The following is a 144,179-nucleotide window of genomic DNA, read 5'->3' as shown; positions in this document are numbered from 1 at the left end:
ATGGTGCGAGACAGCTGGCTTCGGCTAGCATCCTTATCTGAGGTGTACGCCCAGCGTACCCTCGGTACGCCCAGCGTTCCGAGAGGCTTCGCCCCCTATAAATAGATGCGAGGATCTCCGGATTTTTCACACCATTCTCTTTCTCTCTCTAAATTACTTTCTCTCTCTAAAGGTTTTAACCCTCCCCTAAGCCTAGGTGATCCCCTAGCACCCTAAGGAAGCCCCGAGGCTCCCGGAGTCCCGAGAAAAAGGGTCTTTCGGTTTCGGAAACGCTGCTCCAAGCAAAGCCCGGTTTTCTTTAAAATCCGCTGTAAGTAAGCTACGCTTACGCAATTTTTAATATAGCTTTCAAATAATTATAGTAATGTTATTAGGTCCTTAGAATAATTATTTGGGCTATTATTATGAGTTATATTGAGTGTTATTTAACGCTTATATAATAATAATAATAGCTAGACTATTAATTAGTCGCGGTTAACGTTAAAACTAAACTCTAGTGGTATTGATACTAGGTTTTGGTCAAGGAAAAATTGTTTTGAGATAACGAAGTGCTGTTCGAGTACCGAGTCACCACCTAATCAGGTGAGTGCATAGTAACTTTCAGCTTACACATAGATATGAAGTATTTTATATAAATTACGTGCTATGTGTGCATATTATCTGAATACTTGCTATCTATGTTGGATGAACGTTTTTATACATGTTTTCAATGATTTAAACTGTATATGTATTTTATATCTACGAAAATGTTGGGGTAAAACATGGGTAGATGCAATAGGTGATGTGTGATAAAATGATGAGAGGCCTCGATGTTAATGTTGTTGATTCTGTCATCTAGCGGAGTATGGATGACGACCACGGACTCTTCTAGACAGTCCAGTGGAACGCTAGCAGGCTCGCAACCTGTAGGTGTTTGTGAACGATGTGTTCACCGGTGTACTCCATCCCCCACATGGTTGCCTTTAGGACATTTATTGCTGAGGAACCCCCTTAGCAGTAGTGTCCATCCCGATGATGATCCTTAGGCTAGGTCCCTTATGATAGGTGTTTAGGGACGTAAAGTGAGAATAACGGGAACGGGTAATCGGGTTATTGTTGATTGATGAAACTAAATAACTTATTTATTGTGGGTTGAAAACCCTATGTGCTCACCAGGCTCCCAAGCCTGACCCACTCAGTTTCATGTATTACAGGTAGTGGCGCTCGAGCATAGATGTGATATTTTGGATGAGGGATTACGGATATAGGCCTGTAGATATGAAATAATGTAGTAAGGCTTATATTGTACTGTTTATGCTTTTGATCTGTATCGAACATGACATCCCGAGTCTTTTAATGAAATACATTTCTTTGGAAATGCTTTTGATAAATCTTTATCATATTTTGTTTTGGGACAAATTCCGCAACACTTTTATTTAAAATGTTACTCTGATTTTCAAACAAAGCATAAACAAAATCGGTCTTTTCTGGCCGTGAAAATGGGGATGTCATAGTTGGTATCAGAGCATTAGTTTAAGCGAACTAGGAATTTGTAGGATTTCTAGACTTAAACTTAGAATGCTAAGCGATGATTGTGAGGTGTGAGCACTAGCTTATTATAGGAATTATGCCTAAAATGATTTTGTGTGCTAAATGCTTTGTGCCTGACATGCTATTATTTGTTCGGATCTATGGTCTGTTGCCGACCGGATCTGGAAACCTTATGTGTTGAGGATTCTAAACGTACGACTACGATATTAAAACTAGCATGTAAACGTTTCGGAGTGATAAGGATGATTTAAACGACTATCCTAAATAAAGATCTTAATTCACCTTATTCGGTGTATAGATCAAGATGGCAAGGACCCGTAGCGGAAACGTGAATGCAAATGGGAACCGAGATCAACCCCCAGTGATACAGCAAATACCAGTCGTAGTAGAAGTTGCACCTGAGCCGATCACCATGGCTGGAGTACAAGCCATGATGCGGGCTATGTTAGCTGAACAAAGGGAAGAAATGAGGCAAATGATGCAAGAGAATAGGGACGAACCTACCATACATGTTGAGCCGATCGATCCAATTCCCGAGCAATCTGAGGAAGGGAACTACAGCCGCCAAGTGAGTCAAGTAGGGACTCAAGGTGAGCAAAGGGATGGCCCGGAGAGGAGAAACAACAAGGATGGGCGGAAGTACAAGAATTTCTTGGGTGCGAAACCACCAAGTCTCTCAGGAAGCCCAAAACCTGTTGAGATTATGGATTGGATCTCCGAGATGGAGATGGTGTTTGAGAGCTGCGACTGCAGCGAGAAGCAGAAGACCATCTTCGCTGTGAGACAATTGAAAACTAGAGTCTTGAGCTGGTGGAAGCTATTGGCGGATACAATGCCGCGAGGAGAAGCTCTGAAAATGTCATGGGATGAGTTCTTGGAACAACTGAAGGCGCAGTGCTGTTCAGAGATAGATCTAATTGATCTAAACAATGAGTTCCAAAACTTGAAGAAGGGAAGAATGAGCATCGACGACTATGCTGCTGCATTCACAGAAAAGATGAAGTTGTTTCCATACTTAGTGCCAACCGAACTTTCCAAAATTGAGAAGTTCGCAAATGGACTGCCAGCCGACTATGGCCCAACAGTCAAGATGGCAACCACTCTGAAATCAGCTGTTCGAGCGGCTAAGAATGTGGAGACCCAACAGAAAGATAGGGGTCTGGAGAGGGTCGAGGTTGGTGAGAAAAGGAAATTTGACGGATCCTCGAGGTCCGGAAATAAGAGTAAATTCTCGAAATCTGGTTCAAGAGGAGGAGGATCAGAAGCGAAGTGGTGTGACAAGTGCAAGAAGAAGCACTCTGGGAAGTGTGATGGAGGGGTCACTTGTTTCAAATGTGGAAAGCCTGGGCACTATTCCAATGAATGCACCCTCACCCAGAAGGCCTGTTATGGGTGTAATGAAGAAGGGCATGTTTTGAGGGACTGCCCGAAGAAGAAGGAGGCAGGAAGACCCAACATTCCACCGAAGCCGAAGGCTAGAGCCTTCCAGATGACGCTCGAGGCTGCAAAGGAGGCAGCAGACGTCGCTTCAGGTACCTTTCTTGTAAATGGATTGCCTGCCAATATACTATTTGATTCGGGAGCAAACTATTCCTTTGTATCGCATAGATTTGGAGGAAAATTAGCATTGCCTGTAGAAAAACTTGATAACGCCCTAATTGTGGAAGTTGCCAGTGGCAAATTCGTACCTGTTAGTAATCGTATTAAGAACATCGTCATCGACCTAAACGGAAACGAATTCCACGAGGAGTTGTTACCCATAGATTTGAACGGTTTCGACATCGTTCTGGGAATGGATTGGCTTAGCGCCAACGATCCTGAGATTCAATGCCAAAAGAAGTTAGTAAGGGTAAACCCACCCGGAAAAGAGTCATTTATGGTGTACGGGGACAAACGCCGAGTAAATTCTGGAATCATCTCCCTGATGAAAGCCATAAAATGTTTGCCCAAGGGATGTGCATCATACTTGGCATTCATAATCGATGCTAAGAAGGAAAAGAAAGAGGTGCAGAATATACCGGTTGTGTGTGATTATCCGGAAGTCTTTCCCGAAGATCTTCCCGGGTTACCACCTGATAGATAAGTGGAATTTCGGATAGACTTGTTACCAGGTACAACACCGATAGCAAAGGCACCTTACCAATTAGCACCGACGGAGATGAAGGAGCTTCTGACGCAACTTCAGGAGTTGTTGGACAACGGTTCCGGTGCTATTCGTGAAGAAGAAAGACGAAAGCATGAGAACGTGTATAGACTACCGAGAGCTGAACAAGGCAACAGTGAAGAACAAGTATCCATTGTCGAGGATTGACGACCTATTCGATCAGCTGCAAGGTTCGAGCTACTTCTCAAAGATCGATCTTAGGTCAGGATATCATCAGCTAAAGGTAAGAGAGCAGGATATTGAGAAAACTGCGTTCAGAACAAGATATGGACACTATGAGTTCTTGGTTATGTCGTTTGGACTAACCAATGCTCCAGCAGCATTCATGGATTTGATGAATAGGGTTTGTAAACCATTCCTCGATAAATCCGTGATAGTGTTCATCGACGACATTCTGATCTACTCGAAAAGCCAAGAGGAGCATGGCAAGCATCTACGGGAAGTGTTGGAAGTATTAAAGAAGGAGAAGCTTTACGCTAAGTTCTCCAAATGCGACTTTTGGATACGAGAAGTCCAGTTCTTGGGTCACGTGGTTAACCAAGAAGGGATAATGGTTGACCCCGCAAAGATCGAGGCTGTGATGAAGTGGGAACGTCCAAAAAGTCCCACGGAGATTCAAAGCTTTCTAGGATTAGCCGGATATCACCGACGATTTATCCAAGGATTTTCTTCGATAGCTGCTTCATTGACAGCTTTGACACACAAAGGAGCTACTTATACATGAAGTGAGAAGCACGAAGAAGCATTCGAGTAGCTAAAGAAGAAGTTATGTGAAGCACCGATACTTTCTCTACCCGATGGAGTTGAAGACTTCGCGATCTACAGTGACGCATCTGGAGTCGGGTTGGGTTGTGTTCTGACCCAAAGAGAAAAGGTGATTGCATACGCATCTCGACAATTGAAGGAGCACGAAAAGAACTACCCCACTCACGATTTGGAGTTGGCAGCGGTAGTTTTCGCTCTAAAGATATGGAGGCATTACCTCTACGGCACGAAGTGCAAGCTTTTCACTGATCATAAGAGTCTCCAGTATCTCTTTAATCAGAAAGAATTGAACATGAGGCAACGACGCTGGCTAGAACTACTCAAGGACTATGACTGTGAGATACTTTACCACCCCGGTAAAGCAAATGTTGTTGCTGATGCTCTTAGTCGAAAAGTCAATCTTGAAAGGAAAATGCCAAGAGCGTTGAGAATTGAAGTCGTCTCGACGATTGTGGAAAGTATCAAGAAAGCTCAAGAAGAAGCTTCAGAAAAGAACGACCGAAAGGAAGAACGTTTAGGAAGGACGTTGGTATTCGGTATAAACCGTCAAGGACTGAAGGTATTCCAAGATCGGATTTGGGTACCTAAGACGGGAGGAATAAGAGATCTTCTGATGGAAGAAGCTCACAAGACCATGTACTCGATTCATCCCGGTAGCACTAAAAGGTATAGGGACCTAAAACCCTACTACTGGTGGCCGACGATGAAGCTCGATGTTGCAAAGTATGTGGCCGAGTGTGTAACATGTGCAAGAGTTAAGGCACAACATCAGAAACCATACGGGAGTTTAGAACCTTTACCTGTACCCATGGGTAAATGGGAAGACATCACCATGGATTTTGTGACTAAACTACCCAGGAAGAAGAACGGTCACGACATGATTTGGGTGGTCGTGGATCGTTTCACAAAGAGTGCATACTTCATAGCTGCCAACGAAAGGTGGTCTATGGATAAGCTTGCAAATGCTTACGTGAAGGGAATTGTGAGACTTCACGGTGTTCCTCTAACAATTGTATCGGATCGTGATAGTCGTTTCACGTCAAGGTTTTGGAGAATTCTACAAGAGGAACTGGGTACGAAGTTGTGTCTGAGTACAGCTTACCATCCGCAGACTGATGGTCAGAGCGAAAGAACGGTTCAAACGCTTGAAGATATGTTGAGAGCATGTACCCTCGAGTTCCAAGGTAACTGGGATGAGCACTTACCTTTGGTAGAATTTTCCTACAACAACAGTTTCCACTCGAGCATTAGGATGGCACCCTATCAAGCTTTGTACGGACAAAAGTGTCGTACGCCTTCTTGTTGGCTTGAGGCTGGAGAAAAGCAGTTTATGGGCCCCGAGATAGTCCATGAGACTGCTGAGAAGCTGAAGGTGATTAGGGAAAGGATGTTAGCAGCTCAGGATCGTCAGAAGAGCTATGCTGACAAGAAAAGACGACCGATGACCTTCGAAGTTGGGGATTCGGTTTTGCTTAAGGTCTCACCGTGGAAGGGACTTATAAGATTCGGGAAACGAGGAAAGCTAAGTCCAAGGTTTATTGGACCGTTCAAAGTTCTTCAGAAGATTGGGAACCAAGCTTACAAGCTGGAATTTCCCGAAGAACTCGATGGTATTCATAACACCTTCCAAGTGTGTTATTTGAGGAAATTCACGGGAGAAGTTCCCGACCTAATTCCAATCTCAGAGTTAAGGATGGATGAGAATAAAAGGCTGATTGAAGAGCCCGATGCAATTGTTGACCGTAAGACTAAGAAGTTACGATGCAAGATGGTCAACTTAGTGCAATTCCGTTAGAAACATTCGAATGTGCCGAATCTCACTTGAGAAACAGAGGATGACATGATGAGTCGCTATCCACACCTGTTTGCTGATGCATGATTCCGGGACGGAATCATCCTAAGGGGGAGAGAATTGTAACGCCCGGGTTTCGGGGCTAAGCATTTTTAGACGATGTAATAGTCTAGGTCAACTATTGTAACTCTTTTTTATGTAATAAAGATGAAATATTTTACTATTATGTGTACTTGTGTGCTTATTATTTAATTATAAATGTATAATTAATAAAGAATAAAAATAAGCGTCAAAATTAAAGTGTGAGATAAGCCCAATATCTTTACATAAAGTTGTAGTAGTCGAAACAAGGATTCCGGAGATATAAAGAACGCCGAAATCCGAGTTATAACGAAGAAGTTATGACCCGTCGAAGTTTCACGACGGAACCGGCACGATACCGGGAAGCGTAAATAGTGAATTTACGATAGAGCGAGATTTAGCCTTAGCGATCTAAACGAAAGTCGTAGAAAACATTAAACTGAGAACGTCCATAAAAAGAACGCCCAAAGTTCGAATATTAGACTGAGCAGTTTTTAGCCGACACAACCTAAACGAGAATCGAAGATCTCGTTAATAGTAGCACAACGATAAAAATACAGACGAAAACGAACGTCGGATGAAGAAGTTATGAATTTTTAACGGACCAATCGTGTCCCGTCCTGTTAAAAATATAACTTTTAAAATAAAATCAAAATTAGCCGACAAAGTCTAAACGAAAGTTGTAGAGTACGTTCCCGCCTTCGCGTGGATATAAAGAACGTCAAAAACGGAGCTTGTATGCGAAAGATACGAATTTTTAAAGTTTGTAGTCGAAATTGCGAAGTCTGATAAGAACTTGATGATGTGGCAGCATCTGGGCCGTCCGATGTTGGTTCAGGAGTCGCTTCGGATCTTGACACGTCGCCCTCGCAGTACGCCCCGCGTCCGAAGAAGTTACGCCCCGCGTAGCTCCGGTCTGATCCATCCGATGGTGCGAGACAGCTGGCTTCGGCTGGCATCCTTATCCGAGGCGTACGCCCAGCGTACCCTCGGTACGCCCAGCGTTCCGAGAGGCTTCGCCCCCTATAAATAGATGCGAGGATCTCCGGATTTTTCACACTATTCTCTTTCTCTCTCTAAATTACTTTCTCTCTCTAAGGGTTTTAACCCTCCCCTAAGCCTACGTGATCCCCTAGCACCCTAAGGAAGCCCCGAGGCTCCCGGAGTCCCGAGAAAAAAGGTCTTTCGGTTTCGGAAACGCTGCTCCAAGCAAAGCCCGATTTTCTTTAAAATCCGCTGTAAGTAAGCTATGCTTACACAATTTTTAATATAGCTTTCAAATAATTATAGTAATGTTATTAGGTCCTTAAAATAATTATTTGGGTATTATTATGATTCTATTGAGTGTTATTTAACGCTTATATAATAATGATAATAGCTAGACTATTAATTAGTCGCGGTTAACGTTAAAACTAAACTCTAGTGGTATTGATACTAGGTTTTGGTCAAGGAAAAATTGTTTTGAGATAACGAAGTGCTGTTCGAGTACCGAGTCACCACCTAATCAGGTGAGTGCATAGTAACTTTCAGCTTACACATAGATATGAAGTATTTTATATAAATTACGTGCTATGTGTGCATATTATCTGAATACTTGCTATCTATGATGGATGAACGTTTTTATACATGTTTTCAATGATTTAAACTGTATATGTATTTTATATCTACGAAAATGTTGGGGTAAAACATGGGTAGATGCAATAGGTGATGTGTGATAAAATGATGAGAGGCCTCGATGTTGATGTTGTTGATGTTGTTGATTCTGTCATCTAGCGGAGTATGGATGACGACCACAGACTCTTCTAGACAGTCCAGTGGAACGCTAGCAGGCTCGCAACATGTAGGTGTTTGTGAACGATGTGTTCACCGGTGTACTCCATCCCCCACATGGTTGCCTTTAGGACATTTATTGCTGAGGAACCCCCTTAGCAGTAGTGTCCATCCCGATGATGATCCTTAGGCTAGGTCCCTTATGATAGGTGTTTAGGGATGTAAAGTGAGGATAACGGGAACGGGTAATCGGGTTATTGTTGATTGATGAAACTAAATAACTTATTTATTGTGGGTTGAAAACCCTATGTGCTCACCAGGCTCCCAAGCCTGACCCACTCAGTTTCATGTATTACAGGTAGTGGCGCTCGAGCATAGATGTGATATTTTGGATGAGGGATTACGGATATAGGCCTGTAGATATGAAATAATGTAGTAAGGCTTATATTGTACTGTTTATGCTTTTGATCTGTATCGAACATGACATCCCGAGTCTTTTAATGAAATACATTTCTTTGGAAATGCTTTTGATAAATCTTTATCAGATTTTGTTTTGGGACAAATTCCGCAACACTTTTATTTAAAATGTTACTCTGATTTTCAAACAAAGCATAAACAAAATCGGTCTTTTCTGGCCGTGAAAATGGGGATGTCACATTATCTTTTTGGTACAAAATGCCAATTGTTTACCGACCACAAAAGTCTCAAGTATATATTCTGTCACACCCCAAAACCGGAACGGCGGAAACGTTCTGGGATGGAGGACGTCATATTTAGTATCACAAGACATGCATCATAGTAAGCAAAGTAATGAACAACCATTTCATTAGAAGGAAAGTGTTTACAAAGTGTGTGTTCACAAAACAAGAGTACATAAGCAAATAACAAACAAGACTTGAATCTATACTGCTGCATCTTCTGAATTCCCAGCGCGAGTACCTGTCTACTAGGCTCCTGAGAATACAAGTTATTTGAAAGAGTTGATCAGCAATTAAGCTGGTGAGTTCATAAGATTTTAGTGATGTAAGTTGTAAAACGTTGTGGTAAAATGTTGTTGAAAATGTAGTTGAAAAATGTAGTAAGTTGTAAGTTCTGTTTATAAAAGTTCGCCTGTTCCTCTTAGAAAATCCTATAATTCCTACTTTGATGAAAGATATGTAAAAATGATTCTACAATCCTTTCTATGAGTACTAAATGGATACAAGTGATATAAAACTCAGAGTAAAAAAACAATCGACTGTGCGCATCTGCCCTAAGCTCACAACCAAACAAGGAATAGGGAGTAAGGCGGATAGCACACATCCCATTGTTTGTTAGATCATTGTTGTATATTACTCTGGCGTGTTCACTTGTTACTCATGTAGTTAATTGTAATGGTTTCTTTATATTTAATGAAAAGATTCTTTAAGAAAAACCCTTATTTCTTATAATAAAATGGTGAACACAGTGATTACTTCTATAATCACTTAGTTTATACTGGCTATATATGATCTAATATCGGATAGAGAGTTAATTGGGTGAATCTGCCCTAAGCCCACAACCAAACAAGGAACAGGAAGTAAGGTGGAAAACACACATCTAACTACCTATTGGGTATTAATGATATATACCCATGATGTATAAACTAAAATATTATAGAGTTAATCACCTAAGGTCCTTTAAGTTTATACTGGTTTAATAAAATGGATTAAACCCTTAACTGGTAAGTTTCTAGTTTTGTATACAAAAAGTTCTGATTTGGAAAGTATGTTCTGTACTAGAAAACTGTGCATTGACTCTGTGTCCTATGACTTGACCCATACATGGTACCCTTATGATGACTTAATGTATACTAAAGATATATATATCTAGAATCGAATAGAAAATAGACTGGGTGAATTCGTTCCAAGCCCACAACCAAATAAGGAACAGGAAATGAAGCGGAGAGCACACATCCTACTACCTGTCGGATCCTATTGATATATATATATATATATATATATATATATATATATATATATATATATATATATATATCCTTTGATGTATACATTAAGGAATCATAAGGTTAGAATTATGGTCCCCTCTACTAAACGTAGCCTTTTACCAAGGCATCAAATGTTATGTATGTTTGTTTCTTGTATGAGTGTGTATTTTCCTGAGTGAGACTATCATTAACTAAATATAGTTTATACATTAATGATTATGTGAGAAGATCACAAAGTAAATGTAATAGGGAAAATAATATTTTACCTCAGCAGTGACACTGCTGGCTATAAAGTAATAAAATACAGACTGCAGGTAGTATTAAATGTACAATATACCTCGGGGAGTCTAAAGTAGCCTTTAATCCCAAGTCGGTTAATTAAAGGTTTAAATGTGAACTCGTATGTAACTGAGAAGATATATTATTATATTTTATCACCTCGTGTCTGCTAACCTAGATACGTGTAATCGTACTAAAGTTAACGCAAACCGGAAAGATATATTATTCTATTTTATCACCTCGTGTCTGCTAACCCAGATACGTGTAATCGTACTAAAGTTAACGCAAACCGGAAAGATATATTATTATATTTTATCACCTCGTGTCTGCTAACCCAGATACGTGTAATCGTACTAAAGTTAACGCAAACCGGAAAGATATATTTTACGTGCTTTTCCCGGTACTTAGTGTGGTATGTTTATATTATTATATTATATCACCTCGTGTCTGCTAACCCAGATACGTGTAATCGTACTAAAGTTAACGCAAACCGGAAAGATATATTTTTATATTTTATCACCTCGTGTCTGCTAACCCAGATACGTGTAATCGTACTAAAGTTAACGCAAACCGGAAAGATATATTTTACGTGCTTTTCCCGGTACTTAGTGTGGTGTGTTTATATTATTATATTATATCACCTCGTGTCTGCTAACCCAGATATGTGTAATCGTACTAAAGTTAACGCAAACCGGAAAGATATATTTTACATGCTTTTCCTGGTACTTAGTGTGGTATGTTTCTCTCTGTACTAGTTAGAGTATGTTTCCCCTTTGTACTTGTTATAGTATGTTCTCCTCTGTACTTGTTATAGTATGTTCCTCCCTGTTTCTCTTTATTGTGTGTTCTCTTTATATTATCGTGTATTGTATCTAGTATGAACTGAGTCTCTAAACTATACCTATTATAGTTTACTAATATGTTTACTTGGGCTGTTATTGAAAAGACTCCTTTATCTACGAAGTTATGCTTGTACTTTAAAAAATGGAGTTCGGCTAAACTATAAAGCAACATAACTTTAAAAGAGTTTTTGAAATGTTTTGATCACTTATAATAGACATAAGCATTCTTTTGGAAGATGTTTATAACAAATATTTACACAATTATCATTGTGTTCAACTTGTATTCCCCCCCCCCCCACCTTAAAAGCATTTAAAACAGTTAAAAGATTCATTACGAGGTATGAACTCACCTGATGTGGGTGATTCAACGAATACGCGCGTAAGGATGAGAAGTTCCACGAATGAAGTCCCGAGACACAACAAGTCCTAAATGACATACATTGGCATATATTGACATAAATATAGTGCTTGGAAGCAACCAAATGCAAGGAGACACCTCATGGGACTAGGAAACACTTTGACCAAGTGTTGGAATCACATGTGATTCATCTAAAGGGTGTTTAAGGCCATAGTTTGGTGTTTACGGCCAAGGGAGTTTACGGCCGTAAACTCATGGTCAAAGATGCATATGAGGGTGTTTGAAGGCTAGGGAAGCTTGAGGGACTTTTGCTCCACACAAGGATGAGAAAGACCAACTCAATGGAGAGTGTTGAGGTGTTTACGGCCAAGGGAGTTTACTCCTGGCCGTAAACTCTCTAAATGGTCACATTTAGGGTCTTAAAGGTAAGGAGTTTCAAGGGTTCAAGTGTTCTAAAGGTTTAGCAAGAGCCTAGATGTGTTTAAGGTCCAAAACTTGACCATAATTGGAGTTTACGGCCAAGGGTGTTTACTCTTGGGCCGTAAACTCTCTAAATGATGAGTTTGGTGATGATTCAAGGTCTTACAAAGCACAAGGGAGTGTTCTAGCCTCAAATCCAAGCCTTAGGAAGAGTTTATGGCCAAAATGGCACCTTTATAGGGGTTTACGGCCATGGGAGATGGCTTGGCCGTAAACTCCTTTTGGTCCTTCATTCTTGATGATTTCAAGGCTCTAAGCATGAGTCTTAACTAGGTATCAAGTATAGGGAAGAGTACTTACGATATAGAGGCTTGAAATGGTTGATTTTGGCCAAGAACACTAGTGCGTGTTCTTGGTGAAACTTGAAGATCTAAGAAAAGTTGATTTTCATGGATGAAATCAAAGAGTGTAACTAGGAGATGAAGTGTAACAACAAATCAAGGAAGAACACTTACCACTTTTGAAGATCTAGGATGAAAATCGGGATGATAGTTGAGAGAGAAATGGGGCGCTCTTGAGTTGGAAATGAAAGAATGAAAGAAAAATGAAGGGATGGAGTCTTATAGGGGAGTTTCCGGCCAGGGTTGAGTTTACGGCCGTAAACTCCATGTTTACGGCCGTAAACTCCACATGTTGGAGTTTAGGGCTTTAGTGTTGTACAGTGAAGCTAACAGGTATTTCCTAACACTCATTACGTGAATGTACTAGGCTCAGAACACTCAAACAGACTCTAAATTGTGCTAAACGATAGCAGGAGTGAGTCTGACACTGAGTTGAGTTGACTGACTGAGCTCTCAAAGCAAAAAAAATTTGGGTTGTCACATCATCCCCCCGTTAGATGGAATTTCATCCTGAAATTAACTTTCTTAGTAGCACTACTGGGGTTGCGCTCCTCTGATTGGCAGAATACCCACTCGTAGACCTGGCACCTTGCCCTACTGTTCATGATAGGATTCATACCCGGTCCATCTATCATTACCTCGTGTATACAAGTCGTATATAATTAGGATTAGTAAGACGGTCGGATGTGCGACTCTGCCCCAGGTCCACAACCAAACAAGGAACAGAAGATAGGGTGGAAACACACATACTAAATTTGCGTAATCATAATTATATACCACCCTCGCGTATACACTGAATAGTGATAGGTGGGATGTATTCGTCCTTAGACTCTGTGCTTGAACTTGGTCTGCTGGACGAGTGGTATTTCGTGACGGTCTGCGGACATCTAACGGTAAGGCTTCGGAGATCAAAGTACCCTTCGCACGAGTACTTCGGGGTTTAGAATACGAAAGATAAAACTGAGGTTTAGGTCGGACTGTCGATACGAATGACGAAGGTTTCGAGAACTTGACGGTCTAGGCGATAGAAACATATGTTAGTATGGTGAGGACCACGCCAATTCATGACGAATGGTAGTAACAGACTCTTTACTGAACAAGGTTTTGGCCGATTTGAAAGAAACGTTTGTTATACGATGATGTATTCCTAGTGTGTTCGACAATGTACTCCTAGTGTGTTCGACAATGTACTCTTTGTAAGTGTTCGATTATGTACCTCTAGTGTGTTCAACAATGTACTCTTTGTGCGTTCGATCATGTACCTCTAGTGTGTTCGACAATGTACTCTTTGTAAATGTTCCAGTGGTAGTCCAGAAGGTATTAATGTCCCTATGTGGGATTGGGAGGAACTATCCATGGATTTTATTACCAAATTGCCAAAGACTGCTAGACAGCATGATAGCATGTGGGTAATTATCGACCGTCTAACTAAAAGCGCCCATTTTCTCGCCATGCGTGAAACGGCTCCGATGGAGAAATACGCACAAGTGTACTTAGATGAAATCATTGTGAGGCATGGCGTGCTACTAAAGATTATTTCCGATCGTGATACTCGCTTTACTTCTCATTTCTGGGCGAGTATGCAACGCGAATTAGGATCTCGGATCGCTCTCAGCACGGCTTATCATCCCCAGACAGATGGTCAGATGGAGAGAACAATCCAAATAGTAGAAGATATGCTTCGTGCATGCGTCTTGGAGTTCGGTGGTAACTGGGATAAGTATTTACCTCTTGTAGAATTTTCATATAATAACAGTTACCACGCTTCAATCAAAATGCCACCACATGAAGCATTATATGGTCGCAAATGTCGTACTCCATTATGTTGGCGTGATATAGGACAGAAAATCCTTGGAGGCCCTGAAATGATTCAAGACACCACCGACAAGATTCAAATCGTACGAGAAAGAATGAAAGCGGCCCAAGATCGACAGAAGTCCTATGCAGAAAAGAGGAGACGACCCATACAATTCCAGGTGGGTGATTTCGTAATGTTGAAGGTATCCCCATGGAAAGGCATTATGCGATTTGGGAAGAAAGGCATTATACCGCTTGGAATTACCGGAAGATTTGGCAGGTATTCATGATGTGTTTCATGTGAGTTATCTGCGTAAATGTTTAAGCATATATGATGAAGCGGTTCCGTTATCCGAGATGAAACTGGATAATAAGTTAACATATGTAGAAGATCCTGAAGAGATCGTAAACGAAAGAACGACTAATCTACGTAATAAAGAAGTGGATTTGGTGCTTGTTAAGTGGAAACACCATCGAGGCCCAAATTATACTTGGCAAAATAAGAATGAGATAAAAACGAAATATCCACATTTGTTTAAATCGTTGTAATTTCGGGGACGAAATCCTCAAAAGGAGGAGGTATTTGTAACATACACGTTTAGTTATCGTGTTTTATAACGAATAATATTATGAAATATTATATGAATTTGTGTATTGAGTTCTAACATATAGTTTTTACTTGAATTGAAGTAAAACTATGTTTAGAATCACTCGGAAAATATTGGAAGTCTTATGAGATTCCAATCTAATGTCAAATATTGAAATTTAACGAAAATATAAAAATTGAAATAAGTAGAATTTTATTATTGAAATTTGTAAAGAATCTCGTTAGAAACATTTAGGCGAAAACCTCATCGAAATCCGAGTTATAACGAAGAAGCTATGACCAACCGAAGATCCGCGACAAAACCGGCACGACGCCGAATGACGTAAAAAGTGAGTTTTTGATAAACTACTTTTTAGCCTTGGTGATCTAAATGAAAGTCGTAGTGTTTGTTAAACCGAGAATTTTCATAAAAAGAACGTCAAAATATGACTTCGTATGAGGAAGTTATAATTTTTCTAAGTTTCAGAATAGCAGTAGACAGCTAAAACCTCGAAATAAAGATCGAGTGATTTTTAGCCGACACAACCTAAACGAGAATCGAAGGTCTCGTCAATAGTAGTTGTGACATCCCCATTTTCACGGTCAGAAAAGACCAATTATGTTTATGCTTTATAAAAAAATCAGAGTACCTCTTTTAATAAAAATGTTGCGGAATTTGTTCCCAGAAAAACATGATAAATACGTTATCAAAGCATTTCCGAAGAAATATATTTTTATTCATTTTCAAAACTTTGGGATGTCATCGTCAATACAGAAACATAAGCATAAACAGAACTTACATTCATTTACACTAGTGATCTACATCTCTTTTAAATCTCTCAGTGTAAAGTAGCTTCATATCGACACCTGTGATACAAATAAGCTTGAGTGGGTAAGGTTGGGAAACCTGGTGAGTACATAGGGTTTTCAACCCACAATAATATAATCATTATGTTTAATCATCAAACAATCAATCAACCCAATTACCCATCCCCATTATCTTATTTACTCTTAAGGATCTACCCTAAGGATCAGCTATTCCTCGTTCATTCATTCCTAAGGATTATCCTAAGGAATCGACACGAAGTCCATCATTGCCATGGTTTACTCAATAGGCACTAAGTCTCATAGTCGCCAGGGTTATTCTCTTTTATCGACAGTATCGATTCTGAGACTCCTCTCACAACACATGTCAAGGGGTTTAGGCACTACGTTGCATAGTCGCTAGGGTTAATATCGTTATCGACAGTGTCGTTTCCGAGACTCCTCTCACAACACATGTCAAGGGGTTTAGGCACTACGTTGCATAGTCGCCAGGGTTAATCTCGTCTATCGACAGTGTCGTTTCCGAGACTCCTCTCACAACACATGTCAAGGGGTTTTTAGAGTACAGCTGGTGAGCACACAGTTCAAAACACCTACAGGTTGCGAGCCTGCTAGTGTCCACTGGACTGTCTAGAATAGTTTGTGGTTGTCATCCATACTCTGCTGAATGACGGGGCCAACACATGGGTAAAAGGCTTCTCTCATGGTTTACCTCTCACCCTTATCTCATGGTCTATATCACCTCTCATCATTTTGTTTTTGTCACACAGCAACTATTTCATCTACCCATGTTTTACCCAACACATTTTGTAGATATAAAATACATATACAGTTTAAAACATTTAAAACATGTATAAAAATCTTTCACCCAGCACAGACGACAAGTATACAGACAATATGCACACATAGCACGTAATTTATATTAAATACTTCATATCTATGTGTAAGACGAAAGTTACTATGCACTCACCTGATAAGGTGGTCACTCGGTACTCGGACAACGCTTCGTTAATCTTAAAACAATTACCCTCGAACAAAACCTAGTATCATTACCACTAGAGTTTAGTATAACGTTAACCGCGACTAATTAATAGTCTAGCTATTATTACTATTATATAAGCGTTAATCAACACTCTTATATAACTCATAATAATAGCCCAAATAATTATTTTAAGGTCCTAATAATGTTACTATATTAAAACATAATCTATACTAAAGATAGGGTAGGCATAGCTCACTTACAGTGGGTTTTTCGCAAAACCGGGCTCCGCCGGAGCAGAGTTTCTGAGCCGAAGGGCTCTTTTCTCGGGGCTTCGGGAGCCTCGGGGCTTCCTTCGGGTGCTAGGGGCTTTACCTAGACTTTAGGGGGCTTAAGAGAGGCTAGAGAGAGAGTATAGAGAGAGAAAGTGAAGTTAATGAGGGAACCCGGCACCTCTATTTATAGGCTGGAATCCTGCTCTACTCGTCGAGTAGGAGGTCCTACTCGTCGAGTCCATGGCCAGGTTGTAACGCCCGTGTTTCTAGGCTAGGTATTAACGATGGTGTAACAGTCTAGGTTAACCTTTGTAACTCATTTTTAAATAATAGAATGTATTATTTGAGTATTATGTGTTTTGTGCTTAGTTGTGTGACTTAAATGAATTAAGGATAAAAATAAGCGTCAAAATGAAATGTTAGATAAACCCGATATCTATGAAGGATGTGGTAGTGGTCATGACGAGGTTTCCGAATATATAAAGAATGCTGAAATCCGAGTTATAACGAAGAAGTTATGACCTGTCGAAGTTTCGCGACAGAACCGACACGACGCTGAATGACGTAAAATATGAATTTAATATAGAGGGACATCTAGCCTTAGTGATCTAAACGAAAGTCGTAGAATAAGTTAAACCGAGAGAATGTATAAAAAGAACGTCCAGATCTGACTTCGTATGAGGAAGTTATGATTTTTCGAAGTTTCGACTTAGCGGTATGCAGCCCAAAGTTCGAATATGAGATCGAGTGGTTTTTAGCCGAAACAATCTAAACGAGAATCGAAGATCTCGTCGATAGTAGTCCAACGGTGAAAAGACAGACGAAAACGGACGTCGGATGAAGAAGTTATGAGTTTATAACGGAGTTTTCCTGTCCCGACCTACTAAAAATAATATAATAAAAATAAAGTCAAAGTTAGCCGACGAAATCTAAACAAGAGTTGTAGAGAATAATCTCACCTACGCGTGGATATAAAGAACGTCGAAAACGGAGATCGTATGCGAGAGTTATGATTTTCTGAAGTTCGAGGCACGCATCCCAAAGGACGAACGCCCCGCGTTCGGAAGGGGAACGCCCCGCGTTCATTACTTGGCTCCGGATTGGCCACGTCGATGCTGACTCAACCGAATAAGAGATAAGACTGGAACCCCGCTCCTACGCGCCGCGTTCGAAGGGAACGTCCAACGTTCGGGGAACGCCCTGCGTTCGAGGGCCTGACTCACCCTATAAATAGAAGTCGAGTCCAGCCGTTTATGGTTGCCAAATTCTTTCCTCTCACTCCATATTACCTCATTTTATGTGCAAAGTATACCCCGGAAGCCCCGGTATCATCTCGAGACCCGAAGCGAGTCCCGAAGCCCCGAAGATCCCGAGAAACATAGTTCCCGAGCCGAAACTCTGGCAGGCTCATAACCTGTAGGTGTAGTTAACTTGGGTGTTCATTTGTTGTATTCTATCCCCCTCATGGTTGCCTTAGGACATTCATTGCTGAGGAAACCCCTTTGCAGTAGTGTCCATCCCGATGAAAATCCTAGATTAGGTCCCTTGTAATAGTTGTTGTCATAGGGACGTAAAGTGATGATAACGGGAATGGGTAATCGGGTTATTGTTGGTTGGTGAAATTAAATATAATTATTTATTGTGGGTTGAAAACCCTATATGCTCACCAGGCTCCCAAGCCTGACCCACTCAGTTTCTTTGTATTACAGGTAGTGGCGCGAGAGCATAAGTTGGAGAACTTGTGAAGATGTTCTTGGTTATAGACCAGTAGTTGTTTATAACTGTGTAAGGTCTATGTTTTATTGTTTATGCTTTTGTGTCTATATCGGAACATGACAGCCCGAGTTTTGATATATAATGAAAATACATTTCTTTAAGAAATGCTTTGATAAACCTTATTTTATCATGTATTGTTTTGGGGACAAATTCCGCAACTCTTTTAAATAAATGGATTTACTCTGAAATTATTTTAAAAGCATAAATGAAACCGGTCTTTTCTGGCCGTGAATTTGGGGATGTCACAGTTGGTATCAGAGCATTAGTTTAAGCGAACTAGGAATTTGTAGGATTTATAGACTTAAACTTAAAATGCTAAGTGAAAATTGTGAGACAAGTGTCTGTTATATTTAAGACACGAGCACTAGTTTATTTTAGGAAAATTGCCTAAAATGCTTTTATGTGCTAAATGTTATATGTTTGCCATATATGATATTATTTGTTCGGATCTATGGTTTGTTGCCAACCGAATCTGGAGACCTTATGTGTTTAGGATTCTAAGCGTATGACGACGGTATTAGAACTAGCATGTAAACGTTTCGGAGTGATAAGGATGATTTGATTTTCTATCGTGATTGATGATCTAAATTCACCTTGTTCGGTGTATAGATCAACGATGGCAAGAACAAGAAGCGGAGTTGGAAACGTGAACGAAAACAGGAATCAACCGCCTGTAATCGAGCAAATACCTGTTGTAGCAGCAGCACCTGAGCCAATGACAGTGGCTGGTGTACAATTGATGATTCAGACGATGTTGGATCGCAGATGGAAGAAACTAGACGTCTGCTTCAACAGAATCGTGAAGAACTTTCAATGCCGATTGAACAGCCCGAGTTGAATGAAGGGCATTCGGAAGGAGGTAACTTCAGTGGAATTGTTGGTCAGGCCAACCCACCGTTAGTTAGACAAAACTACCAGGAGGGAGGAGTTGATGGACTTTGATGCAAGTACAAAGAATTTTTGACTTGCAAACCATCGACCTTCACTAGAAAGGAGGATCCGATCGGAGTTATGGATTGGATCTCGGAAATGGAGCTAGCCTTCATGACGTGTGGCTGCAGAGGCAAGTTGCAGACCATGTTCACAGTACGTCAGTTCAGAAGTGGCGCAGTTCGTTGGTGGAACACTCTGGGGAAGACCCTAAGCCCTAATGAGCCACTGCAACTGACTTGGGCAGAGTTCTTGGTGCAATTCAAGCGCAAGTTCTGTTCGGTCCAAAATCTGCTAGAGTTGGAGAACAAGTTTCTGACATTGACAAAAGGCAGCATGTCAATCGATGATTACACCAATGCCTCTACAGACAAAATGGAGTTTGCCTTGCGCATCGTTCCAGATGAGCTGACAAAAGTTGACCGGTACGCAAAGGGACTCCCATGGGAGTACGCAGTGCCAGTACATCAGGCACCTACTCTGGAGGCAGCTATTTGGGTTGCCAAGTCTGTTGAGGACATGATCAAGGGAAGAACCGCCAGCAAAGTTGAAGTTGGTGAAAATAGAAAGCTTGAAGGAACTTCAGGTTCCAGCAAGAAAAGCAAATTTTCGAAGTCTGATTCGAAAAAGTTTGGAGGAGGAAAAGGGGGCGAATCGAAATGGTGTGAAAAGTGCAAGAAAAAGTACTCTGGGAAATGTAGTGAGGAAGTGACTTGCTACAAGTGTAGAAAGACGGGGCATTATGCCAACGAGTGTCCGTCCAACAAGAGAGTGTGTTTTGGATGTAACGAAGAGGGACACATTTTGAAAGACTGTCCTAAAAAGAAGGAGGCAGCAAGACCCAATATTCCCCAAAAGCCGAAAGCAAGAGCCTTCCAGATGACACTGGAAGCTGCTAAAGAAGAAGCTGATGTCGCTTCAGGTACTTTTCTCGTAAATAAATTGCCTGCCCAAATTTTATTTGATTCTGGAGCCAACTACTCCTTTATATCGCATGAATTTGGTAGAAAACTAGCTTTGCTTGTTGATAGACTAGATAATGCTTTATTAGCCGAAGTTACTAGTGGCAAATTTATACCTGTTATCCATCGCATGAAAAACATCTTAATTGACTTGAATGGGAATAAGTTCCACGAGGAATTATTGCCTATCGAACTAAATGGTTTCGACATCGTGCTGGGAATGGATTGGCTTAGCCCCAATGATGCCGAAATATTGTGCAGGAAGAAGATAGTAAAAGTAACCCACCAGGGAAGGAGTCATTTATGGTGTATGGGGACAAACGCAGGGTAAATTCTGGAATCATTTCTCTAATGAAAGCCAAAAAGTGTTTGGCCAAAGGATGTACATCATATTTGGTATTCGTGATTGATGCAAAGAATGAGAAAAAGGAGACGCAGAACATTCCTGTGGTGTTTGATTATCCGAAAGTATTTCCCGAAGATCTTCCTCGATTACCGTCTGATCGACAAGTAGAATTACGTATCGACTTGTTTCCAGGAACCACGCCAATAGTAAAAGCACCGTACCGATTAACACCAACGGAGATGAAGGAGATGATGATGCAAATTCAGGAGTTAATGGACAAAGGTTGTTGGATAAGGTGTCTAAGTCCATAACTATTTCTGGTATGTACTTGACTCGACCCGGCATGGTCCATTTGGGTTGCATGGCACCATGCAATTGAATAAACTAAAATGAGAGAAATAACACTTATGGTTTATTAATATATTATAAGTTCTAATATATTAATAATATTATTTAATTAGTTTGATCAAGAATTAATTTAGAATTAATTAAGTGATCAAAAGATAACTAATTAAATATATGGGTAGATTATGTAAATCTTCCATATCTTATATAGTGGGCTAAGAGGCTCCATGGATTATCAAGTTGGGTTCCACCCATAGGATGTTCCATGGATGCTCCATGGGAGTTACAAACCCATGGGTCATGGAAATGAAGAGTCATGACACATTAGGGTTTACATGGTGTAACCCTAGATATGTCAACACTATATAAGAAACCCATTCTCCACCAAAATCGGCGACAATAAGAAACAAGAGGGCTAGGCCGATTTTAGAAGTGTGTATTCTCTCTAAAGTCATTCCAAAAGCATTTGGTGTTGTGTGAAGCATTTGATGCATCACACTTGGGGTTTGATGTTTTCTGCTCATATGAAAGTTTGCACATTTGTTGCTGGAAATGGACTAGAAACATTACCCTAAACTGTTTTGATGTTTTAAAGCTTGTTTTAGATGGTGTAATGTTTATGCTAATCCATTTACAATGGCAATTATTAAAATTACAAGTTTTTTTTTAAGTGTAATTTTTGATTGTTGAAAGTGTTCATATTCATGTTCTTAAACTTATGAAGATTAGATGATCATAGGAATTGTTTGTAACCTTCATGGTAGTTTAATTCATTATCATAATGTGTTTTAATGGAGTCCATAACTTGTCCTCAAGTTATGGAAAACCAAAAGTCTCACTTTTATTAAAGCCATTAAAAGAACACAAGAGTTATAAAAATGAAGAGTCTTCATTTTTATTACTCAATTAATTCATAAGTTAAAAGAAATGAAAAGTTTTGGAAGTTTACAAAACTTGCCCTCAAGTTTTGGAACATGTAAAGTCTTGATTAAAACTTTAGTTCCAACCCTTAGAATTTTAAAAGTTAAAATTCAACCCTTATACTTTATAATATTATAAGTTACTACTATATATATGTATAACGTCAAGTCATCTTACCGCTAGTACGCCTCATTCATGAAGCCGGTCTATAAGGGGGGTATAAGGTTGTTGCCTATAAAATGGCAACTTAATGGGTGTCCACTCTCACCCACCGCTTCCTTGATCGGTGGAGGGTCGTTAGCCGAACGGGTAAGACAAGGACTTATAAATTCTCATTAAAAGTATGATGAATATTATAAAATAACTAAATGCTTTTATTAAATTCCCAATCTTAGTTACTTTAGGAAAATGTGAATAAGGTGCTAATCCATGAAATTACACTTTACACTTTGTTTAAGTCGTTGGTGGAGCGTGTGTGGTTAACCGGCACACTAACTTGGACTTAACAAGGTAGGTAAAGGGTGACTTAAGGTTTACCATAGCATCGGTGGAGCGTGTGTGGTTTACCGGCACATCGATTGAGTGATAAACCTTGAGGGTACCAAGTGATTTGCATGGTTACTTCACACCTCGTTTTTTGATCCTCGGTATCCCAGTCACAAAACTTGGAGGGCACACTCGAGATTGAAACATGCCTTTGAAAAGTTCATTGAATCTCAAAAGAATCTAGGAATTTCTAAGAACCAATTAAAAACCTAATATTTATATTTCGTTTTTCATGGTGGAAATTGGTGAATCGTCATTCACCTACCTTTCAAATATGTTATAGCTTGGATTACGACATACCTCTTCTAAGTTATAATATATTGTGATTGGATTCTAGCTTTAATATTACATTTGGGTGTTTTATTAAGGACTCTCTTAATATCTAAACTAATATTGTTCTCTTCTTTCAGATGTCTTCAAACAATGCTGCTTCTGGCTCTAATCCTAATGGCTCCTTTACCCTTATGAACTTGTGTGGGAAAGTCACTTTTGATGGATCCAACTTCAATGAATGGATCAGAAACATCAGGATGATTACCCGCTACGAGGACAAATAATATGTCCTTGACAAGGAGCTTAAGGAGATTGATGAGACCACTGCAACTCCCCAGGAGATCGCTGACTTCCGGGCACATGAAAGGGATGCTACAAAAGTGGCATGCATCATGTTGGCCACCATGACAGCGGAACTCCAAAAGTCCTATGAGGACTTCTACCTTTTTGAAATGCACCAAGATCTGATGGAAAGATACCATCAAAGTGCACGACAAGAGAGGTATGAAATCATATGCTCTATCATAACAACCATGATGAAGGACGGGGAATCCGTCACGAGCCACATGCAGAAAATGCAAAGGTATGTGGATCGGTAACTGAAGCTTAATGTGAACTTCCCTGAGGAGCTTGCAATATATATCATTTTGCACTCCTTACCATCGTGCTATGATCAATTCCGCATGACATATCACATGAATAAGGAATAGGTCACACTCAACAAACTTCAGGGACTCCTCAAGACCGCAGAAACAGGTCTTAAGGGTAAGTCGGTTGTTAACACTCCTACTCCAAACTCCGCCCCGGTTTTGGCAATCGGGAAAGGTAGAGGGAAGAAGAGGAAGAGCTCTTCGAAGGGTACCAAGGCTAGGACCCTTGATGGCTCTTCTTCAAGTGGAACCAAGAAAGGTTTTGTCACTCCTTCTTCTGACCCTAAAGAGGCTGAATGCTTCTATTGCCATGAAAAGTCACATTGGAAGCGGAACTGCCCAAAGTACCAGCAAGATGTGAAGGATGGGAAAGTTAAACCCAACCATGCAGGTATTTACACTATCTTATCTAATAACTCACCCCATTCTAACTCTTGGGTCCTTGATACCGGTTGTGGTATTCATATCTGTTCTGATCTGCAGGGACTAAGAAGAAGTGAGAATGTGGAGCATGGAAGAATAAACTTAATCATGGGGAATAGGAAAGCTTTACCTGTCACCAAGATTGGAGTTTATACTTTATCGCTAAGTAGTGGGTTTAGTTTAGATTTGAATAAATGTTGTTATTCGCCAGAAATGGCAAGAAATATTATTTCCTTTCAGGCATTGTATAAACAAGGTTTCACCTTTTCATTTGATAATTAAGTTGGTTCGATTAATGCTTTCTTTAATAATGTTCTTTATTTTAAAGCATTACCTTGTGATGGTGTGTATGAAACTGTATCTGTGGTTGATAACTTAGGAAATAATGTATTGTGTATTGATTCTGTTAATGATAATAACTTGGATAAAGCATCATTATGGCATTGTCGTCTTGGACATATAAGCAAGAAACGCATAGGCCAACTCCAAAAGGATGGAGTCTTGGAGTCATTTGACCTAAAGTCAGATGATAGTTGAGAATCATGCTTACTTGGAAAAATGACAAAGTCACCCTTCACAGGTTCTTGTGAGAGGGGTGAAGGTTTGTTGGATCTGATACACACGGATGTGTGTGGGCCCTTCAAACATGCCACAAGGGATGCTAATCGTTATTATTTGACTTTTACTGATGATTACAGTAGATATGGATATGTCTACTTAATCAAGCATAAGTCAGAGACTTTTGAGAGGTTTAAAGAGTTTAAACAGGAAGTCGAGAATCAATTGGGAAGGAACATTAAGATGCTTCGATCCGATCGAGGTGGTGAGTATCTTAGTTCAGAGTTCCTCGACTATCTTAGGGAATGTGGGATTGTCTCACAATTGACACCTCCCAGGACACCGCAGTTGAATGGTGTAGCTGAGAGGCGTAATTGAACCTTGTTGGATATGGTTCATTCCATGATGAGTCGAGCTTCGCTACCAATCTCATTTTGGGGGTATGCCTTAGAGACTGCCGCCCATATCCTTAATCTAGTTCCCACAAAGAAAGTTGCCAAAACTCCTCATGAGATGTGGACTGGTAAAATACCCAAACTAGACCACATTAAGATTTGGGGTTGCGAGGCTTTCGTGAGACGCGAGACTCATGATAAGCTCGAACCTCGAAGTGAGAGGTGTATTTTCATCGGCTACCCACAGAAATCCTTTGGTTACCTCTTCTACAGACCTAGTGAGAATGTGGTCTTTGTAGCTAGGAGGGCTTTCTTTCGACAGAGAGAGTTCATAAGCCAAGGTGACAGTGGGAGGCAAGTTGACCTTGAAGAAATTCAAGAGTCAAGTGGTGAAGGAACTTCAAACCCTAGCACTCAACTTGAGGATGGTTTCTATGTTAGAGACCGATTAGATTTGTATGACTATCTGTTATTGCATGCTAGCGTATGATATTTATGTGCACATGTTAATGTGTTTGGGGAAAGGGTTGAGGCAGGTCCTGTTGTGTGCAGTAGGCCAAGACACCCTGGGCGGACCGGGTAGACTGCAGGCCCGGGCCGGGGAAATCTAGTCAGGCCGAAGGCCCAACGAGCGGTCCGGATAGGCTAAAGGCCCCGAGGAGGGCGGTCCAGACGTGCCGAGGGGTCGGAGAGCAGTCCAGATAGACTGAGGATCGGGATTCGGTCCAGTCAGACTGATGGCTCATTATGCATGTTGTTTGCTTATATGTTTATATGATATGGTTATATCTGTATGGAGTTGGTATTTTGGGGGTAACTCATTAAGCCTTCGAGCTTATATTTATCGATTATTGTTTCAGGTTTTCGGATGATCGCGGGAAGGCAAAGGCGTGATCGTGCACCTGCTTACATTTTCATTATTGATTCTGGGGATACTCTGATGTTTAAATTATTTTAAAAGTAAACTGTAATAACATAATGGTTTTAAATGTTTTAAAAAGTTTTAAATTGTCTTGAATTTTATGGGTGTTACAAGTTGGTATCAGAGCCTTGGTTTGAGTGAATTGGAGGAAACACTCATGTGTCTCCAGTCTCAAACTGAGGACAAGGTTACAAAATGATCTTCTTAAAATGTTTTCAAAATAATAAAAGGAGGATGCAAGTGTACGATCAGCCGGAGCTCGCGGATAGACCCCAAAATACCTTACGGATTATTTAAGTTATGAGATATGGTTAGAACAGCATGCTAGTACTGTTGGATAAGGTGTCTAAGTCCATAACTATTTCTGGTATGTACTTGACCCGACCCGGCATGGTCCATTTGGGTTGCATGGCACCATGCAATTGGATAAACTAAAATGAGAGAAATAACACTTATGGTTTATTAATATATTATAAGTTCTAATATATTAATAATATTATTTAATTAGTTTGATCAAGAATTAATTTAGAATTAATTAAGTGATCAAAAGATAACTAATTAAATATATGGGTAGATTATGTAAATCTTCCATATCTTATATAGTGGGCTAAGAGGCTCCATGGATTATCAAGTTGGGTTCCACCCATAGGATGCTCCATGGATGCTCCATGGGAGTTGCAAACCCATGGGTCATGGAAATGAAGAGTCATGACACATTAGGGTTTACATGGTGTAACCCTAGATGTGTCAACACTATATAAGAAACCCATTCTCCACCAAAATTGGCTACATACTAAGAAACAAGAGGGCTAGAGCCGATTTTGCAAGTGTAAGATTCTCTCAAAGTTTACTCCTTTGCATTTGGTGTTGTGTGAAGCATTTGAGGCATCACACTTGGGGTGCTAGGCTCACAAGGTTTCAAGGATCATAATCAACAACCAGGTAAGTTATTCTATCTTTCATTCAAGTTAAAAATGTTCCCCATGTATGCTAGATAGGAATATAACCTTGGAATTCAACTTTGCATGATTATTAGACAAACATAGATCCAAGGTTATTAGGGTTGCATGTACACTTAGGAAGTGTTAGAATGCTCAAAACCCATCAGTGGTATCAGAGCCTAGGTTTGTTTGTTGTTTTTTTTTGTGTGCAAACAGCTTGAAAAAAAATCGTTTTTCTGTTTTCTGCTCGTATGAAAGTTTGCACATTTGTTGCTGGAAATGGACTAGAAACATTACCCTAAACTGTTTTGATGTTTTAAAGCTTGTTTTAGATGGTGTAATGTTTATGCTAATCCATTTACAATGGCAATTATTAAAATTACAAGTTTTTTTAAGTGTAATTTTTGATTCTTGAAAGTGTTCATATTCATGTTCTTGAACTTATGAAGATTATATGATCATAGGAATTGCTTGTAACCTTCATGGTAGTTTAATTCATGATCATAATGTGTTTTAATGGAGTCCATAACTTGTCCTCAAGTTATGGAAAACCAAAAGTCTCACTTTTATTAAAGCCATTAAAAGAACACAAGAGTTATAAAAATGAAGAGTCTTCATTTTTATTACTCAATTAATTCATAAGTTATAAGAAATGAAAAGTTTTGGAAGTTTACAAAACTTGCCCTCAAGTTTTGGAACATGTAAAGTCTTGATTAAAACTTTAGTTCCAACCCTTAGAATTTTAAAAGTTAAAATTCAACCCTTATACTTGATAATATTATAAGTTACTAATATATATATGTATAACGTCAAGTCGTCTTACCGCTAGTACGCCTCATTCACGAAGCCGGTCTATAAGGGGGGTATAAGGTTGTTGCCTATAAAATGGCAACTTAATGAGTGTCCACTCTCACCCACCGCTTCCTTGATCGGTGGAGGGTCGTTAGCCGAACGGGTAGGACAAGGACTTATAAATTCTCATTAAAAGTATGATGAATATTATAAAGTAACTAAATGCTTTTATTAAATTCCCAATCTTAGTTACTTTAGGAAAATGTGAATAAGGTGCTAATCCATGAAATTACACTTTACACTTTGTTTAAGTCGTTAGTGGAGCTCGTGTGGTTAACCGGCACACTAACTTGGACTTAACAAGGAAGGTAAAGGGTGACTTAAAGTTTATTATAGGTCGGTGGAGCTCGTGTGGTTAACCGACACATCGATTGAGTAATAAACATTAAGTATACCAAGTGATTTGCATGGTTACTTCACACCTCGTTTTGTGATCCTCGGTATCCCAGTCACAAAACTTGGAGGGCACACTCGAGATTGAAACATGTCTTTGAAAAGTTCATTGAATCTCAAAAGAATCTAGGAATTTCTAAGAACCAATTAAAAACCTAATATCTATATTTCGTTTTTCATGGTGGAAATTGGTGAATCGTCATTCACCTACCTTTCAAATATGTTATAGCTTGGATTACGGCATACCTCTTCTAAGTTATAATATATTGTGATTGGATCCTAGCCTTAATATTACATTTGGGTGTTTTATTAAGGACTCTCTTAATATCTAAACTAATCTTGTTCTCTTCTTTCAGATGTCTTCAAACAATGCTGCTTCTGGCTCTAATCCTAATGGCTCCTTTACCCTTATGAACTTGTGTGGGAAAGTCACTTTTGATGGATCCAACTTCAATGAATGGATCAGAAACATCAGGATGATTACCCGCTACGAGGACAAAGAATATGTCCTTGACAAGGAGCTTAAGGAGATTGATGAGACCACTGCAACTCCCCAGGAGATCGCTGACTTCCGGGCACATGAAAGGGATGCTACAAAAGTGGCATGCATCATGTTGGCCACCATGACAGCGGAACTCCAAAAGTCCTATGAGGACTTCTACCCTTTTGAAATGCACCAAGATCTGATGGAAAGATACCATCAAAGTGCACGACAAGAGAGGTATGAAATCATATGCTCTATCATAACAACCATGATGAAGGACGGGGAATCCGTCACGAGCCACATGCAGAAAATGCAAAGGTATGTGGATCGGTTGCTGAAGCTTAATGTGAACTTCCCTGAGGAGCTTGCAATAGATATCATTTTGCACTCCTTACCATCGTGTTATGATCAATTCCGCATGACATATCACATGAATAAGGAAGATGTCACACTCAGCAAACTTCAGGGACTCCTCAAGACCGCAGAAACAGGTCTTAAGGATAAGTCGGTTGTTAACACTCCTACTCCAAACTCCGCCCCGGTTTTGGCAATCGGGAAAGGTAGAGGGAAGAAGAGGAAGAGCTCTTCGAAGGGTACCAAGGCTAGGACCCTTGATGGCTCTTCTTCAAGTGGAACCAAGAAAGGTTTTGTCACTCCTTCTTCTGACCCTAAAGAGGTTGAATGCTTCTATTGCCATGAAAAGTCACATTGGAAGCGGAACTGCCCAAGGTACCAGCAAGATGTGAAGGATGGGAAAGTTAAACCCAACCATGCAGGTATTTACACTATCTTATCTAATAACTCACCCCATTCTAACTCTTGGGTCCTTGATACCGGTTATGGTATTCATATATGTTCTGATTTGCAGGGACTAAGAAGAAGTGAGAATGTGGAGCATGGAAGAATAAACTTAATCATGGGGAATAGGAAAGCTTTACCTGTCACCAAGATTGGAGTTTATACTTTATCGCTAAGTAGTGGGTTTAGTTAGATTTGAATAAATGTTGTTATTCGCCAGAAATGGCAAGAAATATTATTTCCTTTCATGCATTGTATAAACAAGGTTTCACCTTTTCATTTGATAATGAAGTTGGTTCGATTAATGCTTTCTTTAATAATGTTCTTTATTTTAAAGCATTACCTTGTGATGGTGTGTATGAAACTGTATCTGTGGTTGATAACTTAGGAAATAATGTATTGTGTATTGATTCTGTTAATGATAATAACTTGGATAAAGCATCATTATGGCATTGTCGTCTTGGACATATAAGCAAGAAACGCATAGGCCAACTCCAAAAGGATGGAGTATTGGAGTCATTTGACCTAAAGTCAGATGATAGTTGCGAATCATGCTTACTTGGAAAAATGACAAAGTCACCCTTCACAGGCTCTTGTGAGAGGGGTGAAGGTTTGTTGGATCTTATACACACGGATGTGTGTGGGCCCTTCAAACATGCCACAAGGGATGCTAATCGTTATTATTTGACTTTTACTGATGATTACAGTAGATATGGATATGTCTACTTAATCAAGCATAAGTCAGAGACTTTTGAGAGGTTTAAAGAGTTTAAACAGGAAGTCGAGAATCAATTGGGCATGAACATTAAGATGCTTCGATCCGATCGAGGTGGTGAGTATCTTAGTTCAGAGTTCCTCGACTATCTTAGGGAATGTGGGATTGTCTCACAATTGACACCTCCCAGGACACCGCAGTTGAATGGTGTAGCTGAGAGGCGTAATCGAACCTTGTTGGATATGGTTCGTACCATGATGAGTCGAGCTTCGCTACCAATCTCATTTTGGGGGTATGCCTTAGAGACTGCCGCCCATATCCTTAATCTAGTTCCCACAAAGAAAGTTGCCAAAACTCCTCATGAGATGTGGACTGGTAAGTACCCAAACTAGACCGCATTAAGATTTGGGGTTGCGAGGCTTTCGTGAGACGCGAGACTCATGATAAGCTCGAACCTCGAAGTGAGAGGTGTATTTGCATCGGCTACCCACAGAAATCCTTTGGTTACCTCTTCTACAGACCTAGTGAGAATGTGGTCTTTGTAGCTAGGAGGGCTTTCTTTCGAGAGAGAGAGTTCATAAGCCAAGGAGACAGTGGGAGGCAAGTTGACCTTGAAGAAATTCAAGAGTCAAGTGGTGAAGGAACTTCAAACCCTAGCACTCAACTTGAGGAGGAAACTTCTGTTGAGCCAATTGACAAGTCTGTACCTCTGAGGCGTTCCACAAGGGTTAGGAATGCACCTGAGCATTACTATGGATTCCATATTACTGCGGAAGGTGATACACTTATCAGTGATGAGACACCGATAGGTCTGGATGAACCTAACAGTTACGCGGAAGCCATGGCAGGCCCTGAGTCAGCCAAGTGGAAAGAGGCAATGGACAGCGAGATACAGTCCATGTATGACAATCAAGTTTGGAACTTGGTTGAGAATGTACCAGGTCGTAAGACTGTAGGGTGCAAATGGATCTTCAAGAAGAAGGCCGACATGGATGGTAATGTACACACTTATAAGGCACAACTGGTTGCAAAGGGTTTCTCACAAACTCCGGGAGTTGATTATGATGAGACCTTTTCTCCAGTGGCCAAGATTAAGTCTATTAGGGTTCTGTTAGCCATAGCCGCATTTCATGACTATGAAATATGGCAAATGGATGTCAAAACTGCTTTCCTTAATGGAAAGTTGGCTGAGGATGTTTACATGAGTCAGCCAGAGGGTTTTGTCAACACATAGTACCCTAATAGAGTGTGTAAGCTTGAGAAATCCATTTATGGGTTAAAGCAAGCACCTCGCAGATGGAATCTTTGCTTTGATGAGAAAGTCAAGGAATTTGGCTTTTCTAGGAGTGAAGATGAATCTTGTGTATATGTCAAGGCCAGTGGGAGTATAGTTAGCTTTTTAGTATTGTATGTGGATGACATACTACTCATAGGAAATGACATCCCAACTCTGCAGGAAGTTAAGTCCTGGCTTGGGAAGTGTTTCTCTATGAAGGACCTAGGAGAAGCTGCCTATATTCTAGGGATAAGGATCTTGAGAGACCGGAGTAAAAGACTAATTGGACTTAGTCAGAGTACTTACTTGGATAAGGTGTTGAAGAGATTCGGCATGCAGGACTCCAAGAAAGGAGAGTTACCCATCCAGAGTAATGCCAGATTAAGTAAGACACAAAGCCCTAGTACTGAGGCTGAGATAGCAGAAATGAGTCGAATACCTTATGCTTCGGCTGTAGGATCGATCATGTATGCTATGACGTGTACTCGACCTGAGGTAGCCTTTGCTTTGAGCATGGTTAGCAGGTATCAGGGGAACCCTGGCAAGGCACACTGGACTGCGGTAAAGAATATCCTCAAGTACCTACGGAGGACTAAGGACTGGGTCCTTACCCTCGGTGGGAGTGAAGACTTGAGAGTTGTAGGGTATAGTGATGCTAGCTTTCAGACTGATAGGGATAATTTCCGCTCTCAGTCAGGCTGGGTCTTTACCTTAAATGGAGGAGCAATTTCTTGGAAGAGTTCCAAGCAAGAGACAGTGGCTGATTCAACTTGCGAATCAGAGTATATAGCAGCTAGCGAGGCAACAAAGGAGGCGATATGGCTGAAGAACTTCATTGGAGACCTTGGAGTTGTACCAGCTATTAAAGAGCCAATGGAAATTTTCTGTGATAGTGAAAGTGAAGTTGCCTTAGCCAAGGAACCAAGGGATCACGGGAGATCCAGACACATCGACAGAAAATACCATTTCATCAGACATCGAATAGAAGAAGGACTCCTCGTGGCAAAGAGGGTATCATCGGATGAGAATCCAGCAGATCCCCTCACGAAGGGACTGACTCGGGTTAAGCATCTCCAGCATGCTCGGAGCATAGGGCTGAAGGATGATATTAGATTTAGTAGTTAGATAACCTTGAAATTTGTAAAGTGTAATTGACATTAGATGATGAATAAAAGGTGTTTTATTTATGAGTAAAGTGTTGCTATCTCTTGTCGATCGTTTACTATATTTCTTTTGCATGTTTTGACTTCCAGAATAATTATGTTTGGTATATCATATTATTCGAACCTCCACAATCGGTCATATGTCGGAAGTAGGTATGAATCAAGACTGTCATGATTGGTTGCAGAGGTCTAAGTTGTTGGACATGGCTACAACACTCATGAGTGCTCATAAGTTCTGAGCATTGGACTCAACCCACGCTCACTGGAATCACTTCATGGAATTTATCTCGAGTGATCGTGAGACGGTAATATCATATAAGTCTTCAAATCTAGAGATATGATTTGTTACTTATGAGTTGGTTATGCATTGATTGTACGTTAACGCATTGGTAACTCAATGTTATAAAACGTGCTTTTGTGTATAATTCAATGAGTGGTAGAACAAACATATGAGTCGAAGTTTATCTGTTCCTTCTTGGATTAGAAGCTGATATCTGGGCCCCTCGATGATTTTGTTTTGACCTATGTACCGGGCCCGGTCAGAACTAAGTTGATGTGTTCAATTAAGTTCTTTGTCAAACAAATCGGAAATCGGGAAACAAACTGCTGGACAATAAGTAAGACATTATTCCATGTATTTGTCCGGCTGATATCTAGAACAGAGGATTATATGATCACTTATCTTAAATGGCGTATCATCATCTTCTCAGTTCCGAGAGACCTTGAAAGAGCTACGATTGCCGATCGGTTCCTGAAGTGTTGCAGTTATAGTTATTAGACTTATCCAAGTGGGAGACTGTTGGATAAGGTGTCTAAGTCCATAACTATTTCTGGTATGTACTTGACCCGACCCGGCATGGTCCATTTGGGTTGCATGGCACCATGCAATTGGATAAACTAAAATGAGAGAAATAACACTTATGGTTTATTAATATATTATAAGTTCTAATATATTAATAATATTATTTAATTAGTTTGATCAAGAATTAATTTAGAATTAATTAAGTGATCAAAAGATAACTAATTAAATATATGGGTAGATTATGTAAATCTTCCATATCTTATATAGTGGGCTAAGAGGCTCCATGGATTATCAAGTTGGGTTCCACCCATAGGATGCTCCATGGATGCTCCATGGGAGTTACAAACCCATGGGTCATGGAAATGAAGAGTCATGACACATTAGGGTTTACATGGTGTAACCCTAGATGTGTCAACACTATATAAGAAACCCATTCTCCACCAAAATCGGCGACAATAAGAAACAAGAGGGCTAGGCCGATTTTAGAAGTGTGTATTCTCTCTAAAGTCATTCCAAAAGCATTTGGTGTTGTGTGAAGCATTTGAGGCATCACACTTGGGGTGCTAGGCTCACAAGGTTTCAAGGATCATAAGCAACAACAAGGTAAGTTATTCTATCTTTCATGCAAGTTAAAATTTGTTCCCCATGTATGCTAGATAGGAATATAACCTTGGAATTCAACTTTGCATGATAATTAGACAAACATAGATCCAAGGTTATTAGGGTTGCATGTACACTTAGGAAGTGTTAGAATGCTCAAAACCCATCAAAGGTTTCATTAGACCTCGTTCATCACCCTGGGGAGCTCCGGTGTTATTCGTAAAGAAAAAGGATGATAGTATGAGCATGTGTATTGATTACAGAGAGCTGAATAAGGCAACGATAAAGAATAGATATCCATTACCATTGATTGATGACCTGTTCGATCAGCTACAAGGTTCAAGCTATTTCTCGAAGATCGATCTTAGGTCAGGATATCATCAGCTGAAGGTGAGGGAGCAGGATATAGAGAAGACTGCATTCAGAACACGATATGGACACTACGAGTTTTTGGTTATGTCGTTTGGACTAACCAATGCTCCAGCAGCATTCATGGATTTAATGAACAGGGTTTGTAAACCGTTCCTTGATAAATCTATGATAGTGTTCATAGATGACATTCTGATTTACTCGAAAAGCCAAGAGGAGCATGGCAGACACTTGCGAGAAGTGTTAGAAGTCTTGAAGAAGGAGAAGCTGTATGCTAAGTTCTCCAAATGTGATTTTTGGATTCGAGAAGTCCAATTCTTGGGTCACGTGGTCAACCAGGAAGGGATAATGGTTGATCCAGCAAAAATCGAAGTTGTGATGAAGTAGGAACAACCAAAAAGTCCCACGGAGATCCGAAGCTTTCTGGGATTAGCCGTATATTACCGAAGGTTTATCCAAGGCTTTTCTTCGATCGCTACTCCACTAACAGCTTTGACCCACAAAGGAGCTACTTATGCTTGGGGTGATAAGCACCAAGAAGCATTCGAGTTGCTAAAGAAGAAGCTATGTGAAGCACCGATTCTTTCTCCACCCGATGGAGTTGAAGACTTCGCTGTCTATAGCGATGCGTCTGGTGTTGGGTTGGGTAGTGTTTTGACCCAAAGAGAAAAGGTGGTAGCATATGCATCTCGACAGCTGAAAGAGAATGAAAAGAACTACCCCACTCATGATTTGGAGTTGGCAGCGGTAGTATTTGCTCTTAAGATATGGAGGCATTACCTCTATGGCACGAAGTGCAAACTTTTCACTGATCATAAGAGTCTCTAATATCTCTTTAATCAGAAAGAATTGAATATGAGGCAACGACGCTGGCTGGAGTTACTCAAGGACTACGACTGTGAGGTACTTTACCACCCCCGTAAAGAAAATGTTATTGCTGATGCTCTCAGTCGGAAAGTCAATCTTGAAAGAAAAAGGCCAAGAGCGTTGAGAATAGAAGTTGTCTCGACAATAGTGGAGAGTATAAAGAAATCTCAAGAAGAAGCTTTAGAGAAGAATGACCGAAAGGAGGAACGTTTGGGCAAAACGTTGGTGTTTGGTACAAACGGTCATAGACTGAAGGTATTCCAAGATCGTATTTGGGTACCTAAGTCAGGAGGAATAAGAGATCTTCTGATGGAAGAAGCTCACAAAACCATGTACTCAATTCATCTCGGTAGCACTAAAATGTATAGGGACCTAAAACCCTACTACTGGTGGCCGACGATGAAGCTTGATGTAGCAAAGTATGTGGCCAGGTGTGTGACATGTGCTAGAGTCAAGGCACAACATCAGAAATCATATGGGAGTTTAGAACCTTTACCTGTACCTATGGGTAAGTGGGAAGACATTGCCATGGATTTTGTCATTAAACTGCCCAGAACAAAGAACGGTCACGACATGATTTGGGTGGTCATGGATCGCTTCACTAAGAGTGCGCACTTCATAGCTGCCAATGAGAAATGGTCTATGGATAAGCTTGCGAATTCTTACGTGAAGGAAATTGTGAGGCTTCACGGTGTTCCGTTAACGATTGTATCGGATCATGACAGCCGTTTCACCTCAAGGTTTTGAAGAAGTCTACAAGAGGAATTGGGTACCAAGTTGTGTTTAAGTACAGCTTACCATCCACAGACAGATGGGCAGAGCGAATGAACGATACAAACGCTTGAAGATAGGCTGAGAGCCTGTACCATGGAATTCCAAGGTAACTGGGATGAACATTTACCTTTGGTAGAATTTTCCTACAATAATAGTTTCCACTCGAGCATAAAGATGGCACCTTATCAAGCTTTGTACGGACAGAAGTGTTGTACACCATCTTGTTGGCTTGAGGATGGGGAAAAGCAGTTTATGGGACCTGAGATAGTCCATCAAACTGCTGAAAAGTTGAAAGTGATTAGGGAGAGAATGTTAGCAGCTCAGGATCGTCAAAAGAGCTATTCTGACAAAAAAAGACGACCGATGACTTTTGAAGTTGTAGATTCGGTTTTACTTAAAGTCTCGCCGTGGAAGGGACTTATAAGGTTTGGTAAAAGGGGAAAGTTAAGTCCAAGGTTTATTGGACCGTTTAAAGTTCTTCATAGGGTTGGGAACCAAGCTTACAAGCTCGAATTGTCCGAAGAATTGAATGGAATTCATAACACTTTCCATGTGTGTTATTTGAGGAAGTTCACGGGAGAAGTTCCCGACATAATTCTAATTTCTGAGTTAAGAATTGATGAAAATAAGAGGTTAATTGAAGAACCAGAGACAATCGTTGACCGTAAGACTAACAACTTGCGACGCAAGATGGTCGAATTAGTGCTTGTCCGTTGGAAACATACGAATGGTCCAAATCTCACCTGGGAGACGGAGAGTGACATGATGAGTCGCTATCCGCGTTTGTTTGTTGATGTGTGATTCCGGGGACGGAATCATCCTAAAGGGGAGAGAATTGTAACGCCCGTGTTTCTAAGCTAGGCATTAATGATGGTGTAACAGTCTAGGTTAACCTTTGTAACTCATTTTTAAATAATAGAATGTATTATTTGAGTATTATGTCTTTTGTGCTTAGTTGTGTGACTTAAATGAATTAAGGATAAAAATAAGCCTCAAAATGAAATGTTAGATAAACTCGATATCTATGAAGGATGTGGTAGTGGTCGTGACGAGGTTTCCGAATATATAAAGAATGCTGAAATCCGAGTTATAACGAAGAAGTTATGACCTGTCGAAGTTTCGCGACAGAACCGGCACGCCGCTGAATGACGTAAAATATGAATTTAAGATAGAGCGACATCTAGCCTTAGTGATCTAAACGAAAGTCGTAGAATAAGTTAAACCGAGAGCATGCATAAGAAGAACGTCCACATCTGACTTCGTATGAGGAAGTTATGATTTTTCGAAGTTTCGACTTAACGGTATGCAGCCCAAAGTTCGAATATGAGATCTAGTGGTTTTTAGCCGAAGCAATCTAAACGAGAATCGAAGATCTCGTCTATAGTAGTCCAACGGTGAATAGACAGACGAAAACGGATGTCGGATGAAGAAGTTATGAGTTTATAACGGAGTTTTACTGTCCCGACCTACTAAAAATAATATAATAAAAATAATTCAAAATTAGCCGACGAAATCTAAACGAGAGTTGTAGAGCATAATCTCACCTACGCGTGGATATAAAGAACGTCGAAAACGGAGATCGTATGCGAGAGTTATGATTTTCTGAAGTTCGAAGCACGCATCGCAAAGGACGAACGCCCCGCGTTCGGAAGGGGAACGCCCCGCGTTCATTACTTGGCTCCGGATTGGCCACGTCGATGCTGACTCAACCGGATAAGAGGTAAGACTGGAACCCCGCTCCTACGCGCCGCATTCGAAGGGAACACCCAGCGTTCGGGGAACGCCCTGCGTTCGAGGGCCGGACTCACCCTATAAATAGAAGTCGAGTCCAGCCGTTTATGGTTGCCAAATTCTTTCCTCTCACTCCATATTACCTCGTTTTACATGCAAAGTATACCCCTGAAGCCCCGGTATCATCTCGAGACCCGAAGCGAGTCCCGAATCCCCGAAGATCCCGAGAAACAGAGTTCCCGAGCCGAAACTCTGCCCGCGAGAAGCCCGGTTTTTGTGAAGATCTCCTGGTTTCACCGAAGAATACTACTCTTAGAGCCGTAGTGCTGTCCGATCATCTTCTGATCAAGTGAGTGTATAGTCTCTTTCATAAACATGATTTTAATACAAGTATTGTTTGAATGTATTAAGTATATGTTATGAGTGTGTGTATATTCCTTTTCTTCTAACACATAGATACGAAGTATTCTCTACAAAATACGTGTTATGTGTTTGTATATTATTTGCTTATTTGAAATAATTATTGAATGAATGATTTGTATAGGTTTTAAGCTGTATATAAATGTATATACTTTTATCTACTAATATGTTGGGTAGATCATGGGTAGACAGTTGTTGTGTGATGAAATAAAATGATGAGAGGCCTCAATGTGATTGTGATCTAGTAGTCCAGCAGAATATGGATGACGACCACAAACTTTTCTAGACAGTTCAGTAGAAAGCTGGCAGGCTCATAACCTGTAAGTGTAGTTAACTTGGGTGTTCATTTGTTGTATTCTATCTCCCTCATGGTTGCCTTAGGACATTCATTGCTGAGGAAACCCCTTTGCAGTAGTGTCCGTCCCGATGAAAATCCTAGATTAGGTCCCTTGTAATAGTTGTTGTCATAGGGACGTAAAGTGAGGATAACGGGAATGAGTAATCGGGTTATTGTTGGTTGGTGAAATTAAATATAATTATTTATTGTGGGTTGAAAACCCTATATGCTCACCAGGCTCCCAAGCCTGACCCACTCAGTTTCTTTGTATTACACGTAGTGGCGCGAGAACATAAGTTGGAGAACTTGTGAAGATGTTCTTGTTTATAGACCAGTAGTTGTTTATAACTGTGTAAGGTCTATGTTTTATTGTTTATGATTTTGTGTCTGTATCGGAACATGACATCCCGAGTTTTGATATATATGAAAATACATTTCTTTAAGAAATGCTTTGATAAACCTTATTTTATCATGTATTGTTTTGGGGACAAATTCCGCAACTCTTTTAAATCAATGGATTTACTCTGAAATTATTTTAAAAGTATAAATGAAACCGGTCTTTTCTGGCCGTGAATTTGGGGATGTCACACAGGTGTCACCACCTGGTGGCTTGCCTTGGGGAGAAAGCCTTGGCCCATATTCAGCCACGTCACCCGTTTTCGCACAGCACCCTGCCGACTTCTAAACCCCGTAACTTTTGCATACGAGCTCCATTTTCGATGTTCTTTAGATCCACGCGTAGGTAAAAACAAGATCTACAACTTTCATTTAGACTCCGGCGGCTAATTCTCAACCGATCTTAAATTTAACAGTAGGAGGAGATTAGACTGTTAAATGACCGCGAAGAATTCGTAACTCCTTCATACGGACTCTGTTTTCGTCTGTCTTTTTATCGTTGATTTCCTATTAATGAGATCTTCAACTCTCATTTAGGTTGCGTAGGCCAAAAACCGCTCGAACTAAAATTCGAGTTTCGGGTCGTGCACTGCTATGCCAAATCTTAGAAAATTCATAACTTCCTCATACGAAGTCAGATTTGGGTGTTCTTTTTTTTTTGTGTGTTCTCGGTTTAACGTATACTACAAATTTTGTTTAGATCACTAAGGCTAAAAAGTCCTCTATCATAAATTCACTATTTACGTCTCCCGGTGCTGTGTCGGTTTTGCCGAAAAACTTCGACACGCCATAACTTCTTCGTTATAACTCAGATTTCGGCGTTCTTTATATGTACGGAACCCTTGAGACATAGTCTACAACTTGGTTAAGATTATTTATTCTAAATAATCTTTTGTCGAAAAGTCATTTTCGACCCCTATTATCTCTAAATTGACTAGCCCGGATCTACGGGCGTTACAGTAGTACAACGGTAAAAAGACTGGCGAAAACGGACGTCGGATGAAAAAGTTATGAATTTTTAACGGATTGTCCTCTCCCGGTATGTTAAAAATAATAATATTAAAAATAAAGTCAAAATTAGTCGACGAAGTCTAAACGAAAGTTGTAGAATATATATTCTCGTCTACGCGTGCATATAAAGAACGTCAAAAACGGAGCCCGTATGCGAAAGTTATGGATTTTAGAAGTTCGGGGCACAATTTCCAAGTATTTTCGCATGGATAAGATCGGCCTCGTCACCTCGCTCCGAGCATGTCGCGTGTTCAAGTCGTGGAGGCGTCCGATGCGAGCCACGTCGCTCTCCCCTACGAGTCGCTCCGTGTCCGAAGCGCTGGACCAATCCGAGACCGCCACCTGCCCCTCCCCCGTGTCGACCTGCGAAGTGAGCCACCTGGGGCCTCGCATGCGAGCCATGTGCTTGCTTTTCATTGCTTCGGATCCGAGGCTCTCCCCTATAAATAGGAGTTGCGAGATCTCCCGACTAGATTTAGGAATTTGGCATTTTTCACCCCTAAACTTATATTTTCATTATTTTGACTTCCCCCAAAGCCCCGAAATCATTTCCAACACCCGAAACACGCCCCAAAGTGCCCGAGAAGCCCGGGAAATTTATCTTTGCGGTTTGAAGCCCAACCCTCGCAGAGCCCGGTTTTCAAGAAAACTCCCGGTTTTCATCGAAGAAAGCCAATTATAGTAACGAAGTGCTGCCCAAATTACTATTTTAACCCCCGGTTATTTCACAGTGAGTTCAATATAGGGACAATTTTATGTTATGTGTTATATGTTCAATGTGCTTTCCCATGTTATTATGATAATGAGCTATACCTTTGACCACGAAGTGTATGACATAAGCATCACTTGGGTACTGGTATGTAGTCTTTGGTCATGAAGTGTACGACATAAGCATCAGTTTGGCAATAGCAAAATACAAAGACAAGGCCGAAAGCCTGTGTATTCTAGCAAATTGATATTCTGAAATTATATTTTCTGCGTCACTTAGGCTGAAGTCTTATTGATGTATATCAAGTATTGAAATTGTTATGTCTCATTGATTACAAATCTTTGAATCAGATTATTCGTTGATATGGAAAGTCTGTCATATGATACTCACTTGTCTTTCTTGTTCCTTGTCGCTCTTTGCTTCTATCATATTGATATGTATATGGCATAATGTTATATTGTAACTGTTATTGAACTCACTAAGCGTCACCCGCTTATCCCTCTCAATGTTTAAACTATTGCAAGTGATAAGCATCAAGTATAGTTTTATACTGGTAGAAGATGTAGAATAGATAATATTATAACTTTTGTAATGTATTCCTGGGAAAATATGTAATATATAAAACTTTGTAAAAATCTTAATAGTCGGTTTGTATCCAGTCTATGTAAATAAATTATCAATGTAAAATATTGTTTTATGAATATGCATGTAGCATGTTTTTGAGTAACAATGTTTTCAGAAATACGGAAGTTTAGAAAGTTAGGGTCTCACACAAGCACCACACGACTTTTGGAGAAAATGGAAGGGAGTTCTTTGTGTTTTACAGAGATATGAGAGGATTTTTGTTGTTTGAAGTGGAAAAGAAATAATAAGGGTGATGGAGGGGTGGCTCTCGGCCGAGAATAAGAAGAGAAGAGAGGGAGGACCAAAGGTATTACTTGAAGGCTAATACCCTATGCATTGTTACATGTTGTGTATTAAGCATGGATTACCTCAATACAATAATGAGGTGTCAACACACTAATCCCTCATTATATTTTTTTTTTGTCCATAACCGAGAATTAGAGAGGGGATGAAAGAAAAGAGTATTGGGCTTGAATTGGGTATATAAAAGCCGAGAATATGTTAGCCCAACAAAGATTTTCGGCCCAAGGATTCCCAATATGGGTTTTCGGTCCATGAAGGCTAATTAAATGGATTTTCGGCCCATAGAAATAAGGAAATGATTTTCCGCCCAATAAGGCCCATGAAGAGTCTTATGGCCCAAAACACTGTTGCTTAATGAATGTGGGTTCAATTAGGGCCCAAACGAGGATTGTTGGCCCAAAAGAACCAAGTTGAGGGTTTACTGGCCCATTAGGCCCAATAAGAGGATCCTGGCCCAACAGTAGGTTTGAACCGGGAAGTTAGGGTTTCAAGCCCAAAGTTGGGTGAATGTAGCGTATTGAATTAGGTTTAGGGCTTGCACAAGTGAATTTTGATTCGAATTGTCATTTTTGAATGAATAACATGTATAACATAATACTTAGGGTTACAAGAATTCACCAAAAGTAATTACACATGGACATAATTTCTTAGCCTTAAAATACTAGTTGTGACAAAAAAAATTCTTGGAGTCCTTCTAAAATAAATATCATCTGTTCTGCAACACTTGTTTCATGTTTCTCTTGTATTGTAGCTATAGCCCTAACGGTGCTGCAACATAAGAAAAAAGTGCCAGCCAATAGGGAGAAGTGCATTGCCTGTAGCAGTAAGTTTGTTGCTAATATGAGTAAAAGTTAAAGTACAATGTCTATATCAGCAAAAAGGTATATGTCGTTATTGGTCTCTTTTCGAGAACTTTTATCAAACACCTAGTGTGCATAGGATCCTTGAAATGTAAAAGCATAAACTTAGGTCATATTAAATGTTACCTTATAGTAGCTATGGCATGGGATCCATGAGTTGTATTTCCGGAGATAGCTACAAACACCAGAGGAAGAAGATAACAATTATCAAATAAAAGAAATTATTATTATGATACAATTAGTCAATATTTTGTTGGTTAAGGAAGGAGCCAATTGAGGAGCTTGTTGCAAGTTACAAAATAAAGATCGTAGATCTTGAACTTTATCACACTAATCCTGGTTCATCTCCTATAAAAAAATGTAGAAGACGATAACAAAAGATGGAAAAAAATGGCATTTAATTAAATGTTATCAATTCACATTGAGCAATTAATGAACCAAGTAGTCAAAACCATCAACAAAACAACAAAAAACAAAGGAATCGATGACAGAAAATTGAAGTAGAAGGAGATTTAATTGAATCCGAATCCACATCCACATACCTTGGCAGTGTTGAAGGCTTCTTCAGATTTCTTGAGGGTGAAACTCTTTCCTCTTCTCGTTGACGACGATCATTTTAACGGAAGATAAACAACATCGAGATGAGGAACACCGAGAGACAGTGGAAGTTAGTTTAGGTCTATCGGTCAACTTTGACGGCCATGATGATTTTTCTTTGCTCCAGGGATAATAGTTGCTAATATGTAGATGGTAATCATTTGAAATTCTGGCAATATAGAGGGATCATAGTGAGAAAGAGGCGAGAATGGGGGTAACACATGTGGGGAAGGGGATGTGGGAAAACAGGAGCCCTAACCTGATACCATGAATCAAACACTCTACCTTTGTAATTTGTTGGTATAAATACAACCCGAATAGTAGTTGAAAGAGCACATAATCAGGGGAACGTGGGAGGAGGCAGTTCTTGAATGATTCAATATGATAAGTTATCAGGAGGTTATAGAGATGATGATGTTCTTCACATATCTCAACCGACACAAGTAGTTATTAGGAATCATGGGGGATGAGTGGTTGGCATATGTATCAGTCGTCATCCAAAATTTAGGTTTCGTGGGGAGAAGGATCATGGGATGGTTGGCGATCAATGGATTCAACCACTAGGAGGCTAGAACGTGGGAACGAGACGACCGTGTGGAGGTGGGTGGTTCCTTTGGAGAAGAAGGAGGGTAAGTTAGAGAATTTGGGAAGAAGACGACCATGGAGGTAGAGGGGTTGAGAAACTGTAAACGGGTAATTAAGACGGTGGAAAATCAAGGACTGGTGTTTATTGAGCGGTTTTCACTCCTGTGCTTAGTAATAATAATAATTGCATATTTCAACTGCCAAAATGTTAAAACCACAAATAAACAATTAATAAGTAATGCAAAAAATTGAACAACCAGTTAACACTTACAAAATGTCAAAAAAGTTCCAACCAAAAACAATTTACACTAAAATCAATACAATTAGTAACGTTTCTCATGATTGAATAACATTAAACGTAATTAACCCGTGGTGTTCGCGAGTATTAACATAGTCTACCCTACATCTACCCTACATAATAAAATAATAGTTTTACTATACCACGTGTCAGTCTAGTACAAATCTGTATTTATTATATGTCGCGTGTGATTCTTTTGGAGCTCCTCAATTTGTTTTTCCCGCCTAAACCTATTGTTTTATATTTACAGCATTTACAATTAAAAAATTTAAATCTTATTTATTTTAATCAACTAGCCCAAAAATCTTGGTCATTTACAACCTAAAGTTATTGTTCTACATTTATAGCTAATTTTACGTGCCAATGAGATGATATGTAGACAATAATTTTTCTCCATACACAACAATTGATGCTTTAAAATGTTGTACTGTACAACTCTATAATGCATAAATTGTTGTGTATGACAAAAAACTGTTGTGTACGAATCAATTCCCGTTAACTATGGTAATCCGATAAAGCCTTTATAGTTGTCAACTAAATCTCGGTCACTATATTTAATTGAAAAAAATGACATTTTTTAATTTAACATCTCCCTATTACAACAGAATTTTCGAATTTATTTAAAATAGGGAGATTTCCATCAATTTTAAATCTTGAATTGTATCTATAGATAGATCCGGAATAATTCCCGTTTTATCCCATATTTGAAGCCCTTATCATAATTTGCGAATTTGTTTAAAAAATCATAAGTAATATCCCATATTTTCGGCATACATTAATTATTTCCTCAATCCACGTTATATGGGAAATTAAATTACTATATATTTTGCATATACGTTTTATATGTATTGTTTTACCTTTTGAATTTTAGCACAAGATCTACCTCTACCTTCTTCTAATAAAAGAGTCTAAATTTGTCCGTGTGTCATTTTCTTATAATTTTTAGTTTTTTCCTAATACTCTCTAAAAATGACACGTGTAATTTTATGGAATTTTCTTTTTAAATTCAAAAATCAAATATGATTTTTAGAATGCATGTAATCCGGAATTACCAAATAACTTAAATTGGAATTACCAAGTAAATCAAAATCTTAATCCATGATTAAGTGGGATTGATTGTAATCCCTTAAAATCAGTCGTTTGATATTTATTTACTATTTACATGATTGTAATCCCTTAAATTTCATTTCAGAGCTACGATGAGGATCGACACCTTCTCTTGAATCTCCTCCACAACGTTCTTCAATGGGAACTTGGTCGGAATATAACAAGAATTTGAAATGAGAAACTGAAGATTGTATTTCTCTCTCTACCATTACAATGATCTGGAAGCAATATATTTATTGTACAGGGAATGCTAAAATGAACCACTAATGTAAGCCTAACTGATTGTAATAGAAAGAAACATCTAGCTAACTATTTACAGCTGTTGGCATGGCATTGAGAACACGTGTACATGGCTTGATAGTCCCAACATCCCCCCTCAAGATGGACTCTGAAAAAATATCTTGAAGAGCCATCTTGGACAATAAAGGCAACATCTTTGCTTTGGGTAATGGCTTAGTAAACAAATCAACAAGTTGATATTGACTTCTTATAGGCATGAGCTTGATTGTATTATCAACAACTTTATCTCGAATGAAATGACAATCCAATTCGATATGCTTAGTCCTTTCATGAAATGTTGGATTATTGGCTAGCTTTATGGCTGACTCATTATCGCAAAATAGAAGAGTTGATGTAGTAGTATCAATGTTGAAAGCTTGAAGAAGATGTTTAATCCAAATAATTTCACTGGTTGTAGCAGCTAATGCCCTGTATTCTGCTTCAGTGGAAGATCTAGAAACAATTGTTTGTTTCTTAGATTTCCATGAAACCATGGAATCACCAAAAAAAAATGCAAAAACCAGTGACGGATCTTCTAGTATTGGGACAACCAGCCCAATCAGAATCACTGAAGGCTCTTAATTGAGAAGATGCCTTAGATGAAAGGAAAAGACCTTGACCAGGATTAAACTTCAAATACCTTAGAAGATGAGTGATAGCTGCCATGTGAGGTATTCTTGGTGAAGTAATATATTGACTTAATCTGTGAACAGCATATGTGATGTCTGGCCTTGTAATAGTGAGGTACATAAGTCTGCCAATGAGTCTTCTATATTGAGCTGGATCATCTAAATCTTTTCCTTCAAAATTAGAAAGCTTGAGCTTTGGATCCATGGGATATTGTGTTGGCTTGGCAGCAAGCATACCAGTGATTTGTAAAAGATCCAAAGTATATTTTCTTTGAGAGACAATTATGCCCTTTTGTGATCTAGCAATTTCAAGGCCAAGAAAATGCTTTAAATTTCCCAGATCTTTGAGTTTGAATTCAGCACTTAGTCTTTCTTTGACCAAATTAATTTCATGCAAAGAAGCTCCGGTAAGTACTATGTCGTCTACATAGACAAGAAGTGCTACATAATTGGAACCATGTCCTTTGTAAAATAGAGAGTAATCAGCTTTAGATTGAATAAAACCTTCTTGAAGCAAAAAAGAAGAGAACTTTGCATACCATTGTCTACTTGCTTGTCTTAGGCCATAAAGAGACTTTTGTAATTTACAAGCAAGTTTGGTATGTGCTGGAAAAGTTTGTGAAATCGTGTAACCTTGAGGTATTTGCATATAAACATCTTCTACTAGATCCCCATTAAGAAAGGCATTATTGACATCCAATTGGATTAAAGGCCAAGAATGTTGTGTTGCAATTGCCAAAAGGAGCTTGACTGTAACTAACTTGGCAACAGGTGAAAAAGTATCCACAAAATCAATCCCTTCTTGTTGGTTAAACCCTTTAGCCACTAAGCGCGCTTTGTACCTTTCAATAGTACCATCTGCTTTCCTTTTGATTTTAAATACCCATTTGCATCCTAAAGCTTTTCTGTCTTTGGGTAAAGGAACTACAACCCAAGTATTATTAACTTCTAGGGCATGTAATTCAGCATTCATAGCTTCTGTCCATTCTTTTGAAAGGGTTGCTTCTTTATAAGACTTAGGTTCAATTTCAGTAGAAAGAGCTAAAGTGTATGCTTTCTGTTGTGAAGATAACCTTGAATATGTAACAGATTGTGAAAGAGGATATTTGACAGTTGATGATGCAGGGGTAGAACTGTCATTTTGAACTAAATGACAATGATAATCTTGTAAATAAGTAGGTTTTAGGCGATTTCGTTGAGGCCTACTTGATATGGGTATGGGATCATTATTTTCATCATTTGGTGAAAAAGAGGATTGATCATGAGATATAGAGTTATATACCTCAGTATCATCATCCATAACAGGATCCAAAACAGTGGGAAGGGTATGAAAGGGAAAAGGATTGATTGTTTCTGTACTTTGAACTTGAGTGAAAGGAAATATGTCTTCATGAAAAACACTGTCAGGAGAGTTGAAGACTTGTCTTGTTTCAAGATCAATGAATTTATAGGCTTTCATTCCAGGTGGATACCCTATGAAAATACATGATCTGGCACGAGAATCAAATTTTGTACGATTAGAATTGAGTGTGGATACAAAAGCTAAACATCCAAAAGCTTTGAGATTGAAATAATCAGGTTTGATCTGATAAAGCTTTTCAAATGGCGAAATCTTGTTGAGAAGTTTACAAGGAGTTCTATTTATCAAATATGTTGCATGTAACACACACTCAGACCAGTAAATGATTGGTACTTTGGATTGAAAATATAATTCTCTAGCAACATTTAAAAGGTGTTGATGCTTCCTTTCAACAACGGAATTTTGTTGTGGCCTTTCAACACAAGAGAATTGATGTAAAGTTCCTTGTTCATTAAAGAATTCAGTGAAAGATAATTCTTTGGCATTATCTGATCTGAATGTCTTAATGAACACCAAATTGGGTTTTGACCATTTTAAAGAATCTTGGAACAACCAATTGAGCTTCTGATTTTTGTCTAATGAAATATATCCATGTGAACCTTGAACAATCATCAACCAAAGTGACAAAATATCTATACTTTTGATGAGAATTAACACTGTAAGGTCCCCAAATGTCACAGTGTACAAGATCAAATGGTTTTGATGTAATATTGTTCAAACAAGGAAACGACAATTTCTTCTGTTTAGCTAAAGGACATATATGACAATGAACTTTATCTAAATCTTTATTTGAAACAAGAATACTATCCAGCATCTTGAGTTTATTTGCAGATGGATGCCCAAATCTTTGATGCCACTTGGGACAAGAAACAGCAGCAGCATTAACAGATACATGCAAAGTAGAGGGTAAAACAGTAAAAACATCTTCATGCAGCACATAAAGTCCAGCTTACACTTTACCCTTGCCAATCATCAACTTGTTCTTGATCTACTTAATTGAAGCAAAATCATGATAAAATTCTACTGCAATTGTCCTTTCATTAGTCAGACATGAAACTGAGATGAGATTAAGTTCAAATTGTGGGACAAAAAGAACATCTCTAAGAAATAGAGTATCACTTAATTTGATATTTCCCATCAATTGAACTGTAATTCTTGATCGATTGGGTAACAATACTTTGCTATTTGCAATTTGTTTCATATCAGTAAACAAATGTTTATCGTTGCAAATATGGCGGGTAGCTCCTGAATCTAAGACCCAAACATTTGATTGATAATGTACAGAGTTCAGATTAAGGATATAATGAGTACCTGTGTGAAATTCAGTAGCAGTAGTGACCATATTGGTGGATGCTAACTTTCCAGAGAGCAGAGCAATGAGTTGCTGACACTGAGAATTGGTGAGACCTGTCACTACATCATTTGTATCCAAAGAAGAGGAACTAGCATGATTATCAATTTCAATTGGTGAATTGAAAGATACAGAGTTGACCCGATTATCTCTTGTTGACTGATTGTTCTTATATACAGGAGGAAATCCATGTAAACGATAACATTTCTCTTGTGTGTGTCCTGTTCTTTTACAATGAGTGCAAAAAGAAGATTTGTTTCCATTATTCTTGTGATTAGGATTAAAACGAGATTTATTACCATTGTTGTTAGTAAAACCATCATTATTACTTCGTACATTGAAAGCCATAGGAGAAGAACTAGATTGCAACATTCCAACATCTCGTTGTCGTTCTTCTTGAATGATTAGAGAGAAAATTTTGTTCACCGATGGAATTGGATCCATCAATAGGATTTGACCACGAACTTGAGCATAACTTTCATTTAATCCCATTAGAAAACTCATGGTTTGTTCAACTTCTCTAGCACCTCCGCATATACACAGGCCACAGGTACAATTTGCATTATAGTTGGACAATTCCTCCCATAGAACTTTGAGTTTAGTGAAGTAATTACTAACCGAGTCTTGTCCTTGAACAAGATTCATAAGATCTCTCTTGATTTGGAAAACCCTAGGGCCATTACTCTGCTGAAATCGTTCTTTGAGTTCCTTCCAAATCGCTTGCGCAGTATCCAAATAGATCACAGAAGCAGATATTTCCTTAGAAACCGAGTTCAGAATCCATGAGATCACTATATTGTTGCTCCTAATCCACGACTTGAGTTTTGCTGGATCAGAATTATCAGGTCTTGGAAGTGTACCATCAACAAAATCAATTTTGTTCTTGACAGATAACGAGATTGTCATTGACCTACTCCACGATGCATAATTTTCACCGGTAAGAACTTGAGAAACAAGAACTAACCCAGGGTTATCAGAATGATGTAAATAATATGGATCATTTGCGGAATTTTGATCCAAAGATTGATTTGAATTACTACTATTCGATGAATTAGGCATTGTGAAATTTGGAATTCAATCGAATAATGAAGAATTCAAAGAAGCACAAAACAATCAATGAAAACAGAAAATCGATTGCGAACAAGAACAATCGATGATGAAGATTGAAAGATAAATTTGAATTTGAGTAAAGAACGGAAGTCGCTCTGATACCATAACAAGAATTTGAAATGAGAAACTGAAGATTGTATTTCTCTCTCTACCATTACAATGATCTGGAAGCAATATATATATTGTACAGGGAATGCTAAAATGAACCACTAATGTAAGCCTAACTGATTGTAAAAGAAAGAAACATCTAGCTAACTATTTTACAGCTGTTGGCATGGCATTGAGAACACGTGTACATGGCTTGATAGTCCCAACAGAATATCACGAAAAAAAAGAGCATACACGTACTTTGTCTTAGGTTATATGTGCATTACATGTTCATTATATGTTAAATCTTCTTGCAATTGTTAATTATCCGTTTTAATTTTTTTTTCACGTGAATGTCGATAGTTTATTATTGATTTGGAAATTTGCTACGTTCTGAAGCATAATTTCATCAAGTTCTAAGACGAAATGATATTTGTACAGTCTAAATGATCGGATATAAAGCCATTGTTTGATTTGATACTCTGACATGACAATCGATGTTTATGATTCAAGTAGATTTGTCTATTTCTGCTTTCATTGACCGTAATCCTTCTATGTAAAGCTTGGAAAGTTACTTTGTAAATTTTGGTTCTTTGATGTAAAGTTAATTAAATGCACAAATTAATTACGTTCACAAATTTACTTCCATCTATGTCATTATTTTTGTTTGTGCAGAGTACTTTTATATCGACTTGCAAGGGTCCTGCTAAGCAGGGGTCATTAGGAAATGGTTGAAGAAGAGATGATCATCATTTGTAGCCAAAGCGAGTCATTTGTGCCTAATATTGTAGATATTCATGTATGATTTTTAGTTTGCGCTTAATTTACATGGTTTTTGCTCCATGCTAGGTCCCCTTTTTTGGTGGAGAAATTGGAAGGATTGTGAAGTCAATGTTTTACAACAAAATGTTCAATGCTTTGCTGACATCAAGGATTTCTTTGATGACCATTCATTCATGTTAACCCATCTTTTATTTACATTGTAGATTAAACAGATTATAAATTCAATAAAATTAAAGACATTAAGTTAGAGTATGATTTTAATGTTTTAAATATTCACTCTCTTGATTTGTTAATTAAACAAGAAGCCAAGGTTGAACGGCGGATGCAATCTCCCCTACAAGTTTTGTTTTTAATTCAATTAAAGTAGACCCAAGAGTAAAGCATGAAGATTGTACCTACAGACTTCTAATGGTATTTGTACCAAAAATGTAGTAATATTATTTTAGGATTTTGTTACGATAGATAACAACAATTGTGTAATGCAATTTTGAAATTATCCACCCAAATTTTGTTAATTGTATTACATATACATAAATCATTTGATTTGTAGTCAATTTCCATGCACCACTTAATTTGTAAACAATATTATCCAACACTCATCTTATGTATAAAGCCACTCTGTAGTAAATTGTACACTTTTTTTGCAAGCATCACTTTTTTTTGGAAACGGCGAATATTAGCGAAAAACTCAACCCTCGACTAGCAAGTAACTAGCGAGGGGAGGAGGAAACCAACAAAATAGCGTACATGATAAGAACAACAGGAAAGGAAAATACAATGCTATGTAGCATGGAAAGGGGAGGACTTCCACTCTTCCCATTTACATAAATTGCCAATTCCCTTACATTTAAACCAGAAAAACACCAGAGATTTTACTTTTTCAGCACCTAGCGTAGGGTTGATGAAGTTCTCATTGAAGAGTCTATCATTCTTGTACTTCCACAAGTTCCATAGTAATCCGTAGCAAATAGTGATGAATTGCTTTCTCCTTTTAGAACATCAGCCCTAATTATCTGCGAATCTGATCAGATCGGTGATAGAGTTGAAAGGCTTGTGTTATATACCACACCATGTAAATATTTCCTCCCTGACAGCACATGCGAATGGGCATAGCACTAGAATATGATCTGTATGGTCAATCCCATTATTACAAGCACTACAATGAATGGAAGAGATGTCAACCCCTCGTGACCTTAAAGCCACCGCCGAAGGGATTTTTTGTTGCATCGCTCGCCATATGAAAAAGTTGACTTTTTGTGAAGAGGGATCGATTTTGACAAAAGGGGGCACACGAGAGAGAGAGAGAGAGAGAGAGAGAGAGAGAGAGAGGACCACTTGTGTGTATAAAACAAAGTGTATTTTTGTCATTTAGCAAAACTTAACAGAATCAGTTAACAAAGTTAGTCACAGGGGCCTTTTGTGTGCAAGGTTTACTTCGTAGGTACCATCTGAGAGGAAAAAAAGTTTCGTAGGGACTACTTGAGGGGAAAAAACAAAACCTTAAGGACCATTCATGAAATTTGTTCTAAATTATAATTAGTAGTTGTTATTAAATAAAAGTTAATCGAAAGGATATGGAAATAAATGGGGAAAATGACATATAGGCCCTATAATGTTTTTCGGGTTTACCCTTTTAGCCAATTAACTTATTTTTTGGCCTAATAAGGGAACCAAGTAGGGGGAACCTGTTTATTTAGCCATCTTCACCTCTTTTCCCCGGTTTTATTGACAAAACTTGGGGCCCACCTCTCTCTCTCTCTCTCTCTCTCTCTCTCTCTCTCTCTCGTATCCTGTTTCTTTTCTTTTTACCCCAGAAAACATTTCATCTTCTTCATCTCTTAATCAAAATTCCACATCCAATCATGAACAAACATACACTCATGCACACCTACTCTCGCTCTCTCCATATTTTTTGGTTATCCAAAACGCAGTGCTCAACAAACACTCAAAAGAAAACCCATAAATCCAATTTTATAATCGATTTATGTAAGTGTATATGTAGGTTTGGTTCTGGAAATCGATTTCTATATGTTCATCCCCAAATATCGATTTTTATGTGTATGTTTTCGTTTCTGAAAACGATATGTGTATGTGTTTATGAATCTGAAATTGTTTCAAAAAGGCACATGTGTGTGTGAATTAGAAATCGCTCCTTCTTCCTCTGGTCACTCACTGACCCTCGCTCGTCCTTTGGTATCATGTGATTTGTATGTGTTCGTAATGTTCTTTTGCAAAATCGAATCAAGATTTAGAGAGAAGGCGGAGAGGCACTGTTTACGTGAATAAGAAAGAGGAAAGAAAGGTGGGTGGCTGTCGGTATTAGAGCTCTAAGAAATTGGAGCTTCAAGATTAAAGAAATTACTCTGTTCTTATTTCTGGGCTACCAAACACGCACATAAGATTAGACGTAATTGTTGATATAACTTCAAGCAACGTGTTACTCAATGAACATACAAACCCCACAATGACATATGTGGGTTATCAAGATTGTTGACAAACATAGCCAATCTTCATGCCGAAGCAGATGATCGGGTACGACTCAGATAAGTAGCAGCAGTCATGTGGCTATTAGATGGTCGGTGAGGTTCACCGGAGACGACAAACGGTGGTCAATGATTAAACAAACAACTCAATCCCCTTATTTGTTGATATGATGCTAGTTACAGCAGGAGTACAGGACCTCTATTTGCAGGTGGGTTTCAGGGAGAGAGAGAGAGAGTATGGGAAAATTCAAAGTCAATATAAGAAAATTGGTCAACAAATGTCAATGTGTCCAAGAAGTAACCGGCTGACCCCTTCACTTTGGCCAAATAAATGTAATCGACCCGACAAAAACAACTTCGTGCCCTCATAAGGCCACAAAAATTGTTTAGGGACTAAAAGGATAAACCCTAGAAAGTTCTTAGGACATTTGTGTCATTTTCCCAAATAAATGAGAAAAAGATTACCTTTTTTTTTGTGAAACGTGTGATTTGCAGAGAAAGTAATAGTAACTCGGAGAGAAAGCAATATTAATCAGGTATATATCATATATTGTATCCATCAACTATCGATCGTCTTCATCGGCAGTGAGTATACCGCCTTCGACACTTCTGAACACGTAAGTCCCCCGCCTATCGGTGTTCCTCTTGTAAACGGCTGTATTTGATACATTCTTAAAAAGAGTTAAGATCTCGATCGATTCCTTCCAAAAACTCAAACGCCATTAATTAATTACAGAGTCTTCTTCCACACAATCTTCACCTACAGTGGCGGACTTGGATGCTAAGTTTGCTGATCACGTCTCAATCAACAACTCTGAGTCGGAGGTTTTAAGCAAGAAGTGAGTTTTCATTCCCTCTAGCAGCAACCATTTACTATTATAACATGTGCTTGCATGATCAGAGATTCTAGGGTTTAATATTTTGTGTTTGATTTTGACCAAGTGCTCGAAAGAAGGAGCTGAAGAACAAAGAGAAGGAGGAAAAGAGGCGTCTTAAGGAACATGAGAAGGAGAAAAAGGTGAATTAAGGTTACGCTTGTTTTAATTTAAAATTTAGACCTAACAATCATCATGTCATTGTGGTGGTTTTAATTTACAGGTTGCTGCCATGCCAAAATCACAAGTCCAGAAGCAGTCTACTGCAGATGATGAGGATGTGGATCCAACGGTATAGTTAATTAATTCTTGTCTTAATTATTAATCACACTAGAGTTTGTAATGTGTATTTTAAAATCATATTCGATCTCTTTATATATAATACTTGATTATCATTGTTGCAGCAATTTCTTGAAAATCGCCTGAAAACACTTGCTGCTCAGAAGGCAGCAGGATTGAACCCCTACCCTCACAAATTCCATGTCTCCATGTCCATTCTTGAATTCATAAACAAATATGAAAGCTTAAACAGTGGAGAGTATCTGGAGGATGTTCAAGTATCTTTATCAGGTGGGTGTGGGTCCCATTTAATATAAACATAAAAATATATACATATAGACTTAATTTCCTTCTTAATATATATTGATGCTGATAATTCTTGTACTCTTTCCAGGGCGAATTATGAGCAAACGGGCTTCTGCAGCAAAGCTCTTCTTTTATGATCTTCATGGCACCAAAGATACAAGAGTGCAAGTTATGGCTGATGCAAGGTGACACAAATTAAATTTAATTTATCCCTCAAAATGCACAGATTACTTTTGTTTTTGTCGTTTTAATTAACTCTAAAATCCATCTTTGTTTTTGAAGGAGATCTGATTTGGATGAAGCTGAATTTTCCAAGTTTCATTCTGGTGTGAAATGTGGAGATGTAGTTGGTATTGTTGGGTTTCCAGGTGTGCAAATTTTGTTTCCTTTTGAAATTTTGATTTTTTTTTTCTTCTAATTTTTTTTTTATAACAGGAAAAAGCAACAGGGGAGAGCTGAGTATTTTCCCAAAAACATTCAACGTCTTAACTCCTTGTCTTCATATGATGCCAAGGCAAAAAGGCAATGTGAAGGTAAATTTTTTTAATATTAATGTATTTACGAATTTACCCCTGTTTAGTAATGTGTAATTGTTACAGAAAACTCATGCTTGGATTCCAGGAAGTGGCAGAAATCCTGATGCATATGTATTAAAAGATCAGGTATATATTCAATATCAATATTCAATACCATTGCATGATGTGAATATGAATTTTCATTTCTCCACCTTTTAAATTTAATTATTTTTTTTTATCGTAGGAAACACGATATCGCCAACGTCCTTTGGATCTAATGGTAAATTCAGAAGTGAGATTTATATTCGATACCCGTGCAAAAATCGTGGAATACATCAGAAGTTTTCTTAAGAATCTTGATTTCATGGAGGTAAAGTAAAGCCATTAGTTAGCCGTGTGTGTATATATATATATATATATATATATATATATATATATATATATATATATATATATATATATATATAATTTCTTAATGGGTAATTAATTAATTAATTAATTATACTTGTTGTTATTGAAATTTGAAGGTTGAAACTCCGATGTTGAACACGGTTGCTGGTGGGGCAGCTGCCAGGCCGTTTGTGACACATCACAATGATTTGGATATGAGACTGTTTATGAAAATTTCCCCTGAACTTTATCTAAAAAAGCATGTTGTTGGTGGACATGATCGTGTATATGAGATTGGAAAACAGTTTAGGAATGAAGGGATTGATTTGACACATAATCCTGAGTTTACTACTTGTGAATTTTATATGGCTTATGCTGACTACTATGACTTGATGGAGATAACTGAACAATTGTTAAGTGGTAATTATTTAAGCTCTATATTTTTATTATAAATTATAATTAGAGTAGATTACATTGATGATTTATTTATTTATTCTGTGTTTTGTCCAAAACTGAAACTTATTTCAGTTTTGATTCTTGAATTAAGGTTTCATATTGATTAACATGCACAAATTATGCTAAAATATAATGATTGATGAACTAGGCATGGTGAAGGAGCTAACAGGTGGCTACAAAGTTAAATATCATGCGAATGGGTATGAGAATTGTTGTAAAATACGACGGATCCAAATTGACTTAAATAATATTAACTCAATGCGGAATGGGATCAAAAATTATCAAAGCGTAATAATCACAACGTAATACGAATAAAATAAATAGAATAGAGACACAGGAATTTACGTGGAAACCCAAATCGGGAAAAAACCACGGGCGGAGGAAGCCGAGAAACAATTCACTATAATTTGCAGTGTTTACAGGGATTATGAAAGAGATTACAAATAGAGTGGGAGAGCTAAAATATAAGGTGGTGTATAAGTATATATATGTAATGCTTTTTTATATATACTTGGATGATTTTTTTTTTGGTTGTCTTTCTGGCTCATGGCTCAGGCTATTTATAGCCAAAAGCAATATCATATGAAAGGAAAGAAGAAAAGCCGTCCAAATTGTAGGCGGGCAATTGTTTTTAGGCGCCTTACTTTGACCACATATATACACCGTCCAATTCTTCATTCAATTCACATATATATTACTATTCATAGTCAAACTATGAATAGTAAATGATAAGTTACTGAAATAACCCCTGAACTATTTGCCACTTGCTAATTTTGGAGGCAACTTTTCCACTCCACCTTGACGTCAAAATTAAGCAAGTCATGCTTTACGATTAGTCAAAACATATATCTCATCAAACTCTAAAACTTCCATAAGAACCTGCAAATTTATATATAGAGAAAAAATTGTTTCCGAAAAAATAAATAATACTTCCTCCACCTACGAGCCTTCAGGCTCAACTGCGATCAGAAACACCCACCATGTCCAAACATAATTTAAACTTGGCTATAGGAAGACTTTTAGTGAACATATCAGCGGGATTATAATCTGTATGAATCTTGTCCACAACACAATCACCTTTTTCAATGATATCCCGCACAAAATGTTAACGAATATCAATATGCTTTGTTCGGTCATGAAACATTTGATCTTTACTCAAGAAAATAGCACTCTGGTTGTCACAGAAAACTGTGGTCACCTTTATTCTATCATCGAGTTCTCCAAATAACCCCTTCAACCAGATATCTTCCTTAACTGATTTTGTAATCGCCATGTACTCTGCCTCGGTAGAAGACAGGGCAACTGTAGACTGTAACTGGGCTTTCCAACTAACAGCACAACCATTTAGAGTAAACACATACCCTGTAATTGATCTTCGTTTATCCAAATCTTTGCCATAATCTGAATCAACATATCCGAACACCCCAGTGTTAGATTTACCAAAACGTAAACACATAGAAGACGTACCACGTAAATAACGAAAAATCCACTGTACTGCTTTCCAGTGTTCTTTCCCCGGGTTCGCCATGTATCTACTAACCATGCTAACAGCATAAGCCAAATCAGGGCGCGTGCAGATCATAGCATACATCAAAGATCCAACAGCACTAGAGTATGGAACACGTGCCATGTAAGCCATATCAGTCTCATTAGTAGGACTCAAAGCGGATGATAGCTTGAAATGAGCTGCAAAAGGTGTGTTGACAGACTTTGCTTCGTGCATACTGAAGCGTCTTAGGACTTTCTCAATATAACTTTTCTGAGAAAGATGCAAGATCCTAGACTTCCTGTCACGAATAATTTCCATACCTAAAATCTTTTTGGCAGCTCCTAAGTCCTTCATTTCAAATTCAGCTTTCAACTGGTCTTTTAACTTCTGAATCTCCTTCATATCTTTTGCTGCAATCAACATGTCATCCACGTACAAGAGTAAGTAGATCTTTGAACCATTGTCACCTTTCTTGAAATAAACGCAGCTATCATAGGTGCACCTGCTGAATTTGTGACTGGTCATGAAAGAATCGAACCTCTTGTACCATTGTCTAGGAGACTGCTTGAGGCCATAAAGAGATTTGTTCAATTTGCATACGTAGTTCTCCTTTCCAGGAACTGCAAAACCTTCAGGTTGTTGCATAAAAATCTCTTCCTCAAGCTCACCATTTAGGAAAGCTGTAGTGACATCAAGTTGTTCTAACTCAAAATCGTTAGAAGCAACCAACCCCAACAACACACGAATGGAAGTATGTTTGACAACTGGGGAATAAATGTCAGTGTAATCAATACCAGGAATCTGACTGTAGCCTTTATATACTAACCGAGCTTTGTATCTTGGTTTATCATTTGGGTTGACAGGTTCCTTGAGCTTGTAGACCCACTTGCATTTAACTGGTCTCTTCCCTTTCGGAATAGGAACTAAATTCCAAGTACTGTTTCGCTGCAAGGATTCCATCTCATTTTGCATAGCGAGCATCCAATCATTTGAGTCTTCAGATTTGATAGCCTCGTCATAATTTGCAGGCTCCGTTGCAGACTCAATATTATCAGCAACAATAAAAGCATAGGCAACCAAATCAGATTCAGCATACCTCTTCGGAGGAATAATATGTCTTCTCGGTCTATCTCTTGCAATGCTTGGAGTAGTAGCTTGTGGTTGTGAAGGTGTTGAATCTTCACCAACAACATGCTCATCCGACGAAGAAGAATCTTGATGCTGATTTGTACTCTGATTAGTGGTAGGTGAAGTAGGAAGCTCCACCTCCATTTGAGCATTCTCTTTATTTGCTTCGGATGATACATCTGATGCATCTGTTCTTTTAGAAGAGTCAGCAACTGGTTGAAATATAGCAGACTCATCAAAAGTAACATCTCTTGAGATGATAATTTTCTTCAAATCAAAGCTCCATAACTTGTAACCCTTTACACCTTGATTGTACCCAAGAAAAACGCATTTGATTGCTCTTGGTTCTAGCTTCCCATTGTTAACCCGTGCATATGCTGGACATCCGAATGGTTTTAAATCTGAATAATTGGCAGGTTTACCGGACCATAACTCAAACGGAGTTTTCTTCTCGATTGCTCGTGACGGTGATCGGTTGATAACATAGCAAGCAGTCGAAGCAGCCTCCGCCCAAAAAGACTTTGGCAATTTGGAATTAGAAAGCATACACCGGACCTTCTCCATAATGGTGCGATTCATCCTTTCAGCTACACCATTTTGTTGAGGTGAATGGACTACTGTGCGATGTCGAGTAATGCCTTCCTTTTGACAATAGACATTAAACTCTTCTGAGCAAAACTCAAGTCCATTATCCGTACGAAGATACTTTACCACCAGACCTGATTGCTTTTCAACCTGAACTTTCCAATTTCTGAAGGTAGAGAAAACGACTCCTTTATGTTTTAAGAAGAAAGACCACACCTTCCTGGAGAAATCATCAATAATAGTGAGCATATAAATAGCTCCACCTTTTGAAGCAACTCGAGCCGGTCCCCACAAATCCGAGTGAACATAATCAAGTGGTCCTTTCGTTGTATGGATACCACTTGCAAACCTCACTCGTTTTGCCTTGCCATATACACAGTCTTCACAGAAATCCAAATCAACAATCTTTTGTTGACCAAGTAAACCTCTTCGACTCAATTCTGACATGCCTTGAAAACTCATATGGCCGAGTCGAAGGTGCCAAAGACGGGACTGATCTGGATCAGAAAGAGACTTTGAAACAACAGCAGCATCACTCGAAATTGTTTGCCCGTCAAGAAAGTAAAGATCTGAGGTTTTTCGTTCGGCTCTCAGTTTGTCGGAACCGTCTTTGAATACCCTGAGAACTCCACCTTTACCAGCAAACTCGTATCCCTTTTTGTCAAAGGAACTGAGAGATAACAAGTTTCTTCTGAGGTCAGGAACATATCTAACATCCCCCATGGTTCGAATAACTCCGTCAAACATACGGATCCTGACTGAACCATGTCCAAGAACTGGACATGTAGTATTGTTACCCATCAACACATAGCCCTGGTTAACCTTTTCAAATGTGTAAAACCAACTTTTGTTGTGACACATATGAAAAGTACAACCAGAGTCGAGTATCCAATCACCAGTGGAATCCAGTTTATCTGAATAAACTGTCAAAAGTTCTCCAATACCTTCGACCTCAGCTAGATCGGCTTCACCCGAAGTGCTAGCTTGTTTACCATTTGCTGCCGTCTTCTCTTTTTCTTTGTTCTTCAACTTGAAGCATTCTTCAAGCACATGTCCCTTCTTGTGACAATAGTTGCAAAACTTTCGTTTGCCTTTTGACTTGGATCTGGTTCTGTTGGAAGATTGAGAAGTTCTACTTCTCTCTGTTGTTCTTCCTCTGGCATTCAAACCTTCGGCTTTAGCATCACTTGAACCACCACCAGTAATATGCTTCATCTTCTCTTTTGAATCCAAAGCTGTATAGACTTCATATAAAACTAGAGTGTCACGGCTATAGATAATAGTATCATGAAAATGGCTATAGGATTCTGGCAATGACGATAGTAAGAATAGAGCCAAGTCTTCATCTTCATACTGAACATCCATATTCTCTAAGTTATTTACTAACTCTTTAAATGTGGATATATGTTCAGTTAAAGAGCCTCCTTCAATCATCTTGAGATTGAACAACCGTTGCTTCAAATGCAACTTGTTTGGTAAGCTCTTGGTCATCAACAGTTGCTCCAACTTTAGCCATAAAGAAGCCGCTGACGTTTCTTTTAGAACATCTTGCAAAACATCGTTTGACAAGTGCAAACGAATCTGAGATAAAGCCTTCAGATCTTTCATCTCCTTTTCTTCTTCGGTCCATGTATCGGGCATCATATTGAAACCCAAGAGCGCCTTGTGTAAATCCATCTGAATGAGAATGTCTCTCATCTTTACTTGCCACAACGGAAATCGGGTGTTACGATCCAGTAGTGGAATATCGTATTTTACCGAAGACATGATTAATTACTTGATAAAATGATCCCAACGAGCTAATATCACAACCTGGCTCTGATACCAATTGTTGTAAAATACGACGGATCCAAATTGACTTAAATAATATTAGCTCAATGCGGAATGGGATCAAAAATTATCAAAGCGTAATAATCACAACGTAATACGAATAAAATAAATAGAATAGAGACATAGGAATTTACGTGGAAACCCAAATCGGGAAAAAACCACGGGCGGAGGAAGCCGAGAAACAATTCACTATAATTTGCAGTGTTTACAGGGATTATGAAAGAGATTACAAATAGAGTGGGAGAGCTAAAATATACGGTGGTGTATAAGTATATATATGTAATGCTTTTTTATATATACTTGGATGATTTTTTTTTGGTTGTCTTTCTGGCTCATGGCTCAGGCTATTTATAGCCAAAAGCAATATCATATGAAAGGAAAGAAGAAAAGCCGTCCAAATTGTAGGCGGACAATTGTTTTTAGGCGCCTTATTTTGACCACATATATACACCGTCCAATTCTTCATTCAATTCACATATATATTACTATTCATAGTCAAATTATGAATAGTAAATGATAAGTTACTGAAATAACCCCTGAACTATTTGCCACTTGCTAATTTTGGAGGCAACTTTTCCACAAGAATGATCCCATTGAAATCGACTTTACCCCACCTTTCAGGTCATTTTCTTACTAGCTTATAATTATTGATTTTAGGTGTAGATGCAAGAAATAGCAAATGTTTTTTTTATTAATTTTACTTTTAAGTGAGAAACTGCTTTTTGTAACATGAAGATAATTGAAATTTTTTCAGAAGGATTGATATGATTGGAGAGTTAGAAAAAATGGGTAATCTTAACATACCCAAAGACCTAGCAAGTGATGAAGCCAATAAATATCTTGCGGATGCATGCGCAAAATTTGAAATCAAATGTCCTCCACCCCAAACAACCGCACGTCTACTAGACAAAGTAATATTAATCCCCCATCCATCTTTAAATAACATCCAAACCAAACCAATTCATTCATACATTGTTATTTATTATTGGTAATTGTAACTTGAATTTGTGGTATCGTGTTTTGTCAGCTTGTGGGACACTTTTTGGAGGAGACATGTGTTAATCCTTGTTTCATAATGGACCATCCAGAAATCATGAGTCCTTTGGCCAAATGGCACAGATCCAAACCAGGCTTGACTGAACGTTTCGAATTGTTCATCAACAAGCACGAGGTATAAACATACTCTAATTATTATTATTTTTTATAATAATAATTCTTTTAATCTTTTGTTTTTTTTATTTTGTTAGCTTGCGAATGCGTACACCGAATTGAATGATCCAGTGGTACAACGTCAACGATTTGCAGATCAATTAAAGGTGTTTTTTTTTTTTAATATGCCGAGGAAGATAAAAATGTTGTGAATATATTTATTTATTGATTTATTTACTCATTAGGATCGACAATCGGGGGATGATGAAGCGATGGCTTTGGATGAGGCGTTCTGTACGGCTCTTGAATATGGGTTGCCGCCAACTGGCGGTTGGGGTTTGGGTGTTGACCGCCTTACTATGTTGTTGACCGATTCATTGAACATCAAGGTTTGTGTTTTTTTTTTCGTTAGTGTTTTGGTTTATAAACGTTGTTAATGTTTGGGTAAACAAAACAGGAAGTTATCCTTTTCCCGACAATGAAACCACAGGATGAAAGGTACCATGCACTACCAGAAAACATGAAATTATATTATTATATTTTTCCCCGGCAGTGAAACAAAACATGTAGTTTTGTTTGTTAATCACTAACTGGTCTGTAACTGATCCACACAGGTTTTTGGTGTCTTGTCAAGCAGCCCCAAGTACAACCCTAGACAACATAGAGGTTTGTTTTCACTTCTTCACCATTTACCTACTATACATGTCTTTCTCACTTTGTTACATCTTGATTAAACTATAAAACACCCTTTGGTTTTCGGAATTCAAGTTGAAAGTACATTGTTATGAATTGAATGTTATGGCTTGATGTTTAATTAGGTATAAACTTGGTCATTGTTGTTTGTATAGGTTATTGTAGATCGTATATGTAAGGAGATTAAGGAAGAGCTTAACGCAGATGCCAAAAAACATGAAATTGTCAAGTTGTATGATGAAATTGATGCCAAAAAACAAGAAATCGCCAAGATGTATAACGAAATCATAAAGCTCAACCAAGGAAATAACCTACCCTCTAGTTAGACTTTGACACTTTGGAATTTTTTTTTTGTGATTTGGTTTCAATACTTTGAAATTGAACATGAATCTTTATTTTGGTAGTAGAATGTTAATGTTTTGTTTTGATTTTGGGGAATAAAACTTGAATTTCATTTGTGAATTATGGTTATGGAATAGCAACCTATTTGACACCTAATCAATTATCGCTAATTATATTAGCAACTATGATTAAAAAGATAAAAATTGTCCATTGAGAAATAAATCTGATGCAGATGGACCCGGCTCGTCCCGATAAACGACCCGTTTGAAGATGGCTTAATTCTGGAATCTCAATCCTAGTTTATTTTTTTTTAGCTTCGTCTATTATTTTCAAGTATATCGTTTCCTTATTTAGTTCCTATATTGGAGGATCTGTTTTGGCTTTTAATTTTCTTGATTCTGGTTTGGAGCGACAGTTTATTTTGGATTCAGAATTTTGTGAATAAAAGAGATTCCAATTGTTTCTTGTTTGTCGGGAACCAGCCCTAGTTTTCTCTGAAAACTAACATTTTAGTGACAAGGTTTTTCTGGTGGCATATTTCTGTCGCTGTCATTGAAACTCATAAATGGTTCTGCAACCATCAATTGGGATTTTGCAAATAAATGATATTGATAAAAAACATCATATAATGAATAGTCATGAGTATAATTATAATTCATAAAAATATAGAGTATTTATACTCGCTAACAAAAATAATACTTAGTATTTAGCATTTCACCATCAATCTTATGTAACTTTCATGTCTAAATTTCTTTCAATCTCACACCAGAGTTTGTCTCTCAAATTTCTGGTAATTCAAAGATATTTTACATTTACAACTTAATGATATGCTACTTCCAAATTCTTAATATAAACTTGTAGGAAAATGCTCGTTTTTATATGTAAGACACGTAGTACAATATTGTTACGATAACGTTTAATAAATACAAAATTATCCAGATATTATATAAATAACTTCAAAAGAAAATAAAGTAATTTACGTAGTAAGTTTTAATATATATATATATATATATATATATATATATATATATATATATATATATATATATATATTTGTAAACATTTAAAAAAGCAACCAAAAAAAAAAAGAAAAGCACATATGCGCAACAAGGTTGTCTTCAAAAAGCTTTGTTGAAAAAGAAATGCACCAGCCGGGAATCGAACCCGGGTCTGTACCGTGGCAGGGTACTATTCTACCACTAGACCACTGGTGCTTTATGGCTATACGATACGTTTTAGTTTATACAATGTTTACATGGATGTCGACACATGATGCCAAATACCTGCGAAGTAATTAAATTTGAAAAGTGATTTGGTTTTGATACATGCATTATTTCGTTACGCTAAAAATGTTATAAGGTGGAACTTGGATTATAGTATTTAAAGGCTTTTAGAAGGATTTAAGTTCAAAATCTTATAAAATAAAGATAGATTTAAAAAGTTTGATAGTCAAATATTATACTATGTCGAAGTCGATATGATCTTAAAAAACATTTTATATTTTTGAAGTTTGGTTGGGTTTTAATCAATCGAGCTGTTGAGTTTTTTGTAAATCAAATAAAAAAAAAAGAAAAAGAAAAAGAAAAACATCAATTGTTGTCGAAATCAAATAAGAGAAAAAAACATGATAAATGGAACTAATGAGTTAACCATTTAATGGTTTGTAGCAAGTTTCATTAGTTGCTGTCAATGTTTCTGTTAATTGGTCTCATGAATTCAAGTTTTTTAAACTTAATCGTTTAATGGTTTCAAGGTTTTGTTCTTTGTATTTGGGGCTGTTTGGCAGGATCTGAATTTTTAAGATCTGGATTTTTAAGAGGTCTGAATTTCTAAGAGGGTCTGAAACTTTAAGATCTGAATTTTTAACATGCTGTTTGGTTGGAACCTCTGAATTGCTGGACTGAATTATAAAATGACCATTTTACCCTTCAGTGTTATGTTTTTTGTTGAATTCAATGCTTATGTTTATAAAATAACCAAACCAACTTCTTGAATAATTATAACAAAAGTATAAACATAATACAAAAAGAGAACACAAAGAAAAGCTTTGAATAAATTAGAAAATTAAAACCATTCCATTCATTCTTTGTGCTCTAAATCAATGATATGTGGTTAGCTACCGGTGATTGCTGAACCTTTCTTGTCCAACAATATCCCACTGCATAAACATGGAACATTCAACATTAGTTTCATACCAATACAATATTATATATCTTTTCAGAAGAGACAGAAAAAAAACATTCAACATTAGTTTCATCCAAAGTTCCAATTGATCAAAGTCAAACATCAATGCCTAAAGTTCCAATTGCTCAAATGAGAAATAGAAAAGGAACAATTTTGACCAAAAAACATCACAGCCTTCATCCATCATCATCTTGACCATCAAAAATCACACAATGCTCTAAATCAATAACAAATTTGGAAACAATACATCAGTTTATGATAATAATAATCATTATTATACCAGAAAACTATAAATCAATAACTAATTTTGAATTATACTATGTTTCACCACTGATTCAAAACATCATAGAAAACCTAAAATATGAACATTTAAAAACTCGATATATTAAATTGATTTTCGATTTCACATCATGAAAACAATTCGATTTCTCGAATTTGGAGTGATTTTAGCAACTTTGTACCTGACCAACGAAGGAGATTGGAGATCGCCTGGTAGAGACCGACGTTGTCGAGGGCGGAACCTGGAGAGGGCGGCGCTTTCGAGGGTAGAACCAGCGATGTTGGAGCTTGGCGTCGGAGGTCGTAGTTTGGAGATGGGAGTCGATTTCATGGAGGTGGAAGTGATATCAGAAGTCGTGTGAAACTTGTAGGTGTGCGAGGTTTACGATGGGGCGGCGGTGTTGTGCGAGTCGACGATGGGAATAGGTGGCCGACGATGGGGTGAGGTGTTCGGTGATGGGATGAGGTGGTTGGCGTTGGAGTTGGTCAGAGGTGGGAGGAGACATGAGAGGATCTGATGAAGGTGAGTTGCGTTCATATGATATATGAGGGCAATACAGGGAAGGCGTGTATTTTGTTTATTCAGATATAAGTTTAGGTCTGAAAGTTTAAGAGAATTTTAAGAAATTAAGAGCTTGTTATTCATAGTCTACCAAACGCTCTATATCTGAAATATTAAGAGGTTGCCTCTTAATTTCTCAATTAAGAGGCTACCAAACAGCCCCTTGGTTTCTTAGAATGAATTATGTTCATTTTATTAATATAAGAAACACTTTCATTTCATAAATTATTCAATTTAAGCTTCAAAGTCTATTTGTCTATTTGTTCACGTTGGTTGAACTTATTAAATATTTAAGTTTATATTTATTTAATTTGGCGGATATAAGTATTAAAAATAATCTGGAGATAGCATAGGGACATTATTTTATCATCTCTGCCATGAGCATTAAAAGCCAATGGAATCAATCCTAGTTGACGATTATGGCGCTATACAAAGCAAGACAAAAACTGGAGAAGAGAGATACGAATACTTGCTCCTGTGATTGCCAAAGCCATAAGAGATGCAATCAATCCTAATGAAGGTAACAGTGAACTTCTAATTCTCCATTCCTTTCTCGGACTCCATTACAATTTACAACCAGTATATATCCAATAATTAAAAATAACATACTAAATGACAACGACTACAAACTGTTCGATAAAATGTCTACATGAATACATTAATTGTGTGATTGAATAATGGTAGTAATAGATGTAATGAAATCAAACACATATTAGAGATTTTACACAATTGCTAGATTGGAAAATGCTAATGAACCATAAACAAGCGTCGATGTTGAGGAAGAATATGGTGTTGGCCAAGATGAGGGGGTGTGGATGGCACCGATTCCACATAGGTGAGAAACAATGTTGATAGTTTTGGTAGACTGGTAGTGATCAAGGAAGGAGATTTAGAAGAAGATGGAAGGAAGAGGTTGCATTACTGAATCAAATCATTCTTTAAAGCAATGTTTAATTAAACAAATGAATAATAGCTTAATGAAGCCTCTCTAGTATTATATACTCTTATATCGCATATATAATGGGCACTGTACAACATGCCATGTCAGTAAAGTTACTTTATAAACTATAATTTACGCTTGTGTTTATATATATTTTAGCATAAAATCTCTATAAGTAAGATCAAGAGATGATCTAAAAAGATATCAATACTCACAATAACTTAAAAATATATATCATATTCCCATATTTTTGTAATTTTATCAACATGATATCTATTGTTATAAGTAAATATTTGTTTTAAAAGATAATGTCCTGAACAAAAGATATCAATACTCACATACAACTGATCAAAAGCTTTTTTCCTCTCCATTTATAACACTATGAAATCGAGCCTAGCTTCCAAAAGTTTATCAATCTTCGTTAATATGCTTTCAATCACCCTTTTGTCGATCTTTTATAAATCAAGAAACCCGACCTTAACTCTCTACCGCCAACTTCATTTCTTTTTCTCTCAAGAGCCACATATGGTGTCAAACACCACCAAACTCCTCTTTCTCTCTAAGGACCAACCACCATTGGCCTTATTCTAGCCACCGTTGTTGCGCCACCATCACTCTTCCCTCTTCATTTACCCCATCCACAACTGTTATGATCCCACATCGGCCGCAAGTACTATAAGTTGGTGGCTTATAAGTCTACGTGTCCCTTCCTCCTACAAGCTAGCTTTTGGGAGCGAGTTCTACACTTGGACTTATGGCATTATACAGGCCTAGTATGGGATGGGTCAGTATCAATTGGTGTCAGAGTCGTCCCCATCTTTCGAGGTGCCAACACTTTGAGTGGTGGCATACGGAGTGGTGGCTTGGACCCAAAAAAGGGGTGCCAACCGTGACCAATGTAGCAGTGACCAACAATGACTCGGAGTCGTGGCTTGGACCGAAAGGAGGTGCCAACTGTGACCAACGAGGACGTTGGCTCTTCAAAGCGTGGGGTATTGTTATGATCCCACATCGGCCGAAAGTACTATACGGGTGTAGCATGGGATGGGTCAGTATCAACAACGCTACCTACACACTGTCACCCATCCACAACCTCCTCCCTCGTAACATATCTCAGTCAGAAGCGTCATCACCACATATCAAGGGTTTTTGTTCAATTTAGGGTTTTCACAAAAGCACTACCACCACATATATCCCATAATCAAACACATAGTAAGCGTTTTTGTTCGATTTTGAGACCAGGTAGATATGTATGTGTTGAAGACCAAAAACTATGAACAAACCAAGTGAATGTATCGGTTTGGAATTTGAAAGGGTTTCTAGATTTTTTTTTAAATGAAGGATTTGTTGGTTTCAGACATCTTGAGTATTTGGAGTTGGTTTTGAAGTGGTTTCTAGGTTTTTATAAATTTGGAGCATTTTCAAAGGGATTTCTAGGTTTTCATATTTGGTTTTATGTAGGGATGAGCTTTAGAACCGGACCGGTTCGGAACCGGAACCGATTTTCCTATATTATAAGAACTGGAAACCGGACCGCCGGTTCTAGTGTCGGTTCCGGTTCCGGTCCGGTCCCGGTTTTTCTGTTATTTTTCAAATTAGAACCGATTGAAATATTATAGATGATATGTTATCTTCCGGAGCTTGTAAATGATTCAATATTTAACCAAATTATGACTTTTTACATTCTAAATTGAAGTACAAACACTAAATTACATGATGAAAAAAGAATCAAGTAATTCCGACTTCATATGAGTGAGTTATGTGCATTTTAAAAGCGGGACAGATTAAAAAAAATGCTGAAACGGAAAATACGCAACATTTATATGTTGTCTTCCGGGGTCTATAATTGATTCAATATCTAACCAAAATATGTGTTTTATAGTCTAAAATGAACTACAAACACCAAATTACATGCTGGAAAAAAATTAAGTAATTCCGACATCATATGAATGAGTTATGCTCATTTAAAAAAATGTGACAGATTTAAAAAAACAAACAAAAAAAATTCTGAAATTAGAAAAAACGCAGCATCGATATTTTTTCTTTCGGGGCATATGTTTTATTCAATATTTAACCAAAACATATGTTTGTACGGTCAAAAATGAATTACAAACTCCAAATTACATGTTGGAAAAAAAATCAAATAATTCTGACTTCACATGAGTGAGTTATGCGCATTTTAAAAAAGGGGAAAAATATCAAACCGGGACCGGTTTTCATAAAAATGGATAACCGGTAACCGGACCTTGTTACCAATTCCGGTTCCGGTTTCGGTCCGGTTCCGGTTGGGTTCCGGTCCGGTTCCGGTTCCCTCGGTTCTAATGCTCATCCCTAGTTTTATGTGTTTATGGATTTGATTGTTGTTATGTGTTTGAATGTGTGTTGTGTATTATGGGTTTGAATCATGAACGCTAAAGTTTGAATATGAGTTAGTGTGTGTTTTGGGTTTGAATCATGAACACTCATTCTAGTGGATGATGATGGTGGTTGTGACGGCGGTGACGGTTGTGTGGAATGATGGTGATGACGGTGGACAATGACAGTGTTGATGTTGATGTTGGAGATGAAGCCATTTTTAATTTAATAAATTGTAAATTATTGTCAAAATTAAAATAAAATAATAAAGATAAAAAAAGGTCTTTCAATCATGTAATTTTGTTAAAAAAAAAACTATTTTTCATTTAATTCGTCTACGCCTCGTTCCCGAGTTTAACAAAAAAAAAAAGAGAAGAGAAAAGAAAGTCACGACAGGAAAAAAGAGAAAAAAAAGGAAAACAAAATTTTCTTTTGTGTTCCCGAGCTGGAGAGAAGTGGAAGGAAAATGAATCATTTTATTCTTTCTTTCAAAATCCTCCCAAATCTGAAGGAAAGTTAGAAGGAAAGTGATCCTCCCATTTCCCTCCACTTCTTTCCACTTCCCTCCACTTCTTTCCTCTCATTTCCCTCCACTTCTTTCCACTAACTCAACGAAACTCAGGAACACATTTCTTTTTATTTTCTTCTCATTTCCTTTCGTTTGTCTTTCTTAAGTTGAACTCGGTGTAAATTTTTGTTGGGAAGGGTGTCCATACATATGTTTTGAAATAAAGCCCTTCCATTGTAATTCTCTTCCTCAACATGCAACATTCATCCTCTGTGAGCAAAGGAACAGATCACATCGCTTCCCGCCTACAAGAACCCTAATTTTAATCAATTCTGTGTAAAACCCTACAAATATTTTGACATTCAATTTCTGGGTTTGATTTTTTCTCCAAAAAATCGTGAAAAAATGACCCAACTGAAGCCCATTCTCTCTCACGTCGATAACATCCCGTCGGCCGGAAAATTCAAACCGGACAAATCATCTCTTTACTACATCCACCATCGTCTCCGTTACCAAACTTCTCTCCCCAAACTTACAATTTGGTCGACCATTTTTCTCTCATTGATCGTTTTTTTCTTCTTCTTATCTCCTCCTGCCACCCCCGTCCCTCGCCGTGGCCTCCGTACAACCACTTCCTACGGAGGATCAGGATGGGAGAGCCGAATCAAGCTATCTGCTAAACCCCGTTCCGGCACTGGTCATACAGTCCTTGTTACAGGCGCCGCCGGTTTCATCGGCGCTCATGCTTCGGTGGCTCTTAAACGGCGTGGAGACGGTGTGGTTGGACTCGATAACTTCAATCATTACTACGACATCACCCTAAAAAAATCACGGAAATCGAAACTCCTGGACCGCGCCGGTGTGTTCGTCGTCGAAGGTGACATCAACGACGGAGTTTTGCTCCGGAAACTCTTCGGTTTAGTGCACTTCACTCACGTCCTCCACCTCGCTGCACAGGCCGGCGTCAGGTACGCAATGGTAAATCCCAATTCATACATCAGATCCAACATAGATGGTTTCGTTAACCTCCTAGAAGTTGTGAAATCTTCGATCGCACAACCGGCCATCGTCTGGGCATCTTCCAGTTCGGTTTATGGCCTCAATTCAAAAGTACCCTTCTCGGAAAAAGACCGAACCGATCAACCGGCGAGCCTTTACGCCGCCACAAAGAAAGCCGGTGAGGAAATCGCCCATGCTTACAATCATATCTACGGCCTATCAATTACTGGTTTGCGATTTTTCACTGTTTATGGACCTTGGGGTAGACCTGACATGGCATATTTCTTTTTCACCAAAGATATCTTGAATCGAAAGCAGATTTCTATCTTTGAAGGGCCTAATCATGGAACTATCGCTAGGGATTTCACCTACATTGATGATATTGTAAAGGGTTGTTTATCAGCAATAGATACAGCAAAAAAGAGCACTGGAAATGGAGGGAAGAAGAAGGGTGAAGCTCAATTTAGGATCATTAATTTGGGGAATACTTCCCCTGTTTCAGTTCATAAGTTAGTAAGCATTTTGGAGAAGTTGTTGAAGGTTAAAGCTAAGAAGAAGGTGGTGTTGATGCCTAGAAATGGGGATGTGCCAATAACGCATGCCAATATAAGTTTGGCACGTATGGAGCTTGGGTATAAACGCACCATGGATTTGGAGATGGGATTGAAGAAATTTGTTAAATGGTATCTTGATTATTATGATGCTAAGAAGAAGAGTTCTTGGTGAAGTGAAGAAAACCAGGTTTATATATAAACCTTTTTTCAGTAATAATCTTTATGATCGATGCTACTTTTTAAAACTACTAAATGGTTTGTAGGTTTGAGATTAAACATTAACATGACTGTGTTCTTTTACATCTTTCTAGTTTCCCTCGAAATAACTTAGCAGTGGAAGACTATGGATTGATGTATTGGTTTTAGATTGATGATTATACGATAATGAGAAGTTATTTAGATATACGAATAATAGTTGAATACTATATATACTTTAAATGTATAAAATAATGTGTCTTGTGATTGCTGTAATCATCATAGAAAGAGGAGCCATGCGAGTCTGGTTCTCTGTTTTTTATTTATGAAAGTTGTTGGGATTCCATTCATTCCATTGTGGTTTTGGATTTTCTTTAGGTAAATTGTTTGGTGAATCTCATTGATGTTGAACCGAATGATTTCTACCTTTTAACAGTTAAAAGATGGTAAGATTGTTTTACTGTTCAGTGGTTGGCTTTTGATTCATTCAGAGGTGATTTTTATGTCACTTCTTAGTGGTTGTGTAGAGATTATCAAACAACCTCTAAGATAAATAAAAATGACACATTTTTAGCTTAAATAATTTGATCTAAAACATAATTTGGACTTCCAAACAAATTAGTCTCGTGTAAAATATAAATTACAAAAATTTTGGGACTTTATTTTAACTTTCAAAACTTTAGAATCAACACAGTTATTTGTATTTTGCAAAACTGGAAAAACAGAAAGTTTGAAGTAAACTGAAATTTATAAAACTTAACATAAGTGTAAGTATTTTAAAATATTTAAATAATAATACGTTTATAGGACCAAGGTCGAGGCCTGAGCCGGCTACCATCATGGATTCATGTCTACCACCTTCGTCCAAGGCAGGTCGACTTTAGAAGTAATAGCCCAAAATCAACACAATTTGTCAATTTCCCCCTGATTTAAACTTTTGGTCCTTCTACTTTCATTCTTCTTTCAGTTTCATCTCTCACATACTAGAAATGCCAAATGCCTTCTGTTTTAATTGTCGGTGTATATCCCTGTTTTAATATGTTTGGAGACATTTTATCAATCTATAAATGTATAAATGTTAGGAACTGGGGTATTCATGATCATGAGTTTGTTATTGATCAAAATTACTTGGACAAGTGGAGGAGCGTGTATTCATTTTCTTGAAGTTTATTTTCTTTTTATGTTTGGTTTTTACAAATAATGTTTTAGGATAATCTTACAGGTGAGGTGACGTTTAAAATCTCATACACAAGAAAACAAAACAAAATACAAAGTTTAGATTGTTTAGAATTTGTAGAGTTTCAAAAGGTAACGTATTGTGATTATATGTACTTATAATGTACGGAAAATGGATAGTGTTAAAATAAATGGCAATTTTTCAAAATTTATTTTATGAGGTTCAAGCTGACAAGTTAATTGCTTGCATATGACAAGTCAAATTCATATTGAACTAACAAGCCAATTCCAAACTAAAAGCTAACAAATTGACATAACTTAGCCCTAAGCTGACAAATAAGCTTTGATTTGAGAAGCATTATCCCCATGCCGAGTCTGTCCAAACTAACCAACCGGGGTTAGCTTAAGCGCTCTCTCTAAACCGACTATTTGTAGTGATAAGTCCACCTATATCTTTCTAGGGATGTAAACTGGTATGGAATCGAAAGAACCAAAAACTGATTAAGGAGTGAACAATGAATCAATAACTAGACCGAATACCATTAATCGGTTCAAATCAGTTCCGGTTCGGTTCTACTAGAAAGCGTGCTATCTAAAATGGTGATCGGTACCGAAACCAGAACCGAGAATCAAACATGATGAATTGGGGGAACCGGACCGAATACCGCTAATCGGTTCCAACCGGTTCCGATTCGATTTTTCGGTTAAAAAGTCAATACCTATATCTTTCTACATAAGTTTGCTACTTAGAGGTGTCACCGACTCTGCCTCTTGACCCTTTATAGGGCTGCTACTTAGTCGATATGTGGCATTCATCATTTTTAGTATCTAGTTCGTCTTGTCGAATTGTGCATTTCGTACCACCTAATTTATGTTAAATCATAGCAACCTTTCACACTAGTATAAATTACAGACCGAACAAAACAAACACTTGACTCTAAAATTACCAACAAAAAATTAGTAAGAAATTTAACTTGTTACTTAAATCCTTGAAAACTTTAAATATTGTTAATAACTTATAAGGGTAATAACTTTATCTCGTGTACGTTGCATATTTTTTTACATATTTAATTATTTGTTTTTACTTTTTCCTTGTAGACATATGACCATAAAACATTGTATTTTCGTATATATATGACCATTAAACTTTTTTTATTCATATATAATCACCAAATTTAATACTCATATTATATAAAAAGATAAGTGACTAAATATATAAAAATAAATAAAAAATTAATAGTCAAATTAAAAATAAAAAAAAATTAATTAAATATATACACGGTTAAATAGTTTATAAGTCAATAACCATTTGAAATAAAACTATATAAATCGGTTGAGATAAATTGATAAGAACATATAAGTTTGATGTTTTTAAAAGTCATTAACCCTAAAATATAACCTCTAAATTGAAACTAAACCAAGGTATCTAAAAACAAAGGAAATACGTATATTCGTAAAAGAGGAATTGAGTTTGGATGAACAAAATTATATAATAGAATGGTCTGATGCAATTAGGTTTAACGCTCTGCTTATCTGTCAGCCTGCTCTATAGTCTGTACATTAATCTTCGGGTACCCGATCACGTGGTTCAGCTTTTCCGTGCTCAATCATGTACACAAAAAGATTCTGCCAAGAAAAACGATGACCAAAACCCCTACCCCAACCCACCTACGATCAACAATTAATAACATGAATCTCTCTGTTAATGGCCACCAAATTTAGTCACCCTCTTCACGATCATCATCAATTCCAGCAATGAAAGGCGGGTTTTCAGCGCCTGGTGATTACATCTACTTCAAGTCCCAAGTCCCTCTCCACAAGATCCCTGTAAGTTTTTCTGGTCATAGATTCCGTCGATCTTTCACTTGATTATACATCTACTGACTTACCCAATTCGATAAATCACTGGTTTAGTTGGTATCGATTGTTACTTTCATTATTTCAAAACCCTATTTACAGTTTCGATTCAGCATCAGTCGTTCGATGTTTAGTCCCAATGAACCTAAAATTATTAAAATTCACATTAAACCGGAGCTTCCGATTGTTATATTGTAAACATTAAACTTTATAGCAAGTTCTATAAACAGAAAAAAAATGTTGATATTAGGTTTTACATCCAAATTGATGTAAGAATAACATATATGGACATTAATTTTGACATAAATTTTACAGATTGGCACAAAGCAATGGAGATATTATGACTTTGGCCCTAAAGTAGTGCCTCCATTGATATGTCTTCCTGGAACTGCTGGAACAGCAGATGTTTACTACAAACAAATCATGGCACTCTCCATGAAGGTAAACAACAACTTTAACATTGTTAAAGCAAAAAACCAAGTTGAAGGATTCTTTTTCATAACAAAGTTTTCAGAAATCTTTTTTTGTTTCTTTTTCAGGGTTATCGAGTGATTTCCGTTGATATTCCTCGTGTTTGGAACAATCAAGAATGGGTTCAAGCATTTGAGAAGTTTTTGGATGTTATTGATGTCCACCATGTAAGATTATCTGATTCCATTTTTGATGTTATTGTTATTTACTTATCTAATGAATCTTTTTTATTTTTTAACAGATACATCTTTATGGAACATCACTTGGTGGATTTTTAGCACTACTTTTTGCTCAACATAGGCCAAGAAGAGTAAAGTCTTTGGTCCTTTCAAATGCATTTTTGGATACAAAATATTTCTCAGCTGCAATGCCTTGGGCTCCTGTGTACGTATCATAAAAAAAAGGCACTTTCTTTTTTTGGACTGAATGAACCGTGAGTAAATGACTATTTTACCCTTGTGTAACAGTGTTAGTTGGACCCCTTCTTTTCTGTTGAAACGGTATGTCCTAACAGGTATCCCGAATGGTCCACATGAACCATTTATTGCTGATTCTGTGGACTTTGTTGTTGCACAGGTGAGTTTTATAAACACACATACTGAATTATTTCCTAATGATTTTATAAAAGTTTAAAGTAATTATCTCGTAATAAATATGTTAAAAATATAAAACCTTCAGGTTGAGACCCTGACAAGGGAGGATTTGGCTTCCAGATTGACTTTAACAAGTGATGCTGCATCAGTGGGACCTCTTCTGCTTTCCAATTCTTTAATCACTATTATGGATGTATGCTTCCACAACTCATAATCATATTACAAATAGCAACCTACTTTCATTTATTTGTTTAATATAGCATCAAAATTGCCAAATTACCAAAAACCCATTTTATTTTTGGTTGTTTTGTAGTTTAACCACTAATCCTTATTTTCTCCAATCAGACTTTAAAAGTTTAAACTTTTAGGTGTTTATTATTAATGATTTAAATGGGATGTGTGTTTTTATTTTATTTTTAAAGACAAATGATAAAGGTGCAACTCCTCGGGAACTTAAAGATGAAGTAAGCGAAAGGTTTCCGGAAGCAAGAAGAGCTTTGATAAAAAGTGGCGGTGATTTTCCATTTCTTTCACGCCCAGATGAAGTTAATCTCCATCTTAATGTAAAAAAATTTTAAAAATATATATTCCACAACTTTATATATATATATATATATATATATATATATATATATATATATATATATATACATCATAATTTTTATTCTTTTATAAGTTTTAATCAACATGGTGACAGTTACACCTGAGACGCGTTGGTGTAGAAGCCCGTGAAGACCTGGTTCCCGGAGTCCCAAAGGGCGACGACAGTGGCGGCAATGGTGATGGTGGTGGTGGCTCTGGTGGACCAAAAGATGATGGAGAAGAGGAGGGGCCGAGCCCTGATGGACCTTCTGGTGACGTTGCTCAGCCTGTAATTGGTCCGGAAAGTAATGATTCCGGTGATGTAGACATTCAGGTGGTTGGCGGCACCACCGCCGCCATGAGTGGCGGCTCTCTACCGCCGGTCATACTTGAAGCATACTTGAAGCAATTGATGGTTGGGTGTTTGGTTGTTTATTGTCGGATTCCTGTTAGTTTGTTAACGTTGTACATGAGTGATCAGGATTATTCTAAGATTCATTTGTTTGTGTAAATGGCGACTTTTTTGTTTGTAAAATATTGTTTGGTCCTAGTTTTTTATACAACATTTTTTTTTTTTAAATTCAAGTTGAGTGTATTTTGTTCCTAAAAATCAAAGTTCCAACTTTATGTTATAAATGTTTTGACTTATCTTGCAGAATGTTATAGGGTAGGTAGACTGGTGTTCATTCTTGATATCTAAACACATATACACACACACATTAACACATGTTTAGATTATGTTTGACATTTTCGTCATTTAGCAAAGCATGTTTAGATCGATTTTTTTTTCACTGGAATCCGATCTTAGTATAGGCCCCCAAATAAGCTTTCGGTGGATTGGTTCTGGCAGAATGTACGGTAAAGAATCATGATAAATGCATGCTATATGTTAAAACCAAATGAACTTATTAATAATATATTTTTGTGGTTTTAAACTTTGGTCACAAAATACTTTTGCCACGGAACTTTTTTATATTGACAGATATGGTTCCTAAACTTTTGTATGTTGGCACTTTTCACTCTATACTTTGTAGAATATCATTTTTCACCCCTCTACTTTGTAAAATATTTCACATCCTCAAATTTAAACAATGATATTTTCCACCCGTTTAACTTACGTATATTGGCAGATTTGCAGGTTTGGTATCTACACTTTCGTATGTTTGTTCCCCCACGCAATGCATGGATAAGATCATTATAGTTATTATTAATTATAAAGTATTATTTTTTATAGTAACCGGAAAAAGTTGTATGTGTGTTTCCAAGCATGACATTTTCAACAACAAAGTATTGCAAATGTTGTTGGCACTTGTAACATTTGCAACGAAAACATTTCTACTACATAAATATACTAACTAATCTCTTTATAAGAAGATATAATTATAATAGGGAAAAGTGAATATACCCTTAAGGGTATATAAGTTTAGGTACCCAAACTCATAATAATACGTCGTTTTGTTTGATATATTCATTATAATATTGTTAAACTTCAATCCTTAACTTGATTTATATTCAATATTTTTAAAATTTCACTATTATCTTCCTCTTACATCACATCTTTTTGTCGAACACTTACTAAGCTATATATATTATTGTTGAAAATGACAATTATGTAAGAGGAAGATAAATATGAAATTTATAAAAATCTTTGAAGTAATTCAAGTTAGAAGTTGAATTATAAGAACATTGGACGATTACAATGTCTATATATAATACAAAACGATGTAGTATGGTGAGTTTGGGTACCTAAGCTTATATACCCTTAAGGGTATATTCACTTTTCCCATTATAATATTCTATTTATTTATGAAAACATGTTAAAAATTATATAAATTTTGTCTCTGTATTAAAATGTAACAAAACAAATATACAAACTAATGCCAACTCTATAACTAGCATACTATTTAATTAAGTAGTTAATTACTATCAATTTTTTCTTATCAAATGAGTGGGTGGTTGAAAAGGGGGGGGGGGGGGGGGGGCTCATCGCGTAACACTTGGGCGCGTGACAGGGGATGATTCAAGTTTGTGAGCTTAATTAGGGAAATCTGCATAAAAGTCCTTATATTTTGCCTCTATTGACAAAAAAGTCACCATTTATTTATTTATTATTATTATTATTATTTTGCAATTTAACCATTGAAACCGGTAAACACTTGCAAAAGAACCATTGTACCTAGTTAATGTCAATTTTATTGGTTAGATTGCAAAAAAAAAAAAAAAAAAAAAAGACAGATGGTTTTTTCGTTAACAAAGTTAAAGTTTAAGGAATTCTCTGGAGATTTTCTTTTTTATATATATTAAATTTATTTGAAGAAAACTTATATTTATTTATTAAAAAATTCAAAATAAAGAGTTTATTAAAAAACACAATAATGATAATTTATATATCATTTTTGGAATTTTTGTGATTTTTTTAATAAATATTATTACTACAATCATACAGATATCATCTATATCCTATATAACTTAAGACAACTTTGTTGATTTGTCGCAAGAAGTGCATTTCTAAGTCAAATGCTACTTCATTGTTGAATTTTTATATATTGGATGTATAAGTTTGCCATAAAACTACAACTTACCGAAGGTTCTTTCACAATTTAACGACACCTTAAAAAATGTTTATTAGAGGTTGTTATTCCTAAAGGCTTATCAAAGGTTGTTAACCTTTTATCAGGTTTTGTACTCTCTTAGTCGGTCACCATTGCCATAAAAGCCCTCATATTTACACATCACCACAACCACCACACTCTGCCACCACCACAACCATTTGTCACCAACAACACCGTCTACTATCACTAGCCTCTGCCACCACCATCACACTCTGTTACCACCATCTGTCACCACAACCACCGCCACCACCAATAACAAAACCATCATCTTCACCATCTTAACACTACCCTTATTCATAAGATCATCATCGCTTAGATTTCTAAGCCCCAAAACGTCAATATTCTTATTCCGATGAAAATGCATAAGTGTACCATTTTAGCCACCAAGGTTGCCCTTATATTTACATAAAAACTCTCAGGTGACCGACTATTTGTTCACAACCTGATAAAATGCCCAAAATGAATTTTTTTACCTAAATGTGATGCATTAATGAACACAAATTTGAACTTAGAACAAAACCATACATTTCATGTAAATATGAGGGGTTTTATGGCAATAACCTTAATATAATAGTTACAATAGTTATAAAAACACATTATAAATACAATTAATAGGACTTTTGTTGATTTGTCGTAAGCAGTGTGTTTCTAGGTTGCATATATCATGGAGCTCTATTTAGAAATTGTATTTAGATGATATCTTTATAATTGTAACTAGAAAGGTTACCCCCGCTACGCGGGGGCCAGAAGCTTTCAATGTTGTTTCCGAATCGATAAATATGACAGACGTAGAAAGTGCAAGGATGACAAGCCCGGGCTTTGCCCCGGACCGTTTTGTTCATGTTTTTATGAAAAAATGTAAAAGTTTTGACTGCAAGGACCAGAAGTGTCAAAATGGCTAAAGAATTAAAGCGGTAGGAATTAGCAAGTTTTTAGAAAATGGATCAAAGTTGTCAAACCGTTAAAGTTTTGTGGCCAAACTTTAAATATTAAAAGGTTCCTAAATAGAAAAGAGATCAAAGTTGTCAAACCGTTAAAGTTTTGTGGCCAAACTTTAAATATTAAAAGGTTCCTAAAAATGTAAAAATATCGATTATAAGGACCAAAAGTGTCAAAATGGCTAAAAAATGAGGACCAAAGTTGTCAAACCGTTAAAGTTTTGTGGCCAAACTTTAAATATTAAAAGGTTCCTAAATAGAAAAGGGATCAAAGTTGTCAAACCGTTAAAGTTTTGTGGCCAAACTTTAAATATTAAAAGGTTCCTAAAAAATGTAAAAATATCGATTACAAGGACCAAAAGTGTCAAAATGGCTAAAAAATGAGGACCAAAGTTGTCAAACCGTTAAAGTTTTGTGGCCAAACTTTAAATATTAAAAGGTTCCTAAATAGAAAAGGGATCAAAGTTGTCAAACTGTTAAAGTTTTGTGGCCAAACTTTAAATATTAAAAGGTTCCTAAAAAATGTAAAAATATCGATTACAATGACCAAAAGTGTCAAAATGGCTAAAAAATGAGGACCAAAGTTGTCAAACCGTTAAAGTTGTCAAACCGTTAAAGTTTTGTGGCCAAACTTTAAATATTAAAAGGTTCCTAAATAGAAAAGGGATCAAAGTTGTCAAACCGTTAAAGTTTTGTGGCCAAACTTTAAATATTAAAAGGTTCCTAAAAATGTAAAAATATCGATTACAAGGACCAAAAGTGTCAAAATGGCTAAAAAATGAGGACCAAAGTTGCCAAAGTACAGGGACCAATTCTGCCAAAAAAACAACATAAAGTCCAGGGACTAAATAGACAAAAATTGTGGAAGTTCACTATTCATAAGAAACAATTTCCATAATATATATATTTAAAAGGTTCCTAAAAAATGTAAAAATATCGATTACAAGGACCAAAAGTGTTAAAATGGCTAAAAAATAGGACCAAAGTTGCCAAAGTACAAGGACCAATTCTGCCAAAAAAACAACATAAAGTCCAAGGACTAAAATAGACAAAAATTATGGAAGTTCACTATTCATAAGAAACAATTTCCATAATATATATATAATAATGATGATATTTATTATATATTAAAAAGAATCACAAAAAAAATCCCAAATATAATATATAAATAATCATTATTGTGTTTTTTAATGAAAAACATATATTAGTTTTTTAGTAAACGTGACTCAGATGATATCTTTATTTTATGTTTTTAATAAATAAATATATGTTTTCTTCAAATAACTTTAGTATATATAAAAAAGAAATTTCCAGAAAAGTATTAAAACTTTAGCCTATTAACAAAAAAGTCATCCATGATTTTTTTTCCAATTTAATTCTTAAAACTGACATTAACCGAGTACAAGGGTTTTTTTGTAAATGTTTATCGGTTTCGATGGTTAAACTGCAAAAAATAATAATAATAATAATAAAATTATGGGTGACTTTTTTTGTCAATAGAACCAACATATAATAAGAATTTATGTATATTTCCCTTTCAATTAAGGGTTGGTCATCAGAAAGCAGTTCCGAAAATTGTTGCTTAATATATCGCCGAATATGAATTCTCTCCTCCAAACCTCGCAATATCGGAAGTTGTAGTAAGAGGTAGGAAGTGATTTCAAATAATTATTAAAAAAAAATATAATTTGAACAACATTTAACCCATTTGACATACTTTTAGCTAACTTTTTAGTTTTATCTTTTGGACTTTTAGAAATAAATTAAAAGATATTCATCTCATTGACTAGTTTTTTAGAAAAGTTCAAAGAAAATAATCAATTTTTTTTGTCAATTAGAAAATGTTTTTCTAACAATATTTTCACTTTCAAATTTTGTTTTTTTTATTTGTTTTTTTATTTGATTTTTTCTTTTTGCATTTTTTCTTTCTCGTCTCTTTCCATCTTTTTGAAAAATCTTGATATTTTATCGAAAAAGATTGAGTTTTTTTCATCTCACGTCTCTATTATATTATTTCAAAGTATATATGACCATAATAAATAATTTGAAACTGATGAACAAGTTTAAAATTTTCGAACAATCTATTGTTTTTCAAAAATACTGAAAAAAGAAAAAATGAGTTTGAGATTTCTAACTACTTTTTCTGAAGAAAAAAATTTTTACTTGTTTTTTGTCCAAAAAAAAGGGAAATAGACTTATTAAGGTAATTAACTGTTCGGTTTGTTCACATTTGAGTAACTATTTTTTTTGTACACATCTAGGTAACGAACTTTTTGAAAGTGTTCACATATTACCATTATGACCGGCTGTAACAGGTTACATCCGATCATAACCAGTCATATGTAAACAATTTCAAAAAGTTTGTTACCTAGATGTGTACAGAAAAAAGATAGTTACACAGATGTGAACAAACCGAAAAGATAAGAGAATGGTCCCTGTGGTTTGGGTAATTTGTGAGTTTGGGCCCTAACTTATTTTTTTTAACTCGGATGATACCTATTGTTTATTGTTGTTGTGCGTTTGGTCCCTGTCTTACCTCAAAAGACTATTGTGCCAACTTTAAGTTATTTTTTAATTAATTTTCTTATTTATGTATTTATTTTTTATATATTTAAAAAAATTAATAGACCCCACATATTTGTATCTCCTCACCCTAAACCTGAAACCACCTTTGAAAATTTTAAGTTGGGTCCCACCAGTCACCATCCCATCTCTCATCCTCCTCAACTTCTATTTCATTTCCATCTTTAGTGACATCGACGTCTTCACCATTCCTTCTTTTTCGGTCCTTCAACTCCGGCGAACCAACACCACAACCCTTCTATTCGGTTGTGGTGGTGGAAAATTCAATGAAGAGACAGTGGGTTGTGGATGAGGAGATACAGATATGTGGGGCCTATTAATTTTTTTATATATAAAAATTAAATACATAAATAAGAAAATTAATTAAAAAATAAATTAAAAAGGGCACAATAGTCTTTTGAGGTAAGACAGAGACCAAACGCACAACAAAAATAAACAGTAGGGATCATCCAAATTAAAAAAAAATAAGTTAGGGACCAAACGTACAAATTACCAAAACCACAGAGACCATTCGTGTAATTTACTCTTACCTCTGGGTAACTATCTTTTTTTATACAAATTTAGGTAACAAACTTTTTGGAACTGTTCACATATGATCATTATGACCGGTTATGATCGGATGTAATCTGCTACAGGCGGTCATAATTGTCATATGTGAACACTTTAAAAAATTTTGTTACCTAGATGTGTACAAAAAAAAAGATAGTTATCCAGATGTGAACAAACCGAAAAGTTAATTACCTCTATTTTCCAAAAAAAACAATTTTGAAAGTTGCACTTTTCGAATTCATGGTTAATTTTTAATGTGACGAAGCTCTTCCGTCTCATCGGTACAAATCAGGCAAAGCATGGATGACGCATCACGCATCCAGCCATCCACCCTCTTCACTTTGACACTAGGTTGTGGCTAGCAATTCTCCGGTAAAAACTTGACTTTAAAAAGATACAAAGAAGACATGAGTTTCTTAAAATTAAATCCCAAGAAAGTTAACGTCATTCTTCATACAAAACTGACACAATTGAGCTCCTTTTCTTCTTATTTGACATTATATTCATTTAAAACCTTTATTTTCACCACTTTTGTTTATCAAACAATTAAATCATTTCATAGCCCATAACTCTACCCAATTCAATACAAGTAATGTTTCATTAATCATTGAGAAAGTGGAATTGGACTGTTTTCACCACACCCATCGTTCTCTCTTGATTCTCATTACAGTGTTGTCCAATTTAGTGTCATCAACAATGGTGGATATCCAATCCGAAAACCCGAGATCTCCCTAACCTAAATATGGAATACATGATGCTTTTTTCAAAATAAGACGTAATTTTGGTTTTAATACAAATCCGGCCACTAGAAATGTTGCATGCTTTTATCATATGTATAAATGGTTTATGTTTTATTGCATGTAACTATGTTTTATGTTCTTTTGTATTCTGTATGTATAACGTTTTTTTTGCTTGTATAATTTTTTATGTTTAATGTATACATGTTTTATGGTTTATTTCATGTATACTGGTTGAGCTCTTTCTTGCTTCCATATCTGCTTGCATTATTGCTTGTAGACCTACTTTAAGCTTTATTGTATGCATACATGCATAACGCTTTATTGCTTGTATACAGAATTGGAATACCAGCTTTAGGCTTTATTACATATACAAGCGTAACAATTCCCCTCTTTCATATCCACTGCAGTGTACATCTATAGAAACATATTCACGATGCATGAAGAGTTGTATTTTCAGTTGAAGCGTCCTGCATACCCACGATGAGAAAAACGAATTTCAGTTTTTGTTTTATACCTTTATCATTCAATGTATTATTTTGTCTTTCTCCCTTAACTTTTAATATCAGAACTTTGATGGGAATGCCAAATTTTGTCAACATACAAGTTGCTGAAATATAGAAATTATTAGATTAATTACAATTAATATTCTTTTTCTTGTCTTATAATGTGCTAATTTGTGAATAAAACACCTTCACAACGAAACTAACATTCACATGTTCATCTTCTTCTTGGTAATCATCACAAGAAAAATAAATAATGGAAACCTTGACAACATATCTACTTCCCCTTTTAATTCTTCCAATTTCCATCTTTCTATTTCTTCAAATCCATCAAAAAACCACAAAAAAACACGAAACAAATCTACCCGGGTCAAGTGGATGGCCATTCATCGGTGAAAACATGGATTTTGCAATGTTGGGTGCTCAAACATACGTTTCACAAAGAATGAAAAAGTACTCACAAGACGTTTTCCAAACATCTCTATTAGGAGAAAAAATGGTGGTGTTTTGCGGGGCCCACGGCCATAAATTCCTCTTCACAAACGAGACCAAGCTCCTCACTTCATGGTGGCCGGAATCCATGAAAAAGGCGTTACTCTTCCCGGAGTTTGTTAATTATCCGGTGAAGGAGGTGACATCACTCCAACGTAACTTTATCCGTGATATCTTAAAGCCCGAAGCTTTAAAACGGTACATATCTGAAATGGACTGTATGGCACGCAGTCACCTGGAAAATGATTGGGTGCCATACAGGGAAGTTAGTATCTTTCCTTTGTCTAAAAAGTATACATTCGCGTTAGCGTGTAAGCTTTTCATGAGCATAGAGGATGAAAAGCACGTTCAAAAGTTGGCGGACCATTTTACCCTTATCACAAATGGGATGTTTTCGATGCCTATAAATTTCCCGGGGACTGCGTATAACGGTGCGATTAAAGGCGGGAAGTTGGTACGCGATGAGCTTATGAATATTATTGCGGAAAGAAAGAAGAAAATAACGAAAAATGAAGATATAAATTTGAGGGGAGATTTGTTATCTCAAATGTTAGTTATGAAGGATGAAAATGGCGAGTTTATGACCGATATGGAGATTTCAAATAGTATTATTGGTTTGTTAGTTGCGAGCTATGAGACCACGAGTAGTATGGTCACTTTCGTCTTGAAGTATCTTGCAGAAATTCCCGAAGTCTATGAGAAAGTTTTAAAAGGTAATCCTCAACTTCAAAAAAGCAGATTGAGAATCAATAGCTTCAGTATGAGAGTTTCAATTCCAATATGGATTAGGCTGATGTGATGCTTTATAACTCTTTTGTGAAATTTGCAAAAGCCACTTTCATTGATTTGTTTATTATAGCGTCCTACTTGCACTTTTTTCATATTATAACATTATACGTTGAAATGCAGAACAAATGTCGATTGTGGAATCGAAAGCTCCGGGTGAGTTGTTAAGTTGGGAAGATATAGAAAAGATGAAGTATTCATGGAATATGGCGCGAGAAGCACTTAGGCTTATACCACCTGCTCAAGGCTCTTTTAGAGAGGTTGTAACTGATTTTACCTATGCGGGTTACACTATTCCAAAGGGATGGAAGGTAATGTAACATTCACCTTCTTTTTACTAGTTAAATGCAAGAAATAGCAATGTACTTTCATTGACTTATTTATTATAGCATCCAACTTTCATTTTTTCTCCCTCTTTTTACACTTTATTCTCCATATTCTTATTATAAGATCAATAAATTTTTGGAACCTTTTTCAGACATTTTGGATGGTGCATACAACACACAAAAATCCAAAGTATTTCCCGGATCCGGAAAGATTTGACCCGTCAAGATTTGAAGGAAGTGGGCCCGCTCCGTATACGTTTGTGCCTTTTGGAGGGGGCCCACGGATGTGCCCGGGTAAAGAGTATGCCCGATTAGAAGTACTTGTGTTTATGCATAATGTTGTAACAAGATTTAGGTTAGAAAAACTCATGCCAAATGAAAAGATAATCTTCCATTCATCTCCTACCCCAAGTAATGGTCTACCAATTCGCCTAATTCCTCATAATGAAAGTGCTCGATTATCAAATACGCTTTCTATGTAATGTTTTCTTGTATTCTTTTCAATAATCTTTAGATACCTAAAATAGTAATTTATGGGAGTAGTAATCTTACATAATAATTTTTAGTCATAACTGTCTTTGCTTCTTCTAAATGCTTTCTTTTGTGAAAGGACCTTCTTACTCTGCAACCTTTTTGCCTCTGATATAGCAGCTCTATATGAAAAAACGAAAAAGAAAAAGGTAAAACTTGAAGCTCTTTGTAAAATATAGCACAAGAAAAGTAAAAGACTTACATTTTGTTAATTTTCTTTACTTGTTCTTGTGATGGGGGTGGTGGGACGTAAGATGCAGCATTAATGATTTCCTATTGTATTCATTTTTATTAAACAGAGAATTTATATTTAAAGAAAGATTTTAAAGCGTATTGATATTTAATACCTGAAGTTTCTCCAATGCATCCTGGATATTACCCCTGAAGAAGCAATTTGTTTTAACTTTTAAGTATATAATAATGTTTGGTTTATGAACACATTAAGAACATATTGAAAGTGTAGTGGACAGAATTTAACTTTTGTGTTCTGGTTTTTGTTGAAGAAATCACAAGCTCCCCATCTTTGTTGATTCGATTCTTTTCCTGATTAAAGAACATGTTTCCTTTTAAGACATCATAACCAAAGTACAAAAAAGAAAATAAAAGAGAGAGATTAAAAGTAGTAGCAAACTAACCATTTGCAAGATCTTATCTCTCACTCTCTCACTTAACCAGTATGCATCTTTAATGTTAAACCTCATATCAACCTTGGTGTTCACTGCAAATGAGAAGATTATATAAAACAACAATGTTGCCATTCAAAGGTAAATGCAATTGATTTGAAAGATTTGGAAGATAGTACACCTTTGTTAACATTTTGACCTCCAGGCCCACCACTCCTAGCAAAGCTTACACTGACATGATCTAGATCACAGAGTTGAAAGTAATGAAGTTAGGTATAGGGTTTAAATGGAGCGAGCATCAAAGAACTCAAAACATCATTGGGATTATTCAAATCTCAAAATTCAATGATAAGGCAATCCGAAATTGCAACATACTCATCCTGCGGATATATCGATACATTCAATTGAATTCACGACACAAACGGAGAAGACAGAAAACCATTTATTCAAGTGTTAACTGAAATTTTGAGGTTTTGATGTTATTGTTAAGTTATACCTAAAGTAATCGTTGGAATAGGTTCATTGTGGCCGGCAGCTCTCTCCTCAGCTTCGTGCAAGAGTTGATGAACCTGAGACATCCGCGCCGAAGCCTTCTTATGGCCACCACCGCCGGAATCTGTCGCTGCCGCACATCGGATTGGAGCGTAGCTGATTGGACGGGTAATAAAGCAGATGGGAGGACGGATGCGCGGACCATGTGTGCTACAGGTGCGAATGAAGGTTGAAAACGATGAAGACTGGAAGAAACTTGTGGCGATGGTCCTGATTGCCGCCATCGAGCGCTCTTGAGGAAGCTAAACGTTCATGTTCCTAAATTCACCAGCGATACCGCTCCACCCTCCACGGAATGCTTTTCCTTTTTTTTTTTTTTTTTTTTTGGTTCTATAAAAAGAAAATCACATTTTTATTTTTCTTATATATCGCAACCATAGTGATGATTTACTTATTTCCATTCTTTATTTAACAAGGTTACTCCGCAAGACAGGGATAAAAATATGATGAGCATTAAACGAAAGAGATCGTATAAAGGGAGTGCCCACATGTAGTTTGTAAGTGATGAAGTGAAAGGACAGTTAAAGGAGAATGGAGGGACAAAGCCATTGGCCCATATCAAAGTCTTATCTCTTTGTGGCTGTGCTTAGGCCTTAGGAGGAGAAACTGAATAAGTATAGTGACTCATGTATCTTGTTAACATTATCTCAAAGCCACTCAAGATATCGGATGAGTACAAATATGGTACTATGATACCGATATCTAAAAAATGTTATGTCCAAAGCTGTAGCAACCATAGACGTATCAAACTACTTGGTCATATACCATGGAGTATTGGAGTTATGTAAAAGACTCATCGAAGGTAGGTTAAAAAAAATGAAACAACACTTTCTGGAAATCACAATTTCATGTTTCATGCACCGGAGGTTGACCGTAGAGACAATCCGCCTCCTCATACACCAAATGGAGAAATATAGAGAAAGAAGCGAAGATCTCGACATGATGTCCATCGACATGGGGAAGGAATATAATATCATTCATAAGAAAACGATTGGGGACCGACTTGTGTTTGTTCAGTTGTTAGTCATGCATATTTGTTCCTAGTGGAAATCGTGTTTCATCAAAAATCAACTCTTAGTCATTACATATTTTCTTTGATTATGGATGAGATCTCTTCTAAGATCTAGGGAGGATACCTTGGTGTATGTTTTTTGCCCACAACATTGTATTGGTGACATAGTCTAAGACTAAGTTAAATATTAGGTTGGTACATGGAAGAGGTCGTTGGAAGGAAAAGGGTCACGACGAACATATTTTAGACAAAGTGTTTATTATTTAACTTCGGATTCAGTGAGCAAAATGGTGAAGTAGTAGAAGTAGATACGGATAGGCATCTTTGTTATATAGATCCAAATGTTGCGCAATCAAGAAGGAACACTAGATGAAGATGGTGGTCATGAAAATAAGGATGTTTCATCAACTAGCAGTCAGTGACGAACCTTATTGTAAGCCCAAGGTAGCCTTTGTTGCCCATTAACTTTTTTGGCACAGTGGAAATTCTTTGAAATTGTTTTTGGCATAGTGCAATTTTTCCGGCATGCTACCTGTTACATTTTGTTCTAGGTCCGCCGTTGCTGGTGGTAGAACTTTATTGCAAATGATATCAAACATGACAATCATTGGAAGTGACACTGATCACCTAAAAATTATAGTGGTTCGAACATGTCCATTTGAGAAAACACAACTAGGGTTAGGAAGGCGGAAACGGTCAATTTTGATATTGTGATTACAAAAGGACACTTAAGAAGGAAGTAAGGAGATATTGTGCGGTTAGACTTGAAAAAGTTGGTTTTTACTGGATGTGACCCTAAATAAGAGGTCGTGGAGGCTTAGAATCAGAGTGGTGCAGTAACATGCGAATACTCCATATTTTATGGTCTCAATGCCCTACCTATACATTTTGCTTATATTGGTGTTATGTATATAATATAAATGGGTTTCCGATCGCCCATTGCACTCTCTGTTTTTGCAATGGTAAGGGAAGACTCGCCCTTTGGGATATGCTTAGACACCGATCACATACATACCTTCTTCTGATCAACTCTAGACGCTAAAAACTTGAACATTGAATGCCTTACCCTATAGGCCACTAAGGTAGTCGGTTGCTAGTATATATGTCGAGTTTTATTGCTAATACACGTTTTCAATGTTTGTGTTACGTACAATATTTACTAGCTTATTACCGCTTCTTTTTCTTTACACCCATATGGCATGTTTCTTTTCCCACATTTACCTTGAAGGAGATCATTCAGTGATGAGCTTCTTCTATGCACTGTTGGAACTTAGAAGCCAAATACCTTTTATTAAGTAATAATATATACCGATATTTCTAGAAACTTACAAGAAAATTCGTAATATCCACATTACACATTCTAACCTGCCATTGCTCATACAACTTTTGTTGGGAGGCGAGTATTGTGAATTTCCTTGTAAGTTGTTAAAAAAAATCAAACTTCCCTTTCTCAATATGCAAAACTAAAAAAACATTTTTTGCTAAATTTCTACAAAATTATTTGTGAACTTTTTAGCATATTTTCATTCAACGTTTTTGAGCCTAACAGATGAAAAGCCACAAACATTCATGCCATAAAACACATAAAATACAAATGTTGGCTCTCTTAATAAACTCAGTCTTGGAAACTAGTGTAACAGTTGAGCTAATATACTACTATATATTAGCTCAGCTGTTACATTCGTCTCAATGTCTTCTGATCTTTGAAGACTGTGCATGTTCAGCAGCATCTGGTTTCCTTCTGACACCCACTACAGAGGAGCTTACTTCATGTCCCCTTGTGCCCTCAGTTGAAGGCAGTGCCCTTGTGCTTCTGCTTCCCTCACCCAACCCTAAAAGTCAATTAGTCAAACACCACTCATCTTATATGATAGTATATCTTTACAAAAGTGGAAATAAACTCAACTTGAAAAAAACTACATATTCAGTTACCTTCATTAATACTCGGTCCACCAATCCAGCCAGGTAAATGCTTCCTAGCTTTTCCTTTCCAAGCCTCTTCAAACCCATCAACCTCATCTACCAACACATGCCGAAAGAAAAAGACATTTTTACCCTTTTTACATTTACATTGCTAATATACAAAATAGATATATATCATATATGTACCTTCATTGATGTTGTGCAAAACCTGCATTGTATCCACCTTACCATCTGATTTCAGATTCCTTGCTAGCGTATGGCCCTACCCATCATAAAAATTTTGTTCATCAAAATACACAAAAGAATTCATTATACACTTTCAACATTCTACTTTGAAATCAAAATTACCTTGTCATGAATACCCCTAGAAAGCCTATGAGCTGCCTCCCCAGTGAATGAATCAGCTTCTTTATATTCTTCAAATCTCAGCTGAAATCCCACATGTCACACCATCAAAAAAAAAAAAAATTTTCAATAACATGTTTGTGTTGGTGTTACTTACTCCATCACTGCCACTCCTTCTGGTTGTAGAGGAAGTATGGTATGCTCCATTAGAACCACCATACGTTACAGTAGAGCTCTGAAAGGTGAAACTATGTGTTTGTGGATGATTGTGTGTGTTATTATTCATAATACTGAAATCATTCCCAAATTGTGTCCCCCTTCTTTCTCCACCTTCAAATTCATCATCTGGATGCTCAATGTAAGGTTGTATCTCAGACCTAAAATGTGTTCCAGGATTCTCTTTCTTATTGTGTTCATCATCAGGTTGCTCACTTTCATCATCAGAGTTCAGTTCTTCAATAATTGGTCCCCTTGAGTTGTTTGGGAGTGAAGGTCGGGTTTCATGAATTCTAGGTGGTTGTTGATTGATGAAAGGGCTTGCTCTTGGACCAAATAAGCTTGATCCAAATGGATTCAAGTCCATGAAAGGACTCCCCGAGAAGATTCCACCAAATGGTTGTGTGAAGAAAGGATCATCAAATGGGTCTCGTCCTCCAAATAAGCTAGGCATACCCCCAAAACCAGAAAAAGGATCACCAAAACCAAAGAAAGGATTACCTCTTCCACTTCCTCTTCCTCTTCCTCTTCCACCTTGCATCTTCTTCAAACTATTCTCTGAACAATTCAAACAAGTAACCAATATGAACACTAAACATGAAATTAAAGTACTAGCATAACCATTCACCTACCATTAGTATTTAGCAACATGAATTGTTTCTTATTCTAATCAGAAGACCTGCCAATTAAGCAAAGCGAACTAGCGGATTTAATGATTAAGAAAGAACAGTTACCGATTTCTGATTAACAAAAACTAAAATCAAGCCTCTGTTTCCTAAAATGGATCGATTTGAAGTCATAAACACGAAGATCACCAACATGATTTTTTACGTAAAAAGCAGTAATAAGCATAAGAATCTAAACGGAAATGAAATCGTGCAACCGTAATAAATAGAAAATCAAAACCCAGTCGAACTAGAACCGACATAAAGACATACAGGAAAGTGGAAACATCGTCGTATATCAAATTTAAACCCTAGAGAGATACCTTTCGCAGAATTGAACGATTCTAATGAGGAACACCAGAATTCGGAGTTTAGTTTTGGGGTTTCAGACTTGATTAATCTGCGTTCAATGGGTGCGTGGTGAGCAAATCGAGCGATAACGAAAAACTATGATGTTACAACTTACAACTTAAAAGAGGTTTCTAGAATTATATTACCGACATTGGCCATAGGGGTTGTATTGTAGAGATCATCAGGACATGTTAATATGATATGATTTCGATACGAAATAAACGTATTTTAATAAGAGATATTTCGATTGGGTTAATACGATATTATATGAAAAATAAACATGTAAAATGAGGGTTGAAAAATTCAATTTAAATCAACTAGAAAGACTTAAAACCAAAATTATTTTGGACTAAGTCATTTTGTAATATGAAAACGAACTAACCGTTTAGGTCAAGACTTCATTTTCAATTTTTTTGTTTTTTTTCAAACTACACATTCCCCTCGACTAACCTTTCTTCTTCATCATCCCGTCCTTCGCCTCCCCAACTTCAACTTTTTCCATTTTTCATCTAAACTTACTATGAATTTACATTATTCCACATTCAAAAAATTACTTTTTCCATTCCGCCTACCTAGATTCTACTCTTTAAACATGTTTAATGTTTCAACCTCACATGACATGACACAATTTAAGGTATACCCTTAACCTGAAATCTAACACGAAAATAAATGGGTTGACACGGCACGTTAAGTAAACGAGTCAGATTAGGATCAACCTATCTCAATTAGTTTATTATTATGACACGACACGACACATTTGTCAGGTCTATCAAATCTCCCTTAAAGAGAGAAGTGAAAGAAAGTGGATGGCATCTAAAAGAAAATTCGGTAACTAGTTTATGTCTTAATATATTTTTTTTATTTTTTAAGGGACTTTTATTCTCCTTTTGCTTCGAGCCCTAAATATGTTTGGACCGATGATGGTTAAGTGTGTGTGGGTGTATGTAGGGGTGTAAGTGAGACAAGCCAACTCATGAGAAATTCGAGACCGACTCGGAAAATACTCGAACTCGACTCGGCCTTAATCGAGCCGAGCTCGAGCACCTTATCGAGCCGAGCTCGAGTACTAAAATACTCAGCTCGTAAGGCTCGCGAGCTTAGTCGAACTTAGTGTAATTTACATATATGTCATTTCTTTATAATTGTTCATTTATAGCATATATGTCATTTCTTTATAATTATTCATTTATGACATATATGGTTGATGTTATATTGATATTAGGTGATTAATAGTGGTTTTTTTTTGTAGTTTGGACATTTGCATGTGGAATGCTTAATATTTCTTACTCAATTTAGTGATTTCGATTTTTTTTTTAAATATTAGTCGAGCCGAGCCGAGCCGAGCTCGAGACTATCGAGTATTTCACGAGCCCGAGCTCGAGCTTAAAATTAAGGTTCGAGTCGAGTTCGAGCCGAGTTTCGAGCTCGAGTATTTTAGTCGGGCCGAGCTTCGAGCTTGGTAGTATTCGGCTCGACTCGGCTCGTTTACACCCCTAGGTGTATGTGAAAAGTGAGTACTTTAGGTATGTGACTTTTGTGTAGGTATGTTAAATGTAATTAGACATTAATTAATCGATTTTTTTTAAACGGTAAACCAATCTACTCTTAACTATCACCATCAATGTCTTAAGGAAGACTTGAACCAATGACCTTTCAAATGTCTTTACCATTAGGCCAAAGACCATTTGATTATTAATTGAATTAATGTTAAATATATGTGACCACATTTACAAGTCAAAATCTCTTTTCAAAATAATAATAATTTCCCAAAAGTTTTGTAGAATACTCAGCTAGAAGATTGTGAATCATGATATCATTCTAGAACACCTCACGTATATGTGCAGATTTGATACCCTATATGTGCTATATGCTAACTATACATGAACTCAGATTGCAGCAATCATTGAGAGTTTTGGTATATGAGTTGACTTAGGTATGAGATTTAGAAGCATATGTATTGCGTATTTGTAAATATATGATTTGATTTAGTTTCCTCGTACAAAGCTTTGTATTTTGTATACGTATAATATGAATACATGAATGAGCTCATAATGAAAAACTTTAGATCTTTCTTTCTATTTATCACTCATTCAAATGAATTAAATGAATTCATGATTGATGATTGATTTTATGCTTTTTTTTTTCCTATTAGGTTGTATTTTGAACGTGACTCGCATTTTTATTTTTATTAAGGTTGGAGGGAGTGGTGTCACATTTTAGGCACTACCACCTTCGATTGTCACATGAGTTTCGCAACACACATCATGTTTAACTTGCCATTAAGGTGGGGTGGCTTACTATGGCCTTTTCTTTAAGATTTTTCTATTTAAAATTAAATTTTCTATTAAATCAAAGTAAAAATTACATAACAAGAAATTAAAGCATAACAATTCAAAAAGTCAAAAACTTAAAACATTAAATTTGCGGCAAAGATCACTGATGGATTTCTATATCATTTATTATAGTTGTTTTTCCCATGAACTCATCATCACTAATTTCTAGTGGTTGTGTGTCCATAATGATTTCATGATCGTCAAACTCACATATATCATGTTTTCTTTGTCTTCTAAAATCATACACGTATAGCAACGTTGACATCCACTTGTGGCACAAAATCAAAAGTTCCCGAAGAAGGAGATGATGATCAAGAAGACATTTTATTTAAAATTAAAGACGAAGTTGGTGTGGTGTAAATTGGTGTTTAGGTTTAGTACTTATTTATAGTGTATAATGTTGAAAAAAAAAAGTTAACTTTTTTAATATTTAGCCGTTGAAGGTTGGTCAAAAAGCAAAATGAAGAGAAAGACTCGGAATATGCATGGCCTTGCCAATGCCATGATGAAACACAAGACGGTGTTTGCCGAGTTGGTACCAAGGCTAAATCATCCAACCTAAGTTGTTTTCTGAATAGGGATGAGCAAAGGAACCGATCCGGCTGAAACCGGTCCGGGAACCGAACTTTGTTGAAAATAGGAACCGAATCGGATCGCCGGTTCTACCAGTTCTTGCCGTGTCTTTAATGTTGAAACCAGTCCTTGAGAAATAGCAACATACGGTTCCGGTTTTTTCCGTACCGGTTCCAAAAATCCACAAGAATATCGTCCCGGTCCCGGTCCCGGCCCGACCGGTTCCATCGGGTTCCGGTTCTGGTACCGGTTCCCCGGTCCATATGCTCATCCCTATTTCTGAATGTTACTCGTATGAAATCTATTGTGGTTAACTTCTCAATGATATATCTATACAACATCGATTAACATTCGAGAATGGGTGGGAATGTTGACCTACTTCAATGGCTTATCCGTAGCCGATTCAAAAACCATATCTTCACGCGTAAATGACTTTTCCCCTTTGATGACATTTACTCCTACAAAAACAGTACAATCAAAATACAACGATGGTAAAATCTTTAAAAATTAAAATGATATTTTAAAACAAAATAATAGCTACAACGACCAAATTTTTTGTTATCTAATTATTTAAGAGTTTATTGCTAGTTAACCATCAAGCTAATTCTGTTTATCATAAAATATTCATCAACTTAGTCAGATAAATAACGAATATCAATTACACTAACTTGGAACAAAATTCTTTTATTTTTTGTTGTTCCAGAAATAACATTACATTAACTTGGAACAAAATTCTTTTATTTTCTATTGTTCCACAAATAGCAGTAAAAATATATTTTTATATTAAAAATGTCAACTACATCGTTTGCTTAAAATGTTATATTTTGAAATTCAATGTTTTAGCTCTATATAAAAACATCACTCATATATTTTTTATATTAAATAAATGCTATTATTCAGTTTCAATCAAAATATCTAACATATATCACCAACGACAGTCGAAACCATTAACATAGTTTTCCCTTCTATCTTTTTGTATTTTTTTTCTCCGATTGACTAATAATATTTATCCTAATGGAAATTAAAACAAATACTTTCTTTAAAAGATCAGAAAAATATTGAAATAAAAAATCGTAAAATTTCGATAATTCATAAACATGTTATTTGTCTTATCAAAGAACCTTCGAAAGAACCGGTCTGACCCGGCATGACCGTTATTCAAAACGAAAAACGTTTATGAAATTTCGGGTAACGTTCGGGTTACCCACCGGTCAGCCATTTCCATTTCCCACCCCTTTAATTCATCTCCATCTTCCTTATTCTTCAAAAACATCAAACAAACTGTTTAATACGATCTCTTTTTTCTTTTGAATTTCGAGGTTTCTCTTCGATCAATCCAAGTAGTTTGCATTTCCCATCAATTATGTCGATGTTTGATTCGGATACCTCGTCCCAAGGCAACGGGGACAAACATTTCAGACAAATTAGTCGTGATCGTGAGTTTTTCTCTGCAATTTCACTCTCTGTTTTTCTGTTGTATATCAATCTGTATCCATGTATGTAATATGTATGTATGCATGTGTGCATTTTTAGTTTAATTGTGGTCGTCATCAGATTATTGAAGTGACCTTGAATGCTCTAGTGTTTGATCTTTGTTTGAATTTGAAAAAATTACGTGTATAGAGCTGTGGTTTTCAGTTTAATTACAATTCTCAGAAACCATATAGCCTCTTTGCTTCTAACGTAAAAAATTAAGGGAGCTGTTTACAAAATTGATGTGCGAATCAATTTAAATCAGTTGCTTTTGTCCTGGTTATTTGCACATATGCTTCTGATATTATGTTAATTCAATCATTACTTTCATTCATTGTGCAGGATTATTGTATGAAATGATTAGATCTGCAAAAAGACCAGACTCAAAATCATCAAACTGGAAGGTATAGGAAACTTATAGTAATGCTGCTATTAATTCTTTTTCTATTTGTTACTATCTTACACTCAATGTTTTTAGGTACTCATCATGGACAGAGTTACTGTTAAAATCATGTCATGTTCATGCAAAATGGCAGATATCACAGATGAAGGAGTTTCATGTAAGACACAAAGGCCAGTATAACAAAATGTGAATTCCTTTTTTCTTAATGGTCAACATGTTTTACTCATATTGGTAATTTTGAGTTAAGAATGACATTGGAATATATCTTGTGAAGTCACTTGACATATTTGTAATTTATAGAGGTGAATAATATGTTTATTTTTTTCATACAGTGGTGGAACAAATTCACAAGAGAAGACAACCACTGCCCTCCATGGATGCAGTATACTACATCCAACCAACAAAAGAAAAGTAAATTATTTGATCTTTTTTATAAAATCAACAACTGATAGTATCTTAATTGTGTTCTTTTATGCTTCTGTTAAAATACATACAGTGTTGACTTCCTATTGGCTGACATGGCTGGAAAAGCGCCTCTATATAAAGAGTATGTGAAAGATCATATATCTTTTTATTCATGTTATTTATCTTGTATCCAAGACTATTAACAACTTGCTTTATTTCTCCTTTTAGAGCTTATGTCTTCTTCAGTTCATCTGTTTCAAAAGAATTGGTTGCTGACATAAAAAAGGAGCCAACTATAAAGTCTCGCTTACGTGGCATGAAAGAGGTTTGGTTAAAACAGTTTCATTATCCATTTTTTCTGTGTAATATAAATAATTTCTTTCATTATATTAACATTTGAGGGACTCTGCAGATGAACTTGGAGTACTTTGCCATTGATAGCCAGGTATATAATCTCATTTACATAAATTGATTTACTTTTTTAATAATAAGATTTATTTAAGTTAAAATTATACCATAACAGTGTTTTATCACTGATCATGGGAGCGCATTGGAAGAACTTTATGGGGATGAAGAATTTTCCCGAAAAGGAGATGAATGTCTAACTGCCATGGCCAATCGTATTGCAACTGTATTTGCTTCAATGTTGGTATGATTTTATAAAAGTTCATTTTTTTTACCTATCTATTTATCAAATATAAAGGTAAAAATAGCAACGTATTTATATTTATTTTCATATAACAACTTAGTTTAACCCATAATAGCAATGTACTTATATTTTGTATTATGTGTAAAGAAAATGTAAGTACATTGTTATTGTGAGTTACATATTGCTATTATTGTCGTTGAAAAATGTGAGCATGTTGTTATTATGGGTAAATAAATGTAAGTATGAGTAAAAAATAAAGTACATTGTCTATATTTGTAACATGAGTACGTTGCTATTTCTTACAATTTACTCATATTTGTTTAGGAGTTCCCATTTGTGCGTTACAGAGCTGCCAAATCACTTGACCCCACAACAATGACAACATTTTGTGATCTAATCCCTACAAAACTTGCTGCTGCTGTTTGGAATAATCTTATGAAATATAAAACTCTCAACCACTTCCCACAAATTGAAACATGCGATTTGCTCATTCTAGATAGATCCATAGATCAGGTTTTTTCATTTTCCTTTTTCCTTTTTCCATTTTCTGCCACCTGTCATCTTTAATTAAATTTTTTAGTATAGAGTTAGGAACTAACTCTGTTTTTTTTACTTGTAGATTGCTCCTGTTATTCATGAATGGACATATGATGCAATGTGCCATGATTTACTTGAAATGGAGGGAAATAAATATGTTCATGTGGTTAGTGTAGTGTACATTATTTATTATTATAAAATCTTGTTAGTGAAATTTTTTATATTCTTTTTGTATTATACATCAAGTAATTATACTGCTTAGGTTCCAAGCAAAACAGGTGATGGTTATGAAAGGAAAGAGGTCCTTTTAGAGGATCATGATCCAGTATGGCTGGAGCTCCGACATTCCCATATAGCAGATGTATGTCTTTTCTAGATTTTTATTTCTTTTAATTTTGTTTTTTAATAAAATATATAATTATATAGCTTTTGATCAATGGTTCAATGTCAGGCTAGTGAACGCTTGCATGACAAGATGACAAATTTTGTGTCCAGAAATAAAGCTGCTCAGATGCATGGCAGGTGTATCTGTTTTTTTTTAGAATGAATAAACTATCTGAATGACACTAAATGACCATTTTACCCTTATAATTCAACAAACATTCATAATATTCATCAAATTTAACATGAATATTATGAGACTAAATGACCATGTAAATTGTTATTGTATACATAAGGTCTGTTTTTTTTTTTTTTCTTTCTAGAATGAATAAAGTGTCTGAATGAAACCAAATGACCATTCTACCCTTGTAATTCAACAAACATTCATAATTGTTTTTGTAGAGATGGTGGGGAGATGTCTACTCGTGACTTGCAAAAGATGGTTCAAGCATTACCACAATATAATGAACAAATGGACAAATTATCCCTCCATGTTGATGTAAGTCTCTAGGGTATTTTTTATTTAAAAATCCAGGGTTGTGTTGATATAATGGTCAACCATGTCTGATATTAGTTTGACTGAAACAGCTTGCTGGAAAGATTAATGGTATTATCAGGGAGATGGGACTTAGAGACGTGGGGCAATTAGAGCAAGACCTTGTCTTTGGAGATGCAGGAACAAAAGATATCATCAAGTTTCTCAAAGAACAAGTGAGAAAACAGTAGCAGAATAAATAACTGTTTTATGCATTCACATGTCCATAATCGTAATTTTGTATGCTGTTGCTTCATGCAGGATGCAACAGATGAACAAAAAATCCGATTATTAATGATATATGTAGCAACTCATCCCGAGAAATTTGAGACTGATAAACTTGCAAAGATAATAGAGGTGAGGATTTTTTTTTTTTTTTTTATTCTATTACGACATTGTATTTTTCTTATCAAGGCATTGTAGTTTGTAAAATATACCCAATAACATCATTTTTTAATTATGTTATGTTGTTCAGTTAGCAGATTTGCTTCCTGAAGATATGAAGGCAATTTACAATATGAGATTTCTGGAGTCAGCACCAGATAGTATGAACACCTCAAACAATGGCTTCCCACTAAAATTTGATAACAAGGTGGAATTATACCTGTTGATTACATATAATTATAGCATCCTACTTTCATGTTTGACCAGTCAATCTCTTTCTCTTCAGAAGAGGCGTGGTCTTAGAAAAGATCGTCCTGGTGAAGAAGCGGCTTGGCAGTTATCACGGTTTTATCCTATTATTGAGGTACAGATAAATAGCAATGTATTTTTTAAAAATTATATTAAAAGTAGATTGTTACTATATAATAAATAATAATGTTTTTCAGGAACTGATAGAGAAACTTAGCAAAAATGAGCTACCCGTGAACGAATACCCATGTATGAATGACCCGAGTCCAACTTTTCACGGGGCATCACATTCTGTGTCAGCAAGAGTACTGGATGCTCCAGCTGCTCACTCCATGAGATCAAGGCGAGCAACATGGGCTAGGCCACGTAATTCTGATGATGGCTATTCAAGGTATAACTTTTTTTTTCTATATTTAACTTTTAATTCTTTCAAAATCGTGGTCACTAAAAAGTAAAAAAATAAATGAAAAACAGTGATTCGATTCTGAGACGCTCAGCTAGCGAGTTTATTAAGAGAAGGGGTAAACGGATTTTTGTTTTTATCGTTGGAGGGGCAACTAGGTCAGAGGTATGAATTTTATTTATTTATTTATTTTGTTAAAAAATACTAATAACTTGTATAATTGAAATCATTAAGTTATTTTATTCTTTCAGATGCGGGTTATTCACAAGTTAACAACAAAATTGAGTAGAGAAATAATTCTAGGTTCATCTAGTCTCGATGATCCCACACAATTTATCGAGGTCAGTAACTAACTTCTATCTTTTTCTTTTTGACTATCTTTAAATAATTACATTTTTGTCCTTAAATTTAGCTGATCTTTTTTATTTTGGTCCCAAAAAGTTTCTGATTAATATGCAGTACTTTATCTAATTATTTATTATTTATTTATAATAAAAACACGTATTCTCCCAATGCTCAAAAAGTCATTATGTTTATATTTTTGTCCATTTAAACTATTTTATGTTCTGCTCCCTTATGGGGTCATTGTACTGATTTTAATGGATATTTGAGTGAAACACATTGTTATACCAAAGGTATAATGAAATGTAAATTGCTATAAAATGGTGAAGCATTAATTTAAGCAAAGATCGGAACATAAAAGCATTTTAATTGACAAAAATATAACATAATGGTTCTTTATTTAGATATTTGGAAATATCAAAGGACCAAAATTACAATAATTGTTTTGTGACAAATTGCAAAAATCAGATATACTCGAGGACCAAAAGTGTAATTTACCTTTTTAAATTTAAATTTCTATTCATTATTCAAGAACCTATTTTTTATTTTGATTTTGCAGAAAGTGAAAGCGCTGACTCCAGATCCACCTCCAACCGAGGAGGAGATCGCCATAGATGATCTTGAAATTTGAAGACTGTATAAATAAACAAACAGGTCGTCTTCACTTTTGATTATTTATTCCACTATTTTATATTTCACCATTCTTTAAAAAACTTTTGTATTCATCGGCATAAAAAACCAAACTGAATCTTACAGTAATTTAAGTCTACTCATATTAAACATTAGAATCAACTCACGAGTTGTTTTGCTTTGTTATTTAACAAATTTTCTCCTTTCCGTTTCTTGATATTTCCTACTAATCTCTTCACATATGCAATGTATCCATCAACGTTGAATTTCCTCTTGCAACCCGCATAGTTCATGTATCTTATCTTCCCAAAAACAGGTCGCTCTTGCCAACCCTAAAATAAAAATATATTATAAATTTACAGAAATTCTAGATTTTATGTAAATAATAATAATAATAAAAAAAAAAAATGAAACAAAATATAAACCTGGTCGTGTACCCCACAAATTGACCACATACAACCAACATATCCATTTGGATCTCTCCCGTCAATATGATACTGTGAAGATTGAAGACACAATTATAGCATTATACTTGATTAAAAAAATAGATGAAAGTAGGTTGCTGTTTATTGTATTTAACACTATCAAAATACCTTGTCATTCAAATAAATCGATATTTCTAGAGCTTCTTGTGGGCTACTAGTCCATTCAAGTATCTTCTTTGCCCAATACATTCTGTTATCAAGTTATTTGTTAGATTTCATAAAGAAGATTTTTCTTGATTCTCTATTTTTCCATTTTTAAAATAATCATACTTACCTCATAAAACCATGCATCTTCCCATAATGAACCATCTCCAACTGAGAAGCATTCCAAAGCTGAAAAACAAGAAGACTTGCTAAAAAAACAGTTTAAAAATGTTCATAAGATCAATCAAGAAAGTGTAGTAGTAATAGTAGTAGTAGTAGTTTTACTGGATCTGCAGTTTGTGCTTTCTCTAGCTCCTCCCTCCTGCATATCATATTTGAGTCATATCAATCAAAGATTAAAACAACCAAAAAAGTCAATGTAGTTACTTACGTGTACAAATGTTCACGTTTGTCTAAAGCATGCTCCATGAGTGAGTTACGAGCCCAATCCCATGCACCCTGTAAAGAGTCGTATTGAGGCTGATAATAACAGAAATTATCTGATAACTCCCTTCGCACAATCAATTCCTCCAAGAACGCATCAACTGCCTTCAAAATATTAAAAGAAATGATGAAATCTGACTTCAGAGTTCAGATTATGTGAAATGAAACTCCAAATTACCTGTGGATTAACTTTGCGTACTTTACGTGCCTCAAGAGCACAACGCTGAGCTGAAATCTGACCAAAATGGAGGAAAGGAGAAAGACCAGAAAGTCCTTCGGGTTTCAATGGATTGTTTCGATCTGTGGAGTAGTTCTTCAATCTACTTGTTAAGAAACCTTTTTCTTTCCCCATCAATGTCTTTAATGCAGAAGCTTCTCCTGGTTTGCACCAATCAATCTCAGGAACTTCATCTCCTTTCTTTACTACATCTGCAATAAGTGTCTCCCAATCGATGGATCTGTTTCCAGAAGAACTCCAGTTTGTATTCTGAGGCTTTAATGGTGGAAAATCGATCAGATAGTCAGGAAGCAAGTTGTTGATCTTTCGTCTAATGGTTCTAGCGCCATACTCTAACTTATTTGATGCTATCCATAGAGGTACTATGTTGTGTGCATCAACTTCATGAATCGATACAGAATCAGATACTCTCTTGCTAATTTCTTCTTTCCACCCACGAACTTGTCTCAGAGGTGAAAAATCTGTAACCAAAAGCGATGCTCCACATTCTTCTAGAAAGTTTGGAATCGTCTCTACTGCTTCTCCCTACATCGTCTCTGATTCAGTAACGGAAGCGATATCAAAAATGAAATCGTGAATTGTAACTTACCTGGAATAAGAAGAAAGGTATTTGAAGAGTTTGCTCGATTTCGTTATGAAGTTGTTGTAATCCTCGTAGCATAAACCCTAATTGACGAGCTTTTGCGCCTAAGAACTGATCGAACAGATTAAATGCAACCGCAACAGGGACATTGCGTCTGTTGGCCTGATCAACGGCGTGAATCAACGCCCAGTTGTCTTTCAATCGCTGATCTCTAAACATCCAGTATACAACAGGACCGACATTAGATGACGAAGATGACGGTTGAAGATGTTGGTGGATTCCCTCCTTAAGAACCCTAATTCTGCCTAACTGGACGGCGGTGGATTCGATTAGAGAGGAAGCAGCGGCGGCGGTGCCCATCGAAGAAGATGCCGTCAGGACTAGGAAGGGAGAGACGCATGGCGGTCGCCGGGGAGTTGTGTTAAAAAGATGAAAATGGAGGGAAACTGAAAGGTGGTTGTGGTTTGGAAGTTGACACGTCGTCAACTTTGATTGGCATATATGTTGTACACATCATCACCGAAAATATATTAAATTAGATGCGACCCCAGGCGCACACTACCTCTTTCATTAAAGCTTCTACTACCAAACGTATTTTCGCCAAGTCGGTTAAGACCAACTCCACCTGTGAAACACTAAAACCACAAAAAATAATGATTTTTTAACATTAAAATATAATTTTCATTCCAACCACACACAAAAAATTTACACCATAAAGATATTCTAATATAAATTATAATAGTTATAAAATACAAATCTAATAAAATATAATATACTATTGATAAAGTAACAAATGACAATTGAATTAAATCATATTTAAAGTATAAAGCACATTTGGTGTGATGCACAGTGCCCGGTATATATGCTGGCCAAAATTTTTTCACATAAAAATGCCGGCCACTTTACTCCTCCATTGGAGTAAAATTTTGTGTAATAACAGAAAAATGGTGGTCCATGGGAGAATCCCTAAGAATAGATGTCTATTAGCAAAAATTGAGTGTCAAGTTAGGGGTCCGTCTGGATTTTTGGATCAGATTTGGACATGAACCAGTTTTCTAGAATATGTTCGGGCAACGAATGAGAAGGCAAACGGGCAACAAGTTGCGCCGTTAAGCCCTTTTGTATGGTAAAACCAATTCTTTTGAAGACTACATCCATAGATCTAGTGGATATAACATGGCTATGCATGATCCGTTGTAGTCTACTAAGAAGCTCCACCGCATCCGGCGCAAGGAAACCAAACATATCAAATGCAAATGGTATGAACGCGTGTTGATTTTCCATGCACGGTTTCTCATGTTTGGTGAAAATGTTTTTGAATCATGTAAAATCACTACGGGTATAAAATCGGGTATGTCTGGTCCAACGGGTATGTAGAACAAGGGTCTCAAAGGTACAAGAATGTTTTTCATACTTATTTCACCAATCGATCAAGAACTTAAATACACAGATTTACAATACTAGAGCTAAGGAAACTATGAAAAAACAGGAAACTATATATCATATAACTATGGAATATACAACACCATTAAGAGGGAAATTGACAAAATCAATCCCTTAATTAGCTCTCGACAACACTCATCCTCAAGGTGGAGAATGAATATCTATCATTCTCAACTTGTCAAGAGAGCTATGAAAAATCTTCCCACATACAGCCTTTGTCAGGATGTCCACCAGTTGATCTTTTGAAGGCACCAATGGAAGTTCGATAGTACCTTTTTCTAGATGGTCCTTAATGAAATGACAATCAACCTCTACATGCTTCGTTCTATCGTGTTGAACCGGGTTATTTGCTATTTTCACAGCAACTTGATTATCACAGCTTAACTTCATTGGATTAGTGAGAGTGATCCCCAAGTCTCGCAAAATTCGCTTAATCCACAACAATTTCACAGACACCATGAACCATTCCTCGAAGTTCAGATTCTACACTTGATCTAGAAACGACCTTCTGCTTTTTAATTCTCCATGTGACTAGATTACCCCCAAAAAATGTGAAATATCCCAATGTTGACTTTCCATATGTTTCGTCTCTATCCCAGTCTGCATATGTATATCCGCTCACCCCTCTACTTTGATTCTTTGCGAAGTACAATCCTTTTCCGGGAGAGGACTTCAGGTATCTCAGGATTCGGTACACTGCTTCCATATGGTCTTCACTCGGAGCATGCATAACCGACTCATCACGCTAACAACATATGATATGTCGAGTCTCGAGTGAGAAAAGTAAATCAACTTCCCAACCAGGCGTTGATATCTTTCTTTATTTGCTGGTACTTGATCCAAATGAATCATTAACCCATGATTGACTTCAATCGGCGTATCGGCTGGCGGACAGTCAAGCATACATGTTTCTGCCAGTAGGTCCAACGCGTACTTTCGCGTACTTTCGTTGACACATGGATATGCCTTGTTTTGATCTTGCAACTTCTATATCCAAGAAGTATTTCAATTCCCCAAGATCCTTTAGTTCGAATTCGGTTGCTAGAACTTTATGAAGATTCGCTATTTCTTTTTAATCATTGCATGTGATGACCATATCGTCTACGTATACAATCAATGTTGTTATGTTCTTCTTTTGTCTCTTAACAAAGAAGGTGTGATCGACATCGCTTTGTACATATCCAATATTCTTCATGAAATTCGAAAACCTTCCAAACCATGCTCGAGGAGATTGTTTCAACCCATATAATGCTCTTTTTAGTTTACACACTTTGTCTTTGACATTCAACCCGGGAGGAGGTTCCATGTATACCTCTTCTTCAAGATGGTCGTTTAGGAAGGCATTTTTCACATCGAACTATCTTAAAGGCCAGTCTTGATTCGCTGCTATAGACAGAAGGTGTGACAACCCGAAATTTCTATTATGTACAACCATTCACTTCAATAGAAGTCAGAACAGTTTCTACTAACTTTTGAGCTGTGTAGAGTCAGTTTGAGTGTTCTAAAGCCTAGTACTTCAGGAGATAACAGGAGAGAGGATGCCCTAGGGTTTATTGTGCAACAATAAAGTTCCAAAACTCCAAGAGTTTGGAGTTTACGGCCTAAACAAGGTGTTTACGGCCGTAAACCCCAAGGGGTATAAATATGGCACTTAGCCATTTTATTCACTTTTTCACATTTCAAGATCTAGAACTCAAATCCTCTCAAGTATCATCCGACTTTTCCTTCTTGATCTTCAACTTTGTAAGTGTTTCTTGCTCTAATAAGTTGATATCTTACTTAATCTAGTGATCTTACATGATTCCATCAGTGGAATCATTCCATATGTGTAGATCTTCAAGTTTCACCAAGAACACACACTAGTGTTCTTGGACTTTTAACACCCTTTCAAGCTTCTACATAGTAAGTACTCTTACCTTGGCTTGTTATAAGGCTTGCTACACTTCTTAATCATCTAGAAAACACAAGGAAACACAAGATCAAAGGTGTTTACGGTCCAAGATGTTCTTGGACCATAAACCCTAATAAAGGGGCCAAAGTGTGCCCTAATCCCTTACCAAGCCTTGTTTACTAGTCTAGATCCCATCATTGATGTGCTTAGGACTTAAAACATCATAAAGACCATAAACCATTTGGGTTTACGGCCGTAAACCCATGGAGAAATGGTCCATGGGCCGTAAACTCCACAAAGGAGTGAAATGGTGCCCTAATCACTTCCAAAGGCTTAGACTTCAAGTAGGAATGCTTCTTATGACCTTTAAAGCTTCAAAACACAAAATGGTAAAAGTACCATGAGTTTACGGCCGTAAACTCATGGGTTTACGACCTTAAACTCCAATGGAGTTGGTCCCAAAACCGTAAACTCATAAAGAGCTTACCCTTGGACCCTAAACTCAATAGTCAAGTCCTACAACCCTTAGATGCAATCCTTAGTACTTATAGCACTTAAATGAAGTGTTTTACATGTCTTAGGATGTCTTAACTTGGTTAATTAGTTGTTTAATGACTAATTGGATACATATATGTGTTATTATATGTTAACTAGGATCCTTGTGTGTGTTCAAGTCTTCACTTGACACTTAGCATCCTATAACAATCCGTTCATCCAAACCACTCACTACAGGTGAGTTCATACCCCTTAATTAACCTTTTAAATGTTTTTAAATGCTTTTATGGGGGGGGGGGGAATACAAGTTGAACTATTATAGTTATTATATAAATCACATGTGATTAATAACTACCAAACAAGTGGATTTCTTACTTTTCAAACTGTGTTATCAAACTGTTTTACTTCAAACTGTTTTACAAACTCTTTTACATGTCAAATACTTTTATTGAACTCTTTTAAAACTTATATTATGTTAAATGTGTATCTATATAGATATAGTTATATAAGTAGGGTTGAAAGGACTTAGGACTGATAGCTCACCTTACTTCATGTTCCTTGTTTGGTTGTGGACTTAGGGTATTCAGGTTATTTGTCTGAAGGTCGTTTGAATCCTAGTTATATATTATGTATATGTATATAGATATAAAAGTTCCTTCTTTCATTCAGTTCAATACCTTTGGGTAGCAAAGGTATACACACATGTTCATACATTCAAACAACATTACTAGTAAGCTATAATAGGTATAGTTTAGAGAGATACCAATACTATTACTAGAACATTGAAACATACAAAGAGTCAGTTCATACATGAGTCAATACCATACAGAGAGAACATAACATACATATAGAGAATACTATGATGAGAAACAAACAATACCATACAGAGAGAACATACATACATGCTAGACAGGGAGAGAACACACAATACAGCTAGCACATGCATATACTAGAACATTACTACAGTTATGTGAGCCACGTAACGGGGCATGGCATTACCTGTCATGGCCGTTTTGTATCCAGAATCTCCTTAAGTGGGGAGCGTATGAGTTTGTGTATAGATCTATACTGGATTGACTATCCTACACCTTACTGCTCGCTACAGTGGGACTTACAAGTCTACGAGTGTCAAACGTCATTTCTTCCGACGTCTTACATCGTCGTGTTTATAGTCGGTAGCAGGATACAGGCCGATCACATGGTACTTTAAATAACAATTGGTTTAAGGTAGTTAGTACAACAGTAGTTACTTAATACAACACTACAGTACTATTTCATTTTCCCATTACATTTACTTTGTGATCTTCACACAATAAACAACAATGTAAAAACTATATTTTTGGTTAATGATAGTCAGATTTGGGAAAATACAAACTCTTACAAGAGACACACACACACAGACACTAGATTCCTTGGTAGAAGGCTACTTTTAGTAGGAAACATAGGGTTTTCTAGGGAAATTCAAACACTTACAAACATTTTCAAACTTATACATTACATACTTACAACCACTTCCATACAAACTCAGACACTAATATACTTATGAACTCACCAGCTTTAAAGCTGATAAACTCTTTCAAAATAACTTGTATTCTCAGGTCACCAGTAGACAGGTACCGGTGCCAGGTTTTGAGAAGATGGAGCTCGTTCAAGACTCATCTTTTATTTTGATTTATATTTTGGTGTCTGTATAACTTGACAGAACACACTTGTATTAAATTATATTATTAATGCAATGGATGATGTTGTTGCTTGTTTACTACTTTGCATTGTTGTGATACTGTACATGACGTCCTCCACCCCCGAACGTTTCCGCCATTCCGGTTTTGGGGTGTGACAGATTAGTATCAGAGCATTGTTTATAGTGAATCGAGTATATCAACCCATAAAAGATATACGAACTATAAACACAGCGGGATTAAAATACTCTGATAAAGAGTTTATACTTTTAAATAATAAAATATTTAACCAAGTATACATACCTGCATTCATACTAAAATCAGTGTCACTAGGACATAACAAAAGTATTACGATTGTTGGGCAACACAATTAGACTTAGAGACATATGGTCAACCCTGGGAAGATATAGCCTGATCAACTATATTATCCGAGGAGTGACTAGCATGTGCCTAAGTGTGGTTGTGAGGTTGCAACAAGTCTAAAAACTTACCAACACTACTACAATGAGAACAGTAGAACAGAACATAAACTTAAAATACTATAGGAGCATTTTGTGTTACTATAATTACTTATCTGAGAACTAAAAAGGTCTTTATTAGTATGTCAATAGTTGCAGAGTGGATACACTAAGGTTATATGTAACTAGGATGTCATAGACTTAGAATCTGTGATCTTTGCTTTACTTCCTGTTCCTTGTTTGGTTGTGGGCTTAGAGTTAGGGCCACTCATTCGAAGGTCTATCCTGTCTTGGTTACATATGACTAGTATGCACTACGCAAATGTTGAAATAACTGATAAAGATCATCTTATAATTATATAGATAGTTCGCCTATTAATTATTTCTTTATCCCTTTTCTCGCGTAGATTTCATGGCTGGATTCCATATCCCCGGAGATCCGTACTATCCCAACGAAGGCAATGCTGGATGGCTTGGAGAAGAGCCAGAAGATGATCACCCAATCCCTTTGGATGATCGCGAAGCTGAAGGCTTTTCTGATGGTTCTGACTCAGAGCCAGAAGTCAGCAACCTACCCCCAGCTGCTCAAGACCCAAACCTGAACCCTCGTCCAGCATTTCAAGGACTCACACCTCTGTGGGCCACAAACTTGAACAGATGGAGTCAGGAACAGGGTCAACCCATTCCCTACAATGGAGACAGAAGCTTCTACAACCTCACCGAGGGAGGTTCAGCTGACAGGGTCCTACCCATCATGGTTCGTAGGATTTCTCGGAACACCGAGCAAGGTCGAGCAACTATCGACCGAGTGTTGGAGATTGACGCCAACTCTGGCGTTAACACAGTCCGCATTCGTCAGCTAGAGTCTGCTCATGAAAGGACTCAGGTCCGCAATGCAGCTCTGCAAAGGGAACTTACTGAAACCCAAGCCGAAGTCAGGGAACTTCGATCTCAGCAAGCAAGATCTGAAAGGCGTATGAGGGACATAGAACGTCTTCTGTCGGAGTCAAGAACTCGCTCTAGTAGTTCTCGTCGCCGATAGAGTCTCATTTACTTCTCTTTTGGATATAACCTAGTTTGTGTAAAAACTCTAGTCTAATTTCCTATCTTCGTAAATCTTAGACCCGTTAGGTCTTGATTAGGTTGTAGTTCTGTCAAAATTTCCCCATCTTGGTTGATGTAAGGCCTACTTCTAGGTCATTTTTCCCGAACTCATTACATCTGTAATTCCAGTATTATTGACAGATATCTAATCTCACGGAAATTATTATCCAACTGCTATTATCTGTTAGTTCTAGATCTACATTCAATCGTGCTATTCAATTGTGCTGTTGGGCTATGGAGAGTTAGTCCATGAGTCATTCTCATCAATTTTCCTATTAAATTCTTATCAATATCTCCATCTTTGTAAACTTATAGTTGAAAGATGCCTCCACGTCGATCAATGAGACGCGATCCTCCGATAACTGCAACACCCCCTGCTCCTCAAATCGATACGGCAGCTCTGAATGCTGCTGTAGCTGCAGCTGTGGCTACAGCAATGGCTCAATATCACTCTTCTGGTTCCACTGGAGGAGGAACCCCTGTTCAATCTACTCTTGGTGAAGCTCCTCTGCGCTTGTGAGAGTGCTCCTATAAGGACTTCACTAACTGCAAGCCCAAGTCCTTTAGAGGGACTGGCGGAGTCATTGCCCTCTCGCAATGGTTCGAGAAGACCGAATCGGTTTTCGAAATCTGCTCTTGTCCAGAAGGGATCAAGGTCAAGTTCGCCGCTTGCACCTTTGAAGACAAAGCCCTGACATGGTGGAATAGCCATGTCAAGTCACTATCCCTAATAGTGGCTAATGCTATGGGCTGGGAAACTTTGAAAGACCTCATGATTGAGGAATACTGCCCGAGGGGCGAAATCCAAAAACTAGAGGAGGAACTGTGGAGCCTAACCATGAAGGGCTCCGACATAGTCTCCTACACCGCCAGGTTCTGCGAGCTGGTGGCCCTTTGTCCCAACATGGTTTATACATAGGGAAAGAAGATAGAGAGATACATATGGGGGCTGATGCCACCATTCCAGGGAAATGTTTTGGCTTCAAACCCCATTACATTCGATAGTGCCAAGCGATTGGCACAGCGGCTTATAGACCATGGGGTTCGTACCCCGGCCGCAACAACAACCCTGGCCATCTCAGAACCTTCCAAAACCGCTGATTCCAAGCGGAAGTTCTAGGATGACAAGAAAAAGAAGAAGGCTGCCAAAAAGCAGCAGGTCGTGGCAGTTCATGCTGCGATAACACCTGCCGCTGCTGCTCCAGTAATGCAGTACGCTGGACGTTTGCCCAAGTGCAACAAGTGCAACTTCCACCACGTAGGAGCCTGCCGGGAAATGCAGTGTTTGAACTGCAACAGGAAGGGGCACACTGCCCGTTTCTGCAAAGCTCCGGCAAGGCCAATCAACCAAGTCCCCGGCGCAGGAGTGGGCCAAGCTTGCTACGGTTGTGGCGAGGTGGGCCACTACAAGAGGGACTGCCCTAAGGCAGGGAATACCAGTAGAGTGGGAAGAGTTCTGGCCATAGGCCACGAGGAAGCGGTTGCCGACCCCACAGTGGTCACGGGTACGTTTTTCCTCGATAACTCTTATGCATGTACACTATTTGATAGTGGGGCGGAGAGGAGTTTCGTGAACCAAAAAATTTGCTCATTTACTTAAGCAAAAATCACGAGTACTTAAAGAACCGTTCACTGTAGAAATGGCTAATGGATAGACAGAGAACACTAGCAGTATATACATAGGGTGTACCCTAACACTAGATAGCCATTCATTTTCGATCGACCTCATGCCGGTATCAATTAAAAGTTTCGATGTCATTATCGGCATGGATTGGTTGAGTCTTCATCGTGCCGACATCATGTGTTACGAAAAGGCAGTTCGCCTTAATCTCCCGTCTGAGGAAACTCTAGTAGTTTATGGCGACAAACCCGGCACGAACCTTCGTATCATCTCGAGCATTCAAGCTCAGAAATTCTTGCGAAAGGAATGCCGCGCATTCCTTGCTCATGTGGTCGATGTGAGCCAAGAGACGAAAGACATTCAGAACATTCTAGTAGTACGCGACTTTCCCGATATCTTTCCAGAAGAACTCCCAGGATTACCTCCGCAACGTCAAGTCGAGTTCAGAATCGACTTAGTTCCAGGGGCTACTCCCGTAGCCAAATCGCCCTATCGTCTAGCACCTGCAGAGATGCAAGAACTATCCTGTCAACTTAACGAACTGCTCAGCAAGGGCTTTATAAGACCAAGCTTCTCACCCTGGGGAGCTCCAGTCTTGTTCGTCAAGAAGAAAGACGGATCGTTTCGTATGTGCATCGACTACAGGGAGCTCAACAAACTGACCATCAAAAATCGTTATCCTTTGCCTCGTATTGACGATTTATTTGACCAACTTCAAGGGGCGAACTTCTTTTCAAAAATCGACTTAAGGTCCGGATATCACCAACTACGAGTGCTAGGGGAGGATGTTCCGAAGACAGCATTCCGAACTCGTTATGGGCACTACGAATTCGTAGTGATGTCGTTCGGATTAACAAACGCGCCCGCAGTATTCATGGATTTAATGAATAGGGTGTGTCGTCCTTACTTAGATCAGTTCGTCATCGTCTTCATCGATGACATACTTATCTACTCTCGTAGTAAGGAGGAACATAGTCAACATCTTCGACAGGTCTTAGAAACACTACGCTCGGAGAAGCTCTATGTGAAGTTCTCAAAATGCGAATTTTGGATCCGAAGAGTCGAATTCTTAGGGCACGTGGTTAGCGAAGAGGGAATACACGTGGACCCTTCCAAAATCAAAGCCATTGAGAGCTGGTCAGCACCGAAGACGCCTACAGAATTTCGTCAATTTCTAGTCCTCGCTGGCTACTATCGCAGGTTCATTCAGAACTTCTCCCGCATTGCGAAACCTCTTACAACACTGATCCAGAAGGGCGTGGCCTTTAACTGGGAAGAGAAGCAGGAAAGATCGTTCCAAACGCTCAAGCGAGCCTTGTGCACCGCACCAATACTATCCCTCCCCGAAGGGATAGAAGACTTTGTTGTCTATTGTGATGCGTCTAATCAAGGGCTCGGATGTGTTCTGATGCAGCGAGGTAAGGTCATCGCCTACGCCTCGAGACAACTGAAGACACATGAGGTCAACTACACTACCCACGATCTTGAGTTAGGAGCAGTTGTGTTTGCTCTGAAGATCTGGAGACACTACCTATACGGTACAAAAAGCACTATCTTTACAGACCACAAAAGCCTACAACATATATTCGACCAGAAGGAGCTCAACATGAGACAACGACGGTGGGTCGAGCTACTCAGTGATTACGAATGCGAAATTCGTTATCATCCGGGTAAAGCCAACGTAGTAGCTGACGCCCTAAGCCGGAAAGAATATTCTGGTCGTAGAGTCAAATCTTTGACTATGACTATCCATTTACACCTATCCACACAAATTAAGGAAGCTCAGCTCGATGCTTTGAAACCTGAAAATGTGGCGGGTGAATCCCTGAGAGGGATGGATAAGAACTTGGAGGTTAAGGATGGCGGAGCTTATTATCTCATGGATCGGATATGGACACCGAAACACGGTGGCTTCAGAGACTTGGTCATGAAAGAGGCGCACAACACTCGTTATTCCGTCCACCCAGGTTCAGATAAGATGTATCTAGATCTTAAAAAGCTATACTGGTGGCCTAACATGAAAGCAGAGATTGCTACCTTCGTGAGTAAATGCCTTACTTGCGCCAAGGTCAAGGTCGAATACCAGAAACCCTCCGGTCTACTACAACAGCCGGAGATACCGGAATGGAAGTGGGAGCGGATCACTATGGACTTCATAACCAAGTTGCCCAAGACAACGGGTGGACTTGATACCATATGGGTCATCGTTGACAGATTGACCAAGTCCGCACACTTCCTGCCTATCAAAGAAACAGACAAGATGAAGAAGCTTACAAGAACTTACATACGAGAGATTGTACGACTGCACGGTGTTCCCATATCCATTATCTCGGACAAAGATAGTAGGTTCACTTCGAGGTTCTGGCAGTCGCTACAAAGTTCCCTAGGAACTAGGCTGGACATGAGTACAGCCTACCATCCACAGACCGACGGGCAAAGTGAGAGGACTATCCAAACCTTGGAAGATATGTTGTGAGCCTGTGTGATCGACTTTGGGAAAGCATGGGATACTCATTTACCCCTTGTCGAATTTTCCTACAACAACAGTTATCACACGAGCATAAAGGCTGCTCCATTCGAGACCCTCTATGGCCGAAAGTGCAGATCCCCTCTGTGCTGGGCTGAGGTGGGTGATACCCAGTTAGCTAAAGGACGAGTTCCTGAAAGCACTCTCACGGGTCCGGAGATCATTCGGGAAACGACAGAGAAGATCGTTCAGATTCGTGAACGATTGAAAGCCTCTAGAGACCGACAGAAAAGTTACGCTGATAAACGAAGGAAACCATTGGAATTCCAAGTGGGCGACCGTGTTCTATTGAAGGTCTCACCCTGGAAGGGCTTGATACGCTTCGGAGAGCGTGGAAAGCTAAATCCAAGGTACATAGGGCCTTTCGAGATTCTTGCCAGAATCGGCCCTGTAGCTTACAAACTTAACTTACCACGCGAACTCAGTAACGTACATTCTACTTTCCACGTCTCGAACTTGAAAAAGTGTCTGTCCGACGAGACTCTTGTAATCCCACTCAACGAGATCGATATCAACGAGAGCCTCAACTTCGTGGAAGAACCTGTAGAGATCATGGACCGGGAGGTCAAGCAAATGAAACAGAGCCGTATCCCGATAGTGAAGGTTCGCTGGAACGCCAAGCGAGGACCTGAATTCACTTGGGAACGAGAGGATCAGATGAAACTGAAATATCCTCGTCTTTTTACTTAGTTATTTGTAACTACTAATTTGCTTAAACTCTAATTTCGGGACGAAATTCCTTCTAACGGGGGGATGATGTGACAACCTGAAATTTCTATTCTGTACAACCATTCACTTCAATAGAAGTCAGAACAGTTTCTACTAACTTTTGAGTTGTGTAGAGTCAGTTTGAGTGTTCTAAAGCCTAGTACTTCAGGAGATAACAGGAGAGAGGATGCCCTAGGGTTTATTGTGCAAAAATAAAGTTCCAAAACTCCAAGAGTTTGGAGTTTACGACCTAAACAAGGTGTTTACATCCGTAAACCCCAAGGGGTATAAATATGGCACTTAGCCATTTTATTCACTTTTTCACATTTCAAGATCTAGAACTCAAATCCTCTCAAGTATTATCCGACTTTTCCTTCTTGATCTTCAACTTTGTAAGTGTTTCTTGCTCTAATAAGTTGATATCTTACTTAATCTAGTGATCTTACATGATTCCATCCGTGGAATCATTCCATATGTGTAGATCTTCAAGTTTCACCAAGAACACCAAGAACACACACTAGTGTTCTTGGACTTTTAACACCCTTTCAAGCTTCTACATAGTAAGTACTCTTACCTTGGCTTGTTATAAGGCTTGCTACACTTCTTAATCATCTAGAAAACACAAGGAAACACAAGATCAAAGGTGTTTACGGTCCAAGATGTTCTTGGACCGTAAACCCTAATAAAGGGGCCAAAGTGTGCCCTAATCCCTTACCAAGCCTTGTTTACTAGTCTAGATCCCATCCTTGATGTGCTTAGGACTTAAAACATCATAAAAACCATAAACCATTTGGGTTTACGGCCGTAAACCCATGGAGAAATGGTCCATGGGCCGTAAACTCCACAAAGTAGTGAAATGGTGCCCTAATCACTTCCAAAGGCTTAGACTTCAAGTAGGAATGCTTCTTATGACCTTTAAAGCTTCAAAACACAAAATGGTAAAAGTACCATGAGTTTACGGCCGTAAACTCATGGGTTTACGACCGTAAAATCCAATGGAGTTGGTCCCAAAACCGTAAACTCATAAAGAGCTTACCCTTGGACCCTAAACTCAACAGTCAAGTCCTACAACCCTTAGATGCAATCCTTAGTACTTATAGCACTTAAATAAAGTGTTTTACATGTCTTAGGATGTCTTAACTTGGTTACTTAGTTGTTTAATGACTAATTGGATACATATATGTGTTATTATATGTTAACTAGGATCCTTATGTGTGTTCAAGTCTTCACATGACACTTAGCATCCTATAACAATCCGTTCATCCAAACCACTCACTACAGGTGAGTTCATACCCCTTAATTAACCTTTTAAATGTTTTTAAATTCTTTTATGGGGGGGGGGATACAAGTTGAACTATTATAGTTATTATATCAATCACATGTGATTAATAACTACCAAACAAGTGGATTTCTTACTTTTCAAACTGTGTTATCAAACTGTTTTACTTCAAACTGTTTTACAAACTCTTTTACATGTCAAATACTTTTTATTAAACTCTTTTAAAACTTATATTCTATTAAATGTGTATCTATATAGATATAGTTATATAAGTAGGGTTGAAAGGACTTAGGACTGATAGCTCACCTTACTTCCTGTTCCTTGTTTGGTTGTGGACTTAGGGTATTCGGGTTATTTGTCCGAAGGTCGTTTGAATCCTAGTTATATATTATGTATATGTATATAGATATAAAAGTTCCTTCTTTCATTCAGTTCAATACCTTTGGGTAGTAAAGGTATACACACATGTTCATACATTCAAACAACATTACTAGTAAGCTATAATAGGTATAGTTTAGAGAGATACTAATACTATTACTAGAACATTGAAACATACAAAGAGTCAGTTCATACATGAGTCAATACCATACAGAGAGAACATAACATACATATAGAGAATACTATGATGAGAAACAAACAATACCATACAGAGAGAACATACATACATGCTAGACAGGGAGAGAACACACAATACAGCTAGCACATGCATATAATAGAACATTACTACAGTTATGTGAACCACGTAACGGGGCATGACATTACCTATCATGTCCGTTTTGTATCCAGAATCTCCTTAAGTGGGGAGCGTATGAGTTTGTGTATAGATCTATACTGGATTGACTATCCTACACCTTACTGCTCGCTACAGTGGGACTTGCAAGTCTACGGGTGTCAAACGTCATTTCTTCCGACGTCTTACATCGTCGTGTTTATAGTCGGTAGCAGGATACAGGCCGATCACATGGTACTTTAAATAACAATTGGTTTAAGGTAGTTAGTACAGCAGTAGTTACTTAATACAACACTACAGTACTATTTCATTTTCCCATTACATTTACTTTGTGATCTTCACACAATAAACAGCAATGTAAAAACTATATTTTTGGTTAATGATAGTCAGATTTGGGAAAATACAAACTCTTACAAGAGACACACACACAGACACTAGATGCCTTGGTAGAAGGCTACTTTTAGTAGGAAACATAGGGTTTTCTAGGGAAATTCAAACACTTACAAACATTTTCAAACTTATACATTACATACTTACAACCACTTCCATACAAACTCAGACACTAATATACTTATGAACTCACCAGCTTTAAAGCTGATAAAATCTTTCAAAATAACTTGTATTCTCAGGTCACCAGTAGACAGGTACCGGTGCCAGGTTTTGAGAAGATGGAGCTCGTTCAAGACTCATCTTTTATTTTGATTTATATTTTGGTGTCTATATAACTTGACAGAACACACTTGTATTAAATTATATTATTAATGCAATGGATGATGTTGTTGCTTGTTTACTACTTTGCATTGTTGTGATACTGTACATGACGTCCTCCACCCCCGAACGTTTCCGCCGTTCCGGTTTTGGGGTGTGACATATGGATACGAATGGTATTTATTTTTGCCACTGGAGTAAACATATCTCCATAATCGATTCCATATTTTTGCGTATATCCTTTAGCTATAAGTCTCGCTTTACACCTGTCGAAGTTCCCATCCGAGTTAAGTTTAACCGTGTACATCCACTTGTTGGATTAATGTCTAAGTCCATAACTATAATTGGTAAGACTTGACCCGACCCGGCATGGTCCATTTGGGTTGCATGGCATCATGCATTTGGATAGACTATAATGAGAGAAATAACACTTAAGGTTGGTTAATATATTATAAGTTCTAATATATTAATAAGGTTATTTAATTAGTATTGATCAAGAATTAATTTTGAATTAATTAAGTGATCAAAAGGAGACTAATTAAATATATGGGTTGATTGTGTAAATCATTCATTCTTATATATGTGGGCTTGTGATCCAAGATTCCTTATGTTGGACTAAGTCCATGGGGTGACCCATGGATACTCCATGGAGGTTAAAATCCATGGAGCATAAGGAATGGGTAAAGTTATGAGTTACATGGTGTAACCCTAATAGCCACCATATAAAAGAATCCCATGGCTCAAGAAATCATGCACTAATGTGTGAGTGTGAGGGCTAGACGATTTTAAGGAGTGTTCAAGTTTCTCTCAAGTTATTCCAAGTGTATTTGGTGTTGTGTGAACCATTTGAGGTGTCACACTTGGGGCACTAGGCACTCAAGCTTCATGAAGACATTCTACATCAAAGAGGTATGTATTCTATCTTGTTATATTTATTATTTTGTATGCTAGATTAGGATAATACCTTGGATGTTCATAATTGTATGTATAATAGAGAAAACATAGATCCAAGGTATTTAGGGTTGAATGTACACTTAGGAGTGTTAGAATGCTCATAACCCAACAGTGGTGTCAGAGCCTAGGCTTGTTTTCTTGTTATACTTGCAAAAGTAGCTGAAAAATCGAGTTGGATGCATATATTCGATTGTTTTGGCTGGAATTGGACTAGGAACATTACCCTAAGATGTTTTTGGACTTATAAACTTGTTTTTGATGTGGTAATGTTCATGCTAATCCAATTTCTAAGATAATTGTCATAATTTCAAGATTTGTATTAGTTTGTATGTTCATGCTAATTTCTTGAAGATTGATGATTTGAATTATCTTGTTCTTATGCGGTTCTTAGATTAATAGAAAAGTTGTGTGAAATAGTTGTTTTCAATCCATTTTAATCTAAGAGTTGATTCCAAAGTGTGTTTTTGTAACTTGTCCTCAAGTTATATGAAAAGTCACATTTAAGAATCATAAAACTCATAAAAGTTGGCAAAGGTTACAAAATGAAGAGTCTAGTTCTAATTAAATGGTTTTATGACTCCATAACTTGTCCTCAAGTTATGGAGGTTCAAGAGTCTCTTCATTAAATTAAAAAAAAGTGTAACCTTAATTAGTTCCATAAGTTACAATAAAAAAAAGTTATTTTTTTTTATTAATTAGTTTAAAGTCTTCCATAACTTGTCCTCAAGTTATGGAACTTGAAGAGTTTTTTTTTTTTTTTTTTTTTTTTTAATTAAAACTACTTTAAACTCATAAGTTATGGAATTAATTAGTTTTGAATAGTTTCAAAACTTGCCCTCAAGTTTTGGAATTTGAAAAGTTTTCACTTATGAATACTTTAATTCCAAGTTAGCCCTTAGAATTTTAAAAGTTAAAATTCAACCCTTATACTTTATAATATTATAAGTTAATAATATTTATATATATGTATAAGAGTAAAGTCAGTCTTACCGTTAGTAGGCCTCATTCACGAAGCCGGTCTATAAGGGGGGGTATAAGGTTACTGCCTATAAAATGACAGTTTAATGGGTGTTAGCCGAACGGGTAGGACAAGGACTATAATTCTCCTTTCATTAAAAGTATTAATGATAAATACTAAGTAACTAAACTCTTATTAATACCCAATCTTGGTTAGGAAAATGTGAATTTGGTGCTAACCCATGAAATTACACTTTGCACTTTGCTTAAGTCGTTAGTGGAGCGTGTGTGGTTAACCGGCATACTAACCTGGACTTAACAAGGTAGACAAAGGGTAACTTAATATTTATCATAGTATCGGTGGAGCGTGTGTGGTTAACCGACACACTGATTAAGGGGTAAATATTAAGGGTACCAAGTATATTTGAATGGTTATTCACACCTTGTTTTGTGATCCTCGGCATCCCAGTCACAAAACCTGAAGGGCACACTCGAGATTGAAACATGCCTTTGAACAGTTCAATGAATCTCAAAGATCTAGGACTTTCAAATCCAATTAAAACCTAATAAATTATTTCGTTTTTCATGGTGGAAATTGGTGAATCGTCATTCACCTACCTTCAAATATTTTATAGCTTGGATTACGGCATCCCTCTTCTAAGTTATAAAATAGTTTGTTGGGTCCTAGCCTTAATATTTCATATTGGGTGTCATATTAAGGACTTTAAATCAACTATCTTGAATATCTCCCAAAAAGATGTCTGGTCTAGACATTTATGATCTTCCCAAATCTCTTGAAACAAGCTTTCCTAAATGAAGATGATGTCCCATGGATATCATACTTCTTTCACCTCCTCCAATTATTCTTCCTAACCCACAAGTTCCTAAAAAGTTTAAGGTCACTCAAGCCCTATTGGCAAGGCAAGGTCTAGGTGTGATCACATCTTGGAGATGTAGTCACATATTGACAAGCCGGGAGAGTTGGGTGTCAAAGTCTTGAGAAAGTTGGTGGCTCAACTACTTTCTAAGTCACATAGTGAGTTCTTTTGGGAATCCTATGAAACAGACTAAGACAAGACCCTTAATGATCTTATCTATTTGCTAAGATCAACTTCCTAAAACGCTATGGACATTGACAATGATGTCATTGGATATCCAGTAAAGCTCTCTCTTCCCAATGGAAAGGGATCGGCCATAGTCAACTCTGTTGTCCCAATGGTAAAGAGAGAGGCGAAGTCTGAGATAGTCCCATTATCAAGGATCCATAGGTAACTATTGCCAAAGGAAGGGGCATTGGTTACGAAGCTGCCAAATTTACCTAAGGATGTTAAAGTCAATAAGTTTGGCTCTACTTCAGGTAAAGTCCATTGTCTAACTCTATTAAGTACATGTTGATTCTGATCGCGAAGATGGATTTCAATCGCATGGTTCGGTGATCAGAATTTTGGGCTATTACTTAAGAGTTATGATATTTATATTACTTAAGAGTTATGATGCAAGTTGTATAGTATGATGAATGAGAACTTTCAGCTTGGAAAATTAAGACTAATTCCTTATGTGAATTAGTTTTGAATAGTTTCAAAACTTGCCCTCAAGTTTTGGAATTTGAAAAGTTTTCACTTATGAATACTTTAATTCCAAGTTAGCCCTTAGAATTTTAAAAGTTAAAATTCAACCCTTATACTTTATAATATTATAAGTTAATAATATTTATATATATGTATAAGAGTAAAGTCAGTCTTACCGTTAGTAGGCCTCATTCACGAAGCCGGTCTATAAGGGGGGTATAAGGTTACTGCCTATAAAATGGCAGTTTAATGGGTGTCCACTCTCACCCACCGCTTCCTTGACTGGTGGAGGGTCGTTAGCCGAACGGGTAGGACAAGGACTATAATTCTCCTTTCATTAAAAGTATTAATGATAAATACTAAGTAACTAAACTCTTATTAATACCCAATCTTAGTTACTTAGGAAAATGTGAATTTGGTGCTAACCCATAAAATTACACTTTGCACTTTGCTTAAGTCGTTAGTGGAGTGTGTGTGGTTAACCGGCACACTAACCTGGACTTAACAAGGTAGGCAAAGGGTAATTTAATATTTATCATAGTATCGGTGGAGCGTGTGTGGTTAACCGGCACACTGATTAAGGGGTAAATATTAAGGGGTAAATATTAAGGGTAGCAAGTATATTTGCATGGTTATTCACACCTTGTTTTTTGATCCTCGGCATCCCAGTCACAAAACCTGAAGGGCACACTCGAGATTGAAACATGCCTTTGAACAGTTCAATGAATCTCAAAGATCTAGGACTTTCAAATCCAATTAAAACCTAATAAATTATTTCGTTTTTCATGGTGGAAATTAGTGAATCGTCATTCACCTACCTTCAAATATTTTATAGCTTGGATTACGGCATCCCTCTTCTAAGTTATAAAATAGTTTGTTGGGTCCTAGCCTTAATATTTCATATTGGGTGTCATATTAAGGACTTTAAATCAACTATCTTGAATATCTCCCAAAAAGATGTCTGGTCTAGACATTTATGATCTTCCCAAATCTCTTGAAACAAGCTTTCCTAAATGAAGATGATGTCCCATGGATATCATACTTCTTTCACCTCCTCCAATTATTCTCCCTAACCCACAAGTTCCTAAAAAGTTTAAGGTCACTCAAGCCCTATTGACAAGGCAAGGTCTAGGTGTGATCACATCTTGGAGATGTAGTCACATATTGACAAGCCGGGAGAGTTGGGTGTCAAAGTCTTGAGAAAGTTGGTGGCTCAACTACTTTCTAAGTCACATAGTGAGTTCTTTTGGGAATCCTATGAAACAGACTAAGACAAGACCCTTAATGATCTTATCTATTTGCTAAGATCAACTTCCTAAAACGCTATGGACATTGACAATGATGACATTGGATATCCAGTAAAGCTCTCTCTTCCCAATGGAAAGGGATCGGCCATAGTCAACTCGGTTGACCCAATGGTAAAGAGAGAGGCGAAGTCTGAGATAGTCCCATTATCAAGGGTCCATAGGTAACTATTGCCAAAGGAAGGGGCATTGGTTACGAAGCTGCCAAATTTACCAAAGGATGTTAAAGTCAATAAGTTTGGCTCTACTTCAGGTAAAGTCCATTGTCTAACTCTATTAAGTACATGCTGATTCTGATCGCGAAGATGTATTTCAATCGCATGGTTCGGTGATCAAAATTTTGGGCTATTACTTAAGAGTTATGATATTTATATTGCTTAGGAATAGATAACAACAAGGTTTTCATATGGATTGTAAGGATAAGTTTTTCCGCAAAGTTTTAAAATAAAAGAAAAAGGTTTTGATTTTATTTATTTTAAGTATCCTTACAATGGCATTTGTGAAAAGTTGTTGCTTATAAGATTCCATTGATAGCAATATTGGAAAAATGGATTTGATTCTTTCGGTTGTGGTAGTGTCTAATATTACCAAATAAGGAAAGATTCTCATCACCCAAGGTTCAATTGGACCGAAACTTGGAATCATGCAAGTTGTATAGTATGATGAATGAAAACTTTCAGCTTGGAAAATTAAGACTAATTCCTTATGTGAATAAGGAAAGGACTAAGGAATCGAGTACACATTCTTGTGCACTGGTCAAGTCCACCACAAAAGATCAAGAAGACTATTCGTCATGATTTACTTAAGTTCAGTAAATATGGTTATACTTATAAGTTTAAGTATAAGTCTGTAGCATTGGAGAAGTTTCAATGTGAGACAGAACGAATAAGAAGAATCAAAGTAGGCAGAAAGATAAAAGTTTCTCAAATCTGAAAATATGGGAGAGTACTTTAGTATCATGTTTATGATCATCTTAATGATTAAGATACCATATCACAGTTGGTCCTCTAAAGTCATCTTAGTGCATTCTTATGACTAAGAAGAGGAGTCATGAATTGTTGAAATGGTTAAATCAAAAAGATGAGTCATACTTCGTTCCAAAACAATTCTTAGAGTCATACTCCAAGATTGTAACTTGAGTGACATATCTTAAAGAGGGTTTGTTAACACTAGTCAAATGTAAGAGTAAAAGGTTATCTACTCTTGTACATTTGAAATTGGTAAGTTGTGATGTTTTGGATAAAACAGAGACCAACTTAGGCCAATTGTGTAAAGTGTTAGTCTTGATAAAGAATCCGCACTATCTCTTGAATATTTGACAAGGGAGTCTTATATGTCAAGAGGACAGTGGGAGTCTTAAAGCTCTTGAAAGTTTCAAGACTTAATCAAGAATAAAACCTAAAGTCCTTCACTAGCACACGACTTGAGGTTTATAACCTATCGTGTTGAAATTTTTGTGCCTATTCAAGTTGGCTTTGCATAGGAGTTCTGAGAGTTCTCAATTGGTTGCACAACTACTTGGAAGCAATGGCAGGCACCTGAGCTGCCAAATGGCAAGAATTTAAGATTGCACAAGTTTAATCAATATGAGTTTGGATTTGTCACTAACCTTGTCTTGTGATTATGGTTTTGACAAATTCACATGGATAAGAACACATAGACTATTAAATCTAAGTGTCATAAGGTTTCTCTCCGATTCATGAAAATGATGGTGAGGAAACACTTTCACTAAGTAGATTTTTAGCTAGATAGCAATTGTGATATTTGCATTCTCAAAGTCGTTAGTGGAGCGTGTGTGGTTTACCGGCACACTAACATGGACTTGTGAGAAGTGGCAAAGGTCTAAACAATTGAGACTATGATTACGTCATCCCTTTTCATAGTTCTAAAATTGTTTAGACACACATGTGAGCTATCTAAGAGAGGTGTATGATTTTGATAAAGTTTTATCAAAACAATCTAGTATCAGAAATCTGAACTTTGGTAAGAAAGTCAGCTGATTTCTGAGTACATGTCAAAGCTAGTGGGAGCATAAGTGTTATGCTAATAATCATCATGTTAGTGGGAACATGATAATTATTGTTAGTGTTGCAAGTTAGCAATGTTAATTATAGAAAACAAAAGTTTCAATTCGTGAGGCTGCAGGGATTGAAAAAGTTGTTTTGCTATAATTAAGGGAGAGGATATACTTCATTTCAGTTCTAAAGGCTTAGATTGAGACCTTAATCATCTTTAGTCAAGAATATATATATGAATTTCATGTTGGATTGGTTCAACTTAAGGAAATTCTATATATTGCGTTCTCAAAATTCGATTATGATTACGGCATCCCTCTTCATAGTCAAATTTTGAAAACATGGCAAATAAAAATATTGTAGCAAAAGACTGGTCTAGAATCATGTCTTTATGTGAGACATCATGAATCGTGTACCATTTGCTTTGGGTACAGGATCGATTGCATGTGCTATAATATTTGTCATTTCTAAATTTTTCCAAATGCCCAGAGGCATTAAGAAGGGAAAAGGTCTAGAATTGGATATGACTAAAATGATTAAACAATTATCGAGGACAATCTGAGGTTTACCAAAGATTGGTTGCTCAGGGACAGTTGGAAGTATAGTGCTAATTTTGGAAGGACCATATTGACATATTCTGAAAAGAGGCATCTCTTATTCAGAAGTGATCGTCAAAATGAGAATATGGAGTTGTCTCCATAGGTGGAAGTTATCTGTGTAAGATTAGAAAACTTAATGCAAGAAGCATGTCCAAAGCAATGTACTTTGAATATGAGACTTAGTTTCCATGGAGTTGATCTCCATTGGAATACCTTATAATGACTGTTGACAAGTCTTTGTGACTTTGTACATATTCATTACAGGAGGGTCAGTGCATATAAGTTTAAAATCTAAACAGATTTCGATAAATGATAGGAATTTGAAATTCTCACATTTTTCGATAAGGATTTGGGAGTGTGAAATTAGAATCATTGAAATTATGTTCAATTGGTTTATTTCACAAAGTAAGGATCATAGACAAACATAGAGTGCATACTTGGTGTATGGCAAAGCTATTGTTTAAGAAAAACATAGTGTACATGCTTAGAGCATGGGACAACTAGTGTTTTTAATTCAAGTATAAAGTTGATAAAACCGAAACAATGAATAATGAGTAATCAGTATGGTGATAAATAAAAGTGTTTATATATTCATAAGGTTTGATACCATATTTGATTCATTTATTCTTGTGTTTCACTTTGCATGTTTTGACTTCCAGAATAACTAAGTCGCTCTTCCTAAATGATTAAGTTATTCAAACCATCCACAGTCGGTCATATGTTGGAAGTAGATATGAATCAAGACTGTCATGGGTTGGTTTGTAGAGGTCCAAGTTGGTGGACAAAGTGGTGCTACAACACTCATGAGTGCTCATAAGTTCTGAGTATTGGATTCAACCCGCGCTCATTTGAATCACTTCATGGATTTTATCACGAGTGATCATGAGACGATAATATCTATATTCTTCAAACCTAGAGATATGAGTTGTTACTATGAGTTGGTTGTACATTGATTGCACGAAAAACGCATTCGGTAACTCGATGTTATAAAACGTGCCTTTGTGTATGATTCAACAAGTAGTAGAACAAGCCATATGAGTCGAAGTTTATCCATTCCTTTTACCTTCGAGATAAAAGCGATATATGTGGGCCCCTCGATGATTTAAAGATGATACATGTGAGTGCTTGGCCAAGCCAGGACTGATTTGATTTGTTCAGTCAGTCAGTCATCATGAATCGGAAATCGGGAAACAACAAATGGACAGAGAGAATGATTGATAATCCATGTCTCAGTCCATATGATATCTAGAATGGAGGAATATATGATCCCTTATCTAATGGACAAGTCATTGACAAAGGTCAGAGTTCATCGACAAGGTCAGAGTTCGACAGAAGCTTTTGAGAGCTACGATTGCTGATCGGTTCCTGAAGTCATACACAATAATAGTTTTAGACTTATCCAAGTGGGAGACTGTTGGATTAATGTCTAAGTCCATAACTATAATTGGTAAGACTTGACCCGACCCGACATGGTCCATTTGGGTTGCATGGCATCATGCATTTGGATAGACTATAATGAGAGAAATAACACTTAAGGTTGGTTAATATATTATAAGTTCTAATATATTAATAAGGTTATTTAATTAGTATTGATCAAGAATTAATTTGGAATTAATTAAGTGATCAAAAGGAGACTAATTAAATATATGGGTTGATTGTGTAAATCATTCATTCTTATATATGTGGGCTTGTGATCCAAGATTCCTTATGTTGGACTAAGTCCATGGGGTGACCCGTGGATATTCCATGGAGGTTAAAATCCATGGAGCATAAGGAATGGGTAAAGTTATGAGTTACATGGTGTAACCCTAATAGCCACCATATAAAAGAATCCCATGGCTCAAGAAATCGTGCACTAATGTGTGAGTGTGAGGGCTAGACGATTTCAAGGAGTGTTCAAGTTTCTTTCAAGTTATTCCAAGTGTATTTGGTGTTGTGTGAACCATTTGAGGTGTCACACTTGGGGCACTAGGCACTCAAGCTTCATGAAGACATTCTACATCAAAGAGGTATGTATTCTATCTTGTTATATTTATTATTTTGTATGCTAGATTAGGATAATACCTTGGATGTTCATAATTGTATGTATAATAGAGAAAACATAGATCCAAGGTATTTAGGGTTGCATGTACACTTAGGAGTGTTAGAATGCTCATAACCCAACAATTGGTAGCAGGACATGTTCCTGCAGAACTTGGCAGTTAACAAGTTACCCTTGTGTGCATGGGTATGCTTGCATTGCAAGCCTTAACAGGGATGTAGAGGAGTATGTGTCACCATGGTTTACCACATCAATGTTCTTAAACTGTTATAGGTATACCATTAACCCACTCAATGGTAGTGACATGTGGCCTCATGTAGACTACATCAACCCATTGCCCCCCAAAAGGAGAAGGCTACCAGGATGACCATGAACAAAAAGGAAAAGAGATCTGATTGGGAGGGAAAACCAAGGAAAAAAGCATTCAATCACAAAAAGAGGTAGTGTGATGAAATGCAGCATATGTAGGGAAAGTGGGCATAATAGAACAACATGTCCTCAAAAACCAATTGAGGAATCATCAAATGCAAGTTCAAAGAAAAAGAAACCCAAGAAAGCTGGTATGTTTGATATATTTATTTATATGTATCTTGTATAACTTAACATATTTGGCATAACTTAACTTTTCAAGTAATGCAAAACAGGTAAAGTGAAGGTTGCATTGGCACATGAAGTTGATATTGACAGTGACAGTGAAGTTGAAATAGAACCTGAAAGTGAAGTGGACTCTTTTGATGTTGAATTTGAAGATGATGTGCAACTTGAAGTGCAACATGAAGTTCAAGATGAAGTGCAAGCTGAATTACAACCTGAAGTTCAACCTCAAGTTCACCCTGAAGTTCAAGTTGAAGATGCTAACCAAGTTGAAGTTCACCCTGAAGTTCAAGTTGAAGTTCAACCTGAAGTGTAAGTTCAAGTTGAAGATGCTAACCAAATTGTAGTTCAAGATCAAGTGGAAATACCAGCTTTTCAAGTTGTAGTGGGACAGAGGGCAAGGAAACCTTCAGAAAGAATTACAAAACTTAATATAAGAAAGATGTGGGAGGGAAAACATGGAAGCAGTGATGACAATCCGTATGAGTTGGATTAACTTTTGGCTTATTGTACTTTTGGCTTTTGGCATCTTTGACTGACATCTTTTAACTTTGGAATCTTTTGGCACATCTTTTGAAAACTAGTTGGAATAGCTTAAATGCATGTTTAAGTGTGTAGTGTTTAACTTTTTGCACATCTTTTGGGTGTAATGCATGTTTGAGGGTGTAATGAATGTTTAATTATGTTATCTAAAACTTTTGACACATCTTTTGAAATCAATGTTCCCTGGAATGTTTATAATGTATTACCATCTTTTGCACATCTTTCTAATACAATTTTTATTGTTTATAGTTTATTACCATCTTTTAGAATACCAAGTGTAATCACAATTCCATTACAGTGTAATCACAATTCCATTACATTATTTGAACAATTCCATTCCAATGATTCACAATAACATTACAATGTCTGTACACTACCATTCCAATGATTCAATTCCATTACAATGTTTATTACTATCTTTTATAATACCAAGTTTAATAACAATTCCATTACAATGTAGAATTCCATTCCAATGATCCAATGTAACCTTTTTCATTGAAAACATCACAAAAGCATACATAATTTAGTCATACTACATCATAATAAACTACATAATTTAAAACAACATTTTGACATACAAGAGAAACAAGAAAATTAATGCAAGTCTATGGGTAAACAATTCCCAATTGACTTTGTCCAGTTCTTGTTTATTTCTGTTCTTGTCTTGTTCAATCTTCATCCTGCATATGCTGATTTCATTCTCCAAGGTACAAATTTTCAAGGTAAGATTGCAGCTTTCTTCTAGTTTCATTGTGTAATGCCTTCTTCCATCTTTCCTCCCTTCATCCTCATCCAATCATTGCCAAAATTTACAGCTTCGACTTTTTCCATTCTTCAAGAAATTTATAAAAACATGTTAAATTGAAGGATGAAGAAGAAGTAAAAAAATTTTTTTGATTTACCAGTGAGTTTTGACAAACTCTGAATTTCCTTCCAGGATTGTCTGGGGTTCTTGATGTCTTCACACGAGATGGCAAGTCGCAATCACATGGATGATCCGGTTGCAATTCGTCTTGTCGTTTGGAAGAAAAGGATGAGGAAGAAGATGTCATCGATCGATCTAGGGTTTTAATTAATCACCAGTCGTATCTCACCCTTCTTATAATGTAAACACCTCTCAATGCCACGTAGGTGATGAGTATTGCAACGTACAAGCCACGTAGATGCCATATCATCCAAAACCTACGATAGCCGGTAATGTTGGTTATTTGTAAACGGTTGAAACAAGTTAGTTGGGTAAATGAGTACAAAAAAACAATATTACCCATATGTGAACATTCAAAATACTTAGTTACCTTAATAAGTCAAATTCCCTAAATTCCATAATCATAATACTCTAAAAATATCTTCCCATAGAAAAAAGAAAAGAAATCGTTATTTATTTTAATATTCATTGACGTAAATAAGAACACCCATGAGAAAAAAGTTTGTTTGAATCGATCAAAACCAAAAAGTTCACAGTTAATATCAAACACTCCACTATTATTTAGCCTTAAAAAATAAACTAATCAAATTTAACCAAAGTTTATAAAACATTATCGGCGGTTTCTAAATTTAACCAAACAATTAAAGTTGAATAAAACCCTAAATAATCTAAAAACCTACCAACACATCAATTTGTATTCCAAAGAAGATGAATCTACAAAGCAAAATCAGAAATTAAAGACAAATGAAAAAAAAATTACCTAGTTAGAAAATTCAAGCGGAGAAACTTGAGTGCCGATTGGATTGACTGTCATGTGATTTCACCCGCTTTTCCCTCACATTGCATCGATTGTATTTAACAGCCCTGTATGTGAAATTAAGGATGCATATAATGAAGATGAAGGAACCGATTGAAAGTGACCGACATCGGGTGAAGGGGAAAGGCGGATCCAATATTGTCAGCGACGGAGTAGGTGGCAACGAATGGGAAGGAGTATGTGGCGGCGATCGGTGATTGAATGTGAAAGAAAATGTCGATTACTTTTCTATTCTGGTGGTTTTTGTAGGGTAAAAAAACTGATTGCAATTTTATAGGGATTTGATTTGATTTTAATTTTGGAATTTATTTAATATACATGCAATATTACTAATTTACCCTTATTGATTTATTTAAAAATTTAATTTGTGCTAAATTCTGATTGGTCCATATGTGCACACAATACTTGTTGAAAACATTTGAACCTAGCTCTCTCTCTCTCTCTCTCTCTATATATATATATATATATATATATATATATATATATATATATATATATATAGTAAATTACACGAATGGTCCCTATGGTTTAGCGTAATTTGTGCGTTTGGTCCCTAACTTATTTTTTTAACTCGGAGGGTCCCTACTGTTTGTTTTTGTTACGCGTTTGGTCCATGTCTTACCTAAAAAGACTATTTTACCCTTTATTTTTTAATTTATTTAAATAAACACACCCCAACCCCTCACCTTACCTTACCTAACTCACCATTTTTTCATATTTAAATAATAGTCTTTTTAGGTAAGATATGGAGCAAGCGTGTAACAAAAACAAACAGTAGGGACCAAACGCGTAATAATAACAAACCACAAGGACCTTCCGAGTTAAAAAAATAAGGTAGGGACCAAACGCACAAATTACCCCAAACCATAGGGACCATTTGTGTAATTTACTCTAAATATAAATTTCAATTTCACTTAAAAAACCAAAAGAATGTTTTGTGAATAGTTAAAAGTGATAAATTGTAGCGCTAAATGTAAAAACTAAATTATAATCTCAATTTAACTGAAATATTTCCTGAAGATATTTTTATAATAATTAAAAGTTTTCAAATAAGTAGCTTAAAATAACTTAGAATAATAATAGTTAAAATAATTTTATATAAATGATTATATTGTTACATTTAAAATCAAAAAACAATATTTGATGTTTTAAATAATTATAATGATAGAAATTAAAACGTTAATCAAATAAATTTTAAAAAATTAATTAACAATAACAACAACTATAAATAACATTAAACCTTATATTATTTTTAATTTTATACATGATTAACTCGCGGGTAGAAGTCATTCAAACGATTGAGATTATACAGTTATAATAGATGTATATATTATCATATAATTCAGAATAATCAGTATATTATATTAATTTAGTACACGAATTAATATATAATATTTAACAACAACGTTATTGTTAATTCATGAGTAACTCGTAGGTAAAAGTCATTAAAATGATTGAGATTATGCAGTTATAATAGATCTATATATTATCATATAATTTAGAATAATCAATATGTAACATCCCGTTTAAAATAGAATAATTAATGATAACCCCGGAACCCCGAGAAGTAATTTTATTATTATTTGATATTATGTTATTATTGTCCAAAATCAAATATTAATTAGTGGGGTGATGGTTTCGGGGTGCCAAATGGTATACTTTTGATTTCCGAGGGTTAAAGAGTAAATATCGGACTTATTCTGAGAAGGATTCTTGAAGCCAGGGTAGAAATGGTAATTTATGGATCTTAATTGAGAATAGTTTGTTGAGGAGGGGTTGTTTTGGAATTTTTGGACTTATATTGAAAAGGATTATGGAGTCAAGGGCCAAATGGTAATTTTGGGACTTAAATTGAAAGAATAGGGATAGGGAGGGACCAGAAGTGTTATTATGGAATGAAGTTTATGGGATCAGGGTATATAAACCCGTCACCCACTAAACCTTAACCCTAATCGGGTTTTGCAGCCGCCAACTTCAATTCACCTCCCTCCAGCCGCCACCACCCCTTATTCCTCCGACCTCCGGTGCTACTAACCCCCCCCCCCCCCCCCTTTTCCGTCGAGTCGCAAACAGCCGTCGTGCCATTGCCGTCAAGAACGAAGCTACCGACGAGGACCACCGGATTGTATCCGCCTTCGTCGTTCCTGCTGTGGCTAAGGGCGTTGTCTAAGGCAGGGCGTCGTCTTTCATGCCATCGATGTTGAAGCTCCTACCGCCGTGGAAGCTATGAACGCCGAAGACCGAGTAGAAGTCGGACACCGACGTGTGGGCTGCGAATGGTTGGATCCTTCCACTGTTTCATTGACGCCATCGATTGTGCCACTGCTGTTCTCATCACCGGCGAAGCGAGTGTCCGAGTTCAACCATGTGGTCATGGGGAGGCTAGTCGAACACGTCCAGCAACCGTTAGCCCCTCTCCGCCGATGTCACAACCCTCCGTTCACTTTCTTCATCGCTGCTGTGGGGATCCGCCGCCGCCGCCATGCGGCTACTTCGCCTTGGCTGATGACCTCCGACCACTTCACGCCACCAGGTGGGTGGCTGCATTCGTTTGGCGTATTTCATCGAGTGCTGCTGTTGCTATTCGTTTTTAGGCTTGTTACTGTTGGCTGAAAGTGTAAAGGGACCCGCACTTGAATTAATTATTAATCTTTAAATATTAAATTATTATCATTGGTAAATTACCCTAAGGCAATAATAGACTTAATGGATTAAGCCCTTACTTGGGTTAAGTAAGAAACACTTAACCCTAATCGTCATTTCAGGTGGAAAACCCTAATTTCACTTGGGCCTTGAATTGGGCCTTTTAGGGGCTTTGGTGATTGGACTATTAATGGGCTTTCCAAGAATAAGTAAATGGACTAAATAATTGTATGGGTTTTAGGATTAGGCCCATGTGAGAGTCTTGGGCCCAATTTGGAAAATTGGGCCATAGATGGGCCATATTTGGGCATTTATGATTATGTGATATTGGGCCATGGGAATACAAAAAGTTGGACTAGAATAATTGGATGGGCTTTAAAGAAAGACCATGTAGAGGTCTGGGCCCAATTTGAAAAATTGGGCCATATATTGGGCTTTGGCCCATTACTTGACTTTTGGGCTTTTGGAGTGTGAGTTGGTATTGGGTATTGGAACCCAATTATTAATTGGGTATTGTTTGATGTTGACAGTTCGGGAATCTGTCAACCAGCTGCTGGAGTTTTATCTGCGGGACTTCAGCAGTGCCAGGTGAGTTCCCCTCACTATATCAACAGGGTCTACGGCACCAAGGTCGGCCCTTTATGATTTACTTCCTGATTTAAGATGGTTGATATGTTAGATTACATCCTGGTTTAGGATGGTTGCTATGTTAGATTTCATCCTGGTTTAGGATGGTTGTTATGTTAGATTACATCCTGGTTTAGGATGGTTGCTATGTTAGATTTCATCCTAATTTTAGGATGGTTGCTATGTTAGATTACATCCTGGTTTAGGATGGTTGCTATGCTAGTAATCTGTTTGATTGATATCCTAGTTGTAGGATGGTTTCTATGTTAGAGACCGATTAGATTTGTATGAATATCTGTTATTGCATGCTAGCGTATGATATTTATGTGCACATGTTAATGTGTTTGGGGAAAGGGTTGAGGCAGGTCCTGTTGTGTGCAGTAGGCCAAGACACCCTGGGCGGACCGGGTAGACTGCAGGCCCGGGCCGGGGAAATCTAGTCAGGCCGAAGGCCCAACGAGCGGTCCGGATAGGCTAAAGGCCCCGAGGAGGGCGGTCCAGACGTGCCGAGGGGTCGGAGAGCAGTCCAGATAGACTGAGGATCGGGATTCGGTCCAGTCAGACTGATGGCTCATTATGCATGTTGTTTGCTTATATGTTTATATGATATGGTTATATCTGTATGGAGTTGGTATTTTGGGGGTAACTCATTAAGCCTTCGAGCTTATATTTATCGATTATTGTTTCAGGTTTTCGGATGATCGCGGGAAGGCAAAGTCGTGATCGTGCACCTGCTTACATTTTCATTATTGATTCTGGGGATACTCTGATGTTTAAATTATTTTAAAAGTAAACTGTAATAACATAATGGTTTTAAATGTTTTAAAAAGTTTTAAATTGTCTTGAATTTTATGGGTGTTACAAGTTGGTATCAGAGCCTTGGTTTGAGTGAATTGGAGGAAACACTCATGTGTCTCCAGTCTCAAACTAAGGACAAGGTTACAAAATGATCTTCTTAAAATGTTTTCAAAATAATAAAAGGAGGATGCAAGTGTACGATCAGCCGGAGCTCGCGGATAGACCCCAAAATACCTTATGGATTATTTAAGTTATGAGATATGGTTAGAACAGCATGCTAGTACTGTTGGATAAGGTGTCTAAGTCCATAACTATTTCTGGTATGTACTTGACCCGACCCGGCATGGTCCATTTGGGTTGCATGGCACCATGCAATTGGATAAACTAAAATGAGAGAAATAACACTTATGGTTTATTAATATATTATAAGTTCTAATATATTAATAATATTATTTAATTAGTTTGATCAAGAATTAATTTAGAATTAATTAAGTGATCAAAAGATAACTAATTAAATATATGGGTAGATTATGTAAATCTTCCATATCTTATATAGTGGGCTAAGAGGCTCCATGGATTATCAAGTTGGGTTCCACCCATAGGATGCTCCATGGATGCTCCATGGGAGTTACAAACCCATGGGTCATGGAAATGAAGAGTCATGACACATTAGGGTTTACATGGTGTAACCCTAGATGTGTCAACACTATATAAGAAACCCATTCTCCACCAAAATTGGCTACACACTAAGAAACAAGAGGGCTAGAGCCGATTTTGCAAGTGTAAGATTCTCTCAAAGTTTACTCCTTTGCATTTGGTGTTGTGTGAAGCATTTGAGGCATCACACTTGGGGTGCTAGGCTCACAAGGTTTCAAGGATCATAATCAACAACCAGGTAAGTTATTCTATCTTTCATTCAAGTTAAAAATGTTCCCCATGTATGCTAGATAGGAATATAACCTTGGAATTCAACTTTGCATGATTATTAGACAAACATAGATCCAAGGTTATTAGGGTTGCATGTACACTTAGGAAGTGTTAGAATGCTCAAAACCCATCAGTGGTATCAGAGCCTAGGTTTGTTTGTTGTTTTTTTTTGTGTGCAAACAGCTTGAAAAAAAAATCGTTTTTCTGTTTTCTGCTCGTATGAAAGTTTGCACATTTGTTGCTGGAAATGGACTAGAAACATTACCTTAAACTGTTTTGATGTTTTAAAGCTTGTTTTAGATGGTGTAATGTTTATGCTAATCCATTTACAATGGCAATTATTAAAATTACAAGTTTTTTGAAGTGTAATTTTTGATTCTTGAAAGTGTTCATATTCATGTTCTTGAACTTATGAAGATTATATGATCATAGGAATTGCTTGTAACCTTCATGGTAGTTTAATTCATGATCATAATGTGTTTTAATGGAGTCCATAACTTGTCCTCAAGTTATGGAAAACCAAAAGTCTCACTTTTATTAAAGCCATTAAAAGAACACAAGAGTTATAAAAATGAAGAGTCTTCATTTTTATTACTCAATTAATTCATAAGTTATAAGAAATGAAAAGTTTTGGAAGTTTACAAAACTTGCCCTCAAGTTTTGGAACATGTAAAGTCTTGATTAAAACTTTAGTTCCAACCCTTAGAATTTTAAAAGTTAAAATTCAACCCTTATACTTGATAATATTATAAGTTACTAATATATATATGTATAACGTCAAGTCGTCTTACCGCTAGTACGCCTCATTCACGAAGCCGATCTATAAGGGGGGTATAAGGTTGTTGCCTATAAAATGGCAACTTAATGAGTGTCCACTCTCACCCACCGCTTCCTTGATCGGTGGAGGGTCGTTAGCCGAACGGGTAGGACAAGGACTTATAAATTCTCATTAAAAGTATGATGAATATTATAAAGTAACTAAATGCTTTTATTAAATTCCCAATCTTTGTTACTTTAGGAAAATGTGAATAAGGTGCTAATCCATGAAATTACACTTTACACTTTGTTTAAGTCGTTAGTGGAGCTCGTGTGGTTAACCGGCACACTAACTTGGACTTAACAAGGAAGGTAAAGGGTTACTTAAAGTTTATTATAGGTCGGTGGAGCTCGTGTGGTTAACCGACACATCGATTGAGTAATAAACATTAAGTATACCAAGTGATTTGCATGGTTACTTCACACCTCGTTTTGTGATCCTCGGTATCCCAGTCACAAAACTTGGAGGGCACACTCGAGATTGAAACATGCCTTTGAAAAGTTCATTGAATCTCAAAAGAATCTAGGAATTTCTAAGAACCAATTAAAAACCTAATATCTATATTTCGTTTTTCATGGTGGAAATTGGTGAATCGTCATTCACCTACCTTTCAAATATGTTATAGCTTGGATTACGGCATACCTCTTCTAAGTTATAATATATTGTGATTGGATCCTAGCCTTAATATTACATTTGGGTGTTTTATTAAGGACTCTCTTAATATCTAAACTAATCTTGTTCTCTTCTTTCAGATGTCTTCAAACAATGCTGCTTCTGGCTCTAATCCTAATGGCTCCTTTACCCTTATGAACTTGTGTGGGAAAGTCACTTTTGATGGATCCAACTTCAATGAATGGATCAGAAACATCAGGATGATTACCCGCTACGAGGACAAAGAATATGTCCTTGACAAGGAGCTTAAGGAGATTGATGAGACCACTGCAACTCCCCAGGAGATCGCTGACTTCCGGGCACATGAAAGGGATGCTACAAAAGTGGCATGCATCATGTTGGCCACCATGACAACGGAACTCCAAAAGTCCTATGAGGACTTCTACCCTTTTGAAATGCACCAAGATCTGATGGAAAGATACCATCAAAGCGCACGACAAGAGAGGTATGAAATCATATGCTCTATCATAACAACCATGATGAAGGATGGGGAATCCGTCACGAGCCACATGCAGAAAATGCAAAGGTATGTGGATCGGTTGCTGAAGCTTAATGTGAACTTCCCTGAGGAGCTTGCAATAGATATCATTTTGCACTCCTTACCATCGTGTTATGATCAATTCCGCATGACATATCACATGAATAAGGAAGAGGTCACACTCAGCAAACTTCAGGGACTCCTCAAGACCGCAGAAACAGGTCTTAAGGATAAGTCGGTTGTTAACACTCCTACTCCAAACTCCGCCCCGGTTTTGGCAATCGGGAAAGGTAGAGGGAAGAAGAGGAAGAGCTCTTCGAAGGGTACCAAGGCTAGGACCCTTGATGGCTCTTCTTCAAGTGGAACCAAGAAAGGTTTTGTCACTCCTTCTTCTGACCTTAAAGAGGCTGAATGCTTCTATTGCCATGAAAAGTCACATTGGAAGCGGAACTGCCCAAAGTACCAGCAAGATGTGAAGGATGGGAAAGTTAAACCCAACCATGCAGGTATTTACACTATCTTATCTAATAACTCACCCCATTCTAACTCTTGGGTCCTTGATACCGGTTGTGGTATTCATATATGTTCTGATTTGCAGGGACTAAGAAGAAGTGAGAATGTGGAGCATGGAAGAATAAACTTAATCATGGGGAATAGGAAAGCTTTACCTGTCACCAAGATTGGAGTTTATACTTTATCGCTAAGTAGTGGGTTTAGTTAGATTTGAATAAATGTTGTTATTCGCCAGAAATGGCAAGAAATATTATTTCCTTTCATGCATTGTATAAACAAGGTTTCACCTTTTCATTTGATAATGAAGTTGGTTCGATTAATGCTTTCTTTAATAATGTTCTTTATTTTAAAGCATTACCTTGTGATGGTGTGTATGAAACTGTATCTGTGGTTGATAACTTAGGAAATAATGTATTGTGTATTGATTCTGTTAATGATAATAACTTGGATAAAGCATCATTATGGCATTGTCGTCTTGGACATATAAGCAAGAAACGCATAGGCCAACTCCAAAAGGATGGAGTATTGGAGTCATTTGACCTAAAGTCAGATGATAGTTGCGAATCATGCTTACTTGGAAAAATGACAAAGTCACCCTTCACAGGCTCTTGTGAGAGGGGTGAAGGTTTGTTGGATCTTATACACACGGATGTGTGTGGGCCCTTCAAACATGCCACAAGGGATGCTAATCGTTATTATTTGACTTTTACTGATGATTACAGTAGATATGGATATGTCTACTTAATCAAGCATAAGTCAGAGACTTTTGAGAGGTTTAAAGAGTTTAAACAGGAAGTCGAGAATCAATTGGGCATGAACATTAAGATGCTTCGATCCGATCGAGGTGGTGAGTATCTTAGTTCAGAGTTCCTCGACTATCTTAGGGAATGTGGGATTGTCTCACAATTGACACCTCCCAGGACACCGCAGTTGAATGGTGTAGCTGAGAGGCGTAATCGAACCTTGTTGGATATGGTTCGTACCATGATGAGTCGAGCTTCGCTACCAATCTCATTTTGGGGGTATGCCTTAGAGACTGCCGCCCATATCCTTAATCTAGTTCCCACAAAGAAAGTTGCCAAAACTCCTCATGAGATGTGGACTGGTAAGTACCCAAACTAGACCGCATTAAGATTTGGGGTTGCGAGGCTTTCGTGAGACGCGAGACTCATGATAAGCTCGAACCTCGAAGTGAGAGGTGTATTTTCATCGGCTACCCACAGAAATCCTTTGGTTACCTCTTCTACAGACCTAGTGAGAATGTGGTCTTTGTAGCTAGGAGGGCTTTCTTTCGAGAGAGAGAGTTCATAAGCCAAGGAGACAGTGGGAGGCAAGTTGACCTTGAAGAAATTCAAGAGTCAAGTGGTGAAGGAACTTCAAACCCTAGCACTCAACTTGAGGAGGAAACTTCTGTTGAGCCAATTGACAAGTCTGTACCTCTGAGGCGTTCCACAAGGGTTAGGAATGCACCTGAGCATTACTATGGATTCCATATTACTGCGGAAGGTGATACACTTATCAGTGATGAGACACTGATAGGTCTGGATGAACCTAACAGTTAGCGATGACACATGTGAGTGCTTGGCCAAGCCAGGACTGATTTGATTTGTTCAATCAGTCAGTCATCATAAATCGAAAATCGGGAAACAACAAATGGGCAGAGAGAATGATTATAATCCATGTCTCAGTCCATATGATATCTAGAATGGAGGAATATATGATCCCTTATCTAATGGACGCGTCATTGATTTGTTCAGAGTTCGACAACGGCTTTAAGAGCTACGATTGCTAGTCGGGTTATGAAGTCGTACTTGCAATAATAGTTTTAGACTTATCCAAGTGGGAGACTGTTGGATTAGATGTCTAAGCCCATAACTATTATTGGTATGTACTTGACCCGAGAGTAGCATGGTCCATTTGGGTTGCATATCATCAGGAAAATTTGTTAGGATGGACTTTTGAGAGAATGTTATTTATGGTTTATTAATATATTATAAGTTATAATATATTAATATGAAATCATATGTTTTAATTAGTATCGATCAAGAATTAATTTGGAATTAATTTAGTGATCAAAAGAGACTAATTAAATCTATGGGGACTAATTATGATAATTAGTTATATTTATATGTGTTGGGCTTATGATCCATGTTGGACCAAGTTTATGTATGGATACATAAAGAGTTGGGCCACATGAACCATGGATCATAAAACCCATGGGTATGGATTATGGGTTATACCCATGACCCTTGGAATCCTACATATAAATAGGTTACTCCATAGCTAAAATCACCACTTCTTTTCTTAGAGAAATATGGAGGTGTTTTGGTGCATGGAATTCTCTCTCAAGAGCCACCTTTGTCCTAGGTGTGTTGTGATTCCATTTGAGGCATTTCATACTATTGGTGCTAAGCTCTTAAGGCCAAATACATCAAGACTTCAAGCCACATAAAATGTATGTTTCCCTAACTAGTATATTATATGGTTTATGTCAAATGCATGCTAGTTATAGGTTTAATGCCTTGGAAACCATTTGCATGTATAATAGAGAAAACATAGATCCAAGGTATTTAGGGTTGTATGTGCACCATAGGATGTTGTAGTATACTAAAACCCAACAGTCGTATCATCTTGTTCTTCAACAGTAGCTTCCATATCTATCCCATCTTCTCCATTATCATTTATTCCTTCTTCTACAGTTTCATCATTTTCGTATTCATTCACTAGAAAGTTTAGGTTTTTGTCTTGTTGATCTCTTTGTTCGTTGTATTGATGTGTGTTGTCTTCCTCAAAAATCAATTATTTCTCCCTCTGAAGAGAGCACTCGTTTCCAAAAAAAGGAATATTCTCATGGAACACAACATCTCTGGTAATGTACATCTTTTTTTCTGTGGGGTCGTAGCAACGGTAACCCTTTTTGAAATCTTCGTACCCAAGAAAGACACACTTGACAGCTCGAGGGTCAAGTTTTTTGAGATTTTGATGTACGTATGATGTGCAACCAAACACCCTTGGCTCCAAGTTGATGCATGGTGGGAGTGCTACAAGTTCATGAAGCTTTTGGATAGGTGTTTTAAATTCAATTACTCTGGATGGGGTTATGTTCATGAGGTAAGTCGTGGATCGAACCGCCTCTCTCGAGTATATGTGTGGGACTTTCATGTCAAACAATGATGCACGAACAATCTCCATAATTTGTCTATATTTCCTCTCTGCTAATCCGTTTTGTTGGGGAGTTCCAACACACGACGTTTGGTGCCTTATTGAATTGTCTTTGTAGAATTTTTCCATCTCTTGATCGACATAATCGGTTCCATAATCAAACTCAAGAACCTAGATATCACACTTGTATTGCGCTTTAACCTAGATATCACATTAAAGGGTACATTCATCAATAAAGGTTACAAAATACCGAGCACCATTATGTGTAGAGATTCGAGCTGGGCCCCACACATCAGAGTGAATAGTCATAAAAGGAATCACACTTTTATTATTACTCGGAGAATATGAAATTTTATGACTTTTTTCCATTTCAAAAATACCACATTTGAAATCATCATTTTTCCTAGTAAACAAGCTTGGTTTTAATTTTCGAATGTAATTAAAAGATAAATGTCCTAATCTACAATGCCACAGCTATGTCATTGTTTTATTTTCTGGAGTTATCCCTATGTTAAGAGTAGGGATGAGCATTAGAACCGCCGGAACCGGAACCGGAATTGAAAACAAGGTCCGGTTACCGGTTCTCTATTTTTATGAAAACCGGTCCCGGTTCTAAAAACCGGAACCGATTTGATATTTTTCTCGTTTTTTAAAATGCGCATAACTCACTCATATTAAGTCGGAATTATTTGATTTTTTTGCAACATGTAATTTGGAGTTTGTAATTCATTTTTTACTGTACAAACATATGTTTTGGTTAGATATTGAATCAGACACATCCCCTGAAAGAAAGAATATCGATGTTGTGTTTTTTCTATTTCAACATTTTTTTTTGAATTTGTCATATTTTTTTAAATGAGCATAATTCATTCATATGACGTAGAAATTACTTAATTTTTTTCCAGCATGTAATTTAGTGTTTGTAGTTCATTTTAGACAATAAAAACACATATTTTGGTTAGATATTGAATCAGTTATAGACCTCGGAAGACAACATATCAATGCTGCGTATTTTCTGTTTCAGCATTTTTTTTTAAATATGTCTCGCTTTTAAAATGTGCATAACTCACTCATATGAAGTCGAAATTACTTGATTCTTTTTTCATCATGTAATTTAGTGTTTTTACTTCAATTTAGAATGTAAAAAGTCATAATTTGGTTAAATATTGAATCATTTACAAGTTTCGGAAGATAACATATCGTCTATAATATTTCAACTAGTTCTATTTGAAAAATAACCGAAAAACCGGGACCGGAACCGGAACCGGCGGTCCGGTTCCCAGTTCTTATAATATAGGAAATCTGGTTCCGGTTCTAAAGCTCATCCCTAGTTAAGAGCTTCACTGTAACAACCCAATTTTTCAAAGAAATTTTTTCATTTTTAAATAACCAAAACATTTCCAATAAACCACAAAATCTCAAGAACAATTGATTTCAAATTCATAACATCAACATTTTTATTTCAAATATCATAGTGTCCCATAAAACGCCTGAGAGTGTGTATGTCCCATAATGCTTAGTGAGTTCCCCAGAGAATACCCCATACAATCCACACAATCACATATACCATATTAGCTATAAAAGCTACATAAACCACATAAGCCATGCATACAACATATAGGGATATTGTGGGCTCCTCCCAGGGTCTTACTCCAGGATGTCATGGGCTCCCCCACATAGTCTTACACCTAAGTGCCATGGGCTCCCCATGGTCTTTAGCTGGAAAGCCATGGGCTCCCCCACATGGTCTGACATCCAAGTGTCATGGGCTCCCCCCATGGTCTTTACCTGAAAAGTCATAGGCTCCCCCACATGGTCTTACATCCAAGCGTCATGGGCTCCCCCATGGTCTTTCCTGAAAACATCACATATACAACTAGCATACCACATATCATATAACCAACTAACATACCACATATCACTACACCACCTAGCGCATCACATATCATAAAATGGGTCGGCCTTGGTGCCTTAGACCCATTGGTATGGTGAGGAGACTCACCTCTCAAAAATGATGAACTGATAAGATAAGATCAGATAAGTCCCACCGCGCAGCTCCAACTCAACTGCCTACAATCATCATGTGACTAGTTTGTCAAAATCCTGAAATCCCAAAAATACCCTCAAAGTCAAAGTCAAGGTCAACAGTCTATGTTGACCCAACTTGTCGAGTGCATCTAACAACTCGTCGAGTTCCTCCAGTGTTCAGAAAACTGGGGAAAACCCTATTCAACTCGACGAGTTATCTTATCAACTCGTCGAGTCACTCGTCAGACTGAAAACGGGAAAACCCAATCCAACTCGTCAAGTTATCTTATTAACTCGCCGAGTTTACTCTGCAGACCGAAAAAGGGAAAACCCGCTCCAACTCGCCGAGTGGCTAGGGCAACTCGTCGAGTTTTCCCTTGTCTTAACATAATCAGTCCTTCCAGTCGAACCCAACCCTCCAAACTATAGATCCAGTCCCTTAAGACTGAAATACCACGTAAAGTTGCAAACTTTACGTGCATGCAAGGCCCCAAAAGGTTAAAACACTAAAACTAGGGTTCATACAATGATTAGGGCATGGAAAAGGGCCTAGACTAAGTAAAGGGAGAAAATTTATGTCCATGAAGACCTAGAGGTGTCTAGATCTGGAATCATATCCTCATGACAAGTCTAAATCCGAGTATGATACCATTTTGCACCAAAAGTGACCATATACTTTCATAAGATGAGATCTAAGCAAATAGAGATCAAGGTAGCAACTTTTTACCTCCAAATGGGTGCTAACACCAGGTAGATGCCGGATCTAAAGCCCTCTCCTCACTTCAACCTCTTCAATCTTCAAGTTTCCTTCCAAAAAGCTCAAGATTCACTCTCCAAAGCTCACACACACACAAGTAGGGGTGGCAAAAGCTGACACGACACGACAAAAATACACGACACGAAACGAAATTGGGACGAAATCACATTTCGAATTCGTGTTCGTGTCGTTTTCATGTTGTTTATAAAAAACCCGAAGTTGTGTCGTGTCGTTTTTGTGTTCAGAATTCAGAACAAAATTAACCCGGCAACAACACAGAATTAAAACGATAGTAACCCCACAACAACACGAAATTAAACCGATTTGTACATGAAATTATAACTTACAACTTTTTAATAATATATTAATAATATTAATATATTATATATAAAACTAATAAATTAAATATAAACTTTTCATGTATTTGTAACCTAGAAGGATAGAACGTTCAGTGCTTAAAATTAATTCCAAATCTCCTTTGAGAACTCAACCGGCATCTCGAGTCTCGCCTCTATCACATGATTCCAATGAGCATGTTATTACTTCTTCTTCTTTTAACCGGATTTGATGCCAACTCCTCAACTTTAAATAGACATCAT

The 144,179-nt window shown here is 37.1% G+C and overlaps 8 protein-coding genes, 1 non-coding gene and 1 pseudogene across 16 annotated transcripts; 6 read left to right on the top strand and 4 right to left on the bottom strand.

Moving 5' to 3' along the window:
- Positions 1-53,489: 53,489 nt before the first annotated feature.
- On the top strand, positions 53,490-55,825 carry LOC145119876 (lysine--tRNA ligase, cytoplasmic-like). 2 transcript variants are annotated; one of them, XM_079055643.1, is made up of 11 exons: positions 53,490-53,588; positions 53,708-53,810; positions 53,914-53,989; positions 54,070-54,138; positions 54,251-54,416; positions 54,520-54,616; positions 54,714-54,799; positions 54,867-54,964; positions 55,031-55,093; positions 55,191-55,316; positions 55,474-55,825. In XM_079055643.1, exons 4-11 carry the CDS (start codon positions 54,079-54,081, stop codon positions 55,786-55,788), a joined length of 1,011 nt encoding a protein of 336 aa, XP_078911769.1. In that variant the 5' UTR covers positions 53,490-53,588; positions 53,708-53,810; positions 53,914-53,989; positions 54,070-54,078; the 3' UTR covers positions 55,789-55,825. The 2 variants fall into 2 exon arrangements, with proteins under 2 accessions (XP_078911769.1, XP_078911770.1); XM_079055644.1 differs by having other exon boundaries at positions 53,549-53,588; positions 53,738-53,810.
- A 5,774-nt stretch (positions 55,826-61,599) lies between these two features.
- On the top strand, positions 61,600-63,128 carry LOC145119877 (lysine--tRNA ligase-like). Its single transcript, XM_079055645.1, has 7 exons — positions 61,600-61,735; positions 61,852-61,995; positions 62,072-62,140; positions 62,219-62,362; positions 62,431-62,471; positions 62,588-62,639; positions 62,822-63,128. Exons 1-7 carry the CDS (start codon positions 61,610-61,612, stop codon positions 62,990-62,992), a joined length of 747 nt encoding a protein of 248 aa, XP_078911771.1. The 5' UTR covers positions 61,600-61,609; the 3' UTR covers positions 62,993-63,128.
- Positions 63,129-64,151: 1,023 nt separating this feature from the next.
- On the bottom strand, positions 64,152-64,222 carry TRNAG-GCC (transfer RNA glycine (anticodon GCC)). Its single transcript has one exon. It is a non-coding gene; the product is annotated as a tRNA-Gly (tRNA).
- A 5,781-nt stretch (positions 64,223-70,003) lies between these two features.
- Positions 70,004-71,934, top strand: LOC145121235 (UDP-glucuronate 4-epimerase 5 pseudogene; annotated as a pseudogene).
- A 2,333-nt stretch (positions 71,935-74,267) lies between these two features.
- LOC145121153 (alpha/beta-Hydrolases superfamily protein) lies at positions 74,268-76,843 on the top strand. The gene is made up of 8 exons (XM_079056937.1): positions 74,268-74,587; positions 74,933-75,058; positions 75,157-75,255; positions 75,330-75,472; positions 75,556-75,664; positions 75,767-75,874; positions 76,104-76,244; positions 76,379-76,843. Exons 1-8 carry the CDS (start codon positions 74,516-74,518, stop codon positions 76,772-76,774), a joined length of 1,194 nt encoding a protein of 397 aa, XP_078913063.1. The 5' UTR covers positions 74,268-74,515; the 3' UTR covers positions 76,775-76,843.
- Positions 76,844-83,968: 7,125 nt separating this feature from the next.
- Positions 83,969-87,821, bottom strand: LOC145120680 (Class I peptide chain release factor). 2 transcript variants are annotated; one of them, XM_079056479.1, is made up of 8 exons: positions 87,440-87,821; positions 87,125-87,184; positions 86,956-87,038; positions 86,799-86,863; positions 86,668-86,701; positions 86,523-86,593; positions 86,342-86,442; positions 83,969-84,152 (listed from the first exon to the last, which is right to left on the bottom strand). In XM_079056479.1, the coding sequence occupies exons 1-7, from the start codon at positions 87,717-87,719 to the stop codon at positions 86,352-86,354; spliced, it is 684 nt and encodes a 227-aa protein (XP_078912605.1). In that variant the 5' UTR covers positions 87,720-87,821; the 3' UTR covers positions 83,969-84,152; positions 86,342-86,351. The 2 variants fall into 2 exon arrangements, with proteins under 2 accessions (XP_078912605.1, XP_078912604.1); XM_079056478.1 differs by lacking the exon at positions 83,969-84,152 and having other exon boundaries at positions 86,159-86,442.
- Positions 84,442-86,271, top strand: LOC145121355 (beta-amyrin 6-beta-monooxygenase-like). Its single transcript, XM_079057115.1, has 3 exons — positions 84,442-85,390; positions 85,587-85,774; positions 85,942-86,271. Exons 1-3 carry the CDS (start codon positions 84,442-84,444, stop codon positions 86,269-86,271), a joined length of 1,467 nt encoding a protein of 488 aa, XP_078913241.1.
- A 2,150-nt stretch (positions 87,822-89,971) lies between the features above and the next one.
- On the bottom strand, positions 89,972-92,209 carry LOC145121254 (uncharacterized). 4 transcript variants are annotated; one of them, XM_079057035.1, is made up of 7 exons: positions 92,154-92,209; positions 91,980-92,056; positions 90,933-91,549; positions 90,779-90,859; positions 90,617-90,692; positions 90,440-90,526; positions 89,972-90,339 (listed from the first exon to the last, which is right to left on the bottom strand). In XM_079057035.1, the coding sequence occupies exons 3-7, from the start codon at positions 91,530-91,532 to the stop codon at positions 90,194-90,196; spliced, it is 990 nt and encodes a 329-aa protein (XP_078913161.1). In that variant the 5' UTR covers positions 91,533-91,549; positions 91,980-92,056; positions 92,154-92,209; the 3' UTR covers positions 89,972-90,193. The 4 variants fall into 4 exon arrangements, with proteins under 4 accessions (XP_078913161.1, XP_078913160.1, XP_078913159.1 ...); XM_079057034.1 differs by having other exon boundaries at positions 92,158-92,204; XM_079057033.1 differs by having other exon boundaries at positions 92,123-92,181.
- Positions 92,210-96,099: 3,890 nt separating this feature from the next.
- On the top strand, positions 96,100-101,358 carry LOC145119382 (SNARE-interacting protein KEULE-like). Of its 3 annotated transcripts, XM_079055029.1 has the most exons (21): positions 96,100-96,349; positions 96,729-96,790; positions 96,865-96,946; positions 97,122-97,200; positions 97,286-97,336; positions 97,423-97,519; positions 97,607-97,639; positions 97,718-97,843; positions 98,168-98,356; positions 98,463-98,546; positions 98,643-98,741; positions 98,832-98,902; positions 99,164-99,260; positions 99,350-99,472; positions 99,558-99,653; positions 99,772-99,888; positions 99,967-100,044; positions 100,127-100,320; positions 100,404-100,497; positions 100,584-100,673; positions 101,234-101,358. In XM_079055029.1, the coding sequence occupies exons 1-21, from the start codon at positions 96,277-96,279 to the stop codon at positions 101,303-101,305; spliced, it is 2,007 nt and encodes a 668-aa protein (XP_078911155.1). In that variant the 5' UTR covers positions 96,100-96,276; the 3' UTR covers positions 101,306-101,358. The 3 variants fall into 3 exon arrangements, with proteins under 3 accessions (XP_078911155.1, XP_078911157.1, XP_078911156.1); XM_079055031.1 differs by lacking the exons at positions 96,100-96,349; positions 96,729-96,790 and having other exon boundaries at positions 96,893-96,975; XM_079055030.1 differs by lacking the exons at positions 96,100-96,349; positions 96,729-96,790; positions 96,865-96,946 and adding an exon at positions 96,999-97,020.
- A 17-nt stretch (positions 101,359-101,375) lies between these two features.
- On the bottom strand, positions 101,376-103,707 carry LOC145119383 (photolyase 1). The gene is made up of 8 exons (XM_079055032.1): positions 103,205-103,707; positions 102,556-103,140; positions 102,325-102,482; positions 102,219-102,255; positions 102,064-102,122; positions 101,898-101,979; positions 101,730-101,801; positions 101,376-101,636 (listed from the first exon to the last, which is right to left on the bottom strand). Exons 1-8 carry the CDS (start codon positions 103,556-103,558, stop codon positions 101,463-101,465), a joined length of 1,521 nt encoding a protein of 506 aa, XP_078911158.1. The 5' UTR covers positions 103,559-103,707; the 3' UTR covers positions 101,376-101,462.
- Between the last annotated feature and the right edge of the window lie 40,472 nt (positions 103,708-144,179).

The sequence above is a fragment of the Lactuca virosa genome, chromosome 6 (assembly GCF_052849685.1).
Source record: "Lactuca virosa cultivar CGN04683 chromosome 6, Lactuca_virosa_CGN04683_v6, whole genome shotgun sequence".
Taxonomy (NCBI): Eukaryota; Viridiplantae; Streptophyta; class Magnoliopsida; order Asterales; family Asteraceae; genus Lactuca; species Lactuca virosa.
Note: the sequence above shows the minus strand (reverse complement) of the source record. Positions and strands in the feature narration are given on the sequence as shown.

Coding starts and splice junctions, on each gene's coding strand:
- LOC145119876 (XM_079055643.1), top strand. CDS start 54,079: ATGCCAAAATCACAAGTCCAGAAGCAGTCTACTGCAGATGATGAGGAT. Junction 54,139..54,250: donor ATGAGGATGTGGATCCAACG/GTATAGTTAATT, acceptor TCATTGTTGCAG/CAATTTCTTGAAAATCGCCT. Junction 54,617..54,713: donor CAAGTTATGGCTGATGCAAG/GTGACACAAATT, acceptor TTGTTTTTGAAG/GAGATCTGATTTGGATGAAG.
- LOC145119877 (XM_079055645.1), top strand. CDS start 61,610: ATGGGTAATCTTAACATACCCAAAGACCTAGCAAGTGATGAAGCCAAT. Junction 62,472..62,587: donor ATGAAACCACAGGATGAAAG/GTACCATGCACT, acceptor TGATCCACACAG/GTTTTTGGTGTCTTGTCAAG. Junction 62,640..62,821: donor CAACCCTAGACAACATAGAG/GTTTGTTTTCAC, acceptor TTGTTTGTATAG/GTTATTGTAGATCGTATATG.
- LOC145121153 (XM_079056937.1), top strand. CDS start 74,516: ATGAAAGGCGGGTTTTCAGCGCCTGGTGATTACATCTACTTCAAGTCC. Junction 75,473..75,555: donor GCAATGCCTTGGGCTCCTGT/GTACGTATCATA, acceptor CTTGTGTAACAG/TGTTAGTTGGACCCCTTCTT. Junction 76,245..76,378: donor AAGTTAATCTCCATCTTAAT/GTAAAAAAATTT, acceptor ACATGGTGACAG/TTACACCTGAGACGCGTTGG.
- LOC145121355 (XM_079057115.1), top strand. CDS start 84,442: ATGGAAACCTTGACAACATATCTACTTCCCCTTTTAATTCTTCCAATT. Junction 85,391..85,586: donor CTATGAGAAAGTTTTAAAAG/GTAATCCTCAAC, acceptor GTTGAAATGCAG/AACAAATGTCGATTGTGGAA. Junction 85,775..85,941: donor CTATTCCAAAGGGATGGAAG/GTAATGTAACAT, acceptor AACCTTTTTCAG/ACATTTTGGATGGTGCATAC.
- LOC145120680 (XM_079056479.1), bottom strand. CDS start 87,719: ATGGCGGCAATCAGGACCATCGCCACAAGTTTCTTCCAGTCTTCATCG. Junction 87,185..87,439: donor TATTCCAACGATTACTTTAG/GTATAACTTAAC, acceptor TCTGTGATCTAG/ATCATGTCAGTGTAAGCTTT. Junction 86,594..86,667: donor ATGCATTGGAGAAACTTCAG/GTATTAAATATC, acceptor TGAATACAATAG/GAAATCATTAATGCTGCATC.
- LOC145121254 (XM_079057033.1), bottom strand. CDS start 92,166: ATGGCCAATGTCGGTAATATAATTCTAGAAACCTCTTTTAAGTT. Junction 92,057..92,122: donor CTAGAAACCTCTTTTAAGTT/GTAAGTTGTAAC, acceptor CATTGAACGCAG/ATTAATCAAGTCTGAAACCC. Junction 90,340..90,439: donor TGGACCGAGTATTAATGAAG/GTAACTGAATAT, acceptor ATTGACTTTTAG/GGTTGGGTGAGGGAAGCAGA.
- LOC145119382 (XM_079055029.1), top strand. CDS start 96,277: ATGTCGATGTTTGATTCGGATACCTCGTCCCAAGGCAACGGGGACAAA. Junction 96,947..97,121: donor CACAGATGAAGGAGTTTCAT/GTAAGACACAAA, acceptor TTTTTCATACAG/TGGTGGAACAAATTCACAAG. Junction 99,473..99,557: donor TCAAGTTTCTCAAAGAACAA/GTGAGAAAACAG, acceptor TGCTTCATGCAG/GATGCAACAGATGAACAAAA.
- LOC145119383 (XM_079055032.1), bottom strand. CDS start 103,558: ATGGGCACCGCCGCCGCTGCTTCCTCTCTAATCGAATCCACCGCCGTC. Junction 102,256..102,324: donor AAACGTGAACATTTGTACAC/GTAAGTAACTAC, acceptor TATGATATGCAG/GAGGGAGGAGCTAGAGAAAG. Junction 101,637..101,729: donor TTTGTGGGGTACACGACCAG/GTTTATATTTTG, acceptor TTTTTATTTTAG/GGTTGGCAAGAGCGACCTGT.